Source organism: Ranitomeya imitator, chromosome 1 (genome assembly GCF_032444005.1).
Source record: "Ranitomeya imitator isolate aRanImi1 chromosome 1, aRanImi1.pri, whole genome shotgun sequence".
In the NCBI taxonomy this organism is placed as follows: domain Eukaryota; kingdom Metazoa; phylum Chordata; class Amphibia; order Anura; family Dendrobatidae; genus Ranitomeya; species Ranitomeya imitator.
The window spans coordinates 654,287,239-654,409,134 of NC_091282.1; the positions used below are offsets into that span (position 1 = coordinate 654,287,239).

The 121,896-nt window shown below is 45.8% G+C and overlaps 2 protein-coding genes across 3 annotated transcripts; both read left to right on the forward strand.

Annotated features, from left to right (window-relative positions):
• Window positions 1-23,888: 23,888 nt before the first annotated feature.
• Window positions 23,889-27,674, forward strand: VPS72 (vacuolar protein sorting 72 homolog). Its single transcript, XM_069728745.1, has 6 exons — window positions 23,889-24,076; window positions 25,183-25,335; window positions 25,502-25,610; window positions 25,688-25,864; window positions 26,292-26,436; window positions 26,730-27,674. Exons 1-6 carry the CDS (start codon window positions 23,960-23,962, stop codon window positions 27,103-27,105), a joined length of 1,077 nt encoding a protein of 358 aa, XP_069584846.1. The 5' UTR covers window positions 23,889-23,959; the 3' UTR covers window positions 27,106-27,674.
• A 44,774-nt stretch (window positions 27,675-72,448) lies between these two features.
• On the forward strand, window positions 72,449-118,860 carry TMOD4 (tropomodulin 4). Of its 2 annotated transcripts, none has more exons than XM_069728746.1 (10): window positions 72,449-72,485; window positions 95,830-95,983; window positions 103,250-103,406; window positions 109,878-110,000; window positions 112,506-112,595; window positions 113,017-113,147; window positions 113,249-113,356; window positions 116,616-116,759; window positions 117,523-117,667; window positions 118,229-118,860. In XM_069728746.1, exons 2-10 carry the CDS (start codon window positions 95,864-95,866, stop codon window positions 118,252-118,254), a joined length of 1,044 nt encoding a protein of 347 aa, XP_069584847.1. In that variant the 5' UTR covers window positions 72,449-72,485; window positions 95,830-95,863; the 3' UTR covers window positions 118,255-118,860. The 2 variants fall into 2 exon arrangements, with proteins under 2 accessions (XP_069584847.1, XP_069584848.1); XM_069728747.1 differs by lacking the exon at window positions 72,449-72,485 and adding an exon at window positions 84,212-84,293.
• The last annotated feature ends 3,036 nt before the right edge of the window (window positions 118,861-121,896 follow it).

Here is a 121,896-nt window from a genome sequence, read left to right on the forward strand (position 1 = left end):
CTCCTGGGACAAGATCAAATTGTCCACTACCTGAGTCCAGATCTGCTGCAACCTATCCACCACAGAATCCACACCAGGACAGTCCGAAGACTCAACCTGTCCTGAAGAGAAACGAGGATGGAACCCAGAATTGCAAAAAAATGGAGAAACCAAGGTAGCCGAGCTGGCCCGATTATTAAGGGCGAACTCAGCCAACGGCAAAAAGGACACCCAATCATCCTGATCAGCAGAAACAAAACATCTCAGATATGTTTCCAAGGTCTGATTGGTTCGTTCGGTCTGGCCATTAGTCTGAGGATGGAAAGCCGAGGAAAAGGATAGGTCAATGCCCATCCTACCACAAAAGGCTCGCCAAAACCTTGAAACAAACTGGGAACCTCTGTCAGAAACAATATTCTCAGGAATGCCATGCAACCGAACCACATGCTGAAAGAACAAAGGTACCAAATCAGAGGAGGAAGGCAATTTAGCCAAGGGCACCAGATGGACCATTTTAGAAAAGCGATCACAGACCACCCAAATGACTGACATCTTTTGAGAAACGGGAAGGTCAGAAATGAAATCCATCGAAATATGTGTCCAAGGCCTCTTTGGGACCGGCAAGGGCAAAAGCAACCCACTGGCACGAGAACAGCAGGGCTTAGCCCTAGCACAAATCCCACAGGACTGCACAAAAGTACGTACATCCCGTGACAGAGATGGCCACCAGAAGGATCTAGCCACTAACTCTCTGGTACCAAAGATTCCAGGATGACCAGCCAACACCGAACAATGAAGTTCAGAGATAAGTTTATTAGTCCACCTATCAGGGACGAACAGTTTCTCTGCTGGACAACGATCAGGTTTATTCGCCTGAAATTTTTGCAGCACCTGCCGCAAATCAGGGGAGATGGCAGACACAATGACTCCTTCCTTGAGGATACCCGCTGGCTCAGATAAACCCGGAGAGTCGGGCACAAAACTCCTAGACAGAGCATCCGCCTTCACATTTTTAGAGCCCGGAAGGTACGAAATCACAAAGTCGAAGCGGGCAAAAAATAACGACCAACGGGCCTGTCTAGGATTCAAGCGCTTGGCAGACTCGAGATAAGTCAAGTTCTTATGATCAGTCAATACCACCACGCGATGCTTAGCTCCTTCAAGCCAATGACGCCACTCCTCGAATGCCCACTTCATGGCCAGCAACTCTCGATTGCCCACATCATAATTACGCTCAGCGGGCGAAAACTTCCTGGAAAAGAAAGCACATGGTTTCATCACTGAGCAATCAGAACCTCTCTGTGACAAAACCGCCCCTGTTCCAATCTCAGAAGCATCAACCTCGACCTGGAACGGAAGAGAAACATCTGGCTGACACAACACAGGGGCAGAACAAAAACGACGCTTCAACTCCTGAAAAGCTTCCACAGCAGCAGAAGACCAATTAACCAAATCAGCACCCTTCTTGGTCAAATCGGTCAATGGTTTGGCAATGCTAGAAAAATTACAGATGAAGCGACGATAAAAATTAGCAAAGCCCAGGAACTTTTGCAGACTTTTCAGAGATGTCGGCTGAATCCAATCCTGGATGGCTTGGACCTTAACTGGATCCATCTCGATAGTAGAAGGGGTAAAGATGAACCCCAAAAATGAAACTTTCTGCACACCGAAGAGACACTTTGATCCCTTCACAAACAAAGAGTTAGCACGCAGGACCTGAAAAACCATTCTGACCTGCTTCACATGAGACTCCCAATCATCTGAGAAGATCAAAATGTCATCCAAGTAAACAATCAGGAATTTATCCAGATACTCACGGAAGATGTCATGCATAAAAGACTGAAACACAGATGGAGCATTGGCAAGTCCGAACGGCATCACTAGATACTCAAAATGACCCTCGGGCGTATTGAATGCAGTTTTCCATTCATCTCCTTGCCTGATTCTCACCAGATTATACGCACCACGAAGATCTATCTTAGTGAACCAACTAGCCCCCTTAATCCGAGCAAACAAGTCAGATAACAATGGCAAGGGATACTGAAATTTAACAGTGATCTTATTAAGAAGGCGGTAATCAATACACGGTCTCAGCGAACCATCCTTCTTGGCTACAAAGAAGAACCCTGCTCCCAGTGGTGATGACGATGGGCGAATATGTCCCTTCTCCAGGGATTCCTTCACATAACTGCGCATAGCGGCGTGTTCGGGCACGGATAAATTAAATAATCGACCTTTAGGGAATTTACTACCAGGAATCAAATTGATAGCACAATCACAATCCCTATGCGGAGGTAGAGCATCGGACTTGGGCTCTTCAAATACATCCTGATAATCAGACAAGAACTCTGGGACCTCAGAAGGGGTGGATGACGAAATCGACAAAAATGGAACATCACCATGTACCCCCTGACAACCCCAGCTGGATACCGACATGGAATTCCAATCCAATACTGGATTATGGGTTTGTAGCCATGGCAACCCCAACACGACCACATCATGCAGATTATGCAACACCAGAAAGCGAATAACTTCCTGATGTGCAGGAGCCATGCACATGGTCAGCTGGGTCCAGTATTGAGGTTTATTCTTGGCCAAAGGTGTAGCATCAATTCCTCTCAATGGAATAGGACACCGCAAAGGCTCCAAGAAAAACCCACAACGTTTAGCATAATCCAAATCCATCAGATTCAGGGCAGCGCCCGAATCCACAAACGCCATGACAGAAAACGACGACAAAGAGCATATCAAGGTAATGGACAGAAGGAATTTGGACTGTACAGTACCAATGACGGCAGACCTAGCGGACCGCTTAGTGTGCTTAGGACAATCAGAAATAGCATGAGTGGAATCACCACAGTAGAAACACAGACCATTCAGACGTCTGTATTCCTGCCGTTCAACTCTAGTCATAGTCCTATCGCACTGCATAGGCTCAGGTTTAACCTCAGGCAGTACCGCCAAATGGTGCACAGATTTACGCTCGCGCAAGCGTCGACCGATCTGAATGGCCAAAGACAAAGACTCATTCAAACCAGCAGGCATAGGAAATCCCACCATGACATCCTTAAGAGCCTCAGAGAGACCCTTTCTGAACAAAGCTGCCAGCGCAGATTCATTCCACTGAGTGAGTACTGACCATTTCCTAAATTTCTGACAATATACTTCTATATCATCCTGACCCTGGCACAAAGCCAGCAAATTTTTCTCAGCCTGATCCACTGAATTAGGCTCATCGTACAGCAATCCGAGCGCCAGGAAAAACGCATCGACACTACTCAATGCAGGGTCTCCAGGCGCAAGAGAAAATGCCCAGTCTTGAGAGTCGCCGCGCAAAAAAGAAATAATAATCAAAACCTGTTGAATAGGATTACCAGAAGAATGAGGTTTCAAGGCCAGAAATAGCTTACAATTATTTTTGAAACTTAGAAACTTAGTTCTATCTCCAAAAAACAAATCAGGAATAGGAATTCTTGGTTCTAACATAGATTTCTGATCAATAGTATCTTGAATTTTTTGTACATTTATAACGAGATTATCCATTGAAGAGCACAGACCCTGAATATCCATGTCCACACCTGTGTCCAGAATCACCCAAATGTCTAGGGGAAAAAAAAAAGTGAACACAGAGCAGAAAAAAAAAAAAAATGATGTCAGAACTTTTTCTTTCCCTCTATTGAGAATCATTAGTTAGGCTCCTTGTACTGTTATGTTTGCTAATGACAGGTGTTATGAAGGCAATCCAGAAACACAGTGTGCTTAGCGATCAGAGCGCACACAGTGATCTGACAAATACCCAAAAATACAAGAACGAGCTCTGAGACGTGGAAACTCTGTAGACTGCACACCTGATCCTATCCTAAACACAACTAAAAGCGGCTGTGGATTGCGCCTAACAACTACCTAGGCAACTCGGCACAGCCTAAGAAACTAGCTAGCCTGAAGATAGAAAAATAGGCCTGACTTGCCCCAGAGAAATTCCCCAAAGGAAAAGGCAGCCCCCCACATATAATGACTGTGAGTAAGATGAAAAGACAAAACGTAGGGATGAAATAGATTCAGCAAAGTGGGGCCCGATATTCTAGGACAGAGCGAGGACAGTAAAGCGAACTTTGCAGTCTACAAAAAACCCTAAAGCAAAACCACGCAAAGGGGGCAAAAAAAAACCACCGTGCCGAACTAACGGCACGGCGGTACACCCTTTGCGTCTCAGAGCTTCCAGCAAAACAAAAGACAAGCTGGACAGAAAAAAAGCAACAAAAAAAAAAGCAAAAAGCACTTAGCTATACAGAGCAGGAGGTCACAGGAACAATCAGGAGAAGCTCAGATCCAACACTGAAACATTGACAAGGAGCAAGGATAGCAGCATCAGGCGGAGTTAAGTAATGAAGCAGTTAACGAGCTCACCAGAACACCTGAGGGAGGAAGCTCAGAAGCTGCAGTACCACTTGTGACCACAGGAGTGAATTCAGCCACAGAATTCACAACAGTACCCCCCCCTGAGGAGGGGTCACCGAACCCTCACCAGAGCCCCCAGGCCGACCAGGATGAGCCGCATGAAAGGCACGAACAAGATCGGAAGCATGAACATCAGAGGCAAAAACCCAGGAATTATCTTCCTGAGCATAACCCTTCCATTTAACCAGATACTGGAGTTTCCGTCTAGAAACACGAGAATCCAAAATCTTCTCCACAATATACTCCAATTCCCCCTCCACCAAAACCGGGGCAGGAGGCTCAACAGATGGAACCATAGGTGCCACGTATCTCCGCAACAACGACCTATGGAATACATTATGTATGGAAAAGGAGTCTGGGAGGGTCAAACGAAAAGACACAGGATTGAGAACCTCAGAAATCCTATACGGACCAATAAAACGAGGTTTAAATTTAGGAGAGGAAACCTTCATAGGAATATGACGAGAAGATAACCAAACCAGATCCCCAACACGAAGTCGGGGACCCACACGGCGTCTGCGATTAGCGAAAAGTTGAGCTTTCTCCTGGGACAAGATCAAATTGTCCACTACCTGAGTCCAGATCTGCTGCAACCTATCCACCACAGAATCCACACCAGGACAGTCCGAAGACTCAACCTGTCCTGAAGAGAAACGAGGATGGAACCCAGAATTGCAAAAAAATGGAGAAACCAAGGTAGCCGAGCTGGCCCGATTATTAAGGGCGAACTCAGCCAACGGCAAAAAGGACACCCAATCATCCTGATCAGCAGAAACAAAACATCTCAGATATGTTTCCAAGGTCTGATTGGTTCGTTCGGTCTGGCCATTAGTCTGAGGATGGAAAGCCGAGGAAAAGGATAGGTCAATGCCCATCCTACCACAAAAGGCTCGCCAAAACCTTGAAACAAACTGGGAACCTCTGTCAGAAACAATATTCTCAGGAATGCCATGCAACCGAACCACATGCTGAAAGAACAAAGGTACCAAATCAGAGGAGGAAGGCAATTTAGCCAAGGGCACCAGATGGACCATTTTAGAAAAGCGATCACAGACCACCCAAATGACTGACATCTTTTGAGAAACGGGAAGGTCAGAAATGAAATCCATCGAAATATGTGTCCAAGGCCTCTTTGGGACCGGCAAGGGCAAAAGCAACCCACTGGCACGAGAACAGCAGGGCTTAGCCCTAGCACAAATCCCACAGGACTGCACAAAAGTACGTACATCCCGTGACAGAGATGGCCACCAGAAGGATCTAGCCACTAACTCTCTGGTACCAAAGATTCCAGGATGACCAGCCAACACCGAACAATGAAGTTCAGAGATAAGTTTATTAGTCCACCTATCAGGGACGAACAGTTTCTCTGCTGGACAACGATCAGGTTTATTCGCCTGAAATTTTTGCAGCACCCGCCGCAAATCAGGGGAGATGGCAGACACAATGACTCCTTCCTTGAGGATACCCGCTGGCTCAGATAAACCCGGAGAGTCGGGCACAAAACTCCTAGACAGAGCATCCGCCTTCACATTTTTAGAGCCCGGAAGGTACGAAATCACAAAGTCGAAGCGGGCAAAAAATAACGACCAACGGGCCTGTCTAGGATTCAAGCGCTTGGCAGACTCGAGATAAGTCAAGTTCTTATGATCAGTCAATACCACCACGCGATGCTTAGCTCCTTCAAGCCAATGACGCCACTCCTCGAATGCCCACTTCATGGCCAGCAACTCTCGATTGCCCACATCATAATTACGCTCAGCGGGCGAAAACTTCCTGGAAAAGAAAGCACATGGTTTCATCACTGAGCAATCAGAACCTCTCTGTGACAAAACCGCCCCTGCTCCAATCTCAGAAGCATCAACCTCGACCTGGAACGGAAGAGAAACATCTGGCTGACACAACACAGGGGCAGAACAAAAACGACGCTTCAACTCCTGAAAAGCTTCCACAGCAGCAGAAGACCAATTAACCAAATCAGCACCCTTCTTGGTCAAATCGGTCAATGGTTTGGCAATGCTAGAAAAATTACAGATGAAGCGACGATAAAAATTAGCAAAGCCCAGGAACTTTTGCAGACTTTTCAGAGATGTCGGCTGAATCCAATCCTGGATGGCTTGGACCTTAACTGGATCCATCTCGATAGTAGAAGGGGTAAAGATGAACCCCAAAAATGAAACTTTCTGCACACCGAAGAGACACTTTGATCCCTTCACAAACAAAGAGTCAGCACGCAGGACCTGAAAAACCATTCTGACCTGCTTCACATGAGACTCCCAATCATCTGAGAAGATCAAAATGTCATCCAAGTAAACAATCAGGAATTTATCCAGATACTCACGGAAGATGTCATGCATAAAAGACTGAAACACAGATGGAGCATTGGCAAGTCCGAACGGCATCACTAGATACTCAAAATGACCCTCGGGCGTATTGAATGCAGTTTTCCATTCATCTCCTTGCCTGATTCTCACCAGATTATACGCACCACGAAGATCTATCTTAGTGAACCAACTAGCCCCCTTAATCCGAGCAAACAAGTCAGATAACAATGGCAAGGGATACTGAAATTTAACAGTGATCTTATTAAGAAGGCGGTAATCAATACACGGTCTCAGCGAACCATCCTTCTTGGCTACAAAGAAGAACCCTGCTCCCAGTGGTGATGACGATGGGCGAATATGTCCCTTCTCCAGGGATTCCTTCACATAACTGCGCATTGCGGCGTGTTCGGGCACGGATAAATTTAATAATCGACCTTTAGGGAATTTACTACCAGGAATCAAATTGATAGCACAATCACAATCCCTATGCGGAGGTAGAGCATCGGACTTGGGCTCTTCAAATACATCCTGATAATCAGACAAGAACTCTGGGACCTCAGAAGGGGTGGATGACGAAATCGACAAAAATGGAACATCACCATGTACCCCCTGACAACCCCAGCTGGATACCGACATGGAATTCCAATCCAATACTGGATTATGGGTTTGTAGCCATGGCAACCCCAACACGACCACATCATGCAGATTATGCAACACCAGAAAGCGAATAACTTCCTGATGTGCAGGAGCCATGCACATGGTCAGCTGGGCCCAGTATTGAGGTTTATTCTTGGCCAAAGGTGTAGCATCAATTCCTCTCAATGGAATAGGACACCGCAAAGGCTCCAAGAAAAACCCACAACGTTTAGCATAATCCAAATCCATCAGATTCAGGGCAGCGCCCGAATCCACAAACGCCATGACAGAAAACGACGACAAAGAGCATATCAAGGTAATGGACAAAAGGAATTTGGACTGTACAGTACCAATGACGGCAGACCTAGCGGACCGCTTAGTGTGCTTAGGACAATCAGAAATAGCATGAGTGGAATCACCACAGTAGAAACACAGACCATTCAGACGTCTGTATTCCTGCCGTTCAACTCTAGTCATAGTCCTATCGCACTGCATAGGCTCAGGTTTAACCTCAGGCAGTACCGCCAAATGGTGCACAGATTTACGCTCGCGCAAGCGTCGACCGATCTGAATGGCCAAAGACAAAGACTCATTCAAACCAGCAGGCATAGGAAATCCCACCATGACATCCTTAAGAGCCTCAGAGAGACCCTTTCTGAACAAAGCTGCCAGCGCAGATTCATTCCACTGAGTGAGTACTGACCATTTCCTAAATTTCTGACAATATACTTCTATATCATCCTGACCCTGGCACAAAGCCAGCAAATTTTTCTCAGCCTGATCCACTGAATTAGGCTCATCGTACAGCAATCCGAGCGCCAGGAAAAACGCATCGACACTACTCAATGCAGGGTCTCCTGGCGCAAGAGAAAATGCCCAGTCTTGAGGGTCGCCGCGCAAAAAAGAAATAATAATCAAAACCTGTTGAATAGGATTACCAGAAGAATGAGGTTTCAAGGCCAGAAATAGCTTACAATTATTTTTGAAACTTAGAAACTTAGTTCTATCTCCAAAAAACAAATCAGGAATAGGAATTCTTGGTTCTAACATAGATTTCTGATCAATAGTATCTTGAATTTTTTGTACATTTATAACGAGATTATCCATTGAAGAGCACAGACCCTGAATATCCATGTCCACACCTGTGTCCAGAATCACCCAAATGTCTAGGGGAAAAAAAAAGTGAACACAGAGCAGAAAAAAAAAAAAAATGATGTCAGAACTTTTTCTTTCCCTCTATTGAGAATCATTAGTTAGGCTCCTTGTACTGTTATGTTTGCTAATGACAGGTGTTATGAAGGCAATCCAGAAACACAGTGTGCTTAGCGATCAGAGCGCACACAGTGATCTGACAAATACCCAAAAATACAAGAACGAGCTCTGAGACGTGGAAACTCTGTAGACTGCACACCTGATCCTATCCTAAACACAACTAAAAGCGGCTGTGGATTGCGCCTAACAACTACCTAGGCAACTCGGCACAGCCTAAGAAACTAGCTAGCCTGAAGATAGAAAAATAGGCCTGACTTGCCCCAGAGAAATTCCCCAAAGGAAAAGGCAGCCCCCCACATATAATGACTGTGAGTAAGATGAAAAGACAAAACGTAGGGATGAAATAGATTCAGCAAAGTGGGGCCCGATATTCTAGGACAGAGCGAGGACAGTAAAGCGAACTTTGCAGTCTACAAAAAACCCTAAAGCAAAACCACGCAAAGGGGGCAAAAAAACCCCACCGTGCCGAACTAACGGCACGGCGGTACACCCTTTGCGTCTCAGAGCTTCCAGCAAAACAAAAGACAAGCTGGACAGAAAAAAAGCAACAAAAAAAAAAAGCAAAAAGCACTTAGCTATACAGAGCAGGAGGTCACAGGAACAATCAGGAGAAGCTCAGATCCAACACTGAAACATTGACAAGGAGCAAGGATAGCAGCATCAGGCGGAGTTAAGTAATGAAGCAGTTAACGAGCTCACCAGAACACCTGAGGGAGGAAGCTCAGAAGCTGCAGTACCACTTGTGACCACAGGAGTGAATTCAGCCACAGAATTCACAACAGTACCCCCCCCTTGAGGAGGGGTCACCGAACCCTCACCAGAGCCCCCAGGCCGACCAGGATGAGCCGCATGAAAGGCACGAACAAGATCGGAAGCATGAACATCAGAGGCAAAAACCCAGGAATTATCTTCCTGAGCATAACCCTTCCATTTAACCAGATACTGGAGTTTCCGTCTAGAAACACGAGAATCCAAAATCTTCTCCACAATATACTCCAATTCCCCCTCCACCAAAACCAGGGCAGGAGGCTCAACAGATGGAACCATAGATGCCACGTATCTCCGCAACAACGACCTATGGAATACATTATGTATGGAAAAGGAGTCTGGGAGGGTCAAACGAAAAGACACAGGATTGAGAACCTCAGAAATCCTATACGGACCAATAAAACGAGGTTTAAATTTAGGAGAGGAAACCTTCATAGGAATATGACGAGAAGATAACCAAACCAGATCCCCAACACGAAGTCGGGGACCCACACGGCGTCTGCGATTAGCGAAAAGTTGAGCTTTCTCCTGGGACAAGATCAAATTGTCCACTACCTGAGTCCAGATCTGCTGCAACCTATCCACCACAGAATCCACACCAGGACAGTCCGAAGACTCAACCTGTCCTGAAGAGAAACGAGGATGGAACCCAGAATTGCAAAAAAATGGAGAAACCAAGGTAGCCGAGCTGGCCCGATTATTAAGGGCGAACTCAGCCAACGGCAAAAAGGACACCCAATCATCCTGATCAGCAGAAACAAAACATCTCAGATATGTTTCCAAGGTCTGATTGGTTCGTTCGGTCTGGCCATTAGTCTGAGGATGGAAAGCCGAGGAAAAGGATAGGTCAATGCCCATCCTACCACAAAAGGCTCGCCAAAACCTTGAAACAAACTGGGAACCTCTGTCAGAAACAATATTCTCAGGAATGCCATGCAACCGAACCACATGCTGAAAGAACAAAGGTACCAAATCAGAGGAGGAAGGCAATTTAGCCAAGGGCACCAGATGGACCATTTTAGAAAAGCGATCACAGACCACCCAAATGACTGACATCTTTTGAGAAACGGGAAGGTCAGAAATGAAATCCATCGAAATATGTGTCCAAGGCCTCTTTGGGACCGGCAAGGGCAAAAGCAACCCACTGGCACGAGAACAGCAGGGCTTAGCCCTAGCACAAATCCCACAGGACTGCACAAAAGTACGTACATCCCGTGACAGAGATGGCCACCAGAAGGATCTAGCCACTAACTCTCTGGTACCAAAGATTCCAGGATGACCAGCCAACACCGAACAATGAAGTTCAGAGATAAGTTTATTAGTCCACCTATCAGGGACGAACAGTTTCTCTGCTGGACAACGATCAGGTTTATTCGCCTGAAATTTTTGCAGCACCCGCCGCAAATCAGGGGAGATGGCAGACACAATGACTCCTTCCTTGAGGATACCCGCTGGCTCAGATAAACCCGGAGAGTCGGGCACAAAACTCCTAGACAGAGCATCCGCCTTCACATTTTTAGAGCCCGGAAGGTACGAAATCACAAAGTCGAAGCGGGCAAAAAATAACGACCAACGGGCCTGTCTAGGATTCAAGCGCTTGGCAGACTCGAGATAAGTCAAGTTCTTATGATCAGTCAATACCACCACGCGATGCTTAGCTCCTTCAAGCCAATGACGCCACTCCTCGAATGCCCACTTCATGGCCAGCAACTCTCGATTGCCCACATCATAATTACGCTCAGCGGGCGAAAACTTCCTGGAAAAGAAAGCACATGGTTTCATCACTGAGCAATCAGAACCTCTCTGTGACAAAACCGCCCCTGCTCCAATCTCAGAAGCATCAACCTCGACCTGGAACGGAAGAGAAACATCTGGCTGACACAACACAGGGGCAGAACAAAAACGACGCTTCAACTCCTGAAAAGCTTCCACAGCAGCAGAAGACCAATTAACCAAATCAGCACCCTTCTTGGTCAAATCGGTCAATGGTTTGGCAATGCTAGAAAAATTACAGATGAAGCGACGATAAAAATTAGCAAAGCCCAGGAACTTTTGCAGACTTTTCAGAGATGTCGGCTGAATCCAATCCTGGATGGCTTGGACCTTAACTGGATCCATCTCGATAGTAGAAGGGGTAAAGATGAACCCCAAAAATGAAACTTTCTGCACACCGAAGAGACACTTTGATCCCTTCACAAACAAAGAGTTAGCACGCAGGACCTGAAAAACCATTCTGACCTGCTTCACATGAGACTCCCAATCATCTGAGAAGATCAAAATGTCATCCAAGTAAACAATCAGGAATTTATCCAGATACTCACGGAAGATGTCATGCATAAAAGACTGAAACACAGATGGAGCATTGGCAAGTCCGAACGGCATCACTAGATACTCAAAATGACCCTCGGGCGTATTGAATGCAGTTTTCCATTCATCTCCTTGCCTGATTCTCACCAGATTATACGCACCACGAAGATCTATCTTAGTGAACCAACTAGCCCCCTTAATCCGAGCAAACAAGTCAGATAACAATGGCAAGGGATACTGAAATTTAACAGTGATCTTATTAAGAAGGCGGTAATCAATACACGGTCTCAGCGAACCATCCTTCTTGGCTACAAAGAAGAACCCTGCTCCCAGTGGTGATGACGATGGGCGAATATGTCCCTTCTCCAGGGATTCCTTCACATAACTGCGCATTGCGGCGTGTTCGGGCACGGATAAATTTAATAATCGACCTTTAGGGAATTTACTACCAGGAATCAAATTGATAGCACAATCACAATCCCTATGCGGAGGTAGAGCATCGGACTTGGGCTCTTCAAATACATCCTGATAATCAGACAAGAACTCTGGGACCTCAGAAGGGGTGGATGACGAAATCGACAAAAATGGAACATCACCATGTACCCCCTGACAACCCCAGCTGGATACCGACATGGAATTCCAATCAAATACTGGATTATGGGTTTGTAGCCATGGCAACCCCAACACGACCACATCATGCAGATTATGCAACACCAGAAAGCGAATAACTTCCTGATGTGCAGGAGCCATGCACATGGTCAGCTGGGCCCAGTATTGAGGTTTATTCTTGGCCAAAGGTGTAGCATCAATTCCTCTCAATGGAATAGGACACCGCAAAGGCTCCAAGAAAAACCCACAACGTTTAGCATAATCCAAATCCATCAGATTCAGGGCAGCGCCCGAATCCACAAACGCCATGACAGAAAACGACGACAAAGAGCATATCAAGGTAATGGACAGAAGGAATTTGGACTGTACAGTACCAATGACGGCAGACCTAGCGGACCGCTTAGTGTGCTTAGGACAATCAGAAATAGCATGAGTGGAATCACCACAGTAGAAACACAGACCATTCAGACGTCTGTATTCCTGCCGTTCAACTCTAGTCATAGTCCTATCGCACTGCATAGGCTCAGGTTTAACCTCAGGCAGTACCGCCAAATGGTGCACATATTTACGCTCGCGCAAGCGTCGACCGATCTGAATGGCCAAAGACAAAGACTCATTCAAACCAGCAGGCATAGGAAATCCCACCATGACATCCTTAAGAGCCTCAGAGAGACCCTTTCTGAACAAAGCTGCCAGCGCAGATTCATTCCACTGAGTGAGTACTGACCATTTCCTAAATTTCTGACAATATACTTCTATATCATCCTGACCCTGGCACAAAGCCAGCAAATTTTTCTCAGCCTGATCCACTGAATTAGGCTCATCGTACAGCAATCCGAGCGCCAGGAAAAACGCATCGACACTACTCAATGCAGGGTCTCCAGGCGCAAGAGAAAATGCCCAGTCTTGAGGGTCGCCGCGCAAAAAAGAAATAATAATCAAAACCTGTTGAATAGGATTACCAGAAGAATGAGGTTTCAAGGCCAGAAATAGCTTACAATTATTTTTGAAACTTAGAAACTTAGTTCTATCTCCAAAAAACAAATCAGGAATAGGAATTCTTGGTTCTAACATAGATTTCTGATCAATAGTATCTTGAATTTTTTGTACATTTATAACGAGATTATCCATTGAAGAGCACAGACCCTGAATATCCATGTCCACACCTGTGTCCAGAATCACCCAAATGTCTAGGGGAAAAAAAAAAGTGAACACAGAGCAGAAAAAAAAAAAAATGATGTCAGAACTTTTTCTTTCCCTCTATTGAGAATCATTAGTTAGGCTCCTTGTACTGTTATGTTTGCTAATGACAGGTGTTATGAAGGCAATCCAGAAACACAGTGTGCTTAGCGATCAGAGCGCACACAGTGATCTGACAAATACCCAAAAATACAAGAACGAGCTCTGAGACGTGGAAACTCTGTAGACTGCACACCTGATCCTATCCTAAACACAACTAAAAGCGGCTGTGGATTGCGCCTAACAACTACCTAGGCAACTCGGCACAGCCTAAGAAACTAGCTAGCCTGAAGATAGAAAAATAGGCCTGACTTGCCCCAGAGAAATTCCCCAAAGGAAAAGGCAGCCCCCCACATATAATGACTGTGAGTAAGATGAAAAGACAAAACGTAGGGATGAAATAGATTCAGCAAAGTGGGGCCCGATATTCTAGGACAGAGCGAGGACAGTAAAGCGAACTTTGCAGTCTACAAAAAACCCTAAAGCAAAACCACGCAAAGGGGGCAAAAAAACCCCACCGTGCCGAACTAACGGCACGGCGGTACACCCTTTGCGTCTCAGAGCTTCCAGCAAAACAAAAGACAAGCTGGACAGAAAAAAAGCAACAAAAAAAAAAAAGCAAAAAGCACTTAGCTATACAGAGCAGGAGGTCACAGGAACAATCAGGAGAAGCTCAGATCCAACACTGAAACATTGACAAGGAGCAAGGATAGCAGCATCAGGCGGAGTTCAGTAATGAAGCAGTTAACGAGCTCACCAGAACACCTGAGGGAGGAAGCTCAGAAGCTGCAGTACCACTTGTGACCACAGGAGTGAATTCAGCCACAGAATTCACAACAGCTCACGCAAGCGTCGACCGATCTGAATGGCCAAAGACATAGACTCATTCAGACCAGCAGGCATAGGAAATCCCACCATGACATCTTTAAGGGCTTCAGAGAGACCCTTTCTGAAAATAGCTGCGAGCGCACCTTCATTCCATTGAGTGAGTACGGACCACTTTCTAAATTTCTGACAATATACCTCTATCTCATCCTGACCCTGACACAGAGCCAGCAAATTTTTCTCTGCCTGATCCACTGAATTAGGTTCATCGTACAGCAATCCGAGAGCCAGGTAAAACACATCGATATTACTTAATGCAGGATCTCCTGACGCAAGAGAAAATGCCCAGTCCTGAGGGTCGCCACGTAAAAAAGAAATAATGATCCTAACTTGTTGAACTGGGTCACCAGAGGAGCGAGGTTTCAAAGCTAGAAATCGTTTACAATTATTTTTGAAACTCAGAAATTTAGTTCTATCTCCAAAAAACAAATCAGGAATAGGAATTCTCGGTTCTAACATAGAATTCTGAACCACAAAGTCTTGAATATTTTGTACTCTTGCCGTGAGCTGATCCACACATGAAGACAGACCTTTAATGTCCATTGCTACACCTGTGTCCTGAACCACCCAAATGTCTAGGGGAAAAAAAGGCAAAACACAGTGCAGAGAAAAAAAAATGGTCTCAGAACTTCTTTTTTCCCTCTATTGAGAATCATTAGTACTTTGGTCCTCCAGTACTGTTATGATAAGGTAATTCAGTACCACAATGGACATAGAGGTCAGAGCACATACAGTGACCTGACAATAACCCAAAAACATTGAACAAGCTCTGAGACGTGGGAACTCTGCTGACCGCAGTCCCTAATCCTCTCCAACCACACTAGAGGCAGCCGTGGATTGTGCCTAACGCTCCCTATGCAACTCGGCACAGCCTGAGAAACTAGCTAGCCTGAAGATAGAAAATAAGCCTACCTTGCCTCAGAGAAATACCCCAAAGGTAAAGGCAGCCCCCACATATGACTGTGAGTTAAGATGAAAAGACAAACGTAGAGATGAAATAGATTTAGCAAAGTGAGGCCCGACTTTCTGAACAGAGCGAGGATAGGAAAGGTAACTTTGCGGTCAACACAAAACCCTACAAAAACCACGCAAAGGGGGCAAAAAGACCCTCCGTACCGATCTAACGGCACGGAGGTACACCCTCTGCGTCCCAGAGCTTCCAGCAAGCAGGAAAAAACAAATAGACAAGCTGGACAGAAAAAAAACAGCAAACAAAATAGCAAAGCAGAACTTAGCTATGCAGAGCAGCAGGCCACAGGAACGATCCAGGAGGAAACATGTCCAATACTAGAACATTGACTGGAGGCCAGGATCAAGGCACTAGGTGGAGTTAAATAGAGCAGCACCTAACGACTTCACCACATCACCTGAGGAAGGAAACTCAGAAGCCGCAGTACCACTTTCCTCCACCAACGGAAGCCCACAGAGAGAATCAGCCGAAGTACCACTTGTGACCACAGGAGGGAGCTCAGCCACAGAATTCACAACAAACACCCCACAGACCTGCCATATACTGGGAACACCCCACAAGACCTGCTGTATACCGGGAACACCCCACCAGACCTGCCGTATACCAGGAACACCTCACAGACCTGCCATATACTGGGAATACCCCACAAGACCTGCCGTACACCGGGAACACCCCACAAGACCTGCTGTATACCGGGAACACCCCACAAGACCTGCCGTATACCGGGAACACCCCACAAGACCTGCCCTATATCGGGAACACCCCACAAGATCTGCCGTATACCGGGAACACCCCACAGACCTGCCGTATACTGGGAACACCCCACACAGCCAGCCGTATACTGGGAACACCCCACAGACCTGCCGTATACTGGGAACACCCCACAAGACCTGTGGTATACCTGGAACACCCCACAGACCTGCCGTGTACCGGGAACACCCCACAAGACCCGCCGTATACCGGGAGCACCCCACAAGACCTGCCATATACCAGGAACACCCCACAAGACCTGCCGTATACCGGGAACACCCCACAAGACCTGCCGTATACCGGGAACACCCCACAAGACCTGCCGTATACCGGGAATACCCCACAGACCTGCCGTATACAGGGAACATCCCAAAAGCCTGCCACATACCGGGAACACCCCACAAGACCTGCCGTATACCAGGAACACCTCACAAGACCTGCCGTATACTGAGAACACCCCACAAGACCTGCCGTATACCAGGAACACCCCACAAGACCTGCCGTATACCGGGAATACCCCACAGACCTGCCGTATACTGGGAACACCCCACAAGACCTGTGGTATACCGGGAACACCGCACAAGACCCGCCATATACCGGGAACACCCCACCAGACCTGCCGTATACCAGGAACACCCCACAGACCTGCCATATACTGGGAATACCCCACAAGACCTGCCGTACACCGGGAACACCCCACAAGACCTGCTGTATACCGGGAACACCCCACAAGACCTGCCGTATACCGGGAACACCCCACAAGACCTGCCCTATATCGGGAACACCCCACAAGATCTGCCGTATACCGGGAACACCCCACAGACCTGCCGTATACTGGGAACACCCCACACAGCCAGCCGTATACTGGGAACACCCCACAGACCTGCCGTATACTGGGAACACCCCACAAGACCTGTGGTATACCTGGAACACCCCACAGACCTGCCGTGTACCGGGAACACCCCACAAGACCCGCCGTATACCGGGAGCACCCCACAAGACCTGCCATATACCAGGAACACCCCACAAGACCTGCCGTATACCGGGAACACCCCACAAGACCTGCCGTATACCGGGAACACCCCACAAGACCTGCCATATACCGGGAAAACCTCACAGACCTGCCGTATACAGGGAACATCCCAAAGGCCTGCCATATACCGGGAACACCCCACAAGACCTGCCGTATACCGGGAACACCCCACAGACCTGCCGTATACTGGGAACACCCCACACAGCCAGCCGTATACTGGGAACACCCCACAGACCTGCCGTATACTGGGAACACCCCACAAGACCTGTGGTATACCTGGAACACCCCACAGACCTGCCGTATACCGGGAACACCCCACAAGACCCGCCGTATACCGGGAGCACCCCACAAGACCTGCCGTATACCAGGAACACCCGACAAAAGACCTGCCGTATATCGGGAACACCCCACAAGACCTGCCGTATACCGGGAACACCCCACAAGACCTGCCGTATACCGGGAACACCCCACAGACCTGTGGTATACCGGGAACACCCCACAAGACCCGCCGTATACCGGGAGCACCCCACAAGACCTGCCGTATACTGAGAACACCCCACAAGACCTGCCGTATACCAGGAACACCCCACAAGACCTGCCGTATACTGAGAACACCCCACAAGACCTGCCGTATACCAGGAACACCCCACAAGACCTGCCATATACCGGGAAAACCTCACAGACCTGCCGTATACAGGGAACATCCCAAAGGCCTGCCATATACCGGGAACACCCCACAAGACCTGCCGTATACCGGGAATATCCCAAAGGCCTGCCATATACCGGGAACACCCCACAAGACCTGCCGTATACTGGGAACACCCCACAAGACCTGTGGTATACCGGGAACACCCCACAAGACCCGCCGTATACCGGGAGCACCCCACAAGACCTGCCGTATACCAGGGACACCCCACAAGACCTGCCATATACCGGGAAAACCTCACAGACCTGCCGTATACAGGGAACATCCCAAAGGCCTGCCATATACCGGGAACACCCCACAAGACCTGCCGTATACCGGGAATACCCCGCAGACCTGCCGTATACCGGGAACACCCCACAAGACCCGCCGTATACCGGGAGCACCCCACAAGACCCACCGTATACCGGGAGCACCCCACAAGACCTGCCATATACCAGGGACACCCCACAAGACCTGCCATATACCGGGAAAACCTCACAGACCTGCCGTATACAGGGAACATCCCAAAGGCCTGCCATATACCGGGAACACCCCACAAGACCTCCCGTATGCCGGGAATACCCCGCAGACCTGCCGTATACTGGGAACACCCCACAAGACCTGTGGTATACCGGGAACACCCCACAAGACCCGCCGTATACCGGGAGCACCCCACAAGACCTGCCGTATACCAGGAACACCCCACAAGACCTGCCGTATACTGAGAACACCCCATAAGGCCTGCCGTATACCAGGAACACCCCACAAGACCTGCCGTATACTGAGAACACCGCACAAGACCTGCCGTATACCGGGAACACCCCACAAGACCCGCCGTATACCGGGAGCACCCCACAAGACTTGCCGTATACCAGGAACACCCCACAAGACCTGCCGTATACCGGGAACACCCCACAAGACCTGCCGTATACCGGGAACACCCCACAAGACCTGCCGTATACCGGGAATACCCCACAGACCTGCCGTATACAGGGAACATCCCAAAGACCTGCCATATACCGGGAACACCCCACAAGACCTGCCGTATACTGGGAACACCCCACAAGACCTGTGGTATACCAGGAACACCCCACAAGACCCGCCGTATACTGAGAACACCCCACAAGATCTGCCGTATACCAGGAACACCCCACAAGACCTGCTGTATAATGGAAACACCCCACAGACCTGCCATATACCAGGAACACCCCACAGACCTGCCATATACCGGAAACACCCCACAGAGCTGCCATATACCAGGAACACCCCACAGACCTGCCATATACTGGGAACACCCCACACAGCCAGCCGTATACTGGGAACACCCCACAAGACCTGCCGTATACCGGGAATACCCCACAAGACCTGCCGTATACCAGGAACACCCCACAAGACCTGCCGTATACCAGGAACACCCTACAAGACCTGCCGTATACTGAGAACACCCCACATGATCTGCCGTATACCAGGAACACCCCACAAGACCTGCTGTATAACGGAAACACCCCACAGACCTGCCATATACCAGGAACACCACACAGACCTGCCATATACCGGAAACACCCCACAGACCTGCCATATACCAGGAACATCCCACAGACCTGCCATATACTGGGAACACCCCACAAGACCTGCTGTATACCGGGAACACCCCACCAGACCTGCCGTATACCAGGAACACCCCACAGACCTGCCATATACTGGGAATACCCCACAAGACCTGCTGTATACCGGGAACACCCAAGACCTGCCGTATACCGGGAACACCCCACAAGACCTGCCCTATACCGGGAACACCCCACAAGATCTGCCGTATACCGGGAACACCCCACAGACCTGCCGTATACTGGGAACACCCCACACAGCCAGCCGTATACTGGGAACACCCCACAGACCTGCCGTATACTGGGAACACCCCACAAGACCTGTGGTATACCTGGAACACCCCACAGACCTGCCGTATACCGGGAACACCCCACAATACCTGCCGTATACCGGGAACACCCCACAAGACCTGCCGTATACCGGGAATACCCCACAGACCTGCCGTATACAGGGAACATCCCAAAAGCCTGCCATATACCGGGAACACCCCACAAGACCTGCCGTATACTGGGAACACCTCACAGACCTGCCGTATACTGGGAACACCCCACAAGACCTGCCGTATACCAGGAACACCCCACAAGACCTGCCGTATACTGGGGGGACACCCCACAAGACCTGCCGTATACCAGGAACACCCCACAAGACCTGCCGTATACCGGGAATACCCCACAGACCTGCCGTATACTGGGAACACCCCACAAGACCTGCCGTATACTGGGAACACCTCACAGACCTGCCGTATACTGGGAACACCCCACAAGACCTGCCGTATACCAGGAACACCCCACAAGACCTGCCGTATACTGAGAACACCCCACAAGACCTGCCGTATACCAGGAACACCCCACAAGACCTGCCGTATACCGGGAATACCCCACAGACCTGCCGTATACAGGGAACATCCCAAAAGCCTGCCATACACCGGGAACACCCCACAAGACCTGCCGTATACTGGGAACACCTCACAGACCTGCCGTATACTGGGAACACCCCACAAGACCTGCCGTATACCAGGAACACCCCACAAGACCTGCCGTATACTGAGAACACCCCACAAGACCTGCCGTATACCAGGAACACCCCCACAAGACCTGCCGTATACCGGGAATACCCCACAGACCTGCCGTATACTGGGAACACCCCACAAGACCTGTGGTATACCGGGAACACCCCACAAGACCCGCCGTATACCGGGAGCACCCCACAAGACCTGCCGTATACCAGGGACACCCCACAAGACCTGCCGTATACTGAGAACACCCCACAAGACCTGCCGTATACCAGGAACACCCCACAAGACCTGCCGTATACCGGGAATACCCCACAGACCTGCCGTATACTGGGAACACCCCACAAGACCTGTGGTATACCGGGAACACCCCACAAGACCCGCCGTATACCGGGAGCACCCCACAAGACCTGCCGTATACCAGGGACACCCCACAAGACCTGCCGTATACCAGATACACCCCACAAGACCTGCCGTATACAGGGAACACCCCACAGACCTGCCGTACACCAGAAACACCCCACAAGACCTGCCGTATACCGGGAACACCCCACAAGACCTGCCGTATACCGGGAACACCGCACAAGACCTGCCGTATACTGAGAACACCCCACCAGACCTGCCGTATACCGGGAGCACCCCACAAGACCCGCCGTATACCAGGAACACCCCACAAGACCTGCCGTATACTGAGAACACCCCACAAGACCTGCCGTATACCAGATACACCCCACAAGACCTGCCGTATACCAGATACACCCCACAAGACCTGCCGTATACCAGGAACACCCCACAAGACCTGCCGTATACCGGGAACACCCCACAAGACCTGCCGTATTCCAGGAACACCCCACAAGACCTGCCGTATATCGGGAACACCCCACAAGACCTGCCGTATACCGGGAACACCCCACAAGACCTGCCGTATACCGGGAATACCCCACAGACCTGCCGTATACAGGGAACATCCCAAAGGCCTGCCATATACCGGGAACACCCCACAAGACCTGCCGTATACCAGGGACACCCCACAAGACCTGCCGTATACTGAGAACACCCCACAAGACCTGCCGTATACCAGGAACACCCCACAAGACCTGCCGTATACCGGGAATACCCCACAGACCTGCCGTATACTGGGAACACCCCACAAGACCTGTGGTATACCGGGAACACCCCACAAGACCCGCCGTATACCGGGAGCACCCCACAAGACCTGCCGTATACCAGGGACACCCCACAAGACCTGCCGTATACTGAGAACACCCCACAAGACCTGCCGTATACCAGGAACACCCCACAAGACCTGCCGTATACCGGGAATACCCCACAGACCTGCCGTATACTGGGAACACCCCACAAGACCTGTGGTATACCGGGAACACCCCACAAGACCCGCCGTATACCGGGAGCACCCCACAAGACCTGCCGTATACCAGGGACACCCCACAAGACCTGCCGTATACCAGATACACCCCACAAGACCTGCCGTATACAGGGAACACCCCACAGACCTGCCGTACACCAGGAACACCCCACAAGACCTGCCGTATACCGGGAACACCCCACAAGACCTGCCGTATACCGGGAACACCCCACAAGACCTGCCGTATACTGAGAACACCCCACCAGACCTGCCGTATACCGGGAGCACCCCACAAGACCCGCCGTATACCAGGAACACCCCACAAGACCTGCCGTATACTGAGAACACCCCACAAGACCTGCCGTATACCGGGAATACCCCACAGACCTGCCGTATACAGGGAACATCCCAAAGGCCTGCCATATACCGGGAACACCCCACAAGACCTGCCGTATACCAGGGACACCCCACAAGACCTGCCGTATACTGAGAACACCCCACAAGACCTGCCGTATACCAGGAACACCCCACAAGACCTGCCGTATACCGGGAATACCCCACAGACCTGCCGTATACTGGGAACACCCCACAAGACCTGTGGTATACCGGGAACACCCCACAAGACCCGCCGTATACCGGGAGCACCCCACAAGACCTGCCGTATACCAGGGACACCCCACAAGACCTGCCGTATACTGAGAACACCCCACAAGACCTGCCGTATACCAGGAACACCCCACAAGACCTGCCGTATACCGGGAATACCCCACAGACCTGCCGTATACTGGGAACACCCCACAAGACCTGTGGTATACCGGGAACACCCCACAAGACCCGCCGTATACCGGGAGCACCCCACAAGACCTGCCGTATACCAGGGACACCCCACAAGACCTGCCGTATACCAGATACACCCCACAAGACCTGCCGTATACAGGGAACACCCCACAGACCTGCCGTACACCAGGAACACCCCACAAGACCTGCCGTATACCGGGAACACCCCACCAGACCTGCCGTATACCGGGAACACCCCACAAGACCTGCCGTATACTGAGAACACCCCACAAGACCTGCCGTATACCAGATACACCCCACAAGACTTGCCGTATACCAGATACACCCCACAAGACCTGCCGTATACTGGGAACACCCCACAGACCTGCCATATACCAGATACACCCCACAAGACCTGCCGTATACCAGATACACCCCACAAGACCTGCCGTATACTGGGAATACCCCACAGACCTGCTGTACACCAGGAACACCCCACAAGACCTGCCGTATACTGAGAACACCCCACCAGACCTGCCGTATACCGGGAACACCCCACAAGACCTGCCGTATACTGAGAACACCCCACCAGACCTGCCGTATACCGGGAACACCCCACAAGACCTGCCGTATACCGGGAACACCCCACAAGACCTGCCATATACCGGGAACACCCCACAAGACCTGCCGTATACTGAGAACACCCCACAAGACCTGCCATATACCGGGAACACCCCACAAGACCTGCCGTATACCGGGAACACCGCACAAGACCCCCATATACAAGGAAACACCCCAAAAGACCTGTTGTATACCTGGAACACCCTACAAGCTCTGCCGTATACCAGGGTGATGTGATCCCACCAAGACAATCCCATCACCACGACGCATATACCAGTTTGCTATGGCGTCACATTGTAATCTATTTATCACCTTCCTACTATCGCAGGGAGAACAATAATAAAGATGGGCACAAATGTGAATAATATCAACTTTATTCCTTTCCCTTCTGTCTTCTATGAAGTAGAAATCACTTGGTGTGATCAGCCATGTTGTGGTTGGATTTTGGTTGTCACCGTCAGTGACTGTCTCTCTCCACATTGTCGCAGATCTGATGATGTTTTAGCGTTTCTTTGAATGCTGGATTATGTCGACTTCTCTGATTGGCTAAGACGGTGTTCGCTTCTGTGCTGCATTCTGATTGGCTGGATCGCTCGGCGCTCGCTCGCGTTTCCTTGTTCCCACTGTATGCTCGTTCTGTCGCTGGCCGATTTGTAGAACCGCAAGATGAGTTTGGCGGAGAGCAGAGCCCCCCGAAAGACGGCGGGAAACCGCCTGTCCGGTCTGCTGAACCGTGAGGAGGAGGATGAGTTTTACAAGACCACATATGGAGGCTTCAACGAGGTCAGTGTTTGCAGAGGAACTATCTCTAGGTCTCTATAACAGCAGAGCCTGCAGGCTGTCATAAAGGCATGCTGGAACTTCTAGTCCTCGTTCATATTCATTTGTTCTTCCCAGTCCTCTGCACTTCTTGGAGCTCCAGCCCTGTTCTCATATACCAGGACCCCAGGCTATAAAGGGTGAAGTGATTTTGGCATCTTACACCCCAATATGAGGGGTCTTCATGCTGCCCACAGTGATTCTGGGTAGAAGAGCAGCAGGCGGGCACTTAGCGGTGATTTTATCCCCTTTCTGACATGTGACGTCTCTGACAGTGACCCATTGCCTGGCACAATCATTCTGGGGTCTCCGACCCGCCAACGATTACTATGAGCTGATGCATAGCTCCCGACAGTTCCGCATCCAGCTGTCCCTGAGAGACTGGGGCATGTGTCCTCGGGACATCATAGTGACGATGCCGACAGCAGATCCCTGCTCCAGTGTTACTTTGGGGTAGAGACTGAAGGACCTGCAAGTCATGTGACTGCCAGCAGAGAGCAGCTCTGTCACTGAGGATAGTGAGGGGGACATCATACTGATTGGGGGCATCATATAGTGTGTGGGGACATTATACATTGTGATGGGTGGCGGAGGCGTCATACTGTGTGTGGGGGAGTGGTGAGTCCATCACACTGTGTGAGAGACATGGGGGCATCTTATTGTGTGGAGTGTCTTACAATTGCCATTATTTTGGCCACCTCTCCTCCCCCTATTGAGTGTAATAAAAAGAGTTTCATATTGGCCACCTCTCCTCCCCCTATTGAGTGTAATAAAAAGAGTTTCATATGTGCCCTAAAATGGTAGCAATAGCAATGACACACAAATACGAAGACGCCTAGACATCAATTTTAGCTTTCTCCAACCCGGTCCAAATGTTTCCAAAGGTGTGGACATTCAAAAATGGGTGAACGGCTGCACTTCACAGCAAGTTCCCCCCAGTTGTAAAGGACACTAGAAAAGGTGCTTGTTGTACGTTTTTGGCGGTGGACGACTCATCTACCCAGTGACTGATGGTACGACATCCCCTTTAAAAATCCTTACTGGCTCCGACTTTCACTTTCTTTCCTTAGGAATCTGGCGATGAGGAATACAACCAGGTCCGATCGGAGAGCGAGGATGAGGTGGACTCTGACTTCGACATTGATGAGGGCGATGAGCCCACCAGTGACCACGAGGAGGATGAACCCAAGCGGAAGCGCAGGGTAGTGACCAAGGCTTACAAGGTGAGGGCAGAAGTAGTCTTCCAGCTGGGAAGAGTGAGAGAGATGCTGTAAACGACCTTATGGTTAGTTTGAATTTGTGTAGTGGGTGGGTAAAGCATGGTGGATATCCACTCGGTCACTTCTATTCCCCCTCATTTATGCTACAGCCCCCTTGTCTCCTCCACAGGAGCCGATTCAGCTCCTGAAGCCCAAGCCGAAGCCAAAACCTGATGCTACGCCCAAAAGCCGTGCAGAGAGACCACCCCCGCAGGAGGTCACAGAAGACAGCGTGGACAGTGAGTGTGTGGTGACTGTTTACTGGTCGTTGCTCCTTGTTGTTTTCAGCTCCCCTGAACTTTGTTTTGTTTGACAGGTCGAAAGCAGATGCGCCAGTCTACCACAGAGCACACGCGCCAGACCTTCCTGCGCGTGCAAGAGAGGCAGGTGCAGTCTCGCAAGAAAAAAGGGCCTCACCCTGACAGACCCCTGACCCAGGAGGAGCTTCTGGAGGAGGCCAAGATTACTGAGGAGATCAACATCCGCTCGCTGGGTAAGGCTATGTTCACATTAGCATCTTTGGACGCAGCGTCGTCGCCGCAACGCACGACGGATGTGAAACGCATGGAAAAACGCATTGTTTTGTGACGCATGCGTCCATTTTTGGCTTGATTTTGGACGCAAAAAAAAATGCAACTTGCTGCGTCCTCTGCGCCCTGACGCTTGCGCCAAAAATGACGCATGCGTCATAAAACGCAAGACAACGCATGTCCATGCGCCCCCATGTTAAATAGGGACGCATGCGTCGTTGCAGCTGCGCCCGACGCAGCCCCGCAAAACACTAATGTGAACGTAGCCTAAGTACAAGGTGGTGAAAAAAAGTTATGACTCGAGGAAGAAGAGTAAGAAATTGTCGCCAATCGGGAAGGAGTTAATAGTTTTGCTAATCGCCCCGTATACTGTTTTTCTTCTGCTTGCAGAAAATTACGAACGCCTGGAGGCAGACAAGAAGAAGCAGGTGCAGAAGAAGCAGAGATACGTGGGGCCGACCATCCGCTACCACTCCGTGGTCATGCCTCTTATCGCGGATGCCGGCGTGAAGGAGGAAAACGTAGACGTGGAAGGGTGAGTGCAATCAATTTGGCCGCCATGGCAGATTCACTGAGTCGCACAGAAACTCCCCCTCCTCTTAGGCTAGTTTCACACATCAGTTTTTTGTTTTCAGGCTAAATCCGGCCAATTTGTAAAAAAACGGATCCGGTGCAAATTGTGAAAATTCCGTTATTTAGCTGGATCCGTCTTTCTTTAATGCACATGGATTTTAGAGAGAGAGAGAGAGAGTAAGGCTTTGTACTGGTATTGGTAATGGCGGCCATATTGGTTCCAAACTAACAATGAGCCCCATTCTTCTTTTCCAGGTTTGAGCAGGAGCAGTCCGGTGAGTCAGTTGTGCCTCCTGTCAGCAAATGTTCCCGAACCTTCATCACCTTCTCCGAAGATGAGACTTTCGAACATATTTTTCCGAGGAACAAAACCCGCCTCCCCGTCCGCGAGCTGTGCCCCGTCACCCACAAACCCGCCCAGTACAGAGACCCCATCACTGACATCCCCTATTACAACGCCCGCGCCTTCAAGATCATCCGAGAGGCGTACAAGAAATACATCACTGCCCACGGCCTGCCCAACGCCGCCATGGCTGCCGCTTCCATGGCTCCTGCCACCACCACACAGGACACCAGCCAGCGCAACACGCGGCAGAAAATAGTCATCAAGCAGAGCGTGCCGACATCCTGATCACCCGGACAGTGCAGGAGACTGAGGAAGACAGGCGCACAACAACTCTCATCAGTCATAGGTTTTTTAAAAGTTTTTCTATATAATAAATTATTTTCTGGTCCCAGTCCCTTCTGTGCGGGTGTAATCTCCTTAGACTATGGTGGGACACAGAGGGAATCTGAACAGAATTCTTTGAGTTAAAATAAATATTAACCCCTTCACCACCTTTGGATTTTCCAATTTTTGTGTTTTCATTTTTTGCTCCCCTTCTTCCCAGAGCCGTAACTTTTTTATTTTTCCATCATTATGGCCATGTGAGGCCTTGTTTTTTGCGGGACGAGTTGTACTTTTAAACAACACTATTGGCTTTACCATATTGTGTAGTGGAAATGGGAAAAAAATTCCAAGTGCGGTGAAATTGCAGCAAAAAGTGCAATTCTAGAATTGTTTTTTGTTTTCTACCATGTTTACCAAATGCTAAAACTGACCTGCAATTATGACTATCCAGGTCATAGACACCAAACAAACGTGTCTAGGTTCTTTTTTTATTTAAGTGGTGAAAACAAAATCCCACATTTGTTTTTTTTTTTAAAAATGGCGCTATTTTCTGAGACCTGTAGTGTCTCCATTTTTTATCATCTGGGGTGGTGATGGCTTATTTTTTTGTGCGCCGAGCTGATGTTTTTATTCATACCATTTTGAAGATACAATATATTGGTCGCCCGCTATTGCAACATTGTGGTGACCAAGAAAACATAATTTTGGCTTTTTTATTTATTTATTTTTTTTTTCATGTTACACCATTTACCTATCGAATTAATTCTTTTTATATTATGATCGGGCATTTGAACGTGGTGATACCAAATATGTGTATTTTTTTTTATTATTTATTTTGAATTGGGCAAATGGGGGGTGAGATGAACTTTTTTTTTTTTTAACCCCTTTACCCACATTTGCATGTTAATGACCAGGCCAATTTTTAGAATTCTGACCACCGTCCCTTTACGAGGTTATAACTCTGGAACGCTTCCATGGATCACGGTGATTCTGAGCTTGTTTTCTTGTGACATATTGTACTTCATGATAGTGGTAAAATTTCTTTGATGTGACTTGTTTATTTGTGAAAAATGGAAATTTGGCAAAAATTTAGCAATTTTCCATCATTGAACTTTTATGCGCTTAAATCACAGAGATATGTCACACAAAATCCTTAATAAGTTACATTTCCAACATGTGTGTCCAGTTTTGGGCACCGGTGCTCAGGAAGGATATAATGGAACTAGAGAGAGTACAAAGGAGGGCAAGAAAATTAATAGAGGGGGTGGGGGAGCTACAATACCCAGAGAGATTAGCAAAATTAGGATTATTTAGTCTAGAAAAAAGACGACTGAGGGGCGATCTAATAACCATGTATAAGTATATAAGGGGACAATACAAATATCTCGCTGAGGATCTGTTTATACCAAGGAAGGTGACGGTCACATGGGGGCATTCTCTTCATCTGGAGGAGAGAAGGTTTTTCCACCAACATAGAAGAGGATTCTTTACTGTTAGGGCAGTGAGAATCTGGAATTCCTTGCCTGAGGAGGTGGTGATGGCGAACTCAGTCGAGGGGTTCAAGAGAGGCCTGGATGTCTTCCTGGAGTGTAACAATATTGTATCTTACAGTTATTAGGTTCTTTAGAAGGACCTAGATCTGGGGATTTACTCTGACGTAATATAGGCTGAACTGGATGGACAAATGTCTTTTTTTTGGCCTTGCTAACTATGTTACTATTAACCCTTCAGGTGCTTCACAGGAATTTTTGGAATGTTTAAAAAAAAATAAAAATGAACATTTAACTTTTTTTCACAAAATTTACTTCTGATTCAATTTGTTTTATTTTACCAAGGGTAACAGGAGAAATTGGACCCCAAAAGTTGTACAATTTGTCCTGAGTACGCTGATACCCCATATGTGGGGGTAAACCACTGTTTGGGTGCATGGCAGGGCTAGGAAGAGAAGGAGCGCCGTTTGACTTTTCAATGCAAAATTAGCTGGAATTGAGATCGAATACCATGTCGCGTTTAGAGAGCCTCTGATGTGCCCAAATAGTGGAAAACCCCCACAAGTGACACCATTTTGGAAATTAGAGCCCCCAAGGAACTTATCTAGAGACTAGATGTGTGGTGAGCACTTTGAACCCCCAAGGGCTTCACAGAAAGTTATAACATAGAGCCATACATTTTTTTTCCACAAAAATGATCTTTTTGCCCCCAATTTTTTATTTTCCCAAGGGTAACAGGAGAAATTAGACCCCAAAAGTTGTTGGGCAATTTGTTCTGAGTACGCTGATACCCCTTTTGGGAGGGTAAACCACTGTTTGGGCGCATGACAGAGCTCGGAAGGGAAGGAGTGCCGTTTGACTTTTTCAACGTAGAATTGATATCAGACACCATGTCGCATCTGGAGAGCCCCTGATGTGCCTAAACAGTGGAAGCCCCCCAAATCCTAACCCCAACACACCTCTAACCCTAATCCCAACCATAACCCTATCCACAAACCTAACCCTAACACACCCCTAATCCCAACCATAATTCCATTCCTAACCCTAATACCAACCCTAATCCTAACCCCAACTTTAGCCCCAACCCTAATTTTAGCCCTAACCCTAGTGTGAAAATTGAAATAAATACATTTTTTGTCTTTTATTATTTTTCCCTAACAAAGGGGGTGATAAGGGGGGTTTGATTTACTATTTATAGCGGGTTTTTATGTTTGGCAGCTGTCACACACTAAAAGACACTTTTTATTGCAAAAAATAGTTTTTGCATCACCACATTTTGAGACCTATAATTTTTTCATATTTTGGCCCACAGAGTCATGTGAGGTCTTGTTTTTTGCAGGACGAGTTGATGTTTTTATTGGTACCATTTTCAGGAACATGATTTTTTTAAATCTCATTTTATTCCTATTTTTGGTAGACAGAATGAGCAAAAAACAGCTATTCATGAATTTTTTTTTTTTTTTTTTTTGGGGGGGGGGCATTTATAACGTTCCGTATGTGGTAAAATTGATAAAGCAGTTTTATTCTTCGGGTCAGTACGATTTATATAATTTATATAATTTTTTTTTCATGTTTTGGCGCTTTTATGTAATAAAAACTATTTTATAAAAAAAATTGTTTTTGCATCAGTTTATTCTGACAGCTATAACTTTTTTACTTTTTTGCTGATGATGCTGTATGGCAACTCAATTTTTGCAGGACAAGATGACGTTTCAGCGGTACGATGGTTATTTATATCCGTCTTTTTGATCGCGTGTTATTCCACTTTTTGTTCGGCGGTATGATGATAAAGCATTTTTTTTGCTTTTTCTTTTTAAGGGGTTTACTAAAGGTGTTAACTAAATATTTCACGGATCCGCACATTCCTAAACCAAGAATCTGCAAAGACCCTAGTCCATGCCCTCATCATCTCCCGCCTTGACTACTGTAACCTCCTGCTCTGTGGCCTCCCCTCTAACACTCTTGCACCCCTCCAATCTATTCTAAACTCTGCTGCCCGACTAATCCACCTGTCCCCCCGCTATTCCCCGGCCTCTCCCCTCTGTCAATCCCTGCACTGGCTCCCCATCACCCAGAGACTCCAGTACAAAAACCTAACCATGACATACAAAGCCATCCACAACCTGTCTCCTCCATACATCTGCGACCTCGTCTCCCGGTACTTTCCTGCACGCAACCTCCGATCCTCACAAGATCTCCTTCTCTACTCCCCTATTATCTCCTCTTCCCACAATCGCATACAAGATTTCTCTCGTGCATCCCCCCTACTCTGGAATGCTCTACCACAACATATCAGACTCTCGCCTACCATCGAAACCTTCAAAAAGAACCTGAAGACCCACCTCTTCCGACAAGCCTACAACCTGCAGTAACCACCGATTGACCAAACCGCTGCACAGCCAGCTCTACCCTCACCTACTGTATCCTCACCCATCCCTTGTAGATTGTGAGCCCTCGCGGGCAGGGTCCTCTCTCCTCCTGTACCAGTTGTGACTTGTATTGTTAAAGATTATTGTACTTGTTTTATTATGCATACCCCTCCTCACATGTAAAGCGCCATGGAATAAATGGCGTTATAATAATAAATAATAATAATAATAACTAGCGGGACAGTTTTATAGGTCGTTACTGCCACGGCGATACCAAATTTGTGTACTTTTATTTTTTAGATTTTTTTTTCATTCAAATATTTATTTAGTGATCAAATAAATCAAATATAAATATATATATGTATATATATATATATGTGTATGTATATATATATATATATAATGTACTTCGCGCTGTGAGTGGGGGTTAAATTCCGCGCCAATATCGCTGATTGGTCGCAGCCCGGCTGGCCGATCAGCAAAGCGTGGTTCAAATCTGGCGCCAATTCGCGGCCGGACTGCACCTGTTGCTGATTGGTCACGGCCGGCCGGGCACAACCAATGACCGAAGCGGTGTTTAAATACCGCGCCAATATCGCTGATTGGTCGCGCACGGCCGGCCGGCCACGACCAATCACTGAAACGGTGTTTAAATCCCACGTCAATTCGCGGCTGGACTGCGTCTGTCGCTGATTGGTCGCAGGATGTCGGGGGTTCGGGGCGCTGGATGTCGGGGGTTCGGGGTGCAGGGTATAGTACAGCCATGTAGTAGATAGCACAGCCATGTAGTATGTAAAATATAGCACAGCCACGTAGTATATAGCACAGCCACGTAGTATATAGCAGAGCCACGTACTATATAGCAGCCACATAGTATGTAGTAGGCCACATAGTATATAGCAGCCACACAGTATATAACACTGCCCACGTAGTATATATCAGTCACGCAGTATATAACAGCCCACATAGTATACAGCAGTGTGGGCACCATCTTTGTAAAAAAAAAAAAAAAAGAATAAAATAAAGAATAGTTATATACTCACCCTCCGGCGTCCACCGAAGTTGTCCCGATGCGTGCGAGGCTGCCGCCAGCTTCCGTTCCCAGAGATGCATTGCGAAATTACCCAGATGACTTAGCGGTCTGCGAGACCGCTAAGTCAGCTGGGTAATTTCGCAATGCATCTCTGAACGGAAGCTGGTGGCAGCCTTGCCGCTCGCGCGCATCGGTGGACGGCGGAAGGTGAGAATAGCACCATTTTTTTAATTATTTTTAACATATCTTTTTACTATTGATGTAAAAAGTTCGTCACACAGTGTTAATAGCGTTAACAGACTGCATTACACTGCGTTATGCCGCGGTGTAACGCAGTCGGTTTAACGGACTGCTAAAACGCTATGTGGGCGGCGGGTGCTGACTGGGAGGGAGGGGGTTTGTATGGAGGGGGCACTGACTGTAGGGAACTAGGGAGCGGCCATTTCGCAGCGGGACTGTGCCCGTCGCTGATTGGTCGCCGGGTGGCCGCGACGAATCAGCGGCTTGGGATTTCCGACAGACAAACAGACGGAAGTGCCCCTTAGACGATTATATATATATACTAGATGGTGGCCCGATTCTAACGCATCGGGTATTCTAGAATATACATGTCCACGTAGTATATTGCCCAGCCACGTAGTATATTGCCCAGCCACGTAGTATATTGCTCAGCGACGTAGTATACAGCACAGGCACGTAGTATATTGCCCAGTCACGTAGTATATTGCACAGCGACGTAGTATACAGCACAGGCACGTAGTATATTGCCCAGTCACGTAGTATACAGCACAGCCACGTAGTATATTGCCCAGCTACGTAGTAGATTGCCCAGGCATGTATTTAACAGGTTACAAAATAAAAAAGAAACATATACTCACCATCTGAAGAGCCCGTTGTAGTTCAGGCGCTTGTGTGCGGTGCACCCAGCAGCTTCCGGTCCCAGGGTTGGTATGAGCGCAGGACCTGTGATGACGTCGCAGTCACATGACTGTGACGTCATGGAAGGTCCTTCTCCCATAGCATCTTTGGAAGCGGAACCTGCCGCTTGCAGGGCCGAGGACAGGACGCTACGGTGGAGGGTGAGAATAACGTTTTTTTTTATTATTATTTTTAACAGATCGTTTTACTATTGATGCTGCATATGCAGCATCAATAGTAAAAAGTTGGTCACACGGGGTTAATAGCTGCGTAACCGGAGTGCGTTACACCGCGCTCCGGTAACGCTGGCATTAACCCTGTGTGAGGGCTGACTGGATGACTGGAGGGGAGTATGGAGCGGGCACTGACTGACTGCGGGGAGGAAAGAGCGGCCATATTGCCGCCGGACTGCGGGCGTCGCTGATTGGTCTTGGCAATGGATGTGGGCGTTTTGCCACGACCAACCAGCGACTTGGATTCCATGACAGACAGAGGCCGCGACCAATGAATATCTGTGACAGAAAGACCGAAGTGACCCTTAGACAATTATGTAGTAGATATATATATATATATATGTACACATATATATATATCTATATACTAGATTGTGGCCCGATTCTAACGCATCGGGTATTCTAGAATATGCATGTCCCCGTAGTATATGGACAATGATGATTCCAGAATTCGCAGCAGACTGTGCCCGTCGCTGATTGGTCGAGGCAACCTTTATGACATCATCGTCGCTATGGCAACCATTATGACATCTACGTCGATACTGTGCCCGTCGCTGATTGGTCGAGGCGAATTCGCGGCAGACTGTGCCTGTCACTGATTGGTCGAGGCAACCTTTATGACATCATCATCGCCATGCTGTGCCTGTCGCTGATTGGTCGAGGCCTGGGGGCCTCGACCAATCAGAGACGCAGGATTTCCAGGACAGACAGACGGAAAAACCCTTAGACAATTATATCTATCTATATATATAATTGTCTAAGGGTTTTTCCGTCTGTCTGTCTGTCTGTCTGTCCTGGAAATCCCGGCTCTCAGATTGGTCGAGGCCGCCAGGCCTCGACCAATCAGCAACGGGCACAGCGACGATGATGTCATAAAGGACGTAGAAATCCCGCGTCTGATTGGTCGAGGCCGCCAGGCCTCGACCAATCAGCAACGGGCACAGCGACGATGATGTCATAAATCGACCAATCAGCAACGTGCACAGCGACGATGATGTCATAAAGGACGTAGACATCTCACGTTTCTGATTCAGCGACGGGCACAGTATCAACGTAGATGTCATAATGGTTGCCATGGCGACGATGATGTCATAAAGGTTGCCTCGACCAATCAGCGACGGGCACAGTGTGCCGCGAATTCTGGAATCATCGTCCATATACTACGGGGACATGCATATTCTAGAATACCCGATGCGTTAGAATCGGGCCACAATCTAGTATATATATATATATATATACATAAACTACCGTTCAAAAGTTTAGGGTCACCCTGACAATTTTGTGTTTTCCATGATAACTCATACTTTAATTAATCAAATGAGTTGCCAAATTAATTTAAAATCTAGTCCAGACATTGACAAGGTTCGAAAAAAAAGATTTTTATTTGAAGTAATAATTTTCTTCTTCGAACTTTGCTTTTGTCAAAGAATGCTCCCTTTGCAGCAATTCCAGCATTGCAGACCTTTGGCATTCTAGCAGTTAATTTGCGGAGGTAATCTGGAGAAATTTCACCCCATGCTTCCAGAAGCCCCTCCCACAAATTGATTTGGCTTGATGGACACTTTTTTCGTACCATACGGTCAAGCTGCTCCCACAACAGTTCAATGGGGTTGAGATCTGGTGACTGCGCTGGCCACTCCATTACAGATAGAATACCAGCTGCCTGCTTCTTCCCTAAATAGTTCTTGCATAATTTGAAGGTGTGCTTTGGGTCATTGTCCTGTTGTAGGATGAAATTGGCTCCAATCAAGCGCTGTCCACAGGGTATGGCATGGCGTTGCAAAATGGAGTGATAGCCTTCCTTATTCAATATCACTTTTACCTTGTACAAATCTCCCACTTTACCAGCACCAAAGCAACCCCAGGCCATCACATTGCCTCCACCATGCTTGACAGATGGCGTCAGACACTCTTCCAGCATTTTTTCAGTTCTGCGTCTCACAAATGTTCTTCTGTGTGATCCAAGCACCTCAAACTTGGATTAGTCTGTCCATAACACTTTTTTCCAATCTTCCTCTGTCCAATATCTGTGTTCTTTTTCCCATATTAATCTTTTCCTTTTATTAGCCAGACTCAGATATGGCTTTTTCTTTGCCACTCTGCCCTGAAGGCCAGCATCCCGAAGTCACCTCTTCACTGTAGACATTGACACTGGCGTTTTGCGTGTACTATTTAATGAAGCTGCCAGTTGAGGACCTGTGAAGAGTCCATTTATCAAACTACAGACTCTAATGTACTTGCCTTGTTGCTCAGTTGTGCAGCGGGGCCTCCCACTTCTCTTTCTACTCTGGTTAGAGCCTGTTTGTGCTCTCCTCTGAAGGGAGTAGTACACACCTTTGTAGCAAATCTTCAGTTTCTTGGCAATTTCTCGCATGGAATAGCCTTTGTTTCTAAGAACAAGCATAGACTGTTGAGTTTCACATGAAAGTTCTTTTTTTCTGGCCATTTTGAAAGTTTAATGGAACCAACTAATGTAATGGTCCAGATTCTCAACTAGCTCAAAGGAAAGTCAGGTTTATAGGTTCTCTAATCAGCCAAACTGTTTTCAGCTGTGCTAACATACTTGCACAAGGGTTTTCAAGGGTGTTCTAACCATCCATTAGCCTTCTTACACAGCAAGCACAAAGTACATAAGAACACTGGAGTGATGGTTGTTGGAAATGGGCCTCTTTTCACCTTTAAAGATATTGCATTACAAACCAGACGTTTGCAGCTAGAATAGTCATGTACCATATTAACAATGTATAGAGTGTATTTCTGAATCACTTAATGTTAGCTTCATTTGAAAAAACTGCTTTTCTTTAAAAAATAAGGGAATTTCTAAGTGGCCCTAAAATTTTGAACTGTAGTATATACAGTGCCGGCAAAAAAAATCTTTACAAGACTGCCAAATAGCAAAACCGGCTGAGCTGCACATAGCACCCAATCAGAGGGCAGCTTTCGCTTTACCAGAGAAGTGAAAACTGAGCGTTGATTGGTTGATATTTGCAACAAAGCCAGCTTTAATATTAGACAGTTTTTTATTATCTCCCCCATTGTGTACACTTTTAAAAAGTGAAATTATGATGTGCATTTTATATGTAAAGTTTTTTTTTTGCTGCGCAAATGTAAAGATTTTTTTTGCCGGCACTGTATATATACAGTCATGGCCAAAAGTATTGACACCCCTGCAATTCTGTCAGATGATACTCAGTTTCTTCCTGAAAATGATTGCAAACACAAATTATTTGGTATTATTATCTTCATTTGTCTTAAATGAAAAAACACAAAAAGAATTGTCCTAAAGCCAAATTGTATATAATTCCACACCAAACATAAAAAAGGGGGTGGACAAAAGTATTGGCACTGTTCGAAAAATCATGTGATGCTTCTCTAATTTGTGTAATTATCAGCACCTGTAACTTACCTGTGGCACCTAACAGGTGTTGGCAATAACTAAATCACACTTGCAGCCAGTTGACATGGATTAAAGTTGACTCAACCTCTGTCCTGTGTCCTTGTGTGTACCACATTGAGCATGGAGAAAAGAAAGACCAAAGAACTGTCTGAGGACTTGAGAAACTAAATTGTGAGGAAGCATGAGCAATCTCAAGGCTACAAGTTCATCTCCAAAGACCTGAATGTTCCTGTGTCTACCGTGCGCAGTGTCATCAAGAAGTTTAAAGCCCATGGCACTGTGGCTAACCTCCCTAGATGTGGACGGAAAAGAAAAATTGACAAGAGATTTCAATGCAAGATTGTGCGGCTGCTGGATAAAGAACCTCGACTAACATCCAAACAAGTTCAAGCTGCCCTGCAGTCCGAGGGTACAACAGTGTCAACCCGTACTATGCGTCGGCGTCTGAATGAAAAGAGACTGTATGGTAGGAGACCCAGGAAGACCCCACTTCTTACCCCGAGACATAAAAAAGCAGGCTGGAGTTTGCCAAAACTTACCTGAAAAAGCCTAAAACGTTTTGGAAGAATGTTCTCTGGTCAGATGAGACAAAAGTAGAGCTTTTTGGGCAAAGGCATCAACATAGGGTTTACAGGAGAAAAAAAAGAGGCATTCAAAGAAAAGAATGCAGCGCCCCAGAGACCTGGTCGTTGCAGTATGACGCTCTGCCACTAAGGGGAGTGATGGTACGTCTGATGGCACTAAAGGAGTTCATCTGACCAGGTATCACCAGCACACATTACACTTCACACTCCGGCCACTAGAGGGAGCAAAGGGTTTTATTAGGCCACTCCTCACACTGGTAAAACTAGGGGTTGGATAGGAAGTTAGGGAGAAGCTGACTGGGTTTTGTCCAGGCAACATCCCGTGGCAGGGGGTGTTGCGGGGAAGATTCAGGGGGGTCCCTGTCAGGCGTGGGAACCTGGCAGGTACCTAGCAATTAGAACAGAACGTTACGGAACCGCGCCTTCACCACCCGCGGTGGTATCCTAAGAAAGACACGAAGCAAAGGATATTGTGGACAGTGAGAAACGAGATCAAGCACATAGGAGAGCCAGTAGGAGTCGTGCCCGGAGAACGGCAACATCCTACTGAGGCGCGTAGCTGGTGGCCGGAACACCAAGGAAGTAACTGACTATGCCTTACTTCAAACTCCGCAGGACAGTTAATTATAGGTTGGCTGTCTACCTTACATCACCTAAGCAGACATAGGGGATAACGCGTGGAGAGGGGCATCTCTAGGGTCCCGGAAGAACTCCGAGCCTTCCCATCAAACGGGTGCGTCATAGCCATAACATACCTGGGGGACGGAGAACTAGAAAGAACTGGAATGAATTAGAATGAGAATAGAAGTTGTGAGGACTATCCCGAATGCTCAGCAGGGAAGCACTACAACACACAGGCGCTAGTGGTAGGCAATGATTTCTACCTGCAAAGGGAACTCTGGATGTGCCTTCGTACCGGCCGGTCTCAGACAGCCCTGTTAACCGTGCTCTGGATTGAGGATCCTGAAGTCTTCAGTAAAGAGGTAAAGAGACTGCAACCTTGTGTCTTCGTTATTGACTGCACCTCACACCATCACCATCCACCTTACTGGGAAGCTGTCACGATATGGTATGAAATATCGTAAGTAGTTCTCTTGCTAGCCTGCGTGGGCTAAGCCCCCCTTCTTGGAGTTATGCTGCAACAGTTTGTAGCTTCAAATTCCTGACTTTCAACTCCCAAGCCCCCCTTCCCTTTCACTCAGCCAAGAGCTGCTTTGCCAATGTACTGGGGGGAGTTTTATGGCCGAAAGGTATTTACGACCAGGTTAGAATCTTCCTCCAGCTGGAACTGGAAAAATGGCTCCAAAATTCATGAAAGATTCTTTGTTTGGTTTTTGTACGATATTATGCACAATGTTTACGTTAAGAACACGAAAATATATATTCGTATTCCCACTCGGTGTATCTACCCATCCCTTGAAACTCGGGCTTCTAACTCCGTCTGGTAAAGAAGTAGGGTTTTCTCTGTAAATATGTATCCCAGATAGGACATATTTGATCTCATTAGAATGCTCACGTTAATCCGAGATGAATGATGGGTTTGTTAGGACTATGACATGTTTTGTAGCGGAGTTATCGAAATTAGATATAGATTAGAATAAAATGAGTTAACTGAAGAGGTAGGAGGGACGAGGTGATCCAACCCCTTTCTGGGATGTTACAGGCTTGGCTATAACTGTCTGCACACATCCCCAGCTTCCTTCTTGTCCTTTTTTACCCTGGAAGAGCTGAGCGCATCCCATGAACTGGGGCGTATGGAAAACCGCACTGGCCTGGGTGCCTGCCATGCTTTGAACATGTGAGTGTTATCTTTTCTCCTTTATTCCCTTTATGTTATAATTACCCGTGTACATATTTGCAATTGTCTCATTTGTAACATCTTTATAAAATATTTTTGATAAAGCACTGCCTAATTTTTTATGGGATATACTATTTTATGTTAGTTCATTCTCCATGCTCTAAAAAACCGTACCCTAAGTCTCTTGAAGGGAAATACGCTACTGTTGTGTTGTGTTAGCTTCGGACCCATTTAATCGAAGCTGGTGGCAGCGAGAGTGTGCTGACTTTTGGGTTATGCTGAAGCGACTGCGGCGTTGATAATTATTGTTCCTGCCTGAGTGGGAGTAGTTTATCGCGTTGCTGCAGCGTCCCCAATAGCCAGTACATAGCAGGCAGCCTTTCTGGCGACTAATTAACCAGGGTGCAGTACCTAATCTGACCTGAGAGTAAGGGGGGCGCCAGAGAGCTGCAAGTGTTAAGTGGAACTGTAAGCGGGATATACATAAATCCCTGCAGTTTGTGGTATATTGAAAGCAGTGGGATACCTAGCATAAGCCCCTGCTGTAAACTAAGAGGTCAATAGCCTTGTGTGTGTTTTCTCATCACATTGTTAGCAGTGGAGGGATAACTAAGATGAGCCCCCCTGCACATGTGATAGCCGTCTGTTGGCCCAAAGCCACCCCGACCCGTGACGTAGGGGTGACGGTCACGGTGTGAATTGTGACAAATTGGTGGCAGCGGTCAGGGGAATCCTGACATTTGGTGGCAAGGCGGTGGGATATCGTAGAGCATTAGTGATTTGGTTTGAGTAATCATTCCTCTCACTAAAAACTTGCAGAAAGTTCTTGCGAGGACTCTGCGCAAATAAGTTTGGAGAACGAACTCAGTGTTTTATTAGTCTTGAGACAATTGCGTACTGGTAATTATCCCTTCCCTTTCTCTTCGTTTTTCTATCCTATCTTTTATTTGGCAACCATGGCTGCGAAAGGGGAAGCCTGGTACAACCAGCAGAAGAAGGACATTCTTGCTGGGATATCCATGTACCATGGCCTGAACCCCCAGGACAAGTCCAAGGCTCAAATGGTCGCTGACCTGGTGCAATTTGAAGCCGACCAAGCCAGGTCACAGAGCCCAGAGGCCGCAGAAGCCAGCACCAGCGAACATGGTGCTGCAGCAGAGGTCCAACCACTGAATGCTGGCCCTGTTAGCGATCCGGGCGAATTGGAGAGAGAGGGGCAAGCCGAGCGAGAGGCTCAGGCCCAGCGAGCCGAGCGGCAAGCGGAGCGGGAGTACCAGCTGCAGTTAGCCCAACTGCAAATGCAGGGGTCGTCCCAGACCAACCGTGAGCCCAGCAGCGCTCAGATACCTAAGCCCCGGCCCGATCACTTTCCTGTTATGGAGAAGGACGGAGACTTGGACACTTTTCTGCGGGCCTTTGAGAAAGCCTGCAGACAGTACCGGCTGCCTACAGATGAATGGGCCCGATACCTGACACCAGGGCTGAGAGGTAAAGCTCTGGAGGCGTTTGCTGCCCTCCCTCAAGAACAAGATGGTGACTATGAGGCCATCAAACAGGCTCTGATAGCCAAGTACCAGCTTACACCTGAGGTATACCGTAGAAAGTTCCGGACCCTCCAACGTGGCCCACACGACAGTTACAGTGATGTGGTGCATGGACTGTGGACCCACTTTGACCAGTGGACCCAAGGACTGTCAGTGACCACCTTTGGAATAGAAATAGCAAAGGCGTGCACTCTGGTCAATGTAGAAAGGTGCAGGCTGAACCAAGGTAACTTCATAAATAAGTAAACAACAGCCGCACTCGAATTTTTGTTTTTTTCATATGCAATAAACTAATTTATTATGTTCACCACAGTGGTATTGCGAAGCTGGGGTCACCACAATCATATATAGGTACTGAGGTAACGTTTCGGCCCTGTTGTGGGCCTTTGTCAAACCTCACTTGTTGTAGAAAGAGAAAAGTGGAGGGTACCCCGAAGATGCGGGACAGGTAATAACATGAGGCAGGATCCAGAGAAAAACGTTAGGTGAAGATGCAGAGAAAGGTAAGTCAGGGAAGGGGAAAAAAATTCCCAGTATGCGCTGCGGATCCGGTGTGCTGGCGTACCTGCGGTGATGTGACCACCTTTGCACAGCTGCGAGACCTGATGATCAAAGACCAGTTCTTTCATCTTTGCCCAGCTGAGGTGCGACAGTTCGTGATGGACAGAGAACCCAAAGACGTGACGAAAGCAGCGCAGATTGCTGATGCCTATGAGGCCAACCGTAGATCGGAAGTGCGGAAGCCAGTCACCACCAGCTGGAGAGGGGGTAAGCCTGCAACCAACGCCAGTACCCCTGCCAGCCAACACCCCAGAGGTCCTGTCCCCGTAGCCAACAGCGCCAGACCTACCACCGAACCTCGCAAGTGTTTCACCTGCAATCAGACTGGTCATATCAGTCCCTCCTGTCCAGCCAAGCAGAAGAACACCCCAGCCAAGGCCCCAGGGCCTAATGCAGCAGTTCTTTTGGTGGGTGGTGTGGTTGGGAGGGTGTGTGACAACGTACAGCCCGTCACTGTGGGGGGCCATGTTGCTACAGGCCTCAAGGACACCGGGGCTGAACGAACCCTCATCCGACCCGAACTGGCGGCCCCTGAAGAAATCATTCCGGGGAAAACCCTAACTGTCACTGGGATTGGGGGCATCAGCTGTCCCTTACCGATGGCCCGGGTTTTTATTGATTGGGGTGCCGGGAGCGGGGTGAAAGAAGTTGTCTGATAATTTGCCCACTGATGTTTTGTTGGGGACTGATTTGGGGAGGATGGTTGCATACTACGTCCCTGACACCCCTCCCCAATCTACTAATGAGGGTAAAGTTAACCCTGTTGATGATGATGATGGGAAATTGCATGTGTTAACTGACCATGCTTTATCTTGTAATGATGCATCTAATAACCATTTTTTTTCCCTAGGATTGAAGGTGAAAATGTTGTACCTGTGCCAGCTGAACCTGATAATGATTTTTCTGTGAAGGTTAATGTGTCCACAGGTACAGGCTTGCCCAGCCACGTCGCTCTGCGGAGTGAGATGGCTGAGGAACCCCTAACAGGGGCAAGTGTCGGTGCTACAGGAAATGGGGAGATGCATGGGAACCGTGAGGAAGGTGACGCCATGAAAGTGACCAGTGCCACCGAGGAAGGTAACTGGCCCATAAGTAGCACTGCCCCTGGAGTGTTGGGGGTGGATGGGGAGGTAGAGCCCATAGCAGCATCGGCTGATGGGCCTGTAGAAAACCCCGGGGAGACAGCCTACGTAGCTGCTGTGACCCGCAGTCAGAGTGCCCGGAACGCAGATAACTGTCTGCCTTCCGGACCCTCCTCAGTCATTACTGTGACTGAACCAGAGGTGGACCCAGAGCAGGTCCAAGAGGGTTCCCGTGGGGAAGGGACCCTGACGTCGCTTTTGGCTTCCCCTAGCCAGGAGTTTCAGGCCGCTCTGCACACAGATGCGAGCCTAGAGAGTTTGAGACAACTTGCTGGGACGCACTTCTCCGAGGCTGATAAGGAGAAGGTGTTCTGGGAACGAGGAAAGTTATACCGGGAGACCGTACCCGGAGAATCACAAAAGGAGTGGTTGAGGGAAAGACAGCTGGTCGTCCCGCAGCAATTCCGGGGTGAGTTGTTGCGGATTGCCCATGAGATCCCGCTAGTTGGACACTTGGGGATCAGCAAAACTAAGGCCCGGCTGTCTCAACACTTCTATTGGCCAGATGGGGACAGATGTGTCAAACTACTGCCGCTCCTGTATCACTTGTCAAAGAGTGGGGAAGGCGGGGCCTGCTCTTAAGGCTCCCCTGATCCCTTTGCCAGTGATAGAGGAGCCTTTCCAGAGGATCGCGTGGACATTGTGGGCCCGCTGGCCGTCCCCAGCAGCTCTGGAAAGCAATACATCCTTACTTTGGTAGACTACGCTACCCGGTACCCAGAGGCAGTAGCTCTGTCGTTAACTAGGTCAGATAAGGTGGCGGATGCCCTGTTGGCCATCTTTTCACGTGTAGGATTTCCCAGGGAAATGCTTACTGATCAAGGGACCCAATTTATGTCTCGCCTAATGGAGGCTCTCTGTAAGAGAATGCAGGTGAAGCACCTGGTATCGAGTGCGTATCACCCACAGACCAATGGCTTGTGTGAACGCTTCAATGGTACCCTCAAACAGATGCTACGCATGCTGGTTGAGACTCAAGGGCGCGACTGGGAGCGGTACCTCCCACACCTGCTGTTCGCTTACCGAGAGGTTCCGCAGGCCTCGACGGGGTTCTCCCCCTTCGAGCTCCTGTACGGCAGGCGAGTCCGGGGACCCCTTGGGTTGGTAAGAGAATCCTGGGAAGAGGAGCCGAACCCTTCTGAAGTGTCCATAGTGGAGTATGTCATGCGCTTCCGTGACAAGATGCAGACCTTGACGCAGTTGGTGCATGACAACATGACGCAGGCTCAGGCTGATCAGAAGCACTGGTACGACCAGAACGCCCGGGAGCGGACCTACCAAGTGGGTCAAAAGGTGTGGGTGCTGGTCCCCGTACCAACGGATAAGCATCAGGCAGCCTGGGAGGGCCCGTACGTCGTCCACCAACAGCTCAACCCGGTCACTTACGTGGTCACGCTTGACCACACTCGGGGTAGGCGAAAGGCCTTTCACGTCAACATGATGAAGGCTCATCATGAACGTGAACCTTTCGTCCTACCGGTCTGCAGCTTGCCCGAAGACGGGGAGGAAGACACCCTCCTGGACATGCTGGCCCAAGCCAAGGCCAATGGGTCCATCGAGGACGTGGAGGTAAGCGCCTCGTTAACTGAACCCCAGCGGTTGCAGTTGCAAACCACACTGGAACCCTTCCGGGTCGTGTTCTCCAACCGACCTGGGAGGACTCAGCAGTCCACGAGGTGGACACCGGGAATCACGCCCCACTACGGCGAACACCCTATCGAATCTCTGACCAGGTGCAGCAGATTATGCGCCAAGAGATCGATGAGATGTTACAGCTGGGGGTGATTCGACGGTCAAAGAGCGCGTGGGCATCACCTGTAGCTCTCGTGCCAAAGAAAGACCGGACCACCCGGTTCTGTGTGGACTACAGGGGGCTCAACGCCATCACAGCCTCCGACGCGCACCCAATGCCGCGCATCGAGGAGCTGCTTGAGAAGTTAGCTGGCGCAAATTACCTAACAATAATGGATCTGAGTCGAGGATACTGGCAGATTCCCCTGAGCCCTGAAGCACAGGAGAAGTCCGCCTTTATCACACCCTTTGGACTGTACGAGTCCACGGTCATGCCCTTCGGCATGAAGAATGCCCCTGCCACTTTCCAGCGGATGGTCAACCTCGTGCTTCAGGGACTGGAGAAGTACGCCGTGGCGTACTTGGATGACATTGCCATCTTTAGTTCCTCCTGGGAGGAACACCTGCAGCATCTCGAGGAGGTGCTCAGGCGAATTCACCAAGCAGGACTGACTATCAAGCCCGGAAAGTGCCCGATGGGCATGAGGGAGGTTCACTACCTGGGGTACCGGGTAGGCGGGAACACCCTGAAGCCAGAGCCAGAGAAAGTGGGCGCGATCGTGAATTGGCCCACTCCCGTGACCAAGAAACAGGTGATGTCCTTCCTGGGCACTGCAGGGTACTATAGGCGCTTCGTACAGCACTATAGTAGCCTGGCAAAACCTTTGATGGACCTCACCAGGAAGAAGCTACCCCACATTGTCAACTGGACAGATGGCTGTGAGGGGGCCTTCCAGGCGTTGAAAACCGCACTGTGCAACGCCCCTGTGTTGAAAGCAGTCGACAGCAGTCGACCGTTCTTGGTGCAGACCGACGCCAGCGAGTTTGGCCTTGGTGTTGTGCTCAGCCAGGTTGACTCGGAGGACCAAGAGCACCCCGTGTTATACCTGAGCCGGAAGCTTTTGCCGAGGGAAGTGGCCTACTCCACCATCGAGAAGGAGTGCCTGGCCATAGTCTGGGCCCTGCAGCACTTGCAGCCCTACTTGTACGGTCGCCCCTTCACTGTGGTGACCGACCACAACCCTCTGCGCTGGCTAAACGCCATGTGTGGAACCAACGGCAGGTTGCTACGCTGGAGCCTTGCCCTTCAACAGTTTGACTTCACCATTGAACACAAAACGGGCAAAGAGCATGGGAATGCAGATGGACTCTCCCGCCAGGGTGAACCTACTGAGGTGCCCATGGAGTCATACCGTGGGGTACTGCCTCCCTAGCGCACACCAAAAGGGAGAGGTGTCACGATATGGTATGAAATATCGTAAGTAGTTCTCTTGCTAGCCTGCGTGGGCTAAGCCCCCCTTCTTGGAGTGATGCTGCAACAGTTTGTAGTTTCAAATTCCTGACTTTCAACTCCCAAGCCCCCCTTCCCTTTCACTCAGCCAAGAGCTGCTGTGCCAATGTACTGGGGGGAGTTTTATGGCCGAAAGGTATTTACGACCAGGTTAGAATCTTCCTCCAGCTGGAACTGGAAAGATGGCTCCAAAATTCATGAAAGATTCTTTGTTTGGTTTTTGTACGATATTATGCACAATGTTTACATTAAGAACACGAAAATATATATTCGTATTCCCACTCGGTGTATCTACCCATCCCTTGAAACTCGGGCTTCTAACTCCGTCTGGTAAAGAAGTAGGGTTTTCTCTGTAAATATGTATCCCAGATAGGACATATTTGATCTCATTAGAATGCTCACGTTAATCCGAGATGAATGATGGGTTTGTTAGGACTATGACATGTTTTGTAGCGGAGTTATCGAAATTAGATATAGATTAGAATAAAATGAGTTAACTGAAGAGGTAGGAGGGACGAGGTGATCCAACCCCTTTCTGGGATGTTACAGGCTTGGCTATAACTGTCTGCACACATCCTCAGCTTCCTTCTTGTCCTTTTTTACCCTGGAAGAGCTGAGCGCATCCCATGAACTGGGGCGTATGGAAAACCGCACTAGCCTGGGTGCCTGCCATGCTTTGAACATGTGAGTGTTATCTTTTCTCCTTTATTCCCTTTATGTTATAATTACCCGTGTACATATTTGCAATTGTCTCATTTGTAACATCTTTATAAAATATTTTTGATAAAGCACTGCCTAATTTTTTATGGGATATACTATTATATGTTAGTTCATTCTCCATGCTCTAAAAAACCGTACCCTAAGTCTCTTGAAGGGAAATACGCTACTGTTGTGTTGGGTTAGCTTCGGACCCGTTTAATCGAAGCTGGTGGCAGCGAGAGTGTGCTGACTTTTGGGTTATAATGAAGCGACTGCGGCGTTGATAATTATTGTTCCTGCCTGAGTGGGAGTAGTTTATCGCGTCGCTGCAGCGTGCCCAATAGCCAGTACATAGCAGGCAGCCTTTCTGGCGACTAATTAACCAGGGTGCAGTACCTAATCTGACCTGAGAATAAGGGGGGCGCCAGAGAGCTGCAAGTGTTAAGTGGAACTGTAAGCGGGATATACATAAATCCCTGCAGTTTGTGGTATATTGAAAGCAGTGGGATACCTAGCATAAGCCCCTGCTGTAAACTAAGAGGTCAATAGCCTTGTGTGTGTTTTCTCATCACATTGTTAGCAGTGGAGGGATAACTAAGATAAGCCCCCCTGCACATGTGATAGCCGTCTGTTGGCCCAAAGCAACCCCGACCCGTGACGTAGGGGTGACGGTCACGGTGTGAATTGTGACAAATTGGTGGCAGCGGTCAGGGGAATCCTGACAGAAGCCCTGGGGACATACTTCACCTGTGGGAAGGTTTACCATCTAGGTGCAATCACATCACCCCAGTGGGCCCCAAGCAGCGTCGGTCACCCTGACCGAACACCACAGGTGGCGTCACGAACCCTTGACAGACTCGTATCACCTTTTATTGGACGCCCCTTAGCAGGGTCACTGACCGGGTCCAGCCACCGTGACATCCCCAGAACTGAGCCAGAAAGGCCCGGTACCGAGTAACCTGCGGACCTGCTTCTAGGGGTGCTCCAAGAACATGGTCCCTACAGGCAAACATGGCGGAGGTTCCCTGATGTTTTGGGGTTGCTTTGCTGCCTCTGGCACTGGACTGCTTGACCGTGTGCATGGCATTATGAAGTCTGAAGACTACCAACAAATTTTGCAGCATAATGTAGGGCCCAGTGTGAGAAAGCTGGGTCTCAGAGGTCATGGCTCTTCCAGCAAAACACACTTCAAAAAGCACTAGAAAATGGTTTGAGAGAAAGCACTGGAGACTTCTAAGGTGGCCACTGGCCAGCAATGAGTCCAGACCTGAATCCCATAGAACACCTGTGGAGAGATCTAAAAATGGCAGTTTGGAGAAGGCACCCTTCAAATATCAGGGACCTGGAGCAGTTTGCCAAAGAAGAATGGTCTAAAATTCCAGCAGAGCATTGTAAGAAACTCATTGATGGTTACCGGAAGCGGTTGGTTGCTGTTATTTTGGCTAAAGGTTGTGCAACCAAGTATTAGGCTGAGGGCGCCAATACTTTTGTCTGGCCCATTTTTGGAGTTTTGTGTGAAATGATCAATGTTTTGCTTTTTGCTTCATTCTCTTTTGTGTTTTTCCATTTAAGACAAATTAAATGAAGATAATAATACCAAATAATTTGTGTTTGCAATCATTTTCAGGAAGAAACTGAGTATTATCTGACAGAACTGCAAGGGTGTCAATACTTTTGGCCATGACTGTATATATATATATATATATATATATATATATATATATATATATATATATATATTTTTTTTTTTTTATTTTTTTATTTACAATTATTTTAATCCCTTAATCCCATATGACGTACTATCCCATCGAGGTGACCTGGGTCTTAATTCCCAGTGACGGGACTGTACGTCATATGCGATCTGCCGTGCTCACGGGGGGAGCGCGGCCAGGTGTGAGCTGACAATTGCAGCTGACATCCGGCACTATGTACCAGGAGCGGTCACGGACCGCCCCTGGCACATTAACCCCCGGCACACTGCGATCAAACATGATCGCAGTGTTCCGGCGGCACAGGGAAGCATCGTGCAGGGAGGGGGCTCCCTGCGTGCTTCCCTGAGACCCTCGTAGCAATGCGATGTGACCGCGTTGCTCCGAGGGTCTCCTAACTTCTCCCTGTAGGCCGTGGGGTTGCATCCGGGACCTGCAGGGAGGTGGCTTACCAGCGCCTGCGCAGAGCAAGTGCTGGTAAGCCTGCAGCCCTGCTAATCTGACACAGTGCTGTGCAAAGTGTCAGATCAGCGATCTGACCCTATAACATGATGCCCCCCGGGGCAATGTTGTGAAGTAAAAAATATATATATTCACATGTGTAAAAAAAAAAAAAAATTCTAAATAAAGAAAAAAAATACATTGTTCCCATAAATACATTTCTTTATCAAAATAATTAAAAAAAATAAAGGTACACATCTTTAGTATCGCCGCGTCCGTAACGACCCCACCTATAAAACTGTCCCACTAGTTAACCACTTCAGTGAACGCGGTAAAAAAACAAAACAAAAACAACGCTTTATTATCATACCCCCGAACAAAGAGTGGAATAACACACCATCAAAAAGACAGATATAAATAACCATTTTACTGCTGAAAACGTCATCTTGTCTCGCAAAAAAACGAGCCACCATACAGCATCATCAGCGAAAAAATTGAAAAAGTTATAGTCCTCAGAATAAAGCGATGCAAAAATAATTATTTCTTCTATAAAATAGTTTTTATCGTATAAAAGTGACAAAACATAAAAAATGATATAAATGAGGTGTTGCTGTAATCGTACTGACCCCAAGAATAAAACTGCTTCATCAATTTTACCAAACGCGGAACGGTATAAACTCCCCCCCCAAAGAAATTCATGAATAGCTGGTTTTTGTTCATTCTGCCTCACAAAAAGAATAAAAAGCGATAAAAAAGGTCACGTGCCCGAAAATGGTACCAATAAAAACGTCAACTCGTCCCGCAAAAAACAAGACCTCACATGACTCTGTTGACCAAAATATGGAAAAATTATAGCTCTCAAAATGTGGAGATGCAAAAACTATTTTTTGCAATAAAAAGCGTCTTTCAGTGTGTGACGGCTGCCAATCATAAAAATCCACTAAAAAACCCGCTATAAAAGTAAATCAAACCCCCCTTCATCACCCCCTTAGTTAGGGAAAAACAGTGGTTTACCCCCACATATGGGGTATCGGCATACTCAGGACAAATTGTACAACAACTTTTGGGGTCCATTTTCTCCTAACTCCCTAACAAAAAAAAGTTGGTTCCAAAATTGTGCTGATGTAAAGTAGACATGTGGGAAATGTTACTTATTAAGTATTTTGTGTGACATATCTCTATGATTTAAGGGCATAAAAATTCAAAGTTGGAAAACTGCAAAATTTTCACCAAATTTAATTTTTTTCACAAATAAACGCAAGTCTTATCGAATAAATGTTATGACTATCATGAAGTACAATATGTCACGAGAAAACATTGTCAGAATCATCAGGATCCGTTGTAGCGTTCCAGAGTTATAACCTCATAAATGGACAGTGGTCAGAATTGTAAAAATTGGCTTGGTCATTAACATGCAAACCACCTTTGGGGCTTAAGGGGTTAAAACATTTTTATTGCATTCTAACTTTTACATTTATCCTACTATGGGACACTTTGTGCAGGCTGATCGCTTCTATAGAGGGTTAAACTGCCTGGAGCTGTCTTAGTGCCGGGTGTCAGCTGTGAGAATCAGCTGACGCCTGGCCGCGATCAGCCGCGCTTCCCCCGTGAGCGCAGCTGATCGCCCATGACATACTATCCCGTCCATGGTCAGATGGGCCCAGGGCACATGGGATAGTATATCGGATGGCAGAAGGGGGTTAATTTTTACATGATTCAATAGTCTCCATAAGAATCTAGAAGCTGCAATCTTCTGATCTCTCGGCCTACAGTGCTTCAGCCATGCTATATGTAGCAGAAATGCTCATCTGCTATGAACGCTGCCCACTGAGCTGCATTCATAGCAGATCTGCAATGACCACCACAGTCTTCTGCAGACTCCTGGTTGTCATCCCAACCCATCTGTGCCCCACCATCGTGTGACAGGGATGCCAATGGGTGGAGCAAGTGATGCGCTTCCAGCGCCAGCATGTTTAATGCTCCTGTTAGAGATTAACAGCCGCAGGTGGATCGCAAAGGCTGGGGTTCACACAAGTGTATACCATCGGATATGATCTGCTAATGACCCCTGGATCCTGCTTTGCTGCTGTCTGAGTGTTAGTGCCCTGTTGTAGTTATTCTGCCTATATGGGCACAAGGCTTTCTGTGGGGAAAGAATGGCTGCAATCATAGCTGTGATATTGGGCTTGGAGTGTCACTACTCTGGGTTTTATTGCCTGCATGTGGCTTACGACCATCTCTCAGATTTGAGCGTGGCTCTCAAGGTAAAAGTTGGGGGACCACGGCCTTAGACTATCATAGGAACGAGTGGTTATGGTCGTATTTTGAGACCTGTGACTATTAATTTTCCATGGATGGAGCTATGTGTTGTGGTTTTGATTGGGAGCACAGACGACTTTAGGATCTTTTTATGTTTGTTTTTTTTTGTCAGGTGGGTTGAACAAAACAAATAGCAATTCTGGCATTTTTTATGTTTATTTTATTTGTGATAAATATTAGAGTAGTTTTACAGTACCAGATATTAATCATATTTTGGGGGCATTTTCTTTCTTCCCAAGAAACATTTTTTTTTTAAATTGGTAAACTAGTAACCTGTAACCTGGACATGCTGGCATTTGATGGCATAAATAATGCACGGCATTACCTATTTGTAAGGGTAATTGCACACCATTGGTCCCGTCGGGGCATGCTTCCGATCTTCCCCTATTCCACAAAACAGTTTGGACGTATGCACCGATGGGCCATAGACTGTATTGATGCAGACTGAGCATATGGAGCGCCCCCAGACGCAGGGCCACGGGATGTCTCTGTCCTGGGGTTGTCACGGTGGCTAGACCCGGTCCGTGACCCTGCTAAGGGGTGTCCAATGAAAGATGATGAAAGTTTGTCAAGTGTTCGTGACGCCACCTGTGGTATTCGGTCAGGGTGACCGACGCTGCCTGGGGGTCCACTGGGGTGATGTTATGGCAGCTAGATGGTATACCTTCCCACAGGTGAAGTGCTTCCCCAGGGCTTCCCAGTAGTGTAGGTGGTGATGATGTGAGGTGCGGTTAATAACGAGGACACAGGGTTGCAGTCTCCTTACCTTTTTACTGAAGGCTTCGGGGTCCGCAAACCAGAGCACTGCTAACAGGGCTGGCTAACACCGGCCGGTCCTAAGGCACATCCAGAGTTCCCTTTGCAGGTGGAAATCAGTGCCTACCTCCTAGCGCCTGTGTGTTGTAGTCCTTCCCTGCTGAGCACCACGGAATAGTCCTCACAACTGTCGTGTCTGTTGTCGATGTTCTCTCTCTCTCTCTCCGTCCCCCAGATAATATGGCTAGGACGCACCCGTATGACGGGTAGGCCTGGAGTTATTCTGGGACCCTAGAGACACCCCTCTCATACAATTGCCTCCTATGTCTGTTTAGGTGATTTAGGTGAGACAGCCAACCTATAATTAACTGTCCTGCCGCTGTTCGAAGTAATGCATAGAGTCTGTTACTCCGGCCACCGGCTACGCGCCTCAGAAGGATGTTGCCACGGTCTTAGGGGCACGACTCCTTCTGGTTCTATCTCCTTCGTGCTATGATCTCCCTTCTCACTTCTCCACAATATACTTCGCTTCGTGTCCTTTCTTGAGATGCCGCCGCAAGGTAGTGCCGGCATGGCTCCGTAACGTTCTGTCCTTTTTCTAGGCCGCTGTCAGGATCCCACCCCTGACATGTCCTCTCCCGAACTCTCCCAGGCTGCTTTCTCCCTAACTTCCTGTCCAACCCCCAGTTTTACCAGATTGTGAGGAGTGGCCTAATAGATCAAACCACCCCCCCTGGTGGCCGGAGTGTGAAGTGTAGTGTGTGACTGTGATACCTGGTCAGGTGAACTCCTTTAGTGCCATCAGACGTAACATCACTCCCCTTAGTGGCAGAGCGACATTACTGCAATGACCAGGACTCTGGGGCGCTGCACATACATGCACTATGACAAGCCTCATTTTCAGGAATGTCCACCTACTGCAGTCTACTACGTCTGAGTGTCCTCCTGTAGACATACACTCCCAAAGATGATGCACGGCAGCTCTGTCTGCATCATTACAGTCTATGGCCCAGTCAGTGCATATGTCTGAACCCCGTTTTGCAGGTGGTTGTAATGTCTGCCCCGACAGGACCCACAAACGCAATGTGAAAGCTACTACCTGTGTAGTGCAGTGCATTATCCCTGACTGATAATAGGCAGGACCTAATACGCATCCATAGAAATTGAGAATCTGCCTTTGTTGCCCATGGCAATTAATCGGGCTTAGTTTTTATGCTAGAAACTGTGTGAAAAATGAAAGTCGCGCTATGATTGCTTCTTATGGGCAACACAGACTGTTTATATGGATTCCCATCTGTTCTTGCCGGAGGCAGGATCTACGAGTGCTTCTCACAAAATTATAATATCAGCAAAAAGTTAATTTATTTCAGTTACTTAATACAAAAGTGAAACTCGTATATTACGGTATGTAGAATAATTACAAACAGAGTGATCAAATTCACGTGTTTATTTCCTTTAATGTTGATGATTATGGCTTACAGCCAAAGAAAACCCAAAAGTCATTATCTCAGTAAATTAGAATAATTAACAAAAAAACGCCTGCAAAGGCTTCATAAGGGTTTAAAAAGGTCCCTTAGTCTGTTTCTGTAGCTCCACAATCACAAGACTGCTGACTTGACAGATGTTCAGAAGGCAGTCATTTACGCACTCCACAGGGAGGGTAAGCCATAAAAGCTCATTGCTAAAGAAGCTGGCTGTTCACAGAGTGCTGTATCCAAACATATTAATGGAAAGTTGAGTGAAAGGAAAAAGTGTGGTAGAGAAAGGTGCACAAGCAACCAGGATAACCGCAGCCTGGAAAGGATTGTTAAGAAAAGGCCATTCAAACATGTGGTGGAGATTCACAAGGAGTGGACTGCTGCTGGAGTCATTTCTTCAAGAACCACCACACACAGACATATCCAGGACATGGGCTACAAGTGTCACATTCCTTGTGTCAAGCCAATCATGACCAATAGACAATGCCAGAAGCATCTTACCTGGGCCAAGGAGAAAAAGAACTGGACTGTTGCTCAGTGGTCCAAGGCGTTGTTTTCAGATGAAAGTAAATTTTGCACTTCATTTGGAAATCAAGGTACCAGAGTCTGGAGGAAGAGTGGAGAGGCCACAATCCAAGGTCCTTGAGGTCTTGTGTGAAGTTTCCACAATCAGTGATGGTTTGGGGAGCCATGTCATCTGCTGGTGTAGGTCCACTGTGTTTTATCAAGACCAAAGTCAGCGCAGCCGTCTACCAGGAAATTTTAGAGCATTTCATGCTTCCCAGCAGGACTTGGCACCTATCCACACTGCCAAAAGGGCCAATACCTGGTTTAAAAACAACAGTATCACTGTGCTTGATTGGCCAGCAAACTCGCCTGACCTTAGAGAATCTATGGGGTATTGTCAAGAGGAAGATGAGACACCAGACCCAACAATGCAGATGAACTAAAGGCTGCTATCAAAGCAACCTGGGCTTCCATAACACCTCAGCAGTGCCATAGGCTGATTGCCTCCATGTCGAGTTAACACAATCATATTTTACGGTCTTTTTATGGATCACAGTGCACAGACCAGCCCTTGTACTCACTACTTATGTGTCGGAGTCTATAAATTGGGGTCCGGAGACTCGGGAATTGCGATCCATCTATGGACCATGAAATAGGTCCTGCTCCCTCAAACTTTGTTCCTTATTTTATGGCCAAAAGGACAAGTTGTGTCCTGTATAAATATAAGGAGAAGTACTTAGAAAATATATATTTTTTTTAAATTATTTATTTTTTGCATGCAATATTCTCCAAAATATTCAAAACATGATTAAAAAAACAGTAAAAACAACCAGCATATAATGAGTCGGGCATCTCTGGCATCATAAAATCCACTTCTATAATTGCTCCACTACTTTCTAAATGGCTGAAGCAATCGACATAAGGAAATTATTTTGTATTTAATATTTTTTTTATTTTTAAATACAATCGTATTTTTGAAAATCTTTCCAAACCTTTTTTTATTATTATTACAATTTAAGATAATTTTATTTATGTAAAAAATACTTTTTTTTTACTTTTTGCATTGTAATTTATTTACATTTTTATTAATACAATTTCAATCTTCAAAAAAAAATTTGATGTTACCTTGTGTAAATATAAAGAGGTAAAATCAACGCAAAATTTATTTGACTTTTTATTTAATACAATTTATTTTTGAAAAAAATAAATCCAAACTTTTTAATCTGTTTAGGAGATTTCTTATTCGGCACTGGCTACAGCAGCATATAATCATGTCATTGTAATGAGGTTTGACCGGACCGCATGTTGGGTCTGGAACCAGAAGGACCGCATCCTATGTTCTTGGGGGACAGCTTTGAGGAAGCGGACCTTCCGCTGGAGCCGGATGGAAACCTGAGTGGGAGGGAACTTCCTGCAGACCCTCAGAGGTGGGGTAAGACAGGCAGAAAGCGTGCGCAGCAGCCGGGATATAAAAAAGAAAAGCGTGTGAAGGACGGGAGTTTGGCGCAAATGCAGAGCAGCGCGCAGAAACGCAGAGCAGCGCGCAGAGCAGTGAGTGGTGTGCTTGGCTGGCCCTTCCCCCACAGAGTACAGGCACTGCGGCAGGGTCCAACCGTCCACAGAGGGACCACTGCCTGGAGAGAAGCCGGGTGCAGGACAGCGCAGAGCTGTGCACACAGGTCAGAGCAGAGTCGGTCACGCAGCAGCCACAGAGAGAGAAGTGTTCCGTCCTGGGAGCACCAGCATTGTGCAGGCCAGTGACCGCTGTTCTGCGTCGTCAGCAGCGGGGACCAGAGGGGGATAGGAACGGGCAGGGTGTGCCAGTGACTTCCAGAAAGCGAGATGCAGAACAGACCGTGTTCGTGAGTACAACACGTGCCCCATAAGAGTGACCGGGGACAAGACAAACACTTGGACCCTGACTGTGCCAGTAAACACCTGCCGAGCCACGCATTACTGTCAGCCACTTTGGGCCCGTTTGACCGAGACTGTCAGGAGAGTAGTACAGGAGACACGTCGGGCTTAGACAGTAACCTTGGAGGCATCTACGGTATATGGACTAGGGGCAGTGGAAGGTACCGGAGACCGACCACTGTTACCAGAAGAAGGGGTATTGTTTGCTTGCTGGACCCCATTAGAAAGGACACCGCGCCAGCCGTAGTCGGCGCTATTGAGTTCGCAGCAGGAGCTGCAGTTTCAGGACTTCCTGACATCTGTGCTATTGGACCGCCATTATTTTGAACCGTTGTTCTTCACCTTAAGAATATCCTTTGATTTAATGTACTGTTTGTCTCCCCTGTTTAACCCTTTACCTCCGTTGCGTGGAGTATTCCCCTGTAAATAAACCTGTTAACCCTTGCTCTGCCTGCGTCCCGTCAATGCATCCCGCGACACTGCTAGCATCTTACATCATAACGGGTTAATACTTTACCTCTAGGTAGAAACGGAGGACACTTTAATAAGCAAAACAAATTAACCACAAGTGATCACCTGCTCCCTATCCTACACAATAAAGGGAGTAAAACCCTCACACAGGAAAAGAAGAGCTCTTCATCTTATGGTAGGTTCACTATACTTTTGCTGTAGGCCCTCGGCTCCTCCAGTGTTTATTCCTCCCTGTATACTAGAGGGGTTCTTCTGTCCCTCAGAGTAAACATCTCTGCATTTTTCTCTGTGACTTTTTTTCAATTGTTGGAAGACCATTCCCGGTGACTACCTCTTGAAGCTCATCAAGAGAATGCCAAGAGTGTGCAAAGCAGTCATCAGAGCAAAAGGTGGCCACTTTGAAGAACCTAGAATATAAGACATAATTTCAGTTGTTTCACACTTTTTTGTTAAGTATATAATTCCACATGTGTTAGGGTACGTTCACATTAGCGTTTTGCGGGGCTGCGTCGGGCGCAGCCGCGGCGACGCATGCGTCATGCGCCCCTATATTTAACATGGGGGTGCATGGACATGCATTGTCTTGCGTTTTGTGACGCATGCGTTTTTTTTGGCGCAAGCGTCAGGGCGCACAGGACGCAGCAAGTTGCATTTTTTTGCGTCCAAAATCATGCCAAAAGACGCATGCGTCACAAAACAATGCGTTTTGCATGCATTTTTGTTTGTGTTGTGCGTTGCGTCACCCACGCAGCGTCGCCGACGCAGCCCCGCACAACGCAAATGTGAACGTAGCCTTAATTCATAGTTTTGATGCCTTCAGTGTGAATGTACAATTTTCATAGTCATGAAAATACAGAAAAATCTTTAAATGAGAAGGTGTGTCCAAACTTTTGGTCTGTACTGTATGTCCCCAGGGCTTCCCAGTATGTAGATGGTGGTATGGCGAATGGCGCAGTGAAGAACGAGGACACAAGGTTGCAGTCTCTTTACCTTTACTGAAGACTTCAGAATCCACAGTCCAGGGCACCAGATCACAGGGCAGGCAGAGTCCGGTCGGTTTGGAGGCAAGTTCCAGAATGACCTAATAAATAGGAGCAGGAGCTCCCCCTGGTTTCCTGGAGTATGAAATGTGTTGCATGTTTGTGATACCTGGATGCAGTTATCCTTCTTTGCCTCCAAACGTAGCATCACTCTCCCCGAGAGGAAAGCAATACCACTGCGACGACCAGGACCCTGGGGTGCCGCATATACATGATGGAGGCAATCCGGGTCAAAACTAGAGACTGCATCTGCAAGGAATAAATCAGCCTTTTATAAAACCTCACAAATATGATGCTATAGATCAACTACCTATAATTTTTCGCCAAAGTGGTCAGTTACCTCCTCAGACCTTTGGGGCTTCTCAGTAGTGAGGAGGGGGATATTCATTAGAGCTTAAAGAATTATCCTCCAAATCATTTTCTCTTAAAGCATGGCATGAATCCGATGGTCCGGCATCTTATACAGGACTTGTTCCAAAAAGGGGCTTTGGAAAAAGTTCCAGTTCAGCACGGAGGGTCAGGAGTCTATTCCCCAGTTTTTCCAATCTCCAAACCAGGTAAAATGGCACCTGGTTATACTGCACATATAAACTTTTAAAACAGTTTTCTATAGCGAAAAAGGTTCAAGATGGAAACTATCCGGTCTGTGATAGCGATTTTCCAAAAAGATAACTTCCTGACAAAACCCATCGCACGAGCCCATTGCACGTTTCTTCGCTTGGCCATTCAAGTGGGGTCTCAAATAATCCGCTTCCAATTTACCTGTCTTCCATTTAGTTTGGCAGCTGCTTCAAGAGTCTTTACCAAAAGTGACATAGAGGCAATTTGCATATTAAATTTCCCAGAGGACCATTGCATGGAGAATAAGCCTCCTTACCTTGACAAGCCAGAGCTGATATGTCACTCTCCACAAGGAGAAACATTACCCCTTAGACCTCACTCCAGAGCCTCTCACCTAGCCAAATCAGATCTCATACTTTGCACTGATGAGAGCCAACAGCCCGAAACTCCGTGTCTGCAAATTGACATACTGTTTTGACTTTTATCCTAAGTCATATTACAAGACTCGTTAAGGGGATGACTGTGACTTGTAAGATCGCTGCTTCCAACAGGTGGCGCTATAGAGTTCAAGTCTTTTTCTTTGCAGTGGTGGTCCCACTGCATTCTGGGGCCTCCTATCTTTTTACGATGACGTCTGTTGTGAATTCTGTGGCTGAATTCACTCCTGTGGTCACAAGTGGTACTGCAGCTTCTGAGCTTCCTCCCTCAGGTGTTCTGGTGAGCTCGTTAACTGCTTCATTACTTAACTCCGCCTGATGCTGCTATCCTTGCTCCTTGTCAATGTTTCAGTGTTGGATCTGAGCTTCTCCTGATTGTTCCTGTGACCTGCTGCTCTGTATAGCTAAGTGCTTTTTGCTTTTTTGTTGCTTTTTTTCTGTCCAGCTTGTCTTTTGTTTTGCTGGAAGCTCTGAGACGCAAAGGGTGTACCGCCGTGCCGTTAGTTCGGCACGGTGGGTTTTTTTTTGCCCCTTTTGCGTGGTTTTGCTTTAGGGTTTTTTGTAGACTGCAAAGTTCGCTTTACTGTCCTCGCTCTGTCCTAGAATATCGGGCCCCACTTTGCTGAATCTATTTCATCCCTACGTTTTGTCTTTTCATCTTACTCACAGTCATTATATGTGGGGGGCTGCCTTTTCCTTTGGGGAATTTCTCTGGGGCAAGTCAGGCCTATTTTTCTATCTTCAGGCTAGCTAGTTTCTTAGGCTGTGCCGAGTTGCCTAGGTAGTTGTTAGGCGCAATCCACAGCCGCTTTTAGTTGTGTTTAGGATAGGATCAGGTATGCAGTCTACAGAGTTTCCACGTCTCAGAGCTCGTTCTTGTATTTTTGGGTATTTGTCAGATCACTGTGTGCGCTCTGATCGCTAAGCACACTGTGTTACTGGATTGCCTTCATAACACCTGTCATTAGCAATCATAACAGTACAAGGAGCCAAACTAATGATTCTCAATAGAGGGAAAGAAAAAGTTCTGACATCATTTTTTTTTTTTCTGCTCTGTGTTCACTTTTTTTTTTTCCCCTAGACATTTGGGTTATTCTGGACACAGGTGTGGACATGGATATTCAGGGTCTGTGCTCTTCAATGGATAATCTCGTTATAAATGTACAAAAAATTCAAGATACTATTGATCAGAAATCTATGTTAGAACCAAGAATTCCTATTCCTGATTTGTTTTTTGGAGATAGAACTAAGTTTCTAAGTTTCAAAAATAATTGTAAGCTATTTCTGGCCTTGAAACCTCATTCTTCTGGTAATCCTATTCAACAGGTTTTGATTATTATTTCTTTTTTGCGCGGCGACCCTCAAGACTGGGCATTTTCTCTTGCGCCAGGAGACCCTGCATTGAGTAGTGTCGATGCGTTTTTCCTGGCGCTCGGATTGCTGTACGATGAGCCTAATTCAGTGGATCAGGCTGAGAAAAATTTGCTGGCTTTGTGCCAGGGTCAGGATGATATAGAAGTATATTGTCAGAAATTTAGGAAATGGTCAGTACTCACTCAGTGGAATGAATCTGCGCTGGCAGCTTTGTTCAGAAAGGGTCTCTCTGAGGCTCTTAAGGATGGCATGGTGGGATTTCCTATGCCTGCTGGTTTGAATGAGTCTTTGTCTTTGGCCATTCAGATCGGTCGACGCTTGCGCGAGCGTAAATCTGTGCACCATTTGGCGGTACTGCCTGAGGTTAAACCTGAGCCTATGCAGTGCGATAGGACTATGACTAGAGTTGAACGGCAGGAATATAGACGTCTGAATGGTCTGTGTTTCTACTGTGGTGATTCCACTCATGCTATTTGTGATTGTCCTAAGCGCACTAAGCGGTCCGCTAGGTCTGCCGTCATTGGTACTGTACAGTCCAAATTCCTTCTGTCCATTACCTTGATATGCTCTTTGTCGTCGTTTTCTGTCATGGCGTTTGTGGATTCGGGCGCTGCCCTGAATCTGATGGATTTGGATTATGCTAAACGTTGTGGGTTTTTCTTGGAGCCTTTGAGGTGTCCTATTCCATTGAGAGGAATTGATGCTACACCTTTGGCCAAGAATAAACCTCAATACTGGGCCCAGCTGACCATGTGCATGGTTCCTGCACATCAGGAAGTTATTCGCTTTCTGGTGTTGCATAATCTGCATGATGTGGTCGTGTTGGGGTTGCCATGGCTACAAACCCATAATCCAGTATTGGATTGGAATTCCATGTCGGTATCCAGCTGGGGTTGTCAGGGGGTACATGGTGATGTTCCATTTTTGTCGATTTCGTCATCCACCCCTTCTGAGGTCCCAGAGTTCTTGTCTGATTATCAGGATGTATTTGAAGAGCCCAAGTCCGATGCTCTACCTCCGCATAGGGATTGTGATTGTGCTATCAATTTGATTCCTGGTAGTAAATTCCCTAAAGGTCGATTATTTAATTTATCCGTGCCCGAACACGCCGCTATGCGCAGTTATGTGAAGGAATCCCTGGAGAAGGGACATATTCGCCCATCGTCATCACCACTGGGAGCAGGGTTCTTCTTTGTAGCCAAGAAGGATGGTTCGCTGAGACCGTGTATTGATTACCGCCTTCTTAATAAGAACACTGTTAAATTTCAGTATCCCTTGCCATTGTTATCTGACTTGTTTGCTCGGATTAAGGGGGCTAGTTGGTTCACTAAGATAGATCTTCGTGGTGCGTATAATCTGGTGAGAATCAGGCAAGGAGATGAATGGAAAACTGCATTCAATATGCCCGAGGGTCATTTTGAGTATCTAGTGATGCCGTTCGGACTTGCCAATGCTCCATCTGTGTTTCAGTCTTTTATGCATGACATCTTCCGTGAGTATCTGGATAAATTCCTGATTGTTTACTTGGATGACATTTTGATCTTCTCAGATGATTGGGAGTCTCATGTGAAGCAGGTCAGAATGGTTTTTCAGGTCCTGCGTGCTAACTCTTTGTTTGTGAAGGGATCAAAGTGTCTCTTCGGTGTGCAGAAAGTTTCATTTTTGGGGTTCATCTTTACCCCTTCTACTATCGAGATGGATCCAGTTAAGGTCCAAGCCATCCAGGATTGGATTCAGCCGACATCTCTGAAAAGTCTGCAAAAGTTCCTGGGCTTTGCTAATTTTTATCGTTGCTTCATCTGTAATTTTTCTAGCATTGCCAAACCATTGACCGATTTGACCAAGAAGGGTGCTGATTTGGTTAATTGGTCTTCTGCTGCTGTGGAAGCTTTTCAGGAGTTGAAGCGTCGTTTTTGTTCTGCCCCTGTGTTGTGTCAGCCAGATGTTTCTCTTCCGTTCCAGGTCGAGGTTGATGCTTCTGAGATTGGAGCAGGGGCGGTTTTGTCACAGAGAGGTTCTGATTGCTCAGTGATGAAACCATGTGCTTTCTTTTCCAGGAAGTTTTCGCCCGCTGAGCGTAATTATGATGTGGGCAATCGAGAGTTGCTGGCCATGAAGTGGGCATTCAAGGAGTGGCGTCATTGGCTTGAAGGAGCTAAGCATCGCGTGGTGGTATTGACTGATCATAAGAACTTGACTTATCTCGAGTCTGCCAAGCGCTTGAATCCTAGACAGGCCCGTTGGTCGTTATTTTTTGCCCGCTTCGACTTTGTGATTTCGTACCTTCCGGGCTCTAAAAATGTGAAGGCGGATGCTCTGTCTAGGAGTTTTGTGCCCGACTCTCCGGGTTTATCTGAGCCAGCGGGTATCCTCAAGGAAGGAGTCATTGTGTCTGCCATCTCCCCTGATTTGCGGCGGGTGCTGCAAAAATTTCAGGCGAATAAACCTGATCGTTGTCCAGCAGAGAAACTGTTCGTCCCTGATAGGTGGACTAATAAACTTATCTCTGAACTTCATTGTTCGGTGTTGGCTGGTCATCCTGGAATCTTTGGTACCAGAGAGTTAGTGGCTAGATCCTTCTGGTGGCCATCTCTGTCACGGGATGTACGTACTTTTGTGCAGTCCTGTGGGATTTATGCTAGGGCTAAGCCCTGCTGTTCTCGTGCCAGTGGGTTGCTTTTGCCCTTGCCGGTCCCAAAGAGGCCTTGGACACATATTTCGATGGATTTCATTTCTGACCTTCCCGTTTCTCAAAAGATGTCAGTCATTTGGGTGGTCTGTGATCGCTTTTCTAAAATGGTCCATCTGGTGCCCTTGGCTAAATTGCCTTCCTCCTCTGATTTGGTACCTTTGTTCTTTCAGCATGTGGTTCGGTTGCATGGCATTCCTGAGAATATTGTTTCTGACAGAGGTTCCCAGTTTGTTTCAAGGTTTTGGCGAGCCTTTTGTGGTAGGATGGGCATTGACCTATCCTTTTCCTCGGCTTTCCATCCTCAGACTAATGGCCAGACCGAACGAACCAATCAGACCTTGGAAACATATCTGAGATGTTTTGTTTCTGCAGACCAGGATGATTGGGTGTCCTTTTTGCCGTTGGCTGAGTTCACCCTTAATAATCGGGCCAGCTCGGCTACCTTGGTTTCTCCATTTTTTTGCAATTCTGGGTTCCATCCTCGTTTCTCTTCAGGACAGGTTGAGTCTTCGGACTGTCCTGGTGTGGATTCTGTGGTGGATAGGTTGCAGCAGATCTGGACTCAGGTAGTGGACAATTTGATCTCGTCCCAGGAGAAAGCTCAACTTTTCGCTAATCGCAGACGCCGTGTGGGTCCCCGACTTCGTGTTGGGGATCTGGTTTGGTTATCTTCTCGTCATATTCCTATGAAGGTTTCCTCTCCTAAATTTAAACCTCGTTTTATTGGTCCGTATAGGATTTCTGAGGTTCTCAATCCTGTGTCTTTTCGTTTGACCCTCCCAGACTCCTTTTCCATACATAATGTATTCCATAGGTCGTTGTTGCGGAGATACGTGGCACCTATGGTTCCATCTGTTGAGCCTCCTGCCCCGGTTTTGGTGGAGGGAGAATTGGAGTATATTGTGGAGAAGATTTTGGATTCTCGTGTTTCTAGACGGAAACTCCAGTATCTGGTTAAATGGAAGGGTTATGCTCAGGAAGATAATTCCTGGGTTTTTGCCTCTGATGTTCATGCTTCCGATCTTGTTCGTGCCTTTCATGCGGCTCATCCTGGTCGGCCTGGGGGCTCTGGTGAGGGTTCGGTGACCCCTCCTCAAGGGGGGGGTACTGTTGTGAATTCTGTGGCTGAATTCACTCCTGTGGTCACAAGTGGTACTGCAGCTTCTGAGCTTCCTCCCTCAGGTGTTCTGGTGAGCTCGTTAACTGCTTCATTACTTAACTCCGCCTGATGCTGCTATCCTTGCTCCTTGTCAATGTTTCAGTGTTGGATCTGAGCTTCTCCTGATTGTTCCTGTGACCTGCTGCTCTGTATAGCTAAGTGCTTTTTGCTTTTTTGTTGCTTTTTTTCTGTCCAGCTTGTCTTTTGTTTTGCTGGAAGCTCTGAGACGCAAAGGGTGTACCGCCGTGCCGTTAGTTCGGCACAGTGGGTTTTTTTTTTGCCCCTTTTGCGTGGTTTTGCTTTAGGGTTTTTTGTAGACTGCAAAGTTCGCTTTACTGTCCTCGCTCTGTCCTAGAATATCGGGCCCCACTTTGCTGAATCTATTTCATCCCTACGTTTTGTCTTTTCATCTTACTCACAGTCATTATATGTGGGGGGCTGCCTTTTCCTTTGGGGAATTTCTCTGGGGCAAGTCAGGCCTATTTTTCTATCTTCAGGCTAGCTAGTTTCTTAGGCTGTGCCGAGTTGCCTAGGTAGTTGTTAGGCGCAATCCACAGCCGCTTTTAGTTGTGTTTAGGATAGGATCAGGTGTGCAGTCTACAGAGTTTCCACGTCTCAGAGCTCGTTCTTGTATTTTTGGGTATTTGTCAGATCACTGTGTGCGCTCTGATCGCTAAGCACACTGTGTTTCTGGATTGCCTTCATAACACCTGTCATTAGCAATCATAACAGACGTCCTCTTCTTGTCTTCACGCCGCAGCTCTGGCGCAGGCGTACTTTGTCTGCCCTGTTGCGGAGGCAACAAAGCAAAAGGTGGCTACTTTGAAGAACCTAGAATATAAGACATATTTTCAGTTGTTTCACACTTTTTTGTTAAGTATATAATTCCACATGTGTTAATTCATAGTTTTGATGCCTTCAGCGTGAATGTACAATTTTCATAGTCATGAAAATACAGAAAAATCTTTAAAGGTGTGTCCAGACTACTGGTCTGTACTATATGTCATCCATATCTTGACAACTCGTTGGTGAAAGCTTCATCTGAGAAGGAGTTGAGGAATCATCTTCAGATAACTTCTTATGTCCCATTGGTTTCTCATCAATTAAGCCATGTCCAGAAAGGCCGTACTGGGGGCCCACGGCACGTAAAGGGAGGCCGCCATGACGGGGTTACGTGGGACCTGGGGAGCTGGAGCAGTTAGAAGGGATACGGTGGTAAGGGGTTAACTGGGAACTTGAGGGGTGGCTTTAGGGGCATTTTTTGAAAATAAGGGGTGGAACTAGGGGACTGTGGGGAGGGGGCACATAAAAAGGGGCACGCTCCTCACGCAGGCATCCATTTTAGGTGCCTGCGTGACAAGTGAGGAATCTCTGTCACACTTACCAGAATGGACGTTGAAGCGATCCTCCAGCGTCTCCGGACGGCAGCCAGCTCCCAGGGGACAGATTGGCTGAATGCATCCGTTAACAGCCTTCTCCAGGGGACATCGGGAGCACCATCGCAGGCACCGCAGGACGGGCGCCGGCCGCGGAGGACTAGGCCTCCGGCGCGCCTAAGCCCGGACATCATCCCCAGGGCCCGGTGCCGAAATAGGAGCCCCTCTGCGGACCCTCCGGTAAGCAGCGCTGTTCCCTCCACCTCACAGCGCGGCGCCGGGAGGAATCCTCCAGTGCGGCGGGGCCTACAACGGGGGGTGGATCCTTCCTCCCCTCCTTCAGTGTCCGGGCGACGTGGGGCGGCAGGAGCAGGAGCCGGTACGGCGGCCGCCAGCATGCCCGCTGGCGCCGCTCAGCGTGGGAGGCAGCGACAGCCGAGGAGACGGGGGTCAGGTGCGGTGGCCCCTCAGCGCCGAGGATTATGCGGGCGGCAGTCGGCTGGCCCTGGCATCAGCGTGCGGCCTTCTGCAGTGCACAGCTCTGGAGTCTTCAACGCAGCAGCGCCCTCTGCTGGTGGTGGCCTGGATATTGCAAGTTCTGCGCCCTCTGCTGGTGATGGCCGGGATTTTCCTGGATCTGCGCCCTCTGCTGGTGATGGCCGGAACTTTCCTGGATCTGCGTCCTCTGCTGGTGGTGGCGGAAATTTTCCGGATTCCGGCAGGCGACATTCCGTCGCTTCGGTACGCAGTGCCGGGGACGTATCCGTGGCAAGGAGCCGCACATCTTCCATCGGGCGGCAGGATGCTGGCTCGGCCTTTTCCCTTTCCGCAGCACCAGGGCAGTCGACGGCATCACCGAGTCGCCAGGACACGGATACGGCCGCCAGGAGTTCGGCGGGCAACATCGCGGATCAAGCCGGTCGGGATGCAGGACACCTTCGGCTGGGAGCTGGATCTTCGGCTGCTGGGCTCACAGCACCCAGGCAGCTAGGTGAGAACATTTTCCCTATCTTTAATTTGCCAGGTATAGTTTCCCCTGAAGCTAGGAATAGTGACATTACTTCGGGAGTTGCTAGCGGGGGTATGGGTTTAATCCTTAGAGGTTTAGGGGAGCTAGCGGGCTTGTGGGGGTCCGGTCTTAGCAGGGGGTCTTTGCCGTCAGCTGCTTGGTTGGGAAATACGGGGTCGTTTGAGGGGTCTAGACAGTTGTCTGAAGTTACGGGTACATCCAGCAGTGCGGGTCCTGCGGCAGACACGGGGAGCTCATCAAGGGAGAAGGACGGAACAGCACCAGGGCCTGGGTCAGGAATTGATGCACCAGGTGAGGGAGCTTTGCAGGATAAGGAAAAGGAGGATGTACCGCAACTAGACGATGCGGCTAGGGGGGAGGTCTATGTCTGCTTCGAGGGCCCGTTAGGGGCACATTTAAAACAAGAGGTTAGGGAAAAAATCTGGAAAGGGGAGTACATAGAAATATTTTCTCTTTTACCCCTAGAGAGATTTAATTTGGATAGACCTAGAAGGGAGGACTCTAAAAAAGAAGATGAGGAGAAACGGAGATATAGGCTGATTCCCAGATCATTTTCAAATTGGCTGCAAGCTTTCGCTATTATGGCTAGCGTAATCGGGGAGAAGGCCCCGGAAAATTGCTCGGCATTATTTTGTTACTTAGATGCCATAGGGGAGGCTTACAGGACCTATGGGGGACAGGGTTGGTTACGCTATGACGAACAGTTTCGTCAGCGTAAGGCTTTTAGGCCAAGTATCAGGTGGGATCACAAGGACATAGCGTTGTGGATGAGAGTTATGGTCCCGTCCCGTTTAGGTCAGACTAGCCAGCCTTTTCACGGGGGCGCCGGGAGTTCAGGGCAGTCAGGACACTCGGCGGCTTTGCAGAAGGGACTGTGTTTCGCCTTCAATGATGGCATATGCAGATTCGGGAGCAAGTGTAAATATAGGCACGAGTGTTCAACCTGCGGGGGGGTGCATAGCGCTTCAAAATGTTTCAGGGGTAACAGGCAAAAAGTTGGAGATTCAGCTGACAAAAGGGGTGACTCCGGTGCAGTGGGTCGTGATGGAGGCCTTTCTAAGTAGATACCCTGATAGGTCAGCTGCAGTTTTATTGCGCGACGGTTTTAAGGAGGGTTTCAAAATCCCTTATGTTGAGCAGGATGTTAGTTTAAAAAGAAAAAATTTGAAATCGGCGTTACAATTCCCGGAGGTCGTGTCGGAGAAGTTGAATAAGGAAGTTGCTCTGGGAAGAATGGCAGGCCCGTTTGTCGCCCCTCCGATTGCAAATCTGAGGGTGTCACCTCTTGGCGTGGTCCCTAAGAAAGAACCTAATAAATTTAGGTTAATCCATCACCTGTCATTTCCGAAGGGATCTTCGGTTAATGATGGTATTGATCCCGAGTTGAGTTCGGTGTCGTACTTATCATTCGATTCAGCGATGGAGTGGGTTAGAGCATGTGGAAAGGGGGCTAAGCTGGCTAAGACCGACATCGAAGCGGCCTTTCGTTTGTTGCCAGTTCATCCTGACAGTTTGCATTTATTGGGTTGTTTTTGGGATGGCGGCTTCTTTGTTGATCGTTGTCTTCCCATGGGTTGCTCGATTTCATGTGCTTACTTTGAGGCCTTCAGCACGTTCCTAGAATGGGTGGTGAAAGATGTGTCTGGGATACGCTCATGTTCGCACTATCTGGATGACTTTCTGTTTATAGGGCCAGCGGAATCAGCAGATTGTTCGATTTTGTTGCATACAATGGAGAGTGTGACAAAAAACTTCGGGGTGCCTTTGGCGGAGGATAAAACAGTTGGTCCGGTGACAGTGTTGAGCTTCCTAGGCATTGAAATCGACACGGTAGCAATGGAATGTAGGCTACCTGCAGACAAGGTTACCGCGTTGCGCCAAGATGTGGTTAATACGATTGGTTTGAAGAAGATAAATTTGCGCAGTTTGCAATCGTTGTTAGGGAAACTGAACTTTGCATGTAGGATCATGCCGATGGGTCGAGCGCTCTGCCGCCGCCTATCCTTGGCAACAGTAGGGGTAAAGTCCCCTTTGCATTTCATCAGGATAAAGAAAGAGTTTCGGGACGATTTGAAGATGTGGGCGGATTTTCTGGACGAGTACAATGGCAGATCTCTGTGGATTCAGCCGGTGGCAGATGCTACCTCCTTGGGCATTTTGGTGCATGTCGTTGAAATGAGTGGCTTTGGTCTTTTCTTTCATGGTAGCTGGTCAGCAGCGGCTTGCCGGAAGAATGGAAGGAGGAGGGGTTAACAAACAACCGGCTACTGTTGCATTTGTTCCCCAGGGTAGTTGCGTTGGCCCTGTGGGGTGACAAATTGAGGAATTTGAAGATTTCTTTTCATTGTGAGCATGTTGGAACGGTGACGGCGGTAAACTCGTTGTCAGCGGCTACGCCTGCAGTAGTGAAGGTCTTGCAGCACTTGGTTTTCCTGGGTCTTAAGTTTAACTTATGGATTGTATCTGAAGTTAGCTTGTCAGCGCCTGATCCAATAGTTGTTGCTCTTTCTCAATTTCAGTGGCAGCTTTTCCGGGATTTGGCACCACAGGCGGAGAGCGCGGGCCGGGATTGTCCAGTGGAGTTGTGGAACCTGCCGCGAGGGCCGTAACAGAGTTATTTACCAAATCGCTCGCGGATTCATCTTGGTCTCATTATAATCAGGCTTGGAGCTTGTGGGAATCCTGGATGTCAAGTATGGACCAGGATATGGAGGAGGAGTATGGTTTGTTGTTGTTCTTAGGTCATCATTGGGAGGCAGGTTGGTTTGTGACACGTTTGAATAAGTTTCTGGCGGGGCTAGCCTTCAACCTTAAATGGAGGGGGGGTAAGGATATAACGAAATCCTTCTTGGTTCGGCAAGTTGTTCGGGGTTGGAAGAAAGGCTGGAAGGCTTCGGACGGTCGCCGACCCGTATCTTATGAGGTGCTCTCAGCCATTGAGCGGAAGTTGCAAGAGGTGTGTTTTTCCGAATGGGAAGTGGTTCTGTTCCGTGCAGCCTTTTCTTTGGCCTTCTTTGGGGCATTTCGGTTAGGTGAGTTGGTTAGCCCGTCCGTTAGTAAAAAAGGTATTTTGTTAAGAGAAAACGTGGATGTCGAAGGGAATAAGGTGGTAGTGTTTATTAAGGCTTCCAAAACGGACGTGTATGGGAAAGGGTGCAAAGTGGTGTTGTTCAATGTTGAAGGATCCCCGGTGTGCCCGGTGGCATCCGTGAAGAAGTACATGGCAAAGGGCGGGGTGTTAGACGAGCCATTCTTGGTGCACGAAAATGGGTCTTTCTTGTCCCGTTTTCAGTTTATTTCTGTTTTTAGGAAATGTTTGGCGGCAGCGGGCTTACCTGCAACACAATATAGTGGTCACTCCTTCAGGATCGGGGCAGCGACTGAGGCCGCTAGGTGGGGCCTTGGTGAGGATGTGGTTCGGAGAATTGGGAGGTGGGAATCTTCAAGATTCCAGTCGTATGTTCGCCCAAACCTATTGTGAGTTAGAAGCTGTGTTAAGTTAATTGTTTGTTGCCTTTCTTTCTGTGTTGCAGGGCCTGATCCGATGCTCGTCTGGATCATGGGGCATTCGTATGTTGTATGGGCTGCGTTGCGTGCTGCGGTTCGTCCGGACGGTCGTCAGTTGGGTCTTTCTCGAGAGACAGTGACTTTACGATGGATCGGTAAAAGGGGGATGGTGTGGAAGGAATGGTTACCTGAATTTCATCGTTTTCTTAGACTGGATAGAGTGCCGGAGATCGTGGTGATACATTTAGGGGGGAATGATTTGGCTAAACGGTCTTGTAGGGAGCTGATTAAGGATATCAAATTCGATATCCTGAGGTTCTGGGTCATGTTTCCAAAAGTGTTGTTGGTGTGGTCCGACATCATTCCCCGTAAAAGATGGAGAGGTGCTAGATCACACGAGGGGGTGAACAGGGCCCGGATTAAAATAAACAGGGCCATATCTCGGTTTATGGTGAGGAATGGCGCGTTGGCCGTGAGACATGTGGACTTGGAATCGGGTCAAGGAGCTTACTGGAGAGCTGATGGCGTGCACCTGAACGCGGTGGGTAATGATATGTGGTGTTTGGCTATCCGTAGTGGCATTGAATTAAGCTTGAAGGTGTGGAGGGACATGAATGGCTAAGGTGTCAGGCCATTCGTGTTCGTGGCGGGGGTGGAGGTCCTCGAAGTCGGTGGAAATGGTAAATCGTGGTTCAATGGGGTGGGGATCTTGAGAGGTCCTGGACACCCCATGAGAGAATTTAACAAGGCGCGGTACGGTTATTCCGCGTGAGGTGGATTTATGGACCCCTGGCATGGGGGTGGGTTCGGTGGACCAGGATTGGTTGTTATCTATCCCTGAGCTGGTGCTTTACGGCTGGGGGTAAGACTCATCCTGGGCTGAACATTGTGGAGTTTTTGGGATACTGAGTTTTTTATAACTTTGGGGCTTCGAGGACCGCCCCTCCTATTCTGGGTTGTCATAAAAGTTCTGTTATCTTTTATTTAATAAAATGGCTGCTGTGGCCAATTAAATCCAACATATGTCTCCGTCTGCTGTTTTGAGTACGTTAGAAGTTTATTCTTTAGATTGTTAAGAGATCTGTTTAAGGGGGTTGGGGTAATTTTTTCCAGGTCACGGAACTCACGTATACCCTATGTCAAGAAAGGCCGTACTGGGGGCCCACGGCACGTAAAGGGAGGCCGCCATGACGGGGTTACGTGGGACCTGGGGAGCTGGAGCAGTTAGAAGGGATACGGTGGTAAGGGGTTAACTGGGAACTTGAGGGGTGGCTTTAGGGGCATTTTTTGAAAATAAGGGGTGGAACTAGGGGACTGTGGGGAGGGGGCACATAAAAAGGGGCACGCTCCTCACGCAGGCATCCATTTTAGGTGCCTGCGTGACAAGTGAGGAATCTCCCGCCCACCCTCCCTTTTTTGGTTAGGGTAATGGGGGGGGGTGAAGTCGGCATATGTGGGCTTTTGGAGTATTGTTTTAAGAGGCGTCTAAATGTATTTATTTTGTTATGTGAATGCTGTCAGGGTATTGTCACGGCAGTTGGCGGGGGTGGAGGTCCTCGAAGTCGGTGGAAATGGTAAATCGTGGTTCAATGGGGTGGGGATCTTGAGAGGTCCTGGACACCCCATGAGAGAATTTAACAAGGCGCGGTACGGTTATTCCGCGTGAGGTGGATTTATGGACCCCTGGCATGGGGGTGGGTTCGGTGGACCAGGATTGGTTGTTATCTATCCCTGAGCTGGTGCTTTACGGCTGGGGGTAAGACTCCTCCTGGGCTGAACATTGTGGAGTTTTTGGGATACTGAGTTTTTTATAACTTTGGGGCTTCGAGGACCGCCCCTCCTATTCTGGGTTGTCATAAAAGTTCTGTTATCTTTTATTTAATAAAATGGCCAATTAAATCCAACATATGTCTCCGTCTGCTGTTTTGAGTACGTTAGAAGTTTATTCTTTAGATTGTTAAGAGATCTGTTTAAGGGGGTTGGGGTAATTTTTTCCAGGTCATGGAACTCACGTATACCCTATGTCATAGCTCTCGCCCTCAAAGAAGCTAAAGTTTCTGGGGTTTATTATCAATTTGCATGACCTATCAATCAGGCTATGCGAAGAAAGAATTCTCAAGCTAAAACATTGTAAAGCACATCTGATCCACAGCTCTCAAGTCACTGTTTATTTATATATTTATTATGCTTTGCTTACATAGCACTATCATATTCCGCAGCGCTGTACATACATTATCACCACTGTCACTATTAGGGCTCACAATCTAGATTCCCTATCAGTAAGTCTTTGGAATGTGGGAGGAAACCGGAGAACCCGGAGGAAACCCACGCAAACACAGAGAGAACATACAAACTCCTTGCAGATGTTGTCCTGGGTGGGATTTGAACTCGGGACCCCAGCGCTGCAAGGCTGCAGTGCTAACCACTGGTCTCACCATGAGATAAGCATTGAATGTTTTAGGAACCTTAACCTCCACCATAGATGCAGTTCCCTAAACACCAGTTACTAATTCCAATCTGTGAAAATTGGCTATTTGCCCACTTTGATGTCCGTTCTGATACCCAGGACCCATTTGGGCTGGAATGATCTGAATTTGAAATGGAGGGCCCTGATATATCTGTCTGCACTGTGAGATCAGTGGCCCAAAGTCATTTAACCCTTTCAATAACGCCTTTCGGGGCCCATTTTTGTGCCAGGTTTTTAACTTTTGTAGCTGCTTGCTTATTCACACCAGGGCCCCTCGCTGCATTGCATTTTATTGTTGTAATTTTTTATTTTTGTCATTAAGCCTGTAAAAAGCAAAAAAAAAAAGAAATTGCCAAATAAGAAACCAATTTCAACATCGTTAAGCCTTCAGCAAAAGCGTGCCAGAGCAAGCAGTTGGCTCCTGTTCCCTACCCTAAAATAAGATTATTGCTTTACAAACCCCATTATGTAGGACGTCCAGGAAAGTGTAAAGCTGAAATGTCCATTCCCTGGGGTCCGCAGGCAGCACAGACCTCCCTCCCTTATTGACTTAATGACTTATTACTGCATTGACATACGTGGTTTTGAGACTCCCTTTATTGTGTGGGATAGGGGAGTGGTCGATTACTTGTGGTTAATTAGTTAAATTAATTAGGTATTACCCCATTATGTGCTTCCTACGGACTCCGGGAAACAGAAATTTCAGGTGAGCAAATCTTACACTTTTTCCAAATTTATTTTCATTTTAATTTATTAAAACTTTATACAGTTTTCTTTTCGGAAAAAAATTAAATTACAAACTTTTTGATCAATTTTATTTATTTTATTGTCATTTATTTTCATTTTAATTTATTATGTCTCAATTTTTTTCATTTATTTTTTTTTTACTCTAGGATAACTTATGTTATCAAATTATTTTATTGTAAATGATGCATTTTTTTTAACCAAATGCACCATGATATAAAAAATTTAATTTTTCTAAAATCTTATTATGGAGCTCTTCTTCACTACAATTCAGACTCAGACTTGCAAAGCTTCAGAGTCGGTCAAAATGCCTAAGAATATTTTTTTAGCTGGTCATTGGGTGTGCAGGGTGTTGTTATCAGTAAGCGCCCACTAGGTGTCTGCAGGGGCACATGAAAATTTGGACGCCAGCTGTAGCCTAATGACAGCAGGGTCACACCCCTTCCAAAACTATCCCCTTATGAGGCTTCCTCAGACCCCCCTGACACAGCAGGCAGGAGAGTGACAAGGTAAGTGTGCTCATTTTAGGATCCCAAATTTAGTTTTTTTGCTTCTTATTTTTCCTGTTTTTGTCTTTCCCCTGAGAATCACGTTTTTATATTTTACAAGTTTATAATTTGTCGTTTTTTTTAAATTTATTTATTTTCTTTTAATTATTTTTATATGATTAAGAAAATCTCTTCAATTCTACGTTGCTCAAAGTTTTTTTTTAATTTTTTTGCATTTTATTTTTGGTTTGAGATCTATGAATATGGTGAAATTTTAGTGGGGAGTGTGATGCCAAAAATATGGCATTTTTAGGGGCCCGTGACCCCTCTGTGCCACCTTTGACTGATATTCCTGGACCAGAGCTCGCATTTTACCTCCTGAATCCATTACTTATTTTTGTATTTTTTTAATTTCTTTTTTTTCTCCCAATATATTTATTTTGAGACTTGTACTTCTACAAATGCACCTTAATGGTGTAAATCTCGGTGTATGTCACCGTCCCTACAGTAAAAATCCCTACGTAGCAAGCGCTGGGCTCTCAATGCAGCTGCTGGATTGTCTTACAGGGCCTTGCTCTGGGGATTATTTTTAACAAGGGCCCCCCTCGGGGGATTGGACTCAGACAGGTGGTAATATATACTGCCAGTGTGGGGAGAGATCCCCCTCCATTTATCACTACCGTCTTTAGTTGGCTGTAGCAACCAATCAGAGCTCTGCTTTTAGTTTTAAAATGACCCGGGTAAAATGAAAGCTGCTCTGTGATTGGTTGCTAAACTATGGACAGTGTTTGTCACAGTAAAACCTTGCCTTTACCCATTGCAACCAATCAGAGCCTAGCTTACAATTCTTAAACTGCTCTGCCAAAATGAAACCTGCTGTGTGATTGGTACATTCATCTGTGGCTTTGTCGCAGTGTTGAATCTGCTCCGATACATTATGATGAACTGAGGGAGAGATTTGTGTCGCCGATGTGTTTGGCGTTAGTGGATTTCTGCCACTTTAACGGGTTGTTATCTGAGGGGGCGGCAGATGTTGACCATGACACTCAATGGGTTAATAGTCGGGGGGGTGACCTCTTTGGACGCAGCGGTGCAGATGGAAAGTGATAATCTCCAGCTCTGGGCAGCATGTCCCGGGTAATTCACCCAGCGGCCATATCCTCAGACCTGACTGATAGATGGCGGCATCCCCGTCACTTCTGTAAAGCTCCTCCAACGGTATCCTACATGATGGGATTAGATACACGGCTCAGCCAACGGTATCCCTCATGATGGGATTAGATGCATGGCTCAGCCAACGGTATCCCACATGATAGGATTAGATACATGGCTCAGCAGACAGTATCACACAGGATAGGATTAGATACACAGCTCAGCAGTCAGTATCACACAGGATAGGATTAGATACACGGCTCAGCAGACAGTATCACACAGGATAGGATTAGATACACAGCTCAGCAGACAGTATCACACAGTATAGAATTAGATACAGTGGCTCAGCAGTCAGTATCACACAGGATAGGATTAGATACACAGCTCAGCAGACAGTATCACATAGGATAGGATTAGATACACGGCTCAACAGAGAGTATCACACAGGACAAGATTAGATACACAGTTCAGCGGACAGTATCACACTGGATAGGATTAGATACACGGCTCAGCAGTCAGTATCACACAGGATAGGATTAGATACACGGCTCAGCAGTCAGTATCACACAGGACAAGATTAGATACACAGTTCAGCGGACAGTATCACACAGGATAGGATTAAATACGTGGTACATAATATTTAATTGGAGTGATAGTTGACCCACAGCTGGGTGTTATGAATAAGCCTGGTCGGGGGGCACTTGCAGGGTCTCGGCAGCCCTCTTGTGGTGGGGGTTGGGGGTAATATGACTGACAGGTGCTGCTGTGGCTGTCGCTCCTTTGCTCCGTTCAGTTCTTTCCGTCCTGCACATTGTGTGTCTACAAAGCTTCACAACCCCCCTGTGAGGTGAAACTGGAGGCAAACCCTAAAATATCCCACTAACCCTCTGTGATGGTAAAAGCTGATGCCTCCCTGTGGGGCCACAAAGTGTGGGGCCTCGGATTTCCTTAGATTAGTGGAGAGGATATAATAGATGATGGTGTGGCTTATTACAGTTCTGTAGTTGGGGAGTCCCGCTGCCATGTCACATCCGCATGGTGCCAAAACCCAACTATGTCCAGCAGAGCATTGTCCTATCACACTGTCCCTCATGGTTAGCCTTCTCATAGGGTCTTGTGCCATCACAGAGGGGTATGGAGAACAAAAGGATAGAGCAGTATAAACTGACATCCAATCCAGAGATAAGTTGTTGCCACATGAGTCTCCTTTGTTCAGCTGAAAACTATTTTATGTGTTTCGGCTCCGTTGCACTTGCCCGTTTTTTTAGTCAAATACATGTACTTAAAGAACTGAGGTACCCCTGTGCAGTACCGCTTCTCCTGTCCTGTATACTGGGTGTAATCCTCAGTATCTGTATTATTCTGTATATATACACTGCACAGTACCACTTCTACTGTCCTGGATACTGGGTGTAATTCTCAGTATCTGTATTATTCTGTATATATACACTGCACAGTACCACTTCTCCTGTCCTGTATACTGGGTGTAATTCTCAGTATCTGTATTATTCTATATACACACTGCACAGTACCACTTCTCCTGCCCTGTATACTGGGTGTAATTCTCAGTATCTGTATTATTCTGTATATATACACTGCACAGTACCACTTCTCCTGTCCTGTATACTGGGTGTAATTCTCAGTATCTGTATTATTCTGTATATATACACTGCACAGTACCACTTCTCCTGTCCTGTATACTGGGTGTAATTCTCAGTATCTGTATTATTCTGTATATATACACTGCACAGTACTTCTCCTGCCCTGTGTACTGGGTGTAATTCTCAGTATCTGTATTATTCTGTATATATACTCTGCACAGTACCACTTCTCCTGTCCTGTATACTAGGTGTAATTCTCAGTATCTGTATTATTCTGTATATACACTGCACAGTACCACTTCTCCTGTCCTGTATACTGGGTGTAATTCTCAGTATCTGTATTATTCTGTATATATACACTGCACAGTACCACTTCTCCTGTCCTGTATACTGGGTGTAATTCTCAGTATCTGTATTATTCTGTATATATACACTGCACAGTACCACTTCTCCTGTCCTGTATACTGGGTGTAATTCTCAGTATCTGTATTATTCTGTACATATACACTGCACAGTACCACTTCTCCTGTCCTGTATACTGGGTGTAATTCTCAGTATCTGTATTATTCTGTATATATACACTGCACAGTACTACTTCTCCTGTCCTGTATACTGGGTGTAATTCTCAGTATCTGTATTATTCTGTATATATACACTGCACAGTACCACTTCTCCTGTCCTGTATACTGGGTGCAATTCTCAGTATCTGTATTATTCTGTATATATACACTGCACAGTACCACTTCTCCTGTCCTGTATACTGCGTGTAATTCTCAGTACCTGTATTATTCTGTATATATACACTGCACAGTACCACTTCTCCTGTCCTGTATACTGGGTGTAATTCTCAGTACCTGTATTATTCTGTATATATACACTGCACAGTATCACTTCTCCTGTCCTGTATACTGGGTGTAATTCTCAGTATCTGTATTATTCTGTATATATACACTGCACAGTACCACTTCTCCTGTCCTGTATACTGGGTGCAATTCTCAGTATCTGTATTATTCTGTATATATACACTGCACAGTACCACTTCTCCTGTCCTGTATACTGGGTGTAATCCTCAGTATCTGTATTATTCTGTATATATACACTGCACAGTACCACTTCTACTGTCCTGGATACTGGGTGTAATTCTCAGTATCTGTATTATTCTGTATATATACACTGCACAGTACCACTTCTCCTGTCCTGTATACTGGGTGTAATTCTCAGTATCTGTATTATTCTATATACACACTGCACAGTACCACTTCTCCTGTCCTGTATACTGGGTGTAATTCTCAGTATCTGTATTATTCTGTATATATACACACTGCACAGTACCACTTCTCCTGTCCTGTATACTGGGTGTAATTCTCAGTATCTGTATTATTCTGTATATACACTGCACAGTACCACTTCTCCTGTCCTGTATACTGGGTGTAATTCTCAGTATCTGTATTATTCTGTACATATACACTGCACAGTACCACTTCTCCTGTCCTGTATACTGGGTGTAATTATCAGTATCTGTATTATTCTGTATATATACACTGCACAGTACCACTTCTCCTGTTCTGTATACTGGGTGTAATTCTCAGTATCTGTATTATTCTGTATATATACACTGCACAGTACCAATTCTCCTGTCCTGTATACTGGGTGCAATTCTCAGTATCTGTATTATTCTGTATATATATGTCACGATATGGTATGAAATATCACATAAGTTTAGTTGCTCGTCAGCTCATGAGGTGGGCTAAACCCCCCCTTCACTAGCTGACTCTACTTGTTTCTCTCTGGGCTACGGACTGTATGCTAGAAGGGGGTTTTATTGCCCTGGGGTCGTAAATTCCAGGCTCAGAGGAAAGTCCCTCACCCCTCCCACCTTCACTAGTCAGAACTGGTAAAGTGGCTCCAAAATTCATGAAAGATCCTTTGTTTGGTTTTGGTACGATATTATGCACCATGTTTACGGTAAGAACACGAAAATATATATTCGTATTCCCACTCGGTGTAGGTACCCATCCCTTGAAACTCGGGCTTCTAACTCCATTTGGTAAAGAAGTAGGGATTTCTCTGTAAATATGTATCCCAGTTAGGACATATTTGATCTCATTAGAATGCTCACGTTAATCTGAGATGAATGATGAGCTTTTTAGGACGCTGACATGTTTTGTAGTGAAGTTATAGAAACTAGAGAGAATAGTTTAAAGTTTAGGCAGAATGTAGAGAGAGGAGGGTCTGGATAAGCCAGCCTTTCTGTGATGTCACAGCCTTAATGTTTTAAGTGTCTGGCAGGCTCTGAGGAGTCACTTGCTGCTGGATTTCTTGTTTTGTCCTGGAAGAGCTCTGCTCACGTCCCAATGAGCTGGGACGTATGGGAAAAACTCCACTAGCCTGGTTGCCTGTCATGCTTTGAACATGTAAGTGTTGTTTTTTTTTTTTCTCTTTTATTCCCTTTATGTTATAATTACCCATGTACATATTTGCAATTGTCTCATTTGTAACTTCTTTATAAAATATTTTTGATAAAGCACTGCCTAATTAATTTCAATGGGATATAATATTATATATTAGTCCGTTCTCCTGTTCTAAACCGTACCCTAAGTCTCTTGAAGGGAAAATACGCTACTATTACTGTTGTGTTGGTTTAGCTTCGGACCCGTTTAATCGAAGCTGGTGGCGGCGATACCGTGTGCAGGCTTTTGGGTTATGTTGTAGCGGATGCGGCGTTAATAATTATTGTTCTTGCCTGAGTGGGAGTAGTTATCGCGTTGCTGCAGCGTGCCCAATAGCCAGTACATAGCAGGCAGCCTTTCTGGCGACTAATTACCCAGGGTGCAGTACCTAATCTGACCTGAGAGTAAGGGGGCGCCAGAGAGCTGCAAGTGTTAAGTGGAACTGTAAGCGGGATATACATAAATCCCTGCAGTTTGTGGTATATAGAAAGCAGTGGGATACCTGGAATAAGCCCCTGCTGTAAACTAAGAGGTCAATAGCCTTGTGTGTGGTTTTTTCATCACATTGTTAGCAGTGGAGGGATAACTAAGATAAGCCCCCCTGCACATGTGATAGCCGTCTGTTGGCCTAAAGTCACCCCAACCCGTGACGCAGGGGTGACGGTCACGGTGTGAATCCTGACCAATTGGTGACAGCGGTCAGGGGAATCGTGACAATTGGTGGCAAGGCGGTGGGATATCTTAGAGCATTAATGATTTGGTTTGAGTAATCATTCCTCTCACTAAAAACTTGCAGAAAGTTCTTGCGAGGACTCTGCGCAAATGAGTTCGTTCTCCAAACTTAGTGCTTTTTAGTTGTGAGACAATTGTGTACTGGTAATTATCCCCTCCCTTTCTCTTCGTTTTTCTATCCTATCTTTTATTTGGCAACCATGGTTGTGCTGGGAGAAACCTTCTATGAGCAGCAGACCAGAGACACCCTTGTCGCCTTATGCAAGTCACAGCACATTGACTCTGCAAGCAAAAACAAAGCCCAACTGGTCGCAGATCTGGTGCAATGGGAAGCCGCACGAGACCAATCTCAGAGCTCAGAGGCCGCAGAAGCCAGCACAAGCGAACATGGTGCTGCAGCAGAGGTCCAACCACTGAATATGGGCCCTACTGGCAACCAGGGGGCGCAGACCTCCTCCTGCAGCTGGCTCTGCATCAAGGCTCCGCAGATGACCTAGAGAGACGTCTGCAGCTGATCCAGCAATACCAGGAGCGAGAGGCCCAGGCCCAGCGAGCCGAGCGCCAAGCCCAGCGAGAACATGAACTGGAGATGCTCCGGCAGGGGGGGGGATGCCCTCCACCGCCCAGAGACGTGAGCCCAGCAGCGCTCAGATACCTAAGCCCCGACCCGATCACTTCCCTGTTATGGAGAAGGACGGAGACTTGGACACTTTTCTGCGGGCCTTTGAGAAAGCCTGCAGACAGTACCGGCTGCCTACAGATGAATGGGCCCGATACCTGACACCAGGGCTCAGAGGTAAAGCTCTGGAGGCGTTTGCTGCCCTCCCTCAAGAATAAGATGGTGACTATGAGGCCATCAAGCAGGCTTTGATAGCCAAGTACCAGCTTACTCCCGAGGTGTACCGTAGAAAGTTCCGGACCCTCCAACGTGGCCCACACGACAGTTACAGTGATGTGGTGCATGGACTGGGGACCCACTTTGACCAGTGGACCCAAGGACTGTCAGTGACCACCTTTGCACAGCTGCGAGACCTGATGATCAAAGACCAGTTCTTTCATCTTTGCCCAGCTGAGGTGCGACAGTTCGTGATGGACAGACAACCCAAAGATGTGACGAAAGCAGCGCAGATTGCCGATGCCTATAGAGGCCAACCGTAGATCGGAAGTGCGGAAGCCAGTCACCACCAGCTGGAGAGGGGGTAAGCCTGCAACCAACGCCAGTACCCAGCCAGCACACCAGATGTCCTGTCCCCGTGGCCAACAGCACCAGACCTACCACCGAACCTCGCAAGTGTTACCACTGCAATCAGACTGGTCATATCAGTACCTACTGCCCAGCCAAGCAGAAGAACACCCAAGCCAAGGCCCCAGGGCCTAATGCAGCAGTTCTTTTGGTGGGTGGTGTGGTTGGGAGGGTGTGTGACAACGTACAGCCCGTCACTGTGGGAGGCCATGTTGCTACAGGCCTCAAGGACACCGGGGCTGAACGAACCCTCATCCGACCCGAACTGGCGGCCCCTGAAGAAATCATTCCGGGGAAAACCCTAACTGTCACTGGGATTGGGGGCATCAGCTGTCCCTTACCGATGGCCCGGGTTTTTATTGATTGGGGTGCTGGGAGCGGGGTGAAGGAAGTGGGGCTGTCTGATAATTTGCCCACTGATGTTTTGTTGGGGACTGATTTGGGGAGGATGTTTGCATACTACGTTCCTGACACCCCTCCCCAATCTACTAATGCGGGTAAAGTTAACCCTGATGATGATGATGATGATGGGAAATCGCATGTGTTACCTGACCATGCTTTATCTTGTAATGATGCATCTATTAACCATTTTTTCCCTAGGATTAATGGTGAAAATGTTGTACCTGTGCCAGCTGAACCTGATAATGATTCTTCTGTGAAGGTTAATGTGTCCATAGGTACAGGCGTGCCCAGCCACGTCGCTCTGCGGAGTGAGACGGCTGAGGAACCCCTAACAGGGGCAAGTGTCGGTGCTACAGGAAATGGGGAGATGCATGGGAACCGTGAGGAAGGTGACGCCATGAAAGTGACCAGTGCCACCGAGGAAGGTAACTGGCCCATAAGTAGCACTGCCCCTGGAGTGTTGGGGGTGGAGGGGGAGGTAGAGCCCATAGCAGCGCCGGCTGATGGGTCTGTAGAAACCCCCGGGGAGACAGCCTACGTAGCTGCTGTCACCCGCAGTCAGAGTGCCCGGAACGCAGATAACTGTCAGCCTTCCGGACCCTCCTCAGTCACTACTGTGACTGAACCAGAGGTGGACCCAGAGCAGGTCCAAGAGGGTTCCCGTGGGGAAGGGACCCTGACGTCGCTTCTGGCTTCCCCTAGCCAGGAGTTTCAGGCCGCTCTGCACACAGATGCGAGCCTAGAGAGTTTGAGACAACTTGCCGGGACGCACTTCTCCGAGGCTGATAAGGAGAAGGTGTTATGGGAACGAGGAAGATTGTACCGGGAGACAGTACCCAGAGAATCACAAAAGGAGTGGTTGAGGGAAAGACAGCTGGTCGTCCCGCAGCAATTCCGGGGTGAGTTGTTGCGGATTGCCCATGAGATCCCGCTAGCTGGACACTTGGGGATCAGCAAAACTAAGGCCCGGCTGTCTCAACACTTCTATTGGCCTAAGATGGGGACAGATGTGTCAAACTACTGCCGCTCCTGTGTCACCTGTCAAAGAGTGGGGAAGGCGGGGCCTGCTCTTAAGGCTCCCTTGATCCCTTTGCCAGTGATAGAGGAGCCTTTCCAGAGGATCGCGGTGGACATTGTGGGCCCGCTGGCCGTCCCCAGCAGCTCTGGAAAGCAATACATCCTTACTGTGGTAGACTATGCTACCCGGTACCCAGAGGCAGTAGCTCTGTCGTCAACTAGGGCAGATAAGGTGGCGGATGCCCTGTTGGCCATCTTTTCACGTGTAGGATTTCCCAGGGAAATGCTTACTGATCAAGGGACCCAATTTATGTCTCGCCTAATGGAGGCTCTCTGTAAGAAAATGCAGGTGAAGCACCTGGTATCGAGTGCGTATCACCCACAGACCAATGGCTTGTGTGAACGCTTCAATGGTACCCTCAAACAGATGCTACGCATGCTGGTTGAGACTCAAGGGCGCGACTGGGAGCGGTACCTCCCACACCTGCTGTTCGCTTACCGAGAGGTTCCGCAGGCCTCGACGGGGTTCTCCCCCTTCGAGCTCCTGTACGGCAGGCGAGTCCGGGGACCCCTTGGGTTGGTAAGAGAATCCTGGGAAGAGGAGCCGAACCCTTCTGAAGTGTCCATAGTGGAGTATGTCATGCGCTTCCGTGACAAGATGCAGACCTTGACGCAGTTGGTGCATGACAACATGACGCAGGCTCAGGCTGATCAGAAGCACTGGTACGACCAGAACGCCCGGGAGCGGACCTACCACGTGGGTCAAAAGGTGTGGGTGCTGGTCCCGGTACCAACGGATAAGCTTCAGGCCGCTTGGGAGGACCCGTACGTCGTCCACCAACAGCTCAACCCGGTCACGTACGTGGTCACGCTTGACCACGCTCGGGGTAGGCGAAAGGCCTTTCACGTCAACATGATGAAGGCTCATCACGAACGTGAACCTTTCGTCCTACCGGTCTGCAGCTTACCCGAAGACGGGGAGGAAGACACCCTCCTGGACTTGCTGGCCCAAGCCAAGGCCAATGGGTCCATCGAGGATGTGGAGGTAAGCGCCTCGTTAACTGAACCCCAGTGGATGCAGTTGCAAACCACACTGGAACCCTTCCGGGCCGTATTCTCCAACCAACCTGGGAGGACTGAGTTAGCAGTCCACGAGGTGGACACCGGGAATCACGCCCCACTACGGCGAACACCCTATCGAATCTCTGACCAGGTGCAGCAGACTATGCGCCAAGAGATCGATGAGATGTTACAGCTGGGGGTGATTCGACGGTCAAAGAGCGCGTGGGCATCACCTGTAGTTCTCGTGCCAAAGAAGGACCGGACCACCCGGTTCTGTGTGGACTACAGGGGGCTCAACGCCATCACAGCCTCGGATGCGCACCCAATGCCGCGCATGGAGGAGCTGCTTGAGAAGTTAGCTGGCGCAGATTACCTAACAATAATGGATCTGAGTCGAGGATACTGGCAGATTCCCCTGAGCCCCGAGGCGCAGGAAAAGTCCGCCTTTATCACACCCTTTGGACTGTACGAGTCCACGGTCATGCCGTTCGGCATGAAGAATGCCCCTGCCACTTTCCAGCGGATGGTCAACCTCCTGCTTCAGGGACTGGAGACGTACGCCGTGGCGTACTTGGATGACATTGTCATCTTCAGTCCCTCCTGGAAGGAACACCTGCAGCATCTCGAGGAGGTGCTCAGGCAAATTCACCAAGCAGGACTGACTATCAAGCCGGGAAAGTGTCAGATGGGCATGAGGGAGGTTCACTACCTGGGGCACCGGGTAGGCGGGAACACCCTGAAGCCAGAGCCTGACAAAGTGGGAGTGATCGTGAACTGGCCCACTCCCGTGACCAAGAAACAGGTGATGTCCTTCTTGGGCACTGCAGGGTACTATAGGCGCTTCGTAAAGCACTATAGTAGCCTGGCAAAACCTTTGACGGACCTCACCAGGAAGAAGCTACCTCACATTGTCAACTGGACAGATGGCTGTGAGGGGGCCTTCCAGGCGTTGAAAACTGCACTGTGCAACGCCCCTGTGTTGAAAGCAGTCGACAGCAGTCGACCGTTCTTGGTGCAGACCGACGCCAGCGAGTTTGGCCTTGGTGCTGTACTCAGCCAGGTTGACTCGGAGGACCAAGAGCACCCCGTGTTATACCTGAGCCGGAAACTTTTGCCGAGGGAAGTGGCCTACTCCACCATCGAGAAGGAGTGCCTGGCCATAGTCTGGGCCCTGCAGCGCTTGCAGCCCTACTTGTACGGTCACACCTTCACTGTGGTGACCGACCACAACCCTCTGCGCTGGCTAAATGCCATGTGTGGAACCAACGGCAGGTTGCTACGCTGGAGCCTTGCCCTTCAGCAGTTTGACTTCACCATTGAACATAAAACGGGCAAAGAGCATGGGAATGCAGATGGACTCTCCCGCCAGGGTGAACCTACTGAGGTGCCCATGGAGTCATACCGTGGGGTACTGCCTCCCTAGCGCACACCAAAAGGGGGAGGTGTCACGATATGGTATGAAATATCACATAAGTTTAGTTGCTCGTCAGCTCATGAGGTGGGCTAAACCCCCCCTTCACTAGCTGACTCTACTTGTTTCTCTCTGGGCTACGGACTGTATGCTAGAAGGGGTTTTTATTGCCCTGGGGTCGTAAATTCCAGGCTCAGAGGAAAGTCCCTCACCCCTCCCACCTTCACTAGTCAGAACTGGTAAAGTGGCTCCAAAATTCATGAAAGATCCTTTGTTTGGTTTTGGTACGATATTATGCACCATGTTTACGGTAAGAACACGAAAATATATATTCGTATTCCCACTCGGTGTAGGTACCCATCCCTTGAAACTCGGGCTTCTAACTCCATCTGGTAAAGAAGTAGGGATTTCTCTGTAAATATGTATCCCAGTTAGGACATATTTGATCTCATTAGAATGCTCACGTTAATCTGAGATGAATGATGAGCTTTTTAGGACGCTGACATGTTTTGTAGTGAAGTTATAGAAACTAGAGAGAATAGTTTAAAGTTTAGGCAGAATGTAGAGAGAGGAGGGTCTGGATAAGCCAGCCTTTCTGTGATGTCACAGCCTTAATGTTTTAAGTGTCTGGCAGGCTCTGAGGAGTCACTTGCTGCTGGATTTCTTGTCCTGTCCTGGAAGAGCCCTGCTCACGTCCCAATGAGCTGGGACGTATGGGAAAAACTCCACTAGCCTGGTTGCCTGTCATGCTTTGAACATGTAAGTGTTGTTTTTTTTTTTCTCTTTTATTCCCTTTATGTTATAATTACCCATGTACATATTTGCAATTGTCTCATTTGTAACTTCTTTATAAAATATTTTTGATAAAGCACTGCCTAATTAATTTCAATGGGATATAATATTATATATTAGTCCGTTCTCCTGTTCTAAACCGTACCCTAAGTCTCTTGAAGGGAAAATACGCTACTGTTACTGTTGTGTTGGGTTAGCTTTGGACCCGTTTAATCGAAGCTGGTGGCGGCGATACCGTGTGCAGGCTTTTGGGTTATGTTGTAGCGGCTGCGGCGTTAATAATTATTGTTCCTGCCTGAGTGGGAGTAGTTATCGCGTCGCTGCAGCGTGCCCAATAGCCAGTACATAGCAGGCAGCCTTTCTGGCGACTAATTACCCAGGGTGCAGTACCTAATCTGACCTGAGAGTAAGGGGGCGCCAGAGAGCTGCAAGTGTTAAGTGGAACTGTAAGCGGGATATACATAAATCCCTGCAGTTTGTGGTATATAGAAAGCAGTGGGATACCTAGAATAAGCCCCTGCTGTAAACTAAGAGGTCAATAGCCTTGTGTGTGGTTTTTTCATCACATTGTTAGCAGTGGAGGGATAACTAAGATAAGCCCCCCTGCACATGTGATAGCCGTCTGTTGGCCTAAAGTCACCCCAACTCGTGACGCAGGGGTGACGGTCACGGTGTGAATCCTGACCAATTGGTGACAGCGGTCAGGGGAATCGTGACAATATACACTGCACAGTACCACTTCTCCTGTCCTGTATACTGCGTGTAATTCTCAGTACCTGTATTATTCTGTATATATACACTGCATAGTACCACTTCTCCTGTCCTGTATACTGGGTGTAATTCTCAGTACCTGTATTATTCTGTATATACACTGCACAGTACCACTTCTCCTGTCCTGTATACTGGGTGCAATTCTCAGTATCTGTATTATTCTGTATATATACACTGCACAGTACCACTTCTCCTGTCCTGTATACTGGGTGTAATTCTCAGTACCTGTATTATTCTGTATACAGTGGGGCAAAAAAGTATTTAGTCAGTCAGCAATAGTGCAAGTTTCACCACTTAAAAAGATGAGAGGCGTCTGTACTTTACATCATAGGTAGACCTCAACTATGGGAGACAAACTGAGAAAAAAAAATCCAGAAAATCACATTGTCTGTTTTTTTAACATTTTATTTGCATATTATGGTGGAAAATAAGTATTTGGTCAGAAACAAAATGTCATCTTAATACTTTGTAATATATCCTTTGTTGGCAATGACAGAGGTCAAACGTTTTCTGTAAGTCTTCACAAGGTTGCCACACACTGTTGTTGGTATGTTGGCCCATTCCTCCATGCAGATCTCCTCTAGAGCAGTGATGTTTTTGGCTTTTCGCTTGGCAACACGGACTTTCAACTCCCTCCAAAGGTTTTCTATAGGGTTGAGATGTGGAGACTGGCTAGGCCACTCCAGGACCTTGAAATGCTTCTTACGAAGCCACTCCTTCGTTGCCCTGGCGGTGTGCTTTGGATCATTGTCATGCTGAAAGACCCAGCCATGTTTCATCTTCAATGCCCTTGCTGATGGAAGGAGGTTTGCACTCAAAATCTCACGATACATGGCCCCATTCATTCTTTCATGTACCCGGATCAGTCGTCCTGGCCCCTTTGCAGAGAAACAGCCCCAAAGCATGATGTTTCCACCACCATGCTTTACAGTAGGTATGGTGTTTGATGGATGCAACTCAGTATTCTTTTTCCTCCAAACACGACAAGTTGTGTTTCTACCAAACAGTTCCAGTTTGGTTTCATCAGACCATAGGACATTCTCCCAAAACTCCTCTGGATCATCCAAATGCTCTCTAGCAAACTTCAGACGGGCCCGGACATGTACTGGCTTAAGCAGTGGGACACGTATGGCACTGCAGGATCTGAGTCCATGGTGGCGTAGTGTGTTACTTATGGTAGGCCTTGTTACATTGGTCCCAGCTCTCTGCAGTTCATTCACTAGGTCCCCCCGTGTGGTTCTGGGATTTTTGCTCACCGTTCTTGTGATCATTCTGACCCCACGGGGTGGGATTTTGCGTGGAGCCCCAGATCGAGGGAGATTATCAGTGGTCTTGTATGTCTTCCATTTTCTAATTATTGCTCCCACTGTTGATTTCTTCACTCCAAGCTGGTTGGCTATTGCAGATTCAGTCTTCCCAGCCTGGTGCAGGGCTACAATTTTGTTTCTGGTGTCCTTTGACAGCTCTTTGGTCTTCACCATAGTGGAGTTTGGAGTCAGACTGTTTGAGGGTGTGCACAGGTGTCTTTTTATACTGATAACAAGTTTAAACAGGTGCCATTACTACAGGTAATGAGTGGAGGAAAGAGGAGACTCTTAAAGAAGAAGTTACAGGTCCGTGAGAGCCAGAAATCTTGATTGTTTGTTTCTGACCAAATACTTATTTTCCACCATAATATGCAAAAAAAATGATAAAAAAACAGACAATGTGATTTTCTGGATTTTTTTTTCTCAGTTTGTCTCCCATAGTTGAGGTCTACCTATGATGTAAATTACAGACGCCTCTCATCTTTTTAAGTGGTGGAATTTGCACTATTGCTGACTGACTAAATACTTTTTTGCCCCACTGTATATACACTGCACAGTACCACTTCTCCTGTCCTGTGTACTGGGTGCAATTCTCAGGATCTGTATTATTCTGTATATATACACTGCACAGTACCACTTCTCCTGTCCTGTATACTGGGTGTAATTCTCAGTATCTGTATTATTCTGTATATATACACTGCACAGTACCACTTCTCCTGTCCTGTATACTGGGTGTAATTCTCAGTATCTCTATTATTCTGTATATATACACTACACAGTACCACTTCTCCTGTCCTGTATACTGGGTGTAATTCTCAGTATCTATATTATCCTGTATATATACACTGCACAGTACCACTTTTCCTGTCTTGTATACTGGGTGCAATTCTCAGTATCTGTATTATTCTGTATATACACTGCACAGTACCACTTCTCCTGTCCTGTATACTGGATGTAATTCTCAGCACCTGTATTATTCTGTATATATACACTGTACAATACCACTTCTCCTGTCCTGTATACTGGGTGCAATTCTCAGTATCTGTATTATTCTGTATATATACACTGCACAGTACCACTTCTCCTGTCCTGTATACTGGGTGTAATTCTCAGTATCTGTATTATTCTGTATATATACACTGCACAGTACCACTTCTCCTGTCCTGTATACTGGGTGTAATTCTCAGTATCTGTATTATTCTGTATATATACACTGCACAGTACCACTTCTCCTGTCCTCCATACTGGGTGTAAATCTCAGTATCTGTATTATTCTGTATATATACACTGCACAGTACCACTTCTCCTGTCCTGTATACTGGGTGTAATTCTCATTATCTGTATTATTCTGTATATATACACTGCACAGTACCACTTCTCCTGTCCTGTATACTGGGTGTAATTCTCAGTATCTGTATTATTCTGTATATATACACTGCACAGTACCACTTCTCCTGTCCTGTATACTGGGTGTAATTCTCAGTATCTATATTATCCTGTATATATACACTGCACAGTACCACTTTTCCTGTCTTGTATACTGGGTGCAATTCTCAGTATCTGTATTATTCTGTATATACACTGCACAGTACCACTTCTACTGTCCTGTATACTGGATGTAATTCTCAGCACCTGCATTATTCTGTATATATACACTGTACAGTACCACTTCTCCTGTCCTGTATACTGGGTGCAAATCTCAGTATCTGTATTATTCTGTATATATACACCGCACAGTACCACTTCTCCTGTCCTGTATACTGGGTGTAATTCTCATTATCTGTATTATTCTGTATATATACACTGCACAGTACCACTTCTCCTGTCCTGTATACTGGGTGTAATTCTCAGTATCTGTATTATTCTGTATATATACAGTGCACAGTACCACTTCTCCTGTCCTGTATACTGGGTGTAATTCTCAGTATCTGTATTATTCTATATATATACACTGCACAGTACCACTTCTCCTGTCCTGTATACTGGGTGTAATTCTCAGTATCTGTATTATTCTGTATATATACACTGCACAGTACCACTTCTCCTGTCCTGTATACTGGGTGTAATTCTCAGTATCTGTATTATTCTGTATATATACACTGCACAGTACCACTTCTCCTGTCCTCCATACTGGGTGTAATTCTCAGTATCTGTATTATTCTGTATATATACACTGCACAGTACCACTTCTCCTGTCCTGTATTCTGGATGTAATTCTCAGTATCTCTATTATTCTGTATATATACACTGCACAGTACCACTTCTCCTGTCCTGTATACTGGATGTAATTCTCAGCACCTGTATTATTCTGTATATATACACTGTACAGTACCACTTCTCCTGTCCTGTATACTGGGTGCAATTCTCAGTATCTGTATTATTCTGTATATATACACTGCACAGTACCACTTCTCCTGTCCTGTATACTGGATGTAATTCTCAGCACCTGTATTATTCTGTATATATACACTGTACAGTACCCCTTCTCCTGTCCTGTATACTGGGTGTAATTCTCAGTATCTGTATTTTTCTGTATATATACACTGCACAGTACCACTTCTCCTGTCCTGTACACAAGGTGTAATTCTCAGTATCTGTATTATTCTGTATATATATACACTGCACAGTACCACTTCTCCTGTCCTGTATACTGGGTGTAATTCTCAGTATCTGTATTATTCTGTATATATACACTGCACAGTACCACTTCTGCTGTCCTGTATACTGGGTGCAATTCTCAGTATCTGTATTATTCTGTATATATACACTGCACAGTACCACTTCTCCTGTCCTGTATACTGGGTGTAATTCTCAGTATCTGTATTATTCTGTATATATACGCTGCACAGTACCACTTCTCCTGTCCTGTATACTGGGTGTAATCCTCAGTATCTGTATTATTCTGTATATATACACTGCACAGTACCACTTCTCCTGTCCTGTATACTGGGTGCAATTCTCAGTATCTGTATTATTCTGTATATATACACTTCACAGTACCACTTCTCCTGTCCTGTATACTGGGTGTAATTCTCAGTATCTGTATTATTCTGTATATATTTACTGCACAGTACCACTTCTCCTGTCCTGTATACTGGGTGTAATTCTCAGTATCTGTATTATTCTGTATATATATACAGCACAGCACCACTTCTGTCCTGTATACTGGGTGCAATTCTCAATATCTGTATTATTCTGTATATATAAACTGCACAGTACCACTTCTCCTGTCCTGTATACTGGGTGTAATTCTCAGTATCTGTATTATTTTGTATATATACGCTGCACAGTACCACTTCTCCTGTCCTGTATACTGGGTGCAATTCTCAGTATCTGTATTATTCTGTATATATACACTGCACAGTACTACTTCTCCTGTCCTGTATACTGGGTGTAATTCTCAGTATCTATATTATCCTGTATATATACACTGCACAGTACCACTTCTCCTGTCCTGTATACTGGGTGCAATTCTCAGTATCTGTATTATTCTGTATATACAGTGGGGCAAAAAAGTATTTAGTCAGTCAGCAATAGTGCAAGTTCCACCACTTAAAAAGATGAGAGGCGTCTGTAATTTACATCATAGGTAGACCTCAACTATGGGAGACAAACTGAGAAATAAAAATCCAGAAAATCACATTGTCTGTTTTTTTTAACATTTTATTTGCATATTATGGTGGAAAATAAGTATTTGGTCAGAAACAAACAATCAAGATTTCTGGCTCTCACAGACCTGTAACTTCTTCTTTAAGTGTCTCCTCTTTCCTCCACTCATTACCTGTAGTAATGGCACCTGTTTAAACTTGTTATCAGTATAAAAAGACACCTGTGCACACCCTCAAACAGTCTGACTCCAAACTTCACTATGGTGAAGACCAAAGAGCTGTCAAAGGACACCAGAAACAAAATTGTAGCCCTGCACCAGGCTGGGAAGACTGAATCTGCAATAGCCAACCAGCTTGCAGTGAAGAAATCAACAGAGGGAGCAATAATTAGAAAATGGAAGACATACAAGACCACTGATAATCTCCCTTGATCTGGGGCTCCACGCAAAATCCCACCCCGTGGGGTCAGTATGATCACAAGAACGGTGAGCAAAAATACCAGACCCACGCGGGGGGGCCTAGTGAATGAACTGCAGAGAGCTGGGACCAATGTAACAAGGCCTACCATAAGTAACACACTACGCCACCATGGATTCAGATCCTGCAGTGCCAGACGTGTCCCACTTCTTAATCCAGTACATGTCCGGGCCCGTCTGAAGTTTGCTAGAGAGCATTTGGATGATCCAGAGGAGTTTTGGGAGAATGTCCTATGGTCTGATGAAACCAAACTGGAACTGTTTGGTAGAAACACAACTTGTCGTGTTTGGAGGAAAAAGAATACTGAGTTGCATCCATCAAACACCATACCTACTGTAAAGCATGGTGGTGGAAACATCATGCTTTGGGGCTGTTTCTCTGCAAAGGGGCCAGGACGACTGATCCGGGTACATGAAAGAATGAATGGGGCCATGTATCGTGAGATTTTGAGTGCAAACCTCCTTCCATCAGCAAGGGCATTGAAGATGAAACGTGGCTGGGTCTTTCAACATGACATTGATCCAAAGCACACCGCCAGGGCAACGAAGGAGTGGCTTCGTAAGAAGCATTTCAAGGTCCTGGAGTGGCCTAGCCAGTCTCCAGATCTCAACCCTATAGAAAACCTTTGGAGGGAGTTGAAAGTCCGTGTTGCCAAGCGAAAAGCCAAAAACATCACTGCTCTAGAGGAGATCTGCATGGAGGAATGGGCCAACATACCAACAACAGTGTGTGGCAACCTTGTGAAGACTTACAGAAAACGTTTGACCTCTGTCATTGCCAACAAAGGATATATTACAAAGTATTGAGATGAAATTTTGTTTCTGACCAAATATTTATTTTCCACCATAATATGCAAATAAAATGTTTAAAAAACAGACAATGTGATTTTCTGGATTTTTTTTTCTCAGTTTGTCTCCCATAGTTGAGGTCTACCTATGATGTAAATTACAGACGCCTCTCATCTTTTTAAGTAGTGGAACTTGCACTATTGCTGACTGACTAAATACTTTTTTGCCCCACTGTATACACTGCACAGTACCACTTCTCCTATCCTGTACACAGGGTGTAATTCTCAGTATCTGTATTATTCTGTATATATATATACACTGCACAGTACCACTTCTCCTGTCCTATATACTGGGTGTAATTCTCAGTATCTGTATTATTCTGTATATATACACTGCACAGTACCACTTCTCCTGTCCTGTATACTGTGTGCAATTCTCAGTATCTGTATTATTCTGTATATATACAGTGCACAGTACCACTTCTCCTGTCCTGTATACTGGGTGCAATTCTCAGTATCTGTATTATTCTGTATATATACACTTCACAGTACCACTTCTTCTGTCCTGTATACTGGGTGTAATTCTCATTATCTGTATTATTCTGTATATATACACTGCACAGCACCACTTCTGTCCTGTATACTGGGTGCAATTCTCAATATCTGTATTATTCTGTATATATACACTTCACAGTACCACTTCTCCTGTCCTGTATACTGGGTGTAATTCTCAGTATCTGTATTATTCTGTATATATACACTGCACAGTACCACTTCTTCTGTCCTGTATACTGGGTGTAATTCTCAGTATCTGTATTATTCTGTATATATACACTGCACAGCACCACTTCTGTCCTGTATACTGGGTGCAATTCTCAATATCTGTATTATTCTGTATATATACACTGCACAGTACCACTTCTCCTGTCCTGTGTACTGGGTGTAATTCTCAGTATCTGTATTATTTTGTATATATACGCTGCACAGTACCACTTCTCCTGTCCTGTATACTGGGTGTATTTTTCAGTATATATATATATATATATATATATATATATATATATATATATATATATACAGTGGGGCAAAAAAGTACTTAGTCAGTCAGCAATAGTGCAAGTTCCACCACTTAAAAAGATGAGAGGCGTCTGTAATTTACATCATAGGTAGACCTCAACTATGGGAGACAAACTGAGAAAAAAAAATCCAGAAAATCACATTGTCTGTTTTTTTTTAACATTTTATTTGCATATTATGGTGGAAAATAAGTATTTGGTCAGAAACAAAATTTCATCTCAATACTTTGTTATATATCCTTTGTTGGCAATGACAGAGGTCAAACGTTTTCTGTAAGTCTTCACAAGGTTGCCACACACTGTTGTTGGTATGTTGGCCCATTCCTCCATGCAAATCTCCTCTAGAGCAGTGATGTTTTTGGCTTTTCGCTTGGCAACACGGACTTTCAACTCCCTCCAAAGGTTTTCTATAGGGTTGAGATCTGGAGACTGGCTAGGCCACTCCAGGACCTTGAAATGCTTCTTACGAAGCCACTCCTTCGTTGCCCTGGCGGTGTGCTTTGGATCATTGTCATGTTGAAAGACCCAGCCACGTTTCATCTTCAATGCCCTTGCTGATGGAAGGAGGTTTGTACTCAAAATCTCACGATACATGGCCCCATTCATTCTTTCATGTACCCGGATCAGTCGTCCTGGCCCCTTTGCAGAGAAACAGCCCCAAAGCATGATGTTTCCACCACCATGCTTTACAGTAGGTATGGTGTTTGATGGATGCAACTCAGTATTCTTTTTCCTCCAAACACGACAAGTTGTGTTTCTACCAAACAGTTCCAGTTTGGTTTCATCAGACCATAGGACATTCTCCCAAAACTCCTCTGGATCATCCAAATGCTCTCTAGCAAACTTCAGACGGGCCCGGACATGTACTGGCTTAAGCAGTGGGACACGTCTGGCACTGCAGGATCTGAGTCCATGGTGGCGTAGTGTGTTACTTATGGTAGGCCTTGTTACATTGGTCCCAGCTCTCTGCAGTTCATTCACTAGGTCCCCCCGCGTGGTTCTGGGATTTTTGCTCACCGTTCTTGTGATCATTCTGACCCCACGGGGTGGGATTTTGCGTGGAGCCCCAGATCGAGGGAGATTATCAGTGGTCTTGTATGTCTTCCATTTTCTAATTATTGCTCCCACTGTTGATTTCTTCACTCCAAGCTGGTTGGCTATTGCAGATTCAGTCTTCCCAGCCTGGTGCAGGGCTACAATTTTGTTTCTGGTGTCCTTTGACAGTTCTTTGGTCTTCACCATAGTGGAGTTTGGAGTCAGACTGTTTGAGGGTGTGCACAGGTGTCTTTTTATACTGATAACAAGTTTAAACAGGTGCCATTACTACAGGTAATGAGTGGAGGAAAGAGGAGACTCTTAAAGAAGAAGTTACAGGTCTGTGAGAGCCAGAAATCTTGATTGTTTGTTTCTGACCAAATACTTATTTTCCACCTTAATATGCAAATAAAATGTTAAAAAAACAGACAATGTGATTTTCTGCATTTTTTTTTCTCAGTTTGTCTCCCATAGTTGAGGTCTACCTATGATGTAAATTACAGATGCCTCTCATCTTTTTAAGTGGTGGAACTTGCACTATTGCTGACTGACTAAATACTTTTTTGCCCCACTGTATATATATATATATATATATATATATATATATATATATATATATATATATATATATATATATATATATATATACTGCACAGTAAAGCTTCTACTTTATTTTGGGCGTTGTGGGTATCAGTCTTGGCCTTTGGCAGTTTAGATGACTATCTCAGCATGCTTTTGGTGTCCCCAGCTGAGTCAGTGTACTGCCTAGAGACGATTAACTGTTTGCAGCAGACAGATGCAGTTCAGTATAATTACACGGACGTCTCTGCTCAAAATTCTTCATATTTGGAGGATTAATAAGCTCTTCCACTGAGGACCCTGCATGTGTCCCGCCTGATGTGTATATGAAGCTGTACATAATATGGTTAGGCTACTGTTATAGGTTCCTGGAGACTGGGGCCCATTCAAGGTTGTTCTTGCTTCCGTTTTAATGTGCGCTATGAACCATATGCCCCCATGCGTGCTGTAGTATTACCTCTTCTTTTGAATGTTTTGTCCTCTATGGTGTTAAGCTTTATATTCTGCTTTTATCAATGTACTGTATTGTAGTTTTCTTTGTATGGGGTTATGGATTGCATTTCAGTATTAATCTACTGTATGGTGGTTCTCTATGATGTTATGCACGGTACACTGTTATTCATGTACTGTATGGCAGTATTCTCTCGATGGTCATCTGCACTATGCTGTGAATGCCCACTTCAGTTGGTGCCCATTCATTATTATGGCAGGGACTAACCTCTGCTGCTGCTTCTCTGGATTATAGAGATTTGATGGCAGTGAAACTAAAATGAAGGGCATTTTTGGCAGTAGATGACTGGAACCATTCCCCTGCCGGGTATAGTGAATTGGGTATAATAACATTGGACAACTTGATAAGATAGGGTGGAGGTTTGTGTGGTTCTGTATGGTGTATAAAGCCTTAAACGGTCAAATCAAGGATTTGTCCTATATCTGAAGGGGTGGAGTAGAAATGGGGGTGGCTAAGGTATGGACTACTAATAGGTCTCAGTTGAATGGTGGCCAAAGTCTACGTAGCCTCCACATATAAATGTCATTGTAAGTTTACTAATGCTGGGATATTCCCGATATGGTGATATATACCAGACACAACCCATACACAGGGTGAAAGTGTTGTAAAAATTTTTGGACCTTCCTTTAAAAGAAGCTGATAATTTTTTTGTGACCATCTTTGTAAGGACCAGACCTAGGAGAACATGATATCAGCTGATGTTATATGGAGGAGGGACTGAATCCTAATTATCATCCAGGATTAAGGTGTTTTTTGCAAGAAAATTTTTTGACCATCTTTAGGAGGACCAGACCTGGTAGAACAAGATCTCAGCTGATGTTAAATAGTTTCGTAGCTTTGAACTTTGAAGGTAGACATAAGTCAATCGCGTTCAACCTATAGTTGATTGGATAAATCCCATCTTGCCCCCATAATAAGGTCTTTATTCTAGTGTTTGATCTTTTTTGGTGGCAGTGTTTGTGAAGACCAGTCTTGGTAGAACAACATCTCAGCTGATGTTACGTGGTGGTAGTTAATCCCATCTAGCCCCCATAACGAGACCTTTCTTCTGCTGTTCAAACTACATGCTAATGACTAAGATTTGAAAACTTTATGAAGGACCCAAACAACATGTAATACATATATGCTAGCCACCTTAGGGAGAGACCCAAGTTGGGCTAAATGTAGCGGGACGAAAGAGACCGAAAAGCCCTCTACTTAAAGGAAATACATAGTGGATGCTTTCCTGAAACGTCAGGAAAGCATCCACCAAACAACATGAGCAGTTATACAGTCCAATGTTCTCCATAACTTTGGAGAAACTCCTGTAGTGATTTTTTTTTCCTCAAACTTTTTTGCCATTTCTTTTTTAGAAGAGGCTGAAAAGCCACCACCTCCTCCCCCACCATGTCTTACCAGAAGGAGCTGGAGAAATATCGGGACATAGATGAAGATGAGATCATGAAAGGAATGTCAGCTGAGGAGCTGGCCCAACTGGACATTGAGCTGCAAGAGATGGACCCTGAGGTACCGATGGCTAGAAATATGAGAAATGTCCTTCCTTGGGAGCAAACACTTAGAAATTATCCAGACTTCTCAAAAATAGTTGCAGTGTTCAGCGTACTAATGTGATCCCTTCTGTCGGCCTCAATCATGGACCGTTATTTATGGTCCACCAAACTAATTCACTGTTGCCAGGAAAGAGCCCTACCTTTCTCTTTATAGAGGTACCTAAATACATATTATATTGAAATGAAATTATAAATTGTAATTCTAAATTAATTTTGAATTGTAAGTTGTAATCAAATTCTTAGATAGGAGCATTATTATAGTAGTTATAATCTTGTACGTAGGGGACAGTATTATAGTAGTTATAGTCTTGTACATATGGGCAGTATTATAGTAGGTATATTCTTGACAAGGGGGGCAGTATTATAGTCGTTATATTCTCGCAAAAATGGGGGCAGTATTATAGTAGTTATATTCTTGTACATAGGAGGCAGTATTATAGTAGTTATATTCTCGCAAATATGGGGGCAGTATTATAGTAGTTATATTCTTGTACATAGGAGGCAGTATTATAGTAGTTATATTCTTGTACATAGGGGCAGTATTATAGTAGTTATATTCTTGTACATAGGGGCAGTATTATAGTAGTTATATTCTTGTACATAGGGGCAGTATTATAGTAGTTATACCTTTGTACATAATGGTCAGTATTATAGTTGTTAGGGGGAAGTATTATAGTAGTTATATTCTTGTGCATAGGAGCAGTATTATAGTAGTTTTATTCTTGTACATAGGAGCAGTATTATAGTAGTTATATTCTTGTGCATAGGGGCAGTATTATAGTAGTTATATTCTTGTACATAGGGGGCAGTATTATAGTAGTTATACCTTTATACATTGTGGTCAGTATTATAGTAGTTAGGGGGAAGTATTATAGTAGTTATATTCTTGTACATAGGAGCAGTATTATAGTAGTTATATTCTTGTACATAAGAGCAGTATTATAGTAGTTATATTCCTGCACATAGGGGCAGTATTATAGTAGTTATATTCTTGTACATAGGAGCAGTATTATAGTAGTAATATTCTTGTACATAGGAGCAGTATTATAGTAGTTATATTCTTGCAAACGGGGGCAGTATTATAGTAGTTATATTTTCGAAATATGGGGGCAGTATTATAGTAGTTATATTCTTGTATATAGGAGCAGTATTATAGTAGTTATGTTCTTGTACAAAGGGGGCAGTATTATAGTAGATATATTCTCGCAAATATGGGGGCAGTATTATAGTAGTTATATTCTTGTACATAGGGGCAGTATTATAGTAGTTATATCTTTGTACATAGTGGTCAGTATTATAGTAGTTAGGGGGAAGTATTATAGTAGTTATATTCTTGTGCATAGGAGCAGTATTATAGTAGTTATATTCTTATACATAGGGACAGTATTATAGTAGTTATATTCTCGTAAATATGGGGGTAGTTATATTCTTGTACATAGTGGTCAGTATTATAGTAGTTATATTCTTGCACATAGGGGCAGTATTATAGTAGTTATATTCTTGTACATAGGAGCAGTATTATAGTAGTTATATTCTTGTACATAGGAGCAGTATTATAGTAGTTATATTCTTGTACAAGGGGGCAGTATTATAGTAGTTATATTCTCGTACGTAAATATGGAGGCAGTATTATAGCAGTTATTTTCTTGTACATAGGGGGGCAGTATTATTTAGTTACATTTTTGAACAAAGGGGCAGTATTATAGTAGTTATGCCTTTGTACATAGTGGTCAGTATTATAGTAGTTATATTCTTATACATAGGGGGAAGTATTATAGTAGTTATTTTTTTGTACATAGGAGCAGTATTATAGTAGTTATATTCTTGTACAAGGGGGCAGTATTATAGTAGTTATATTCTCGTAAATATGGGGGCAGTATTATAGCAGTTATATTCTTGTACAAGGGGGCAGTATTATAGTAGTTATATTCTCGTACGTAAATATGGGGGCAGTATTATAGCAGTTATATTCTTGTACATAGGGGGGCAGTATTATTTAGTTACATTTTTGAACAAAGGGGCAGTATTATAGTAGTTATGCCTTTGTACATAGTGGTCAGTATTATAGTAGATATATTCTTATACATAGGGGGAAGTATTATAGTAGTTATTTTTTTGTACATAGGAGCAGTATTATAGTATATTCTTGTACAAGGGGGCAGTATTATAGTAGTTATATTCTCGTAAATATGGGGGCAGTATTATAGCAGTTATCTTCTTGTACATAGGGGGGCAGTATTATAGTAGTTACATTTTTGAACAATGGGGCAGTATTATAGTAGTTACGGTGTGTCTTTGTACATAGTGGTCAGTATTATAGTAGTTATATTCTTGTACATAGGAGGAAGTATTATAGTAGTTATATTTTTGTACATAGGAGCAGTATTATAGTAGTTATAATATTGTACAAAGGGGCAGTATTATAGTAGTTATATCTTTGTTACATAGTGGTCAGTATTATAGTAGTTATATTCTTGTACATAGGGGGAAGTATTATAGTAGTTATATTCTTGCACATAGGGGGAAGTATTATAGTACTTATATTCTTGTACAATGGGGCAGTATTATCGTAGTTATATCTTTGTACATAGTGGTCAGTATAGTAGGTATATTATTGTACATAGGAGCAGTATTATAGTAGTTATATTCTTGCACATAGAGGCAGTATTATAGTAGTATTTTAAATACATGTGAATTTATGACTGGTTTCTCCACCATAGGCAGGTGCTTCCTACAAAATTAGAATATCATCAAAAACTTAATTTATTTCAGTTATATTCAGTACAAAAAGTGAAACTCCTATATTATATAGAGTCATTGCAAATAGAGTGATCTATTCCAAGTGTTTATTTCTATTAATGTTGATGATTATGTCTTACAGCCAATGAAAAGCCGAAATTCAGTATCTCAATAAATTAGAATATTTAACAAAAAACACCTGCAAAGGCTTCCTAAGTGTTTAAAAAATTCCCTTAGTTTGTTTCAGTAGGCTCCATAATCATGGGGAAGACTGCTGACTTGACAGATGTCCAGAAGGCATTCATTGACACACTCCACAAGGAGGGTAAGCCACAAAAAGGTCATTGCTAAAGAAGCTGGCTGTTCTCTGAGTGCTGCATCCAAGCATATTAAGGAAAAGTTTAGTGAAAGGATAAAGTGTGGTAGAAAAAGGTGCACAAGCAACCGGGATAACCACAGCCTTGAAAGGATTGTTAAGAAAAGGCCATTCAAAAACGTGGGGGACATTCACAAGGAGTGGACTGCTCCTGGAGTCATTGCATCAAGAGCCACCACACACAGACGTATCCAGGACATGGGCTACAAGTGTCGCATTCCTTGTGTCAAGCCACTCATGACCAATAGACAAGGCCAGAAGCGTCTTACCTGGGCCAAGGAGAAAAATAACTGGATTGTTGCTCAGTGGTCCAAGGTGTTGTTTTCACATGAAAGTAAATTTTGAATTTCATTTGAATCAAGGTCTCAGAGTCTGGAGGAAGAGTGGAGAGGCACAATCCAAGCTGCTTGAAGTCTAGTGTGAAGTTTCCACAATCAGTGATGGTTTGGGGAGCCATGTCATCTGCTGGTGTAGGTCCACTGTGTTTTATCAAGACCAAAGTCAGCGCAACCATCCACCAGGAAATTTTAGAGCACTTCATGCTTCCCTCTGTCGACAAGCTTTTTGGAGATGGAAATTTAATTCTCCAGCAGGACTTGGCACCTGTCCACGCTGCCAAAAGTAGCAATACCTGGTTTAAAACCAACAGTATCACTGTGCTTGATTGGCCAGCAAACTCACCTGACCTTAACCCCATAGAGAATCTATGAAGTATTGTCAAGAGGAAGATGAGACACCTGACCCAACAATTTAAATGAGCTGAAGGTTGCTATCAAAGCAACCTGGGCTTCCATAACACCTCAGCAGTGAAACAGACTGATCGCCTTCATGTCACACCGCATTGATGTAGTAATTGATGTAAAAGGAGGCCCGGCCAAGTATTGAGTGCATTTACTGAACATACATTTCAGTAGGCCAACATCTCAGATTTTAAAATTATTTTTTAAGCTGGTGTTATAAAGTATTCTAATTTACTGAGATAATGACTTTTGGGTTTTCTTTGGCTGTAAGCCATAATCATCAACATTAACAGAAATATACACTTGAAATAGATCACACTGTTTGTAATGACTCTATATAATATATGAGTTTCAGTTTTTGTATTGAAGAACTGAAATAAATTACTTTTTGATGATATTCTAATTTTGTGAGAAGCACCTGTAATCTTGCTATCGATGGTGACCGCATTTGCCCTTTATTATTTTAGGAGATTATTGGTGAGATTCTGTCATACAGTGGCATGTAAATATTTGGGCACCCCTGATCAAAATTACTGTTATTGTGAAGTTGAAGATGATATGATCTCTAAAAGCCTAAAGTTAGAAATTACTTTTTTAGATTTTAAAAATTAAAAACTTTAAAAACTGAAAATGAACAGATGCAAAGTTTGTGCACCCTTGGAGATATGTGTACTCAGTGAACTTTAACCAAGCTTTCAGACCTTAATTAGCCTGTTAGGGTTATGGCTTGTTCACTATCATCGTTGGGGAAGGCCAGGTGATTCAAATTTCCAAGCTTCATAAAAGCCCAGCCTCCTCTTACGTATACCAAAAAACAGCAGCCATGGGTTCTTCTAAGCAGCGGCCTAGCACTCTGAAATGAAAATGATGGATGAATACAAAGCAGGAGAAGGCTATAAGAAGATAGCAATGCATTTTCAAGTTGCCCTTTCCTTAGTGCGAAATGTAATTAAGAAATGGCAGCTAGCAGGAACAGTGGCGGTCAAGATAAGGTCTGGAAGACCAAGCAAAATTTCAGTGAGATCTGCTCATAGGATTGCTAGAGAGGCAAATCACAACCCTCGCTTGACTTCAAAAGACCTTCAGAAAGATTTAGCAGATTCTGGAGTTGTGGTACATTGTTCTACTGTTCAGAGACACCTGCACAAATATTGCCTTCATGTAAAGAGCCATCAGAAAAGAACCTCTCTTGCGTCCTCACCATAAATTTTAGCATCAGAAGTATGCAAAAGAACATCTAAACAAGCCTGATGCATTTTGGAAACTTATCCTGTGGACTGATAAGGTTTAAATAGAACTCTGTGGCCACAATGATCAAAGGTATGTGTGGAGAAAAAAGGCACAGAATTTCAGGAATAGAACATCTTGACAACCATTACGCATGGGGTTGGATCAATAATGCTTTGTGGTTGTGCTGCAGCCTATGGCATGGGGAATATTTCACAGGTAGAGGCAAGAGGATGGCTTGTACAAATGGATAATGATCCTAAACAAACACCAAAATCCACAATAGATGACCTCCAAAGGCACAAGCTGAAGGTTTTACAATGACTCTCACAGTCCCCTGATATGAACATGATTGAAAATCTGTGGCTAGACCTCAAAATAGCAGTGCATATGCAAGGCAACCCAGGAATCTCACAGAGCTGGAATAATTCTCCAAGGAAGAATGGGTGAAAATCCCTCAAACAAGAAATGAAAGACTCATGTCTGGCTACAAAAAAAAACATTTACAAGCTTAGACTTGCGAAAAGGGGTGCTACTAGGTACTAACCATGCAGGGTGCCGAAACTTTTGCTTCAGCAATTTTTCATTTTTAGAATTTTTAAAATGTAAAAGATAAAAATATTTTTTTTTTACTAAACTACAAAGGAAATGTCTCATCTTTAACTTTAGGCCATTTAGAGATTATTTAATCTTCAACTTGCTAAGCTGTTCACAATAACAGTAATTTTAACTAGGGGGTGCCCAAACTTTTACATGCTGCTGTACATAGAACACATATAGAGAAATGGCACAATTTTCTTCATAATTTATCAAAATTATTCATCCAGTGTAATATACAAATAATTTTCTAACCATATATTCAACACTGTGAACAATACATCCAGACTGCGATACGGGCTCCAGCGAGCTTCAGATCTGCAGACAGATCTTCGATGTGGGTTGTTCATGTGCAACTGGACAAGGGGACTGGATACCTTTCTGCAAAAGTATAATGTTACAGGGTATATACACTAGATTCCTTGATAGGGCGTTGATCCAGGGAACTAGTCTGATTGCCGTATGTGGAGTCGGGAAGGAATTTTTTTTCCCCAATGTGGAGCTTACTCTTTGCCACATGGGTTTTTTTTGCCTTCCTCTGGATCAACATGTTAGGGCATGTTAGGTTAGGCTATGGGTTGAACTAGATGGACATATAGTCTTCCTTCAACCTTAATAACTATGTAACTATGTAACTATGAGTGCTTCCAGTAATTGAACAGGAGGGCAGAGACACTCATCACCAATGAGGGAAGCACACCTGTGGTGACGTTTCAGGGGACCTCCTTCTTTCTTTGAGGCCTTCTGAAACGTCGCCACAGGTGTGGCTGTGGAGACCCGTGTGTCGTAAACAGTGCCTTCCCCCCCCTCCCACCAATCCCAAAAAGACAACGCAAACAGGCCTAGATGGGTTCAACAGGTCGGTCACAGTTTATTAATTTGATAAGAAGAGAGGGGCAATTACATTTCGCAACAAGCTCACAGCCGAAGGCCCAGTCTGCGATCGACAGGCGGGTAGCCAATGAGCGGCTTTGAACCTTTGCCCCTCTCTACACTTCCGCTGTGACGTAATAACAACAGTATTAATATCATCAATTTTAAATTTAAAGTATTATAAATTTCACATTTATCCAAACAGCACAAGACAACAGTGAATATGTAAGAGAGGGAGGGTGGGACAACAGCTTCCAGGGGGTCAGCCGGGGAGAAAGAGGAAGGTACTGACCCCGGGCACCTGAATTTAACCCTTGTGGGTGTGGCTGGACACCCCTTCATTTTTCTTCCCGTTGGTCAGCTGGTTGTCCCAATTAGTGCATCGCCTGGAGGGAGTAATGGGAGGGGGGAATAGGCACTGCACGGTGTTTCCTATTAGCTTCTTCCATAAGGGGCTCCGCAGTCCGAGGCACGTTCCCTATGCTGTACTGTGCCTGCCATTCCCTTTATGGAGAGAATGGCTTGTGCCATTTTTCTATATGAACTATAGTCAGGTGGTGTGAGTAACAGTTGTGTGGCCACTAAGAGTTGTGGGACATTTATATTATAAAACCATATTTTTTTATTTTTTTGGAATACATGTAACACATACAGATTTATGATATCCTAGAATATCCTCCTTCCGGCTGGGATGCGCCAAAAAGACCAAACCAAAAAGATCGCAACGGGTCCTCTGGACAGAGAAGCCCTCCTACAACATCTGGAGAAGGAGGCCCTGGATGCAAAGGAGAGAGAAGACCTTGTCCCATACACTGGGGAGAAGAAGGGTAAATAAAATGCATTCCTTTATCGGACTCGTCTGCAACGTTCTAGTATATCAGTCAAACAAAAATTTGCCGAAGTATTTTTGTACTGTTGTGGAGCGTAGCTTCTGCTTCTTTCCTTCAGTTCCCTTCCCCCTTAGCACTGGGCAGGCTTAGACAGGTGCAGGCTATATTCGCACTGTTGATTTTAGTGACCCTTCCCCGCTCCACCAGTTCATGCTGTAATGCAATGATTTTACAGCATATACAGTGCCTTGCGAAAGTATTCGGCCCCCTGGAACTTTTCAACCTTTTCCCACATATCATGCTTCAAACATAAAGATACCAAATGTAAATTTTTGGTGAAGAATCAACAACAAGTGGAACACAATTGTGAAGTTGAACGAAATTTATTGGTTATTTTAAATTTTTGTGGAAATTCAAAAACTGAAAAGTGGGGCGTGCAATATTATTTACTTTACTGTCAGTGCAGCAAACTCAGTCCAGAAGTTCACTGTGGATCTCTGAATGATCCAATGTTGTCCTAAATGCCTAATGATGATAAATATAATCCACCTGTGTGTATTCAAGTCTCCGTATAAATGTACCTGCTCTGTGATAGTCTCGGGGTTTTGTTTTGAAGCACAGAGAGCATCATGAAGACCAAGGAACACAACAGGCAGGTCCGTGATACTGTTGTGGAGAAGTTTAAAGTCGGATTTGGATACAAAATGATTTCCAAAACTTTAAACATCCCAAGGAGCACTGTGCAGACTATCATATTGAAATGGAAGGAGTATCATACCACTGCAAATCTACCAAGACCCGGCCGTCCCTCTAAACTTTCATCTCAAACAAGGAGAAGACTGATCAGAGATGCAGCCAAGAGGCCCATGATCACTCTGGATGAACTACAGAGATCTACAGCTGAGGTGGGGCAGTATGTCCATAGGACAGCAATCAGTCGTACACTGCACAAATCTGGCCTTTATGGAAGAGTGGCAAAAAGAAAGCCATTTCTCAAAGATATCCATAAAAAGTGTCATTTAAAGTTTGCAATAAGCCACCTGGGAGACACACCAAACATTATTATTATTATTTATTATTATAGCGCCATTTATTCCATGGCGCTTTACATGTGAGGAAGAGTATACATAATAAAAACAAGTACAATAGTCTTGAACAATACAAGTCACAACTGGTACAGGAGGAGAGAGGACCCTGCCTGCGAGGGCTCACAATCTACAAGGGATGGGTGAGGATACAGTAGGTGAGGAAAGAGCTGGTTGTGCAGTGGTTTGGTCGATTGGTGGTTACTGCAGGTTGTAGACTTGACGGAAGAGGTAGGTCTTCAGGTTCTTTTTGAAGGTTTCGATGGTAGGTGAAAGTCTGATATGTTGTGTTAAAGAATTCCAGAGTAGGGGTGATGCGCGCGAGAAATCTTGTATGTGATTGTGGGAAGAGGAGATAAGAGGGGAGTAGAGAAGGAAATCTTGTGAGGATCGGAGGTTGCGTGCAGGAAAGTACCGGGGGACGGGGTCACAGATGTATGGAGGAGACAGGTTGTGGATGGCCTTGTATGTCATGGTTAGGCTTTTGTACTGGAGTCTTTGGGTAATGGAGAGCCAGTGAAGGGATTGACAGAGGGGAGAGGCTGGGGAATAGCGGGGGGGACAGGTGGATTAGTCGGGCAGCTGAGTTTAGAGTAGATTGGAGGGGTGCGAGAGTGTTAGAGGGGAGGCCACAGAGCAGGAGGTTACAGTAGTCGAAGCGGGAGATGATGAGGGCATGGACTAGGGTTTTTGCAGATTCTTGGATTAGGAATGTACGGATCCGTGAAATATTTTTGAGTTGAAAGCGGCAGGAAATGGAAAGGGCTTGGATATGCGGTTTGAAGGAGAGATCAGTGTCAAGGATTACCCCGAGTGCTCAATAACGTATGAAGAGTTTGACGGACAATTAAGTTAAGGTTAACGTTTCGACCAAGGTTGGTCGAAACGTTAACCCTAACTTAACTGTCCGTCAAACTCTTCATACGTTATTGAGCACCTGGTGATGACTGTACGCACAAATAAAAGCATAATTTTTTCATAAACCAAGTTTCATGTGTGCGCCTGCTTCTCTATAAATATTGACTATCCGTTCAGCCTGCACCTTTCGCTCTTTGATACAGAGTGCACCACATTTTTTTGGACTAAGGATTACCCTGAGGCACTGGGACTGGGGAGAGTGGGCAGCCATTTACTGTAATGGATAGGTTCGTTGGGGGGGGTCGCATGATATCAGGGAAAGACAATGAATTCTGTTTTGTCCATGTTAAGTTTTAGAAATCTAGCGGAGAAGAAGGATGAAATAGCAGATAGACATTGAGGGATTCTGGTTAGTAGGGTGGTGATATCTGGTCCAGAGATGTAGATCTGTGTGTCATCAGCATAGAGATGATACTGAAAACCGTGAGATTCTATGAGCTGTCCCAGGCCAAAAGTGTAAATGGAGAAGAGCAGGAGCCCTAGAACTGAACCTTGTGGGACTCCGACAGATAGGGGGCGAGGTGAGGAGGTGGTGTGTGAATGGGAGACGCTGAATGTTCAGTCAGCTAGGTGTGACGAGATCCAGGATAGGGCCAAGTCTGTGATGCCAAGGGATGAGAGGGTCTGTAGTAATATGGAATGGTCCACTGTGTCAAAGGCAGAGGACAGGTCCAGGAGGAGGAGGATAGAGTAGTGTCGCTTGCTCTTGGCGGTTAATAGGTCATTGTTGACCTTAGTTAGGGCAGTTTCAGTGGAGTGGTGTGACCGGAAGCCTGATTGCAAGCAGAGGGAGCAGGAAGATAGATGGGAGGACAGTTCAAGATGGACGTGTTGTTCCAGTAGTTTTGAGGCATAGGGGAGAAGTGATATAGGGCGATAGCTAGATACAGAGGATGGGTCAAGAGAGGGCTTTTTGAGGTTCGGTGTGATTGAGGCATGTTTAAAGCTTGAGGGGAAAACACCAGTTGTTAGTGATAGGTTGAAGAGATGGGTTAGAGTTGGGATGAAGACTGTGGCGAGGTTTGAGATCAAGTGGGAAGGGATCGGGTCAAGTGCACAGGTGGTGAGATGCGATCTTGAGAGTAGAGTGGAGAGCCAATCTTCTGTAATGGTGGAGAAGTTGGTTTTGGAGGTGGAGGGCTGGGTAGTTGGGAGGAAGGGCTCTGGGGGTTTTCGACTAAATCTGTCTCTGATTTTCTCAATCTTCTGCTTTAAAAATGAGGCAAAGTCTTCAGCTGAGATGAGTGGGGAGGGATGAGGTGCTGGGGGACGGAGGAGAGAGTTGAAAGTGTTGAATAACTGTTTAGGGTTGTGAGACAGGGAGGATATGAGAGATGAGAAGTAGGTTTGTTTTGCAGTGGTGAGTGTGGTCTTGAAAGTAGTGAGGGACTGTTTGAATGCGATGAAGTGCTTGTTGGAGTGGGATCTTTTCCATCTTCGCTCAGCAGCCCTGGAAGCTCGCCTCAGTTCTTTGGTCAGGCTGGTGTGCCAGGGCTGTCTGTTGATTTTGCGAGTTTTGGTATGTGTGAGAGGGGCAAGATATTCCAAAGCTGCAGCTATTGTGGTGTTATATAGAGCATCATCCGCATTGTGTAGGGAACTTATGTCTGTGAGAGGGAGGAGGGATTCAGAGAGTGAGTGTAGATCGAGGTGTTTAAGATTTCTGCGAGAGTGTGCAAGTTTGTGGGGTGGGATTTGTAGACAAGGAGTGGAGAGGGTAGAGAATGTGAGTAGATTGTGGTCAGAAAGAGGAAGAGGTGAGTTACAGAGGTTAGATAGGGAGCAGAGGCGGGTGAAGATGAGGTCCAATGTGTGGCCATCTTTGTGGGTGGCTGCAGAAGACCATTGAGTGAGGCCAAAGGAGGAAGTGAGAGAAGTTTAGTGGCAGCTGAGAGGGAAGTGTCAATGGGGATGTTGAAGTCGCCCATGATGATAGTGGGGATGTCCGCAGAAAGGAAATGAAGTAGCCAGGTGGTGAAGTGGTCAAAGAAGGTGGTGGCTGGCCCTGGGGGGGGCGGTAAATGACAACCAGTTGGAGGTTGGAGGGGGAGTAGATGCGCACAGAGTGCACCTCAAAGGGAGAGAGGGTAACAGAGGGTGGCAGTGGAATTGGGGTGAAGGAGCAGTTATCAGACAGGAGAAAACCAACTCCTCCGCCATGCTTGCTGCTGGGGCGGGGTCTGTGAGAAAGGTGGAAGCCACCATAGGAGAGTGCAGCAGGAGAGGCTCTGTCAGAATGGGTGAGCCAGGTTTCGGTGATGGTGAGGATGGAAAGTTTGTGAGTAATAAAAATATAATGGATGTAAGAAAGCTTGTTGCAGACAGAGCAAGCGAGTTCCACAGAGCTCCTGTTAGTGGGACTGGGGTAGCGGGGCCCGGGCGAATGGGTATAAGGTTAGAGAGGTTACGAAAATTTGTGATATAGAGCGTAGATGGGAGGTAGAGCTGACTGTGGTGATGTGGTGAGGAGGACCAGGATTTGGAGAGATATCACCAGCAGTGAGAAGGAGCAGAGAAAGTGTTAGAAGGTGGGAGCAGGAGAGAGCATGAGGTGGCTGTCTGTGCTTTGAAACATGTGGAAGAACGTGCTCTGGTCAGATGAAACCAAAATCGAACTTTTTGGCAACAATGCCAAACGATACAGCTCATCACCCTGAACCCACCATCCCCACTGTCAATCATGGTGGTGGCAGCATCATGGTTTGGGCCTGTTTTCTTCAGCAGGGACAGGGAAGATGGTTAAAATTGATGGGAAGATGGATGGAGCCAAATACAGGATCATTCTTGAAGAAAACCTGTTTGAGTCTGCAAAAGACCTGAGACTGGGACTGAGATTTGTCTTCCAAAAAGACAATGATCCCAAACATAAAGCAAAATCTACAATGGAATGGTTCACAAATAAATGTATCCAGGTGTTAGAATGGCCAAGTCAAAGTCCAGACCTCAATCCAATCGAGAATCTGTGGAAAGAGCTGAAAACTGCTGTTCACAAATGATCTCCATCAAACCTCGCTGAGCTTGAGCTGTTTGCCAAGGAGGAATGGGCAAGAATTTCAGTCTCTTGATGTGCAAAACTGACAGAGACATATCCCAAGCGACTTGCAGTTGTAATCGTAGCAAAAGGTGGCGCAGCAAAGTATTAAGTTAAAGGGGCTGAATAATATTGCACGCCCCACTTTTCAGTTATTGAATTTCCACAAAAATTTTAAATAACCTATAAATTTCGTTCAACTTCACAATTGTGTTCCACTTGTTGTTGATTCTTCACCAAAATTTTACATTTGGTATCTTTATGTTTGAAGCATGATATGTGGGAAAAGGTTGAAAAGTTCCAGGGAGCCGAATACTTTCACAAGGCACTGTATTTATCTATGTAATGTATCCAATCCAAAATGCCTCCAGAGCTGCATTCAAAACTCTGCTAATTTACTGTTAACTCTCTGGAATGTGCATTTTAATTATATACCCCCTTAAGGCTATGTGCACACGTTCAGGATTTTTAGCGTTTTTTTAGCGTTTTTTCATCCGTTTTCCACCGAAAAACCTCTAAAAAATAGCTTACATAAGCATCCCCTCTATAATTTGTAAAGCGCTGTGGAATATGTTGGCGCTATATAAATAAAATTATTATTATTATTATTATTATTATATCCTATCATTTTTAATGCTTTCCGCATTTTTTGTGCATATGCTGCATTTAGGAATGCATTGATCCGCTTATTTCCCGCATGGGGCTATGCCCACCATGCGGGAAGTAAGTGGATCATGTACGGTTGGTACCCAGGGTGGAGGAGAGGAGACTCTCCTCCAGGCCCTGAGAACCATATACCTGTTAAAAATAAAAGAATTAAAATAAAAAAATTGTGATATTCTCACCTTCCGGGGGCCCCCGCAGCCTTCCCACTCCTCACGATGCTCCCGTTCCCAGTAATGCCTTGCGACAATGACCTGTGATCACGTAGATGTCTCACGAGACTGCTACGTCATCTGGGGTCATTGCAGCGAGGCATTACTGGGAACGGGAGCTGCCAGGAGCATCGCTAGGAGCGGGAAGGCTTTGGGGGTCCTGGGAAGGTGAGAATATCACAATTTTTAAAATTTTTTTTAGTATTTTTAACATTATATCTTTTCACTATTGATGCTGCATTGGCATTGTCAGTTAGTTTTCCAAGTGATGCTACAGATCGCTTGGAAAACCCTAGCATTCTGCAAGCTAATTACGCTTGCAAAACGTTCGTGTTTAGTGGGAATACGCATGCCAATTCTGCATGCGTATTTACCGTGGCAGGGAGTTGCAGAATTGCCGCCGAAATGTCCGCGGCAATTCTGCAACGTGTGCACATAGCCTTACAGTTTGGAATGTCTTCTATAATGCTTTGCATTGTGGGGCCATCAGAATTTTGAAAGTCGCTCCAGAGACTAGTGTCAGACCAAACATCAAGTCTTCCTCTAATTTTCTCAACAGGAAAAGCTTTCATCCCCAAAAATCCAAAAAGAGAAATTCCTAAAGAGGAGCAGATCACTCTAGAACCAGAGCTGGAAGAGGCTTTGGCCAATGCCACCGACGCTGAGATGTGCGACATTGCAGGTAAGATGCCGTGCAGATGACATCGGCTCCTCTGTAAACCGAGATTCGAAATTTCTGTAGCTTTTTTTCCAAACGTGGGGTGAGGGAATAATGGCATTAGACGTACTTAAAGGACTAGGATGCATCGGCCAAGTATGAAGATCATGCCAGCACAGCAGGTGAGATTGGGAGGCTTTATGGACACGTGAGGGGATTTTGGAAAATTAAAAGAAAATATTTCTGTTTAGAATCAATATTCTCATCCTTAATATCTACTGAATTTATAATTTTTGGTGTCCTCTTGAGTTAAATTTGGTGGGAAAATGGCAAGTAGCTTCATCCGTTAGTGTGTACAGTGACCTAACGTGACCTAAATTATAGCCAATCATCTATCACAGTCCCACCCCTGCTTAGAGTGATAACCAATTACAAGGCTTGACATTATAACAAGACATTGGTTGCCACCTGATGCATGTTAGAAAGGTCACCATCCTAAATTTTGCTCAACATCATGTTTTTTTTCTGTGATCACTTCGGCCTGGGAACATGTTACTCTGAAACATATGGACATCTGTGCTGGATGAGTACATGATATTATTTGAGATGGTGATACAGAAGGTCATAATCCATTTTATGATCCAGCTCTTAAGACTCAAGTGTTAGAACCTTCAGCGTGACCTCATTGAGGAGCTATGTCCATCTCATGAACATCTTATGCAAAACGCTCCCATAGACGATTACATAAATCTTTTACTCATAACATCTGGTGAGAAAAAAAGCAAGTTGGTCATCTGGCACAGGTCAACCTGATCAAAAAGGAGTGATGGTGATGGAGATTTACGCCTAACTATAAAATGAAAACCCTACACTGTATCCTCATCTTGTATCGGCTTTTTCAGAACCAAATTATTGCAGGACTCATGAAAGCGAATATAACAAACTTTGTGACATATCAAAACGGATACTTTGATTCTTTCTCCGCTTATGAGCTACTTCTTCTCCCTTCCCTGCACTCCGAACTCATCATTCATTTTTAAAAACTGCTAAAATTTGTCTGCCACCTCACTGATGGATCAGATTACAGCTGCCTATTAAAGATTAGGAGGTCGGAGGAGAGGTGCAGAGAGACACAAAAAAATACTGGTGCTTTCTAGCAAGTGTTTTATCCCAATACAAAGCTGGATACATGTCTACACTATTCAGTACTGCTGAATAATTTCCTTTGTGCTGCTGCTTCTTCTAGTAAGTATTTATCTCACCACAGTGCTAGAAGCACAGATGACCTGTTCAGAATTCATGTATAATGTCCAGCACGCTGATGCTTTAAAGCAGTATTTCCCAAACTCCAGTCCTCACGGACCCCAACAGGTCATCTTTTCAGGATTTCCATAGTGCTGCACAAGTGAGAGAACTCCTGATACTTCCATCACCTGTGCAATACTAAGGAAATCCTGAAAACATGACCTGTTGGGGTCCGTGAGGACTGGAGTTTGGGAAACACTGCTTTAGAGTAAATGTTTTATCATGCTGGATTCACCATTACACTGGTTAGTACAGCTACATTATGATTCCTGTTGCTGATTTCGATTTAAATATTTTATCTCCTCCTAGTGCTGTACCCACAGCTGCACTGCTCAGTACTACTGCATAATGTTCTCCATTGTGATACTGCTATTACGTGTTTTATCTCAATCCAGTGCTGTATTCACACCTACACTGCTCAGCACTGCTATATAATTTCTTCCATGCTGCTGCTTTTATCTCCATCCAGTACAAGACTCACAGCTGCACTGCTGAATGCTCCTTTGTAATTTCATCCATGATTCTTGCTGCTTCATGAGCTAGGTAGAGAGAGGGGAGCAGGAATCCCTCATGTTGGTGTGCACTACGTATGGGAGACATCTTAATTACTAGTCTTCACAACTTTCCAAGCTTTCCGGGAGGGTTCCAGGCACTTTGGTGGCACATATGAAATTTGTCAACTCTTCCAGGCAGGCGTAGGATAGTCTTCCTCTTTTTTTTTTTTTTTGTCCTCTGGAAACTCCTGTATATTTTATAAGCATGGGTAAGTCTGATTTTTAGTTGTTAGAGGGTTATGTTTCTTCTGCACCAGTAGCTGAACCCGCACCCTTTCCCTCCAGTCAGCAGAACTCCAGGGATTTGGACTTGAGTCAAGTGCTATATTTAGTATAGGAGAGTGAGAGACCGAGGGGCTATCTTCTTACGCTGTGTATCCAGGATGAGGACATGGTATAATAACCATTTTTTTGTCACCAAGCTTTGGTGCCACCAAGAGGTATAATGTGACCTTCCAGTATATTCCCTAGGAAATCATGGATTCCCAAAGAAGTAGTTACTTTCATATATCAGTCACAGCTACTTAGGGTCAGAGATTACAACAATGCTCAATGCAAATCTGAATTTAGTTTTTCTTGCACTTTGTTACTATATATGGCTTCTAATGTTGGTGGAGAGCTCACTATGTGGACCTATTACTGACTTACTGCATGTATTTTTCTGTCGCAGCCATCTTGGGGATGTATACATTGATGAGTAACAAGCAGTATTACGACGCAATCACTTCTGGAATCATTATTAATAAAGAGGGCATCAACAGTAAGTAAAAGTCATGATCTCGAAATGTTAATGTCTAGAACATTGTGACTAAATTTACGAGCAAGTCAATTTGCTTCTTACAAAATTGTGGCCAATAATTGTGAGTTCCCATAATTTTTGGACTTTAAGAAGCACCCAAGGCACAGAGGAGAAGGCAGAGATGGTGACCATGTGGCTGTCTGAGCATCTTCTGCATTATTTGGCAAGAGGTAGGATGTAGGAGTCGGCCAAAAGGGAAGTGGAGTCTGGTGGAAATGGTCGCTTCAGGTCAGGAAGATGTTGTGCGGAGCTCCAACCCTGCATGAGAGAGACCTTATGCCATTACAGTTGACCTCATTAACGTAATATGGACCTATAGAATGGGAACTCGTTCCTTTAATATGACCCTTATCATTGTGACATCTGTACTTGTTTCTTACAGGCGTTGTACAACCGGACAAATATAAGACCATCCCCGACGAGCCCCCAAATCCAACCAACGTGGAAGAAACACTGCAGAAGATCAAGAGCAACGCATCAGACCTGGTGGAAGTGAATCTAAATAATATCCATGTAATTACCCCTACACAGAATATAGAGAGCTTTAGACCCTAAATTGTGGCCTGAATTTAAAGGGAGCTCGTTTATGTTTATTTTGTGCCTTTCATTTGCAGGACATTCCCATACCGACATTAAAGGGGATTTGTGAAGCCATGAAAGCGAACACGCATGTAAAGCAGCTGAGTTTAGTAGCTACTCGCAGTAATGATCCGGTGGCCTATGTAAGTCTTTGTGAAGTCTGTTCCACCCCATTATGCAGAGTTCGATCCACCCTGGTCCTCTTTCTCTCTGCCAACTCCACCTTCATCATTTGATTGGCCGGGAGGGGAGAGCATGAGCGGTCATGTGACACTCAATGACAGCACGGGTTTACTGCAAGTAAAAGCGCAACATCAGGTGACCAGATGCGTTAGCTGCAGAAGAGTACATTTCTTTTTTTTATTAATGAATGTTATTTAGAAAAATGTTTATTATACCAAGTTTGGATAGTTGGCATAAAGTTTCAAAAAATGAAAAGCCCCCTTTAAGGACCTCAATTATAATTGCGTTATGTCTGCTTCCGTTTGGTCCAATAGACAATTTTTATTGGGTGATCTGCCTCCCAAAATCAACGCAGTTATACAATTACGTTTCTGTGCATGTGACGAAATCTACAACTTCACCTACGATACTGAGACACGACCTCTAGATGGCAGCGCAGAACTGCAGCAACACAAAAAGGCGTAAAGCGCAGCACATAATGTAATGACCGGAACAAGCTCCGAAAATGGGCCACTTTGTAAATTTGTCTTCCGCCCATTATGTACATTAGTCAGCCCATAATGGTGATGTGTTAAGTGTGATCTCTTTCTGTGTCTGAAAGAAAAAGTTGGGTCATTTCAAGATCCATTAGTGCAGTTAATGACGGTAAATTTACAGAATAACATATTCATATCAAAGGGTCACCAAGTTTATAATGATTTCTATAATGAGGAGTGACGACGTGTAAGGATGCTCTGACAGAAGATAGGAGGAAATATCACAAAAGGAGGAAAAAGAGGCAAAATTCTCCACTATACTAGAAAAACACCAAAAAAACAGGCAAAGGTGCTTACCTGTCTAGGCCTTGAATCAAATGCACTATCATGGTGCAGCGGGCCCAAGTAAAGATGGCGACTGCACAGGTGCGGTAATACCAATGAGGCAGCCAGCCTACAACCAGGGATTGTCCGCTTTGCACACCAGTGCAAATAAATAATTCGCAGCAGTGTTCACACAGAGTATGCAAAGCAACTGGATCCTAGCCTATTAGTAACACCATGTGGCGGGCTGCCCAGTGCTAACTGTAATGCGTCCCGTGTGAACAGAGGCCACAACTTACCATCAGGGCCCAACTGCACCTCAAAAAGTAAAAGTAAAAAAAGTGCACAAGAACATATCAAAATATGTAAGGTATTAGTTAATATTACAATACTTAAGCTGGCAACCCACGTCAAGGGTCCTCACACTTGACAGTCCTACTCTAACAGCAATAGATAGGAAATTGCTTAGCTTCCCCCCTCTGCCGGTGGGCCACATCCACTAGTATAAGAGATTCCTAGATGACCTGTACATTATATGGACAAGTACATCAAAATAAGCTGAATCCTTTGTAATGGAGCCCAACAATAACTGGGGCCTCAAGTTGTCACACAATTGTTCATCATCTAATATCTAAACATCTACAAAGGCGATCATGATGACATTCGCACCTCCACTTTTTTTTTCAAAAGTGTTGCTGTAAACAGTTATCTTGATTTCCATAGCGGCCAATGGATTCTGGACTATATAGGAGAATACGGAAGAATTGCACCACAAACACAGAATTCCTCAAAGCTAAACGTTACCCCATTAGACTATTGAATGATGCTTTTAAACAAACGTCACGGTTATGCCAGAATGATTGCTTGGGACAACCCAAGAAACGTGCCAGTCCAGTAGGGAAGAAGAGAGAACTAGATAATAAAATCAAATACAGTTTCATCACGACCTATAATCAGTCCCACAACAAGATAAGACAGGTCTTATCTACATTCTGTATGCTTTTGTTGAATGATCCAATACTATCAGGGAATATCCTCACCCAACATCATTTTTCGCAGAAACATGAATTTATAAAACCGTATAGCACCAAGCAAACCAAGATCCATACAGTCACATTCCTGGTCCCTTTCTAGGTCTTCAAAGACCCCCAGGTGCTACTGGTGCAATACAAGGAGCTGTCTTTGTTGCAGGATGATCACACATGGAGACAAGTCCTTTTCCTCCAACTCTACGGGAGAAGCGTTTCCCATTAAACATTATGTAGACTTAAACTCTGATTTCGTAACTAACCTAATTGAGTGCAGTTGTAAATAGCACAATAGGATGAACGGACACAGGCATAAGATCAAAATAGGCAATGTAAGTCATGGCCTAACCAGACATTTCCTTATGGAACCCAATAGGCATCCCACCAATCTGAAAATAATTATTCTGGAACAAATTCATGAAAGCATCCCAAATAGAATGTAAATATTGATCAATAAAGAGTCTTATTGGATATTCAAATTGGCGACACTCAACCCTGTGGGTTTGTATGAATGTATTGGCAATACGGGTTAGATAAGATCAAGCATCAAAATGTAAACTGTAAAGAAAAACAAATAAAAGGAAACTAAAAAAGCAAACACCACTAGAAGGGGAAAAAAATCCCAGTAAGCTTTTGTGCACCTTGACAGATTATTTTTAGATTGTGTTTTTTTACCCCTATTTTTTGCTACTCCTAAGGCGGAGCACAGCATAGGTGGCAGCTAATTTGCCAACCAATCTTGAGCTGAATTTGAGAACATTTTAGAGGAGTATATAAATCATGGGTATTTATGCTTGCCTGATGAAGGAGCTAGACTGGCTCCTAAACTCGTAGCAATGAGTAAAGTTCTTGCTACAATTACCCCAGTGATACATCACCTCATGACCTGTGGTAGTGCTGAACCAAACCACCATTTCCCTCCCTTTCTTAAACTCAACGATGTGGCAGTGGAGCTATCAAGATGGGGAAAGGGCACTAAAATCAGCTCAAAGGTGGTCAAAAATATCAAGACCACTTTTCTATCCCACTGGACAAAGCACCACCTTCTCTCGTCATATTTTGGAAAAGTGCAACATAAGTGGATACTATAATAGTGATCTCAGTGATTCCTAACCTATCCATGTGTCTGCATACTTGGTAATGCCCAACTTGAACATCATTGCGTTGTAAAATCTGTTTGTGCAGTCTGCAAATTAGAAAAAAATGATTGTAATAATGTGGATAACCTCCAAGTCATTCTCATTTTTTAGTTTATCTCCATATTGACCTGACCCTCAATTGGGACATATTTGGGACTGACTGCAGAGTTGTGTCTACTGTGTTGCACCCAAAAGTGAGAATGTCTGCTCCTTCCATCTACTCTCACCTAACAATGCTCTGGTTCTCCACAGGCTGTGGCTGAGATGATCAAGGAAAATAAGACTCTGGAGACCTTAAACATCGAGTCAAACTTTATTTCTAGTGCAGGAATGTTGGCCGTAATTCAGGCCATGAAAAATAATTCTACGTTGACTGAACTAAAGGTGGATAACCAGGTAAAACTTTACTCAATTGGTTTTGAACGGTTTTTGAAGCCTGAATCTTTAAGCCTGACCCAAATACTTGTTTTAATTCAAATAGTTGAACTGGGTCCCATAGCTGAGGCATCGTAAAGTGTTCTGTGGGAAAACATGTTGACGACCTATCCATTCAATAGGTCATTAATGTTTAGTGATGAACCCCCTAATAGTCAACTCCCCCACCAGACAAATAATAGGAGACCATCAAGACTGGGACCCCAATGTTTGATTTGTCACGGTTTGGCCACCTGAGATTGTTCACTGGACTGATCATTCGTGACTGTGAAGACTAGAACTTTGAGTTGGTGTTTTTTCACCAGAGGTTCTTCATTGGATTGATCATTGATAACTGTCAAGACTAGAACCTCAATGTTTGATTGGGTGATTGACCACCAGAGGTACGTTGCTTGGCTAATCATTGATGTCCATCAAGACTAATACCCCAAATATTTGAGTGAATGGGTGGCTGACCAGCAGGGGTTCTTCACTGGGTTGATCATTGGTGACCCTCAAGACTGGAACCACAATGTAGAATAGTTGGTTTTCAACCTATGAAGTTCCTTCTCCTGACTAATCTTTGGCTATCCCAAAAACTGACACCCCAACCAATTATACGTTGATGACCTGTTTATGTTCAGTTCTCAAATAACTCATTCAGCAGTTTATATTAAAGTCTTGGATGTGGAAAAGTCCTCCTTCACCTCTGATCATGGTATTTTCTTCTTCCCATTTTCTGCAGCACCAAAATCTTGGAGACACTGTAGAGATGGAGATGGCTTCCATGCTGGAGAACTGTACTTCTGTTATACGCTTTGGGTACCATTTTACACAACAAGGACCAAGAGCCCGAGCTTCAAATGCCATCACTAGAAATCTGGAGACACGTAAGTTTAATTCTTCTGAAAAGTTTTATTGCTATAACCAATATAAGATAAGCCTCCAGAGTCCAGTACAGAAAAAAAGATTTTTAGGAGTTTCTGGAAGATATAGCACTCAGAATCCTCCTCTCTTGGCCAGAGCTGAGAACAGATATAAAGAGCATCTCTTGCTCTTGATGACTTTTCCTGTCCATTCTCCAAGAAAAAACAAAACAATACCAGTTTCCCTAGTGCCAAGTTGTCACATTTTGGTCCATTGGTCACGTAATAGCTCAGTCATTGGTGTCCAGTAGTCATGCCTCAGTCCTTAGGGACCAGTGATCACGCCTCAGTCCTTAGGGACCAGTGGTCAAGCCTCAGTCCTTAGGGACCAGTGGTCACGCCTCAGTCTTTAGGGACCAGTGGTCACGCCTCAGTCTTTAGGGACCAGTGGTCACGCCTCAGTCCTTGGTACCCAATGGTCTCACCTCAGTCACAGTGGTTATTACTTGAAACAATTACTATTAAAAGTGGAAGTGTAGCATACCCTGACTGAAAACGTAAAGTTTTTCTATTTCCTCTTGACAGGTCGAAAGAAGAAGAAGTCTGCCTAATAAATATTATGTGTCCCAAAACCTGGTCCAACCTGGTTCATCCTGTAGGTGGTGTCCATGTCACATTTTTGCCCGCGTTTTTGGGACTTTATTTCTTTACATCTCATCTATGGATCTCTCCCCTTCCCTATATGTCCTTGTTATATACATCGTTCCTCTGCGTGTGTCTCATAACTCCACTGACCTACTTCTTTGGTAACACTGCCACTGATTGTCTTAAAGTTTACCCCTCATTTACCAAACTATTGGAAAAAAGCCATTTTGTGGTCCAGTCCACCATTTTTTTTTTAGCCAGCTTTGGGGTACAACAGCTACTGGTAAACTCATATGTATTCCTCTGGTCAGCTTTGTAAACCTCATTTGATCCTCATCAATGGTGACGGGTTTCAAACCTTAGTTTCATATGTGTATATTTGGGACACAGAATGGTGTCTTGGGGGTGTGTGTGACATCACATGAAATCTCAACTTCTCTACCACCTACCAAAGATCTGTCTCCAACTATATATTTCTTGGGGAGAGTGGTGACGAAGCGGACAGGAGCAATACTGGAATAAAAGTACAATAATTGTATTTAAATCTGTAAATAAAGTGACTTTGTCCTGTATTGCCAGAGTCGTTCTTTAAATTTATGAGGGCATCTGATTTTGTATCTATTTGTAAATGAGGTATAAACGCGTGGCACAGATTGAACTCGACCAACCTGGTTCAACTTGTAGGTAATGAACTGTGTCCCATTTTTGCCCTTCCGGGCCTTTATGGTGATGGCATTACCATTTCTGTTGAAGATGGTAACAGGTAGTCTGCTCTGAGTGAAAAGAATCCTTACAGTAAAAGAGCTGAACCCAGTAAATAATGATTATTTAAACTAAAGGTTACAATAAATACAATTATCACACATATATGTACTTAATTAACTATCTGTCCTACCTGTTGGAAATGACACCTTAGACAGCCCGTACTTCAGAGTATACGGATAAGCTGTACGGCCATGATATGTCATGGCTGCCCTTTAGTGGCCATTTCATTACTTCAGTGACTCATCTACATTAGCATTGCACATATTCTCTCTTACCTATCTAACTAGATGGCCACAGATGTGCCACAACGCCAGGACCACTCTAGAGTAATCCCCTGTGAAATCACTTTCAGGGCATTGACACTTCCTTAATTTCACCTATGGTGCTGCAGGGAAATTGGACGCTTCATAATCTGCTTATAGTTAATATGTTTCAAATGACCCTTACAATTGGATAAATGTATCCCATATTTGTGGTCTAGATAGTCTTACACAAATAAATCTTATTTAGTGTTTTTGGAAGGGTTCCTGATTATAACACCAATCTTCTCTTTGAGAGTATTTCCCATTATTCGATCAGAATTGCATTAAATCAAAACCTCCAAATATGAACCAATATTATCATTTCTTAGTGCCCAGTGGTCATGCCTTAGTCCCTTGTAGCCAGTGGCCATTTTATTATTATTATTATTATACATTTTTATAGCGCCATTTATTCCATGGCGCTTTACATGTGAATACGGGGCAAATATAGACAATTACATTAAACATGAGCAGATAACAAGGCACACGAGTACATAAGGAGGGAGGACCCTGCCCGCGAGGGCTCACAGTCTGCAGGGGGTGGGTGAGGATACACTAGGAGAGGGAAGAGCTGGCTGTGCGGCTGTTCAGTAGGTTGAGGATCACTGCAGGCTGTAGGCTTGTCGGAAGAGATGAGTCTTCAGGTTCTTTTTGAAGGTTTCTATGGTAGGCGCAAGTCTGATGTGTTGGGGTAGAGAGTTCCAGAGTATGGGGGAAGCACGGGAGAAGTCTTGGATGCGGTTATGGGAAGAAGAGATGAGAGGGGAGTAGAGAAGGAGGTCTTGCGAGGATCGGAGGTCGCGTGTAGGTAGGTACCGGGAGACCATGTCACAGATGTATGGAGGAGACAGGTTGTGGATGGCTTTGTATGTCAGTGTGAGGGTTTTGAACTGGAGTCTCTGGGCGATAGGAAGCCAGTGAAGGGCTTGACACAGGGGAGAGGCTGGGGAATAGCGGGGGGACAGGTGGATTAGTCGGGCAGCAGAGTGTAGGATGGATTGGAGTGGTGCCAGAGTGCTAGAGGGGAGTCCAGAGAGTAGGAGGTTGCAGTAGTCGAGGCGGGAGATGATAAGGGCATGCACTAGCGTTTTTGCAGTGTTGCGGTCAAGGAAAGCACGGATCCGGGAAATATTTCTGAGTTTGAGACGACAGGAGGAGGCAAGGGCTTGGATATGTGGCTTGAAAGAGAGGGCAGAGTCGAGGATCACCCCGAGGCACCGGGCGTGTGGGACTGGGGATAGTGAGCAGCCATTGACATTGATGGATAGATGTGGTGGAGGGGTAGAGTGAGATGGGGGAAAGATGATGAATTCTGTTTTGTCCATGTTCAGTTGTAGAAAGCGAGCAGAAAAGAAGGCTGAAATGGCAGACAGACAGTGCGGGATTTTGGTAAGCAAGGAGGAAAGGTCAGGTCCGGAGAGGTAGATCTGCGTGTCGTCGGCGTAGAGATGGTACTGCATACCGTGGGATTCTATGAGCTGTCCCAGGCCGAAAGTGTAGATGGAGAAGAGTAGGGGTCCTAGAACAGAGCCTTGAGGAACACCGACTGACAAGGGGCGAAGTGAGGAGGTGGTGTGGGGGAGGGAGACACTGAATGTTCGGTCTGTCAGATATGACGAGATCCAGGAGAGGGCCAAGTCTGTGATGCCAAGGGATGAGAGGATTTGTAGCAAAAGGGAGTGGTCAACAGTGTCAAAGGCAGAAGACAAGTCCAGGAGAAGGAGGACAGAGTAGTGTCGCTTGCTCCTGGCAGTTAGTAGGTCATTGGTGACTTTAGTTAGGGCAGTTTCAGTTGAGTGATGGGAACGGAAGCCTGATTGTAACCGATCAAAGAGGGAGCAGGAGGAGAAGTGGGAGGACAGTTCAAGATGGACGTGTTGCTCCAGCCTCAGTCCCTAGTGCCCATTGGTCATTGTAGAGACACAGCATTGTATCTTACACATGTAGCCAAAATTGTTGGTACCCCACGTTTAATGACAGAAGAACCCACAAAGGTCATAGAAATAATTTGAATCTGACAAAAGTAATAATAAATAAAAAAAATCTATGAAAATTAACAAATGAAAGTCAGACATTGCTTTTCAACCATGCTTCCACAGAATTAAAAAAAAAATAAGACTCATGAAACAGGCCTGGACAGAAATGATGGTACCCTTAACTTAATATTTTGTTGTATAACCTTTTAAAGCAATCACTGCAATCAAACGATTCCTGTAACTGTCAATGAGACTTCTGCACCTCTCGACAGGATCAATCTGCTCCAGTTATCTCGTGTTTGAAGGCTGCCTTTTCCAGACGGCATGTTTAAGCTTTTTGGCCAACAGCCCAAAACACCGTGTCTGCGAATTGAGATTTGGTTTTTATCCTAAGTCATATTGCACGACTCGTTAGGCTTCTTTCACACTTCAGTTGTTTGACGTCAGTCACTTCAGACATAGTGACGGATCGACGGATCCGTCACAATTGTTGAGAAAACGGTTCTAACGGATCCGTTTTTTTGACGGATCCGTTACTTGGGGGTTGTCTGGGAAAAGTATCTAC

Coding starts and splice junctions, on each gene's coding strand:
- TMOD4 (XM_069728746.1), top strand. CDS start 95,864: ATGTCTTACCAGAAGGAGCTGGAGAAATATCGGGACATAGATGAAGAT. Junction 95,984..103,249: donor TGCAAGAGATGGACCCTGAG/GTACCGATGGCT, acceptor ATGATATCCTAG/AATATCCTCCTTCCGGCTGG. Junction 103,407..109,877: donor ATACACTGGGGAGAAGAAGG/GTAAATAAAATG, acceptor TTTTCTCAACAG/GAAAAGCTTTCATCCCCAAA.
- VPS72 (XM_069728745.1), top strand. CDS start 23,960: ATGAGTTTGGCGGAGAGCAGAGCCCCCCGAAAGACGGCGGGAAACCGC. Junction 25,336..25,501: donor TAGTGACCAAGGCTTACAAG/GTGAGGGCAGAA, acceptor TCTCCTCCACAG/GAGCCGATTCAGCTCCTGAA. Junction 26,437..26,729: donor GAAAACGTAGACGTGGAAGG/GTGAGTGCAATC, acceptor CTTCTTTTCCAG/GTTTGAGCAGGAGCAGTCCG.